At 36.6% G+C, this 135417-nt stretch overlaps 12 protein-coding genes across 13 annotated transcripts; 6 read left to right on the forward strand and 6 right to left on the reverse strand.

Annotated features, from left to right (window-relative positions):
• Nucleotides 1–9351: 9351 nt before the first annotated feature.
• On the forward strand, nucleotides 9352–10300 carry LOC143629700 (remorin 4.2-like). The gene is made up of 2 exons (XM_077098907.1): nucleotides 9352–9873; nucleotides 9957–10300. Exons 1-2 carry the CDS (start codon nucleotides 9409–9411, stop codon nucleotides 10143–10145), a joined length of 654 nt encoding a protein of 217 aa, XP_076955022.1. The 5' UTR covers nucleotides 9352–9408; the 3' UTR covers nucleotides 10146–10300.
• A 6797-nt stretch (nucleotides 10301–17097) lies between these two features.
• Nucleotides 17098–21754, reverse strand: LOC143629701 (uncharacterized). Of its 2 annotated transcripts, XM_077098909.1 has the most exons (11): nucleotides 21722–21754; nucleotides 19574–19726; nucleotides 19217–19484; nucleotides 19009–19108; nucleotides 18809–18936; nucleotides 18391–18701; nucleotides 18086–18303; nucleotides 17855–17978; nucleotides 17570–17755; nucleotides 17380–17451; nucleotides 17098–17295 (listed from the first exon to the last, which is right to left on the reverse strand). In XM_077098909.1, the coding sequence occupies exons 6-11, from the start codon at nucleotides 18514–18516 to the stop codon at nucleotides 17242–17244; spliced, it is 780 nt and encodes a 259-aa protein (XP_076955024.1). In that variant the 5' UTR covers nucleotides 18517–18701; nucleotides 18809–18936; nucleotides 19009–19108; nucleotides 19217–19484; nucleotides 19574–19726; nucleotides 21722–21754; the 3' UTR covers nucleotides 17098–17241. The 2 variants fall into 2 exon arrangements, with proteins under 2 accessions (XP_076955024.1, XP_076955023.1); XM_077098908.1 differs by having other exon boundaries at nucleotides 18391–18936.
• On the reverse strand, nucleotides 18598–19725 carry LOC143629744 (uncharacterized). Its single transcript, XM_077098934.1, has 5 exons — nucleotides 19660–19725; nucleotides 19217–19484; nucleotides 19009–19108; nucleotides 18809–18936; nucleotides 18598–18701 (listed from the first exon to the last, which is right to left on the reverse strand). The coding sequence occupies exons 1-5, from the start codon at nucleotides 19723–19725 to the stop codon at nucleotides 18598–18600; spliced, it is 666 nt and encodes a 221-aa protein (XP_076955049.1).
• A 17345-nt stretch (nucleotides 21755–39099) lies between the features above and the next one.
• On the forward strand, nucleotides 39100–39483 carry LOC143629745 (uncharacterized). The gene has a single exon (XM_077098935.1). The coding sequence runs from the start codon at nucleotides 39100–39102 to the stop codon at nucleotides 39481–39483; it is 384 nt and encodes a 127-aa protein (XP_076955050.1).
• Nucleotides 39484–41955: 2472 nt separating this feature from the next.
• Nucleotides 41956–45972, reverse strand: LOC143629702 (CDK5RAP3 protein homolog). The gene is made up of 10 exons (XM_077098910.1): nucleotides 45907–45972; nucleotides 45691–45825; nucleotides 44037–44131; nucleotides 43850–43944; nucleotides 43639–43774; nucleotides 43404–43556; nucleotides 42827–43327; nucleotides 42510–42718; nucleotides 42248–42380; nucleotides 41956–42160 (listed from the first exon to the last, which is right to left on the reverse strand). Exons 1-10 carry the CDS (start codon nucleotides 45968–45970, stop codon nucleotides 42032–42034), a joined length of 1650 nt encoding a protein of 549 aa, XP_076955025.1. The 5' UTR covers nucleotides 45971–45972; the 3' UTR covers nucleotides 41956–42031.
• Nucleotides 45973–47827: 1855 nt separating this feature from the next.
• LOC143629780 (uncharacterized) lies at nucleotides 47828–51859 on the reverse strand. The gene is made up of 9 exons (XM_077098960.1): nucleotides 51375–51859; nucleotides 50015–50155; nucleotides 49304–49681; nucleotides 49089–49193; nucleotides 48812–48952; nucleotides 48519–48722; nucleotides 48270–48362; nucleotides 48070–48181; nucleotides 47828–47975 (listed from the first exon to the last, which is right to left on the reverse strand). The coding sequence occupies exons 1-9, from the start codon at nucleotides 51852–51854 to the stop codon at nucleotides 47932–47934; spliced, it is 1698 nt and encodes a 565-aa protein (XP_076955075.1). The 5' UTR covers nucleotides 51855–51859; the 3' UTR covers nucleotides 47828–47931.
• Nucleotides 51860–59036: 7177 nt separating this feature from the next.
• LOC143629779 (FT-interacting protein 3-like) lies at nucleotides 59037–61389 on the forward strand. Its single transcript, XM_077098959.1, has one exon. It carries the CDS (start codon nucleotides 59037–59039, stop codon nucleotides 61359–61361), a length of 2325 nt encoding a protein of 774 aa, XP_076955074.1. The 3' UTR covers nucleotides 61362–61389.
• A 1270-nt stretch (nucleotides 61390–62659) lies between these two features.
• Nucleotides 62660–66283, reverse strand: LOC143629704 (receptor protein kinase-like protein ZAR1). The gene is made up of 2 exons (XM_077098911.1): nucleotides 64978–66283; nucleotides 62660–63415 (listed from the first exon to the last, which is right to left on the reverse strand). The coding sequence occupies exons 1-2, from the start codon at nucleotides 66281–66283 to the stop codon at nucleotides 62742–62744; spliced, it is 1980 nt and encodes a 659-aa protein (XP_076955026.1). The 3' UTR covers nucleotides 62660–62741.
• Nucleotides 66284–75015: 8732 nt separating this feature from the next.
• Nucleotides 75016–77862, reverse strand: LOC143629705 (OVARIAN TUMOR DOMAIN-containing deubiquitinating enzyme 4-like). The gene is made up of 5 exons (XM_077098912.1): nucleotides 77320–77862; nucleotides 76739–76860; nucleotides 76575–76615; nucleotides 76316–76414; nucleotides 75016–75259 (listed from the first exon to the last, which is right to left on the reverse strand). Exons 1-5 carry the CDS (start codon nucleotides 77816–77818, stop codon nucleotides 75097–75099), a joined length of 924 nt encoding a protein of 307 aa, XP_076955027.1. The 5' UTR covers nucleotides 77819–77862; the 3' UTR covers nucleotides 75016–75096.
• Nucleotides 77863–101819: 23957 nt separating this feature from the next.
• On the forward strand, nucleotides 101820–103659 carry LOC143629706 (transcription factor bHLH48-like). The gene is made up of 3 exons (XM_077098913.1): nucleotides 101820–101890; nucleotides 102312–102489; nucleotides 103371–103659. Exons 1-3 carry the CDS (start codon nucleotides 101828–101830, stop codon nucleotides 103406–103408), a joined length of 279 nt encoding a protein of 92 aa, XP_076955028.1. The 5' UTR covers nucleotides 101820–101827; the 3' UTR covers nucleotides 103409–103659.
• A 667-nt stretch (nucleotides 103660–104326) lies between these two features.
• Nucleotides 104327–108323, forward strand: LOC143629746 (PKS-NRPS hybrid synthetase cheA-like). Its single transcript, XM_077098936.1, has 7 exons — nucleotides 104327–104332; nucleotides 104678–104755; nucleotides 105513–105590; nucleotides 105765–106818; nucleotides 106922–107353; nucleotides 107433–107539; nucleotides 107598–108323. The coding sequence occupies exons 1-7, from the start codon at nucleotides 104327–104329 to the stop codon at nucleotides 108321–108323; spliced, it is 2481 nt and encodes an 826-aa protein (XP_076955051.1).
• A 5048-nt stretch (nucleotides 108324–113371) lies between these two features.
• On the forward strand, nucleotides 113372–116415 carry LOC143629747 (putative polygalacturonase At1g80170). Its single transcript, XM_077098937.1, has 3 exons — nucleotides 113372–113979; nucleotides 114968–115299; nucleotides 115919–116415. The coding sequence occupies exons 1-3, from the start codon at nucleotides 113372–113374 to the stop codon at nucleotides 116413–116415; spliced, it is 1437 nt and encodes a 478-aa protein (XP_076955052.1).
• Nucleotides 116416–135417: the final 19002 nt, after the last annotated feature.

Here is a 135417-nt window from a genome sequence, read left to right on the forward strand (position 1 = left end):
TACAATTCAAGCACTTAAGTTGAACTTTAAGGCTTGATTTTAGATTGAATACATGAAATTGAATAGTAAGACTTAGAGCACGATCAACTCACATCTTGAAGCTATAAAGTTTCCCATAACGCTAAAAGGGCTTGTTGATTCTTGATTGCACTACTTCAACATGATCCCCTATTCTTTGTCTAGTTTGCATAATGCAATAAAGTTGGAATCTGAAATAAAAATTTTAGAGTATTTGGTTCGCAGAAGTTGTTTAAATTGAAATCTCACTTTCATTCATAATGCGTTGATTGTAAATGAAATTTTTTTACCACTCATTGTTGTCGCATATCCATCACCCATGTCGCCACCCTACCACCTCGTTGGTGCCCCCACCACATTGTATCACCGCCAACACGTACACCACCGCCGACCTGGAAACAGCCATTGTCCCGCCCTCAACCTAGCCACCCAGCCACAGTCAATGGTGGTGGTGCAACTGGTTGTCGCTGGACCTCTTATTCGTTTTGTTTACTACATCTAGATATCAAATGCTATATTCCAACTATGAGAACCAACACATCAACAAAATTACCAACTCTTGTGAATTATATCGTGTACAATGAACCTATAAGATTATGACAGACCGAATTACATTCCATGCAATAGGGATTACAATATTTAGAGATGCCAACTGGGCTCTTGGGATCAATACTAATAAATTCTAATGTTAATATGTGTTCCAATACTCCTTTAGTCAGAGCGGTAGAATCTCGGGTGCCCAGACAAGACAAGACAAGACAAGACAACAACCACAGCAACAACAATCACAACGATCACCACAATGACAATGGCAACCACAACGACAAAGAAAACCACGACGACGACTACAACAAAGACAATGACGACAACACTAGTTTCGATCCCGGTTCTTAACTTGTAGGTCCAAAACTCTGCCACAAATCCACAATCTTCTATTTTGCCAATAAATAACTATCCATATTTTTCATCGTCATTGATTATGTAGTTCTGAAAGCGGCTTGATGGAAGGCCGTAGTACTACAAAAGAGTGGTGGCTTGACCGTGATTAGGCGGCAGCTAAGCACGAGTGCACGACGACAGAGCTTATTGGATCCTTGAAATTGTTCTGAAGATTCTTGACTTTTTTCCCGCCTCCGGCTTACCTCATTTTAATAGATACTCAAAATAAACACATACAGGCCTTTTGCTACCGATGAAAGTGAGGTTGTCAGAATCAAGATAGTCTTCAAATACAAACAATTAAACTATTCTAACAAGATTTGATTGTAGAATCTTGTAAACTTACAGAGTATCAAACTATCAATTCACAGTTCACTTGATCAATCACATGAACACCAAAATGTTAATACTAATCTTGTTGTATTGAGTCAACACATGTCTGTTACAATGATATCAAACAACAATAGAGGTACTAACAGTTACTAGTTGTCAATCATCTATTTATAAACCACGATATGTATCTTCAACTCATGCGTATCGTCTTAGACTTGGATCCTCCAAATTATTTATACTTATCCGAATCAACACACATGCATACACATTGTGAAATCTAATCTGCTTATCTTCATTGTTAGCTTTTGCCTTGGTCCTTTATGATTTCATTTCAGAAGCCTCAATCACCACAAACTTCCTTTCTGGTGCTTTCAAAAGGTTCTCCCGTTTTTCTTCAGCTAATTTACCATCCAAGAGGAAGTGCAAGCATTAATTCGTGTTCGAAGATATTTATGTTATGCAGTTAAAGTTTTCACCATCCAAGACATGTTCTGCTCCCCATCCTGTTTAGTTATATGTAATATAATTTTATTTTATTTATTTATTTATGGGGATATGAGGTTTAATATGTACAGAAACTAATCACTTGCCATATACAGTAATGCGAACATCGAACATGCATATGTTGTATTCATATTTTAGCACCGTGAACAATTAGTCGGTTATTAACTTCCAACTTGTCCATGTTGTTCCTATAAGATACGCCTAAGAAATACATTACATAACCATTTGCATTAATGTTGGATCTGAATAATTACTTCTAAAACTCAATCGCAAAATCCCAAAATTAGCATGGGAGATCATAATACTAAATGCTCTGAATCCGTGCCTTGTGACGAGCTTAGTGGGTTGTGATGGTGACGGGAGCATCGTCTGGGATTGGCCGAGAATGTTGTTTAGGTCTAGCAAAAGCTGGGTGCAGAATTGTGGCAGCCGCTCGACGGATGGATCGTCTGATGTCTCTATGTGATGAGATCAACAGACTCTAACAAATGAGCGAACTCACCCATGGTGTTCAAGCAGTGGCTGTGGAGCTTGATGTTGGTGCTGAGGGTTTGGCCATTGAGGCCTAGGTCAAAAGGGCTTGGTACGCGTTCGGGCGTACTGATGTGCTGATTACTAATGCAGGTGTGAGAGGTAATAATTTCAGATACCATATCTTATGCTTTTGTGTGGCACAGTGAGACTTCATAGTGATAGTGAGATTTCGATAGGATTGGATCATTAGATGTAGTTGACAATAAATAGTTAAGTTATAAAAGAACAAAAGGTTTATAATCATGTCAAATGCATACCAATGTCAAAGTTTATTTAAGTTTGCTCTCACCTTATGATGTGGGGAGATCAAAAGTTTACCGACTAATGACGACATGAGTTATGGAATTAGAAGAGTTTATAATTAATATTTTATGTCTTTTGGTTTAATCATTAGAAGCCTAATGGTTTTCTATTTCTTTTAAATAATTGAGATTTTGTTATGTAAGAAAATAAGGTTTGGAATATATAAAAAAAAATCATTTCCTCTCTATCACAGTGTGTGTTAGTATTTGAATGACCTAATTATCGGTATTCTTCGTGAATCAACGATAGTTGGAAGAATTGATCCTGGTATTCGTGTGAATCAACATGTTCAATTATTTATCTTATTTACGATCTACGTCTTTTTTGAGAGTTTTGGGAAGTTCTTCACGGGTGTTCTTAGAATCAACGTGTTTGACTTCCAATTTTATCATCACGCTACGTCAGTTGTTATCAGAGCCGAATTCCTGGCTCAGTAAGGCTTGTGAGGGGGACAATATCTATGATTCACGCTACGTCAGTTGATATTGTCCCCCTCACAAGCCATACTGAGCCAGGAATTCGGCTCTGATACCAACTGACGTAGCGGGATGATAAAATTGGAAGTCAAACACGTTGATTCTAAGAATACCCGTGAAGAACATCCCAAAACTCTCAAAAAAGACGTAGATCGAAAATGGCTCCAAGGAGACAACAGATACCGCTCGATGAGGTTTACGAACGAGAGTTGGAACAACGGTTTATGGTGCGGGTGGAGCAACGATTGGATCAAGTGGTCTATCAACTCATTGATCGAATGGCTGACTTGATGAATCGTAGAAGATAGGTCCCTGAAAACAGGGAGGGGTGTGACTTCGATAATCCATTTTTTGGTCATGATGGTTCGTCTTCCGAAGAGGGGTACGTGAGGGGACCAAGGCAAGAACCTGGTGATGGCAACCGGCGTTGGGATGCTGGGATCCGAACTGATATCCCAGAATTTGGTGAGACTAGTTTGGATCCGGAAGGGTTCATTGATTGGTTGGTTATTGTAGAAGAGGTGTTTGAGTTCCGAGAGGTCCCTGAAAATAAGCGGGTCTCTTTGATCGCTACCAGGCTACGTGGGAGGGCATCAGCATGGTGGAAACAGTTGAAGATGACACGAAATAGACTCGAGAAGTCGCGGATCGTGACATGGGCCAAGATGAGAAGTGTTTGCGGGACACTTTTTTACCTCACAACTTTCAACGGTTGATGTATCAGCGTTTGCAGAATCTAAAACAGAGATCCAGGTCGGTTGATGAATATACGACCGAGTTTTATCATTTGATTTCTCGTAATGATATTCATGAAACCGATGAACAACTCGTTGCTCGGTATATTGGAGGTTTAAGGGTTCAGATCATGGACTCTGTAAATCTTTTTGATCCGTTAACGGTCGCCGAGGCATACCAAAGGGCCTTGGCTTTTGAAAAACAAAACCGTCGGGTAGGCGGTTCGTATTCACCAGCCCCTGCTGGAAGAAATTCGGGGTCGGGTAGTGGAGGACATCGTGTCGTGCCTAGTCAACAGAGGTCGGGGGCCAACAACACTGGGTCAACTTCTAAGGGGGCTAGTAGTTTCAAATGTGGTGAGACGGGTCAACGGCAAGTTGACTGTAAACAGGCGGGTAAGAGGCATTTGCTTGTTGAATCAGAAGATGAACAGTATGAAGAATATGAAAGGGCCCCAGAGTATGATGAAGAGCCCGAGTACGAGGAGGAGTTTGTGACCGGTGATGTGGGGGTGAATTTGGTGGTTAGGCGTTCTTGTTATACCCAAAGGCTGATGGAGACGGATGGCTTAAACATAATATCTTCCACTTCACATGTACCATTTGGGGAAGGTTTGCACGTTTGTTATCGATTCTGGAAGTTGTGACAATCTGATTTCTGAAGAGGCAGTCCAAAAGTTGGCCTTGAAGACGGAGAGTCACCATAAGCCTTACAAGCTTCAGTGGCTTAAAAAGGGGGGGAGAGGTAACGGTCTCTAAAAAGGCCCTTGTTTCTTTTTCTGTTGGGACCACATACAAAGATGATGTTGTGTGTGATGTGGTTCCTATGGATGCGTGTCACTTGTTGTTGGGCAGACCTTGGGAGTATGATCGAAGTATAGAACATAACGGACGGTCAAATTCTTATAGCTTCATGTTTAGTGGAGTAAGGATAACGCTTGTTCCAAGCAAGCCCAAGCAGCTAGCCACAAAGCAGTCGGGTAACCTGTTGACCATTAGTCAGTTTGAAGATGAGTTGGTGGAGGCAGACAATGTGTTCGTTTTGATAGGGAAACCAGTGGCCGAGGAAGTTGAGATTCCTGAAGCTACGATTCCTTTACTTGAGGAATTTTCTGATGTTTTCCCTGATGACTTGCCGGATGGCCTGCCACCTTTGCGTGACATCCAACATCATATTGATTTGGAGCCTGGTTCAAAATTGCCCAATAGGCCACATTACAGGATGAGCCCGAGAGAGCATGAAGAGTTGCGTAGACAGGTTGAGGAGTTGATTTCTAAGGGTCATGTTCGTGAAAGTATGAGCCCTTGTGCTGTTCCTGCTTTGTTAACTCCGAAGAAGGATGGTACCTGGAGGATGTGTGTCGAAAGTCGATCCATCAACAAGATTACTGTGAGGTACATGTTTCCTATTCCTCGACTTGATAATTTGCTTGACCAGATTAGTGGTGCCACTGTTTTCACAAAGTTGGATTTGAAGAGTGGTTATTATCAGATTCGCCTTAGACCTGGGGATGAGTGGAAAACAGCCTTCAAGACTCGTGAAGGGTTGTATAAGTGGTTGGTGATGCCTTTTGGTTTATCAAACGCGCCTAGTACTTTTATGCGTGTGATGAATCAGTTGCTCAGGCCTTTTATTGGGAAGTTTGTGGTGGTATATTTTGATGATATTCTTATTTATAGTGCTTCTTTCAGTGAGCATGTCGTGCATGTCAAGAAGGTTTTGGCCTTGCTTCGCAGAGACAGTTTTTATGCAGCAACTAAGAAATGTGTGTTCATGACCCCTAAAGTTTTGTTCTTAGGGTATGTTATTTCAGGTGATGGGATACAGGTGGATGAATCTAAAGTTGAAGCTGTTCAAAACTGGCCAAATCCTATCACCATTACTGAAGCCCGCAGTTTTCATGGGCTTGCTCCTTTTTATAGGCGATTCATTCCACACTTCAGTTCCATTATGGCCCCTATGACAGATTGCATGAAGGGAAAGACGTTTGTATGGACAGAGGGAACAGAGTTAGCTTTTCTGGTTATCAAGGAAAAACTCACTACCGCACCAATTCTGGTATTGCCTAACTTTTCACAAGTTTTTGAACTTCATACTGATGCCTCGAAGGTTGGGATTGGCGGGGTCCTCAGTCAAGGGGGTCGACCAATTGCTTATTTTAGTGAGAAGTTAACAGGGGCAACATTGAGATATAGTACTTATGACCTGGAGTTTTATGCAGTGGTCCAAGCTGTAAAGCATTGGCGTCACTATTTGTTTCATAAAGAGTTTGTTTTATTCATTGATCATGATTCTCTAAGGCATATTCGCACGCAAGACAAGATATCTCATAAGCACGGGCGTTGGTTAGCTTTTCTTGAAAAGTTTACTTTTGTGGTCAAACACAAAACTGGTGTTTCAAACCGTGTTGCTGATGCCTTGAGCAGGAGGGGGAATCTGCTTGTTGCTGTGAGAATCAATGTGTTGGGGTTGGATGTTATTCGTGAACAGTTAACCACTGACCCGTATTTTTCAGTTGTGTTGCAGGATGTGCAAGCGGGTCAGAAGTCAGACTTTCTTTTGCATGATGGGTTTTTGTTCAAAGGGAATCAGCTATGTATTCCTGACTCCAGTCTTCGGTTGAAAATTATTCAGGAGTTACATGGGGAGGGTCATATTGGTCGTGACCGTACTTTACATTTGGTGCAGTCTTCCTACTTTTGGCCTACTATGAGGAAAGAGGTAGATCGTTATGTCAAAAGGTGTCGAATTTGCCAAGTCTCAAAGGGCACTACTACTAATGCGGGTCTTTATATGCCTTTACCAGTCCCTTCAAAGCCTTGGACTGACATTAGTATGGATTTTGTGTTGGGGTTACCTCGGACTCAGAGGGGTAACGATTCGATCTTTGTTGTTGTTGATCGGTTCTCCAAGATGGTGCACTTTATTCCTTGCAAGAAGACGACAGATACAGTTAATGTGGCTCAATTATTCTTTCGGGATGTTTATCGTTTGCATGGTTTGCCATCTTCTATTGTTTCTGACCGGGACACTCGTTTCTTGAGTCATTTTTGGCGCAGCCTATGGAAAATGGTGAACACTCAGCTTAACTTCAGTAGTGCCTATCACTCTCAAACGGATGGGCAAACGGAGGTTGTTAATCGGTCACTTGGTAATCTTTTACGATGTCTAGTGGGTGATCATGTGAAGTCTTCGGATCAAAAGCTATGTCAAGTTGAGTTTGCTCATAATCATGCTGTCAATAGAAGTATCGGGTTTAGTCCTTTTCAGGTGGTTTATTCTGCTCAGCCACGGGGTCCCCTTGACCTGATGTCACTTCCTGTTCCTGGTTCTGCACCTAAGAAAGTGAAAGATTTTGTTGAGGGGCTACATGAGATTCATAAAGATGTGCATGACAACCTGGTTCGAGCCAATTCAAAGTACAAGCAGGTTGCTGATAAAAAACGAAGACAAGTTGATTTTGAAGTATGAGACTTTGTGTGGGTTGTTTTAACTAAAGATCGTTTTTCAGTTGGGGAGTATAACAAATTGTCAGCCAAGAAAATCGGACCAGTGGAGATTGTCCAGAAAATAAATCTGAATGCTTACCGTCTGAAGTTGCCAAGTCATATTCACTGTTCAAATGTCTTTAATGTCAAACACTTGCTGCCATTTTATGGGGATTCGTCTGATGATGAGGTCACTGCAGATTCGAGGTCGAATTTTGTCTATCCAGGAGGGAATGATGAAGGCCCAAGTATTGACGAACAGGCTATGTTATATTTGGAGGCCCATGATCGTGTCTCCAAAGGTGGCCCACGAAAACGGGCATAACTTGGCCAACGAAGCTCCGTTTCAGGCCTATTACCAGTCAAATCGAAGCTTGAGACGAGGAGCCCATTGTGTCAAACCGCCTACGCCCTGTCCGAAGCCCAAAAACGCCTCCTAAATGAAGTTTTGGGCCTTTTATCTTTTTTCAGTACTTTTTGTCTTTTTGTTTTTGGGTTTGTGTTTGGCCCATGGCCCATTTTAGGCCCATTTCGTATTTGGAAGTCTTTTATATGCTTGTGATGTAATTCCAAAAGTTAGACTTGAATATTAATAAATTTTGTTTTTCTCTTCATTTTCCCTAGACCTTTGGGTGGGATTTGGGAGTTCTGAAGTTCATCACGGGTATTCACTGAATCAACGTGATTCGATCTTCGTTTTGTTTATATCGCTGCATCATCTTATAAGTGGACATGGAGTAAAGGCATTAAAGCGCAGTGCATTTTCACATATTTTTGCTCTCTCAACTCTCTATTCTTCAAATACTTCACATTAAAATATAGGGAAAATTACCCAAATGGACAAGTTTGACTAAAAAATTACCAAAATAGACATGTCTATTTAGCCTACATCTCTCCAATCATTGGTTTTTTAACCAATAAACAACTGTCACGTCACCGAAGCCGGCTAAGGCGGCTAAGCTTTAGCCTCCACTTTATGGGCACGGAATTTTATAAAAAGTAAACGGGCCCCACCTTTAACCAATAAAAATTCGACACGTGTCAAAGGCGGCTAAACTTAGCCTACATCTATGGTTATTTAGCCGGCATTTTTGACTCTTAGCCGGCTTCGGAAAACGTGTCTATTTAGTTAGCCGGCTCCAAAGATTCCGGCTCCAAAGATTGGAATCTTTAGAGCCGGCTAACTAAATAGACACGTTTTCCGAAGCCGGCTAAGAGTCAAAGATGTCGGCTAAATAACCATAGATGTAGGCTAAGTTTAGCCGCCTTTGACACGTGTCGAATTTTATGGATTTTATATATTGAAGACTTCAAATATGTTATGTATTAACGAAGACTTTTATGGATTTTATATATTGAAGACTTCAAATATGTTAACGATTATTATGTTGAGAATTATGTATCTATGTATAGAGTATTAATTATTTGTCGTTTCCTTAAACAAGTCGTGTCATATTAACCTGTGTCTAAACAAGTTTGTGTCTAGCATCACATGTAAATCGTGAAGCGGTTGTAATTACAAATTACGTTCGGGTCGGGGAACAAATTTATTGGTAGGATTAAAAAACAAAAAATACTAGGAATATTCACTACTCGTTGAATCTTTTGTTAAAAGTGATTTGTTTTTAGTCTTTAGTACTTTTTGTAGAAAATCAATAGCACAATTAACAAAATGAAGTTGATGTGGACAGTGGACACCTTTTTCTAAATAACAATCTCTTCTTCTAGATAATGAAATTATCAACCCATATTGTCCAACTTTCGAAACAAGTAAAGTAATATTTAATTAACAAACAAACAAACAAATAAATAAATAAAATCAATGTGGGTACGTATAATATGTGCTTTTCGAATAAAGTTAAAACAAGTCCAAAAACGCGTTTTCATAATCTACACCAATCACTTTAATCACAGGCTATATACATATAATCAAATTTCAAAACTTTTTAATGGACAGTGACATTCATGTTTAGATATTCAGAAAGGAAGCATCCTCTTAAGGATTTTATATATGTCACAATGCATATACACATCTATTTATGTGTTACCTCAAAATAACTTTCTTCAACCACAATTAAATGTCTAACTATCAAGTAGTTGCTAGGCAAGATTCAAACCATAGTGACAATGAAACCTTTATGAGGGACATACATGCCTTAAGCCCACCATCCATCCGTCCTCCACCGGTTCACCATCCACTTCAATCATACTTATCCATGGCTACAAGTGATCAAATGTCTCGTGACGATTTTTCAGTTACCAGTGTCGATAATAGTACATTGGTGGTGGCAGGGTCAGTGGCAGAGAGTATTGTAGTTGAAAATGATCGAGTTGATGGTATGTTGCAAGCTAGTAGCAATATGAGGGAGGTTGTGGTGCCGGTGACAAGTGTGAAGAAAGAGGAGGTTGAATCGAAGATAAGCGCATGGAAGAATGCTAAGATTGCGGAGATTACAAATAGGTTCGAGTGTGAAGACGCGATTATTAAAGGGTGGGAGAGTGAGCAAGTTCAGAAGGCGACTTTAAAGATGAAGCAAGTCGAAGTAACAAAATATTCATATAATAATTTATAAATAACTTTTTGTAACTAAATTTGTCACTAACTTTTCTATTAATGTTTGTGTAGAGGAAACTAGAGGAGAAGAAAGCAAGAGCGATGGAAAGGATGGAAAACAAGATAGCAAAAGCGCACCGGAAGGCAGAGGAAAGGCGAGCATCGGCTGAGTCTGTTAGGGGAACCAAGACAGGTAGGGTTATTGAAGTGGCTAACTTGATGAAAGCTGTAGGAAGAGCTCCTGCTAAGAGCTTCTTTTAGGACCAAATTTAAAAATTAAAATGATTTTCAAAAGTGTTTGTTTGGAAATGTGTTATAAAAATTGTAAGCTTCTTCACCTTTTTTGAGTTGAAGGGTATCATGTATGAATTGTGCTATTTGTAATTCATCTTGTAAACTAACTTTTGATTTATAAAGTGTTTATGTAATTCTGTTAATGTTTTATATAAAATATTAAGAACACATTTGAGAAAAAATCAAGGGGATTATTTTCTATGAGAAAAAAATAGGTCAGTTCGGACTAGGAGTGAGCAACAGGTCAGAACAAGCTATCCCGGCCCGAGACTATATCAAAAAATTCAGAACAATGAGGATTGAGGACTGATCCGTGAACTGCTGGGTAGGTAATACATGCAAGACCCTTGGTCATCCCATGTTCACCATGCAACTTAATATTTTATTAGTTTTCTATCAGTTATTTACATTCTAATGTAAGCCTATATAAGGCAAATCAAGTTTAGGAATTAATTAAGTAGAAATCTGAAGTAAAAAATTTTCATTCTCTCTATTGTTTCTTTTAAGTCTAACCTGCTCAAGGGATCCTCCTATCTTGGGAGACCACTGATCTCGAATCCGGCTACTATATGTCGCTAACGGGTTGGACCCGATATGGAAATTTACATGTATCAGGAGTGAGCAAACCTATATAAATCTATGCTTGTTTGGGCTTTGAGTGAGGAAAGGTCCAGCAACTAAAAAGTTGTGGTATTCAAGCCCAAACCACCTTGTAATTATTTTATATTTTTGCAGTTTTGCATATATAAAATTCACCGTTTTCATAGTATCATTATATTAGATTATTAGGTGACAGTTGATATAAAAACCAGTAATATCTTGAAAGATTTTTTTGAAAATCACTTTTAAACATTTACTTTTTAATTTTTATTTCTTACTTTTTATATATTATTAATATTTACCAAAATCATAAAAAAATATATATGTAGATCGTTAGTTATGTATATGTAACTCATAATTTACATATATTTATCTAGTATAAAATTAAGATACATATATGTAACCTCACAATATACAAATATGTACTTTCGTAGTACACGTTTTTTTTTGGCAGTATTAGTAACATATAAAAGAATGATAAAATAAAAATTGAAAAATTGGTGTTTAAAAGTGGTTTTCACGAAAAGTTGGTTTAGGATCGAATTCACCCCATATTAGACCACGTACCATGTACGTGCATATGCATGTTCATCTTTTGAGTAAAATAGGATTGTTTGAGATGGACGTAAAGATACAAATGGAAATAACGTTAAAAGGTTGCAACTACCTTTTGAGTTATGTTGGCATAATCTCACCCTAAACTGAAATCAAGAAAACGCATGGTGTTTACACATGCTATGGGGAAATTTTGTTCAATCTACATCACTACATGCATGGGCTGTTGCAAGTGCAACAACAAACAAAATCTTCATACTTAAAAATCACTGAAATTAAAATAAATTAGGCTTAATTTCACTAACATGATATACAAGTTTGATGAAAATCTTGAAAATTTGAGGAGTTACCTTAGGTTCTCCTAAAAGTTTCTTATGTTGGACATCGTGGGTTCGAATCTCACTCATGTACCATATTCATTGGATTTAAGTTTGGGTGAAGCACCACTAGGTGAATTAGGCCTCACGACATCGAACCATTATGAGAGTATTCCAAGAATTTGTATGTGTTCGACGTTTAGAAAAAAAACAGTTTTAAAATTAATGATTGTGAAATGTATCGGATAGGTATTGGTGATGGAATCGAGTTAGGTTTTCATTTTTAATTTTGAATCACAATAAACGCACACCCACAAAGATTTTTCATTTATCTTTTCCTTATTATCGTGAACAAAGTATACTTCATTTTTTTATATATGAAAAAGTTATACTTTTATTATTAATTTTAACGATAATGATGTTATTAGATTACATTTGTTTACATGATGACCATGAGAAGGTGAGGGTGTTCACTGAAACAACATCAAGAAAAGTTGACGTTAATTGTGCATACCTTAAAGTCTTAAACCTAACGTGTACACACCTCAAAAACTTAAGTTGATGTTAAGGAGAATGATAATTGATATGTTCACACGTGCACCGGTGAACGTCTCGATAACAATAGACCAAAGTTGTTTACGTCTTCAAACCTAAAAGCCGAGATTATTGTTAAAGAGCATGCATGATATACACATGTGTACACCTCAAAACGGAAGTTAATGTGAAGAAACGTCTTTTTTCATTTTGATAGTTTGTGTTTTCTGAACCTCGAGCTCAAAGCAATGGTTGTTGATAGTTTGTTCTCTAATAGGTGGTTAATTATTAAACCATTATTTTCGTAGGTTGGTATTTTTATTGGCTCGTAATCTTTTGTTGAACAACAAGAATGGTGTTTTTATTGGTTCGCAATATTTAGTTGAACAATACAAATGGTCTTTTATTTTTGTTTATTTTAGACGACTTAATTCCTTGCTTCTTCTATGTATGATGATTAATTGATTTTCATTTATGAAGAAATTGGTTTCATTCTAAATACCCGTGTTGAGGAAATTGCATCCTATATTTAATTTCTGATCCTTTTTTTTTTATTGAATTAGGTGGAGGCAATGATATCCTCGTTCGTGACATGACATATATGTTTTGTGATTTAGAGCCTTTATGCAGTCTATATATGTAGTCTTTGTCATATTAACCAAATTAGTATACTATTTTCGAATACACGTAGTTAAAGACATAAGGATCTAAAGAGTGTTTGAAGATCCGATAGCTTTGATGGTCACATAAAGCAATAAAGAGTGAAAACGACGTTTATAAGTTTATTTGAAAAACTTGTGCATGCAATTTTGCTAAGTCTCATTGTTTACACTCTAAAGCCACAATAAATCTATAATGCTTCAAGTGTGTTTAACTTTGGGAGGTAACTAGGTCGTTAAAATAAATCCCAACATAATATCTTTCGTTTTCTTTTCTTTTTTTAATGGGCAAAAGCAATTTTAATATCTCATAGGGGCCCTTTAAAGATTATGTCAAGATTAGTTACAGTATCATTAGTACTACAACATTATTGGTAATGCTGTCCTTTAGAAAACATTATAAACCTATAAATATCATACTTATCTCACTCTATCTACATACAACATTCTCTTTGTACAAACACACTACCATATCTAACTTTTACACAATGTTATGTGTCGTAGAATAACTAGCAATAGCCAGTTATTAGGTCATGTCATCTCGTTAATTTAAGCGTTGTGGATTAACTAGCCACTACCCCCATTAAAATAATAATTAAACTATTTTAATTTTTTTTTAAAAAAAAGTGGTAAAGTGGAGTGAGATTAGAGGTGATTTTATTTATTTTTTTACAAGATTAATTCATTAGTTGTTAGTCGTGTAGACCCGCCATTGGGTTTGTATCACGCCGTTATTAGGGTGGCGCTCCCCACATATGGCGCTCATCAATCATCATACTTTACCTGGCATGGTGTGGTAGGCCTCATCATGTCCACATGGTATGAAAGATGTCTTCACAACACATAGCCTAGCAGTTGTGTCATGAATACGAGACAAAGGTTTCTGGATTCATGTCCTTTAATTGTTAAAAAGCTCCTTTTGAGATTTCGTACCAATTGCTACTTTTGTTACATCTCTATCATATAATATATTCATATAGCCTATATAACACTATGTTCTAACTTGTAAAACATGAAATCTGATGTTTGTATTCAATTTATATATCTTACGATGAACCAGATGTATACGGTTCATTAGTTGACAAACCCGAGAACTTGTTGATCTGAACCACTATGCACGTACCCATATACATATATATACATACTAGCTTTTAGCCCGCGTGTTACGCGGGTTACTTATAAGTGTTTTTAATTTATTAATTTAGGTCCGTTTGACTGGTTACCTTATACTATGTTTGTTAGTATACATCATGATTTAATTTAATTATAGTTATAAGTGTTTTTAATTTATTGATTTAGGTCTGTTTGACTGGTTACCTTATACTATTTTTGTTAGTATTTAATTATAGTTATTCCATAATCATTGTTGTACATCATGAATTTATAAAACTTTACTAAATTCAGAAATTATAATAGTGTAAGTGATACCCACAAATTTTATTTAAATAAGAGAAAATTTCCTTGAAAACGACATTTGTCGTTTTGTTAGCATGTTTGCCATTTTTTTCTAGAATCAGTATCTTCAGACCCTTTTTGCTCGTAACTCTTGATAGTGCGACATACAACTGTCTGTGTGAGAAGACATCATTCTTTAAGTACAATCCCACCCTAGTTAATGACTGTCCTTGACTTTTGTTTATTGTCATAGCGAAGCAAACTGATAAGGGATATTGTCGTCTTGTAAACGTGAATGCGATGCTCTTATCAGAAGGTGTCAGGGCGACTCTTGGAATAGAGATCCTCTCACCAGTATTAGTCCCTGAAAGAACTTTCACCTCAATTACATGCGTACCCAAAGATACTACCTGAAGCCTTGTGCCGTTGCATAAGCCCTTTTTTTTATCGATATTTCTCAAAAGCATAACGGGTACGCCGACTTTTAGTATAAGCTTGTGGTTTGGCAGCCCGGATATTTTAAGACCGTTAAGTATCTCAGTGGAGTATAAAGTTGGATCGACATTTCCATCTATGTAGTCGGACTTGGATACAGAATCTGAGCTTAAGTACTCGACCGGGTCACCATGAAATAATTCGAGCAGACGATCATTAATCTCATGAACAACCTCATTTGTTGGTGCAAGCAACCCCCTCTGTTGAAAGTATGTAGGGTCTTGGCTGTTGTTTAGAATGTTGGGATATACAAACTATATTAGCTTTAGGATAGGGTCGTCACATTGCTCAATAAGTAAATCATCCGGTATATCTATTTTTGCCGTACCGTCATTAGTTCCTCCGACTTTACCTTCACCTATGTCTAGTAGCCATTTTGAGAAATTTTTGGTGTCTTCTATGTCAGCCGATTGTTGACCAACCGTTAACCTTAGGTTTTTTGTTAATCTAAGTACCCGACAATGATGCCAAATATAGGACGAACACAGAGTTGCGTTTACTATTTGCTGCCTGCTTCCTTTCTGTATTACCGGCAGAATCTGTCTGAAATCGCCTCCAAAGACAACACCCTTTCCTCCAAATAGCGATTTTGACTTTAAGACGTCTTTGCATGACTTGTCAAGAGCCTGAAATGCATGTTTGTGGGTCATTGGGGCTTCATCCCAAATTATTAGCTTTGTCTTTTCTAGCAATTCGGCCTCATCTGAGCCTCGTTCCATTACGCAAGATGAGTCCTCGTTTAGGTTAATCGGAATATGAAATCTTGAATGCGCTGTCCTACCTCCGGATAACAATAATGATGCGATTCCGCTTGATGCAACGTTTAAAACAATATTACCTTGGGATCGTATGGCTGAAGACAATGTCTTCCACAAATATGTTTTCCCTGTCACGCCGTGACCGTAAATAAAAAAGACACCACCTTTATTCTGCTGTACGACTTTCGTTATTATGTCAAAAATAGTTTTCTGCTCTGAGGTTATTGATCTAAACAACTTTTCAAATTCTGTTCTCTCAGTTTGTTGATCGTATGATTACTCGTCTAGAATAAGGCAGTTATTGACAACAGATAAGGACTCTTCATTAGGGAAAGGCATTGTCTCATACCTTGTTAAACTCGAGTTGTTTTGTTGTAGGATTTTCTGGATTTCGAGTAATGTAAGGTTCTTGATTTGGTCTTCTGTCAGCTGTAAATCTGTAAAAGGTTGTTTGTTGTTTTAGAGTCAACGGTTAAAAATATTTAAAACCTAACATATATTGATCGAAGTATAGTGATATCGAGTTTTTTTTGTACAATGTCATATATATTTTAATAATGCCATATTACTTGCACAATACATATTATGTATCACTAATGATAAGTAAATGAATAAATTTGGAAGGAGAAGGTGAAGGACAGTGTGTACGGTAGTGTTGATATTATTATTTTTATTATTATTATTATTATTATTATTATTATTATTATTATTATTATACAAGTGGTAACATGTACATGTTAATATTAGTCAAACACTCAGATTGTATCATAGATTCCTAACCATACGTTTTATTAGATGTTTGTTTTCAAAAGAGATAATTGACTTTAAAACTCAAATTTACTATCGTTCGTGATAACATTGAATTATTTTCCATTGAATAATAATATTTGTATTGTTCATATGTATAATTGTTTCTGATCAGATTATACTTATTAAAAATAATGTGTTATTTAGTTGTTTATTATTTACATGTGACAGGGTCTTAATATTTTGGATAGCCTAATTAAACATCATCTGGTAAAAAGTAACATATACCTGGTGATTTTAATAGCTTTCTTTGCCTGTGGAGGATGTCGTCTGACAGGAGTTTCCAGGTACTGTTCCATACGTGTTCGGGCCAAGAGAGGCTGTTGGTAGACAACATTGTAGCAAAAAATGAACGTAGGTGAGCCCCTGTTCCGGCAACGCTTGCCTCTTCAATTCCCTCGATGTATTCAGTGTCATCGTCTAATAATCCAAGGGAACGATTCTGTTTTGAGATCATCTTCTTTATTTGAGTTCCTAAGATAATATTAAAATGTATGTTCATATAAAGAGGAAAATATAACATTGTTAATATTCTTATTTTTTATGTTGAAATGCATTACCATTAGTAGAATTACAAGTCTGAGTGTTGAATATTCTTCGGGTACTAATTTCTACAAGACATATAGCAAATAATTTAAAGTCAATTGCAATTCATAATTGTTCATCAACGAAAAATAAAAAGTGTTTTTAAGAAGCTCCAAATAAGCAAATAAAAACCAATCCAAAAGTTTGCATTGTTATTAAAAAAAGTAAGACAGATTATTTATTTCTCCTTTTTAAGTGTTAAGAGATTGTTCTTGCCAGCATCTTGAACTTTTGACGATCTTTTTGGTTTTGAAGTTGACTGTTGCGGTGCGCTGTCGACATCATACACATCTTGGAGCTTCCTCTTTACGGTTTCAGCATTCTTGTTCTTGCTTTGTTTGTTGACAGCCGATGCCTTTCATGTGTTTGTTTCCAAAGTCGTGACATCATCATCTTCAATATTAACAGAATCCTAATAACGAAATTTAAAGTTTCATAAAGAAGTTCATAAATTATGGGTATACTTGTTGTAGCGAAATTAATCTATACTTCATACCTTATCAGACATGTTTATATCAGGATGTGTAACGAAATCTTCATTACTTGAATCGGAGGTTGGTTCCTGAGGCTTTTAAACAAAAAAACAATCAAATTCTTAATGTTATCAAATACGGTATGCAGTAAATATAAGAAAAATTAAACATGTATAAACCCAAAAACAATAACTTAACTATAAAATATCTTACCAGATTCAATTCATGCTTTTTTTGCAGCTCGTCTATTATGTTTTTATCTTTGGTAAGTCTATAAATATTGTAGGAAGACCCTTCTTTATTTATATTGTATTGTTGAATGTTGATCTTAAAAGCAAAAATTTGACCCTCAATATCGTGGATCTCTTTAGGAAGAATTTCATCAGGATTAGCACCACTCTGCAGAAATAAAAAATATTTATTAACCATGAATGTGTGATAATCATTTAATTGTAAAGTTAAACATAAAATGCATTTTTGTAGTATAACCAAACTTACCTCCACCAATCTCTTAAACAGATCCATAGCAGTAATCTTGAAAATGGGTAGTGCTTGTCCTTCCCATAAAGTTAACGCCAGGATCGATCCAGTTGAGTCTTGAACATCAAAAGGAACCCGGTACCTGCACATTAATGGTGATTAACATTGTTATAGACAATAATTATATGTTATCTTATTTTAAGCACAAACAGTAATTATGTCTATTATCAAATGTTATTTTTCACAAACCTAGCAACTGCATTGACAATAGCACCGTTGCATTTCATGCTTCTGCATTTATACTTTCCTTTGAATTGATTCAAAGATGTCTCCCCGTCGATCTCCCCTTCATGGCTTTCCTTGTTTTCCATTGTAAGTGTTGTAGCACACACTTTACAGGCAATGTAGTACCAACGGCTGTAGTTAGATGCTGGGATTATGCTTCCACAGACGACAACCTTTTTTGCCTTAAACAAATAAACGGAATTTATAATTTAATTAAGTTATAACAAAATGACATTAATATATATATAAAGATAATAGTTAAACAATACTGTTGTTATAGCTTCAACTTCTCCGATATGACTGAACTCCGTGTCATTAACAAATTCATCAAGAAACCGATTCCGTATAGTTGGCGGGCTTAGCAAAGCGCTTGAAGACGTTTGAGAGGCAATCATTTGAACCAAGCTAACAATAACATTAAACTGTTAGCTAAATAGCATATGCATGCAATAAAAATATGGATGTTATTTTAAGAGTTATTTAAAACTGTTTAACCTGTTCTTAAAATCTACAATCTCTGGGATTTCTTGATTAATGATTAACTTCGTAACTCCGTTTGCGTTAGAGATACAAGATATTCCTGAAAAACGATTACAACATTGAGATGAATAGGTAATCAAAACTGTTAAAAATGTTTTTAATATAAATTAACATGTTAATAATAAAATATAATTCTTATTAACTAACCATTAAAAGGTTTGTATACAGCAAAGTGTAAAATAACAACCACCGGAGCCTCTTGTGGATTCTGCTCAATGTAAGATAAAATCTGTGTTGCATACGAATTCCATAAACTGACACCGATTTTATTGCCACTGAAATAAAATATATAAAATTGTTAGTAACAAATGTTCAATGTATAACTCTTTTATTATTAAAATACTTACTTGCTTCCATATAAGTCGATTCCTAACAATTTGGCAGTGGTACCATTTTTCTTTGTGATATATTTAGCATATCCATTATCTTTAATAATTCCAATAACATCTGTTGACAATATAAAGAAAACCATGGTTATTAAATGTGTTAAGTGATAAGACAAAAGATATCAAACAAAATCAAAAGCTATAAAACTTAGTAGTTAAATGTACTAACCAGTGCATGTATCGGCAGCAATTGCTCCAGCAAGCAACGTGTCAATGTCTGTAAATTTGAATGTGTGAATGTCGGCAACAAAATCATCACATAGTCTTACATCAGTCGTCTTGGACAGATTTACTCTATGCGAGTTTTCCACATACTTGAACCTATCAGCATAAGCTCCAAAACTTGCTTTTGAAATTTTATACCAGCAAGTTTCTTTTATCTTATTATCAAAGTAGCTTATAAACTTCTTTGGAATAGAAGCATGTACTTTATTTCCCTTAAGGAACAAAAATAAGATAAAACACATATTATCATTTTTTTGATACGAAACGTAAAGTAACTATTATAATTATAATTAAGTCGTACCTCTTCGTCTTGTAATATTAAATCCAAAGAAATAATGAAAAGGGGTTGTCAAGTACATGGTTTATCCACTTCCTTAAGACCCTTACCAGCAGAACTGATTTCTCATTAGCATCTCCAAGATCATTCAACATCGTAAACTTTTTGGTATCCATTCTGCAAATAATCATGTATTAGAAATCGTTCAAACATAAATATTTTGGAACTTAGGAATGTGAGTTTCTAAAGATTGAAAACCAATTATCAACCTTGAGGTATAAAAGTTAAGGTTAATTTTGGAGTTTGTACGCATTTGATTGCTTCTGTGTGTATTATGTTAAGCTGTGGATATGTTTATGATGAATTAATTAATTTTAGGTTATTGATTGTGAATTGGTGATTCGAGTCAGTGAAATTATTGAAATCAGTCTCGGTCCTGTTTTTGTACTAATTAGAAAGTTATTATGTTGATTTTCGGATTCGTTTATGTGTTTTTATGTAGTTTACATTTCTTGGTTTTCGGTTAGTTTTATTGGGATTTATGATTAGATTCAATGAAATAATTGAAATCAGTCTCAGTTTTGTTTTTGTTGTGATTAGACTATTAGTTTGAGAGCATGTTCATGTGTTTTTATGCGTTTTAATTGAATATAGGTTAATAAAATTGTTGATTGATGTTTAGATTTAACAGAAATCATTCTCAGTTCTGTTTATGTTGTAGTTAGATGGTTAATGTTGGCATAGTTTGCATTAAAAGGGGTGAGGTGCACAAAAAGAAAAAAGGTGGGAATGCTACTGTCTTTATGCAAATTCCATTGTTGCAGTGGATAAGGCACTAAAATGCAAAAAAATAGGTTCCTCAAAAAGGAGTAAACAATTAAAGTGGAAGGATACGGGTGGGGTTTTTCACACGGAATGTAAAGGTGGTGAGATTATGGAATTCGAATTTGTTATAGAACTCGTAGACGAAAACAGGGTCTGGGACGTTGGATTACTTTTTAAAGTTAAGCTTCTTGTTGTCATCTGGAATTGGGAAATATCCCAAGTGATTGCTCCTAAAGCTGCATCCGAGGTGTTAGATAAAATCTAAAAAAGGCTTAGAACTAAAATGAGTAAATTTGAGTTAGTAAGGGTAGAAACTTTTGAATTGAAACCGGGATGGCAATGTGTGTTAAAGATGGGCTTTATGATCAAAGTAACCATCATTCCCTTGTGGCCTCGTTGGTTCTAATATTCACTTGTGGCTTTTGTGTGTACTTTCATTTATTGGATTGGTTCAAAAGAGTTTCGGTTGGACATTTTATTATTTTAAATTATATATATTTGCATTTAAAGTTTTAACTTGATTAAGATGGTTGTTTTTCATGTTTTCAGTATTAATACTATTTGGTTTTGGTAATTTTAATACTGGGACTGAACCAACAGATTAAATCAAACATAAGTGTTTTCTAGAAGGGTGATTCATCAATCATACTATCTTTAAAAAAAATAAGAAATAAATAAATAGAAAACATACTTTTCATTATTTGTACATGTTGTAATTGTCATATTTTGTGACGAATATTGCTTTCTATTTAACTAAGATTATATACACTTTTTTAATGTTTTTTTTTCTGTTTAATAAATTACAACAATTTGAATAACTAAACAACTATCTACCTATGATTTCTAACTTCACGATTGGATGTAACATGATTAATTAGAATTAGGTCAACTTAACAGAATATAACCTCCAATTATGTACACCTAATACATTAAAACAGTTCGAATAAGTAAATAACTACTTACCTAACTACTAACTCACACGATTGACATCAACATAATTAAGCACAAATATGTCAAAATTCGCCAAGCTCATGTACAGTCAAATTAAACATTATAAACATAATTCAATTCCAATAACAATAATAATAACAAAATAACCTAATTACGTCTATCATGTCAACTCTTGCGTTAACAATTTAGATGAAATCCTCACACATATGACTTGATTTTTAGTTTATCAATAAAACTTGAAAATTTATTTGGCAGTATATATCAAAATAACTATCTACCTACAATTTTTAACTTCACCATTGGAATCAACAAATTAAGCACAATTAGGTCAAAATCAACAGCAATAGAACCTCAATTATGTGCAGTACAATTTAATAGGATGTTATATCTTCATACCGTATGTATCTGTAGCTTTCAACTTGTACGTATGTTGGACCTGGATGTTGAAGAAGACAACTTAAATAAATAATAAATGTTGATGTATTTATAATGATTATTTTATGAGTTGTATTATATTTATAATAGGTAAAGATATAACCTAGATTAAATAGGGATTTGAATTAACTAATTTAAGTTATTATTATTATTTTGCTGAGATAATTTTATTTTTTTAAATTTCCTTCAGTAAAAGAGATACAACCTAGATCAAATATAGATTTGAATTAACTAATTTAAGATCAAATAACCCATTAAATAATAAACAAAAAACTGTCAAAACCGAACATGATATTTTTTTTTAAATTTCCTTTAGCAAAACACTATTACTTAAAAAATTTAATTACTAAATAACAAATAAAAGTGTGTTATTTAATTAAGTATGTTTCATATATTTCGAGTTTGAGAAACAAAACCAACCATAAGAAAGAATATAGCAGCACATTGCATACACGGGCAGAAAGTCTGAGCAGCCGACAACTTGTGCTGATCATCTCGTCTCTTAATTTGACCACATCTACAAGAATCGATAACGTAAAAAAATCGTTAGTAACATTAAAAACAATTGACAATAATAATGGATGTATTCGACTTTTGTAACTACCTTATAACTCTAGTAAGAACAAAGGAATCGGGAGACGGAGGCAAAACGTTTTGTTTATGCACCGGAATCGTATTAATCGCAGGAGGCAAAAAGCTGGTGCCGATGGTAATCCCACCTTTTCCGCTGTCAAATACGAATTAAACAAAAATTGAAACTCAAATACTCAACCTATATTAATTAACCTCAATTCCTAAATAATTAACTGCATCAGAAAAACGAAAGCTACCTAGAAAATCCACTGCATTTTTTCCGTTACTGAACCGTCCAGTGGCTTCTCCAGTAGGAAAATCTACGGCGTTGTGAGGAAAGTCAGCTCTGGCAGCAGGCAGAGGCAAGTAATTATTGTTTCCAATGTCGACTAATGAGTCGCTGAATACGTACATTCCTGGAACCGATTCACACAAACAACGAACACCGAACAGTAAAACGCAGAGAAACGACGACGTAATGAAGCCATTTTCCATGGAGACACTCTATCTGGACAAGGAATGGAAGACGTTTAACAACCCCTGACCCGAAACTGTGCACTCTGGACAACAGCACACTTATATTAAATTAATCTCATAATTTATTCTTTGTGGCATTTTAACAAACACCTTGCATGCTTAAAACAGTGTGTTCTTTAATTAAGTATGTTTCATATATTTCGAGTTTAATTATGGACGAGATAAGCACAGTAACAAACAAACACTTACCTCCATGATTCCAGAGTTTTGGCCGGAATTGGATGTAGGGAAATTCCGATAGCCACCGTCAAACGATTACCTCCATTTATGGTGGCTCCAAAAAAGGTGGGAGCGACGACATCGCGACACCTAGGATTTTTGAATCTTCGTTTATATATATTATAGATAGATAGATAGATACATAATGACATGGTGGATCGTAACATGATGATCATAACATTCCAAAACAAGAATCAAATTAGGATGCGTGATGATCGAGAACGTAGTCAACAAACTGTACATATATAATTCAAACAAAAGTTAGGAAAATTACGTAGTCATAGATTGTCCTAGTTTACGAGAAATCACAAATTAACAATTTAAAAGAAAAGCATGTGTCCCTACCATGTTACTTTCGTATCATTTGTCTCTAGATGGTTATTTATTTAATGATGTAAAACAAAAACCACTATATTTTTAAGGATTAAAATGATATATAGGGTGTAGGCAGTTTTTACACTTATAGAAATTTTGACATTGAACTTGTAGAAACCTTTATATTAAATTTTTAAAATATGAATAACAAACTTTAACCCACATTTCAAATAAAAATAATAATTTATTAAGTCTATAACAATTATTCTATAAACATCGATTGACTTATATTTGTTAACTTCTTGCATGTGAATTTAGTTTTTGTTATTTTTATTATGTTACTTGATCTGAACCGTTTAACCAGACTGGATAGAAAAAACCTTGTCACACTAGTGATCAGTGTTGCAAAAATCCAAATTATGTACCGATTAATCCCTGATTAATCGATAGGTCCTCACTTCACTTATTAAATTTGGGCTAGTCGGCTAATTAATCGGTCAACGGTCAAATATGGTTAAAACCGGCGGTTTCCGACGACATTCTGACCAAAATCAGTGGTCTCCGTCGAGATTCTGTCTATAATCAGTGGTTTCTGGCGATATTTCAGCAATAACTAGCGGTTTCCAGCGAGATCATAATCAATTTCCGATCAAAATATGTTTATGTGTATAAAACTGAAAATTACATATAAAAATGTGCACGTGTATATAAAACTGAAAAGTCCAATTCAATTAATCTCGATTAATCGCTAGTCGTCATCCCATCACCCAACTACCGATTAACGATTTTTATGACACCGTAAGTGATGATACATGTTGTGAGGTAATCGTAAAAATTCAAAAGTGAGACGCAATATTTAACAAATTAAGTATCATCTAATCATAACCGCACACGTGTTGGTATGATCGTATGAACTTCTTACAGCTAACGTGAGACCCAGCCACCGGCGTCATTGAAAAATGGGGGAATTTGAATCAGAATTGGTCTTGCTCGTGGGCCCATTTCTTGGACCAGTTGACTCAACCACACTATGTATGGACTATGGAATGGCGGTGTGAGTTTTTTTGGTCATTATTATTATTATAATATTATTTTTATTACTATATTATTAATCATTATTATAAATTGGATGTGACTCAATGGTAAAGCAATCACTTTACTACTTACTAGTAAGAGGTAAGGAGTTCAAACCTGACTATCATCGATTTATATGAGAGATATGATGGATGACCATGTCTTGTCAGGGTTCGAGTCCTGATCTCACCCGGTTTTACCGACCCTCGTTGTCGTGCCGTTTGACGGGCGTGGTGGCCGAGTTCTATCCGGGGAATCCCTCAGTAGGTGGACTGTTAGGGGCTCCGTCCGTCCGGACTCGTGGCCAGCTCGGGCCAGCTTTAACCATGGAGTGCCCGGCGTTACTTAGTTGGTCGTTCCAAAAAATTATAATCATTATTATTTTTGTTTTTTCATCATTACTCATGGTCGAATCTTCGTTTCACCTTTTCGTTTGCGCAGCGTCACCACCATTACCGTTATTGTTGCTATTATTATTATCATTATCATTATTATTATTGTCTTTTCATTAATTATATCCTCCGCAAGGAACGTGATGCTTGACAGAGGGTTGGAGCGTGGGAGGGGTGCTCCACTACCCTAAGTTCCACAATCTTATTCTGTTATATTATATCAACTAATTTAAAACATTTTGATCATCGCTTCTCTTAAATACTCTAAAACCATTTGTTTATATAACTATTGAAGAAACACTAAGTGACCCCGGGCAGATTATAGGTAATCTGGGGGCTAAGTAATGTTTCCCACGAAGGTTAGGCCCAGCAGAGTAAGTTGTACTTCAGGGAACCTGCAAAATAGACACCGTAAGCTCGTCACTGAGAAGGGGGGGGTTCCTCCTTGTGACCACCCTCCGGCGTGAGAATCAGTCTATATTGCTCTTTGAATATAAAAGTATATGAATACTATTAGAGCAGTTATCAAGTAAGTTATACGAGATAGTAGATGATGAAATGATAATACCATTTGCTGTCTTTTATAGCCGAAGGTAGGTTTCCCAGGGGTTTAGCCGGCCCAACACGCTACCAACTGTAACCTATGCACGTGCCCTACCTGTGAGTGGTGGATAGGTAGCGGCTGACACAGAGCAGGCGTGCCGTGCACTCTTCGTCTTCTACCAACTGCAGGCTAGGCACGTGGTCTGGCAGGAGTTGGTGGGCAGGCGGCGGCTATTGGTCACAGTGCTGTGGCATGCTGTCTGCCACGCTGCTGTCAGTGAGCTGTCGCATTCCTGGTCAGATCTTTTGTCTTTACCTCGTCAGGTATCACGCAAAAGATCCTCCATCATACGGACTGGCCCATTTTGGCGGGAGTTTTCCCCCTCCCGCCTTTGCTCATTCTTTCAGGTGACACTGAATATTTGTAAGTGTTAAGCCTTATGCGTGTAGCTATGCTGTGCGGGTAGCCTTCCCTGATGGCTTGTATCCGCAACTGCGGGAACAGGCGGGTTACTTTACCATTGGGAGGCTTTTCCCTGCGTATGCAGCTTGCATACTGCGCGTAGGCTTCTCTGAGCATGGTGGGTCCTGCGGGAGTAGATGGTCTTTGCGCAGACATCCCTGTTCAAGGTGAGTCATGCGGGACCAACTGAGCCCTGCTGGGACCTACCTCTTCAAGTCCCCCCAGTCCAATGTTCTTCTCACGAATGTCTAATAAAGTGAGGTGAATTTTTGGACTTAAGCAAAGGGTTTTGAAAAGGGGTTTTTGTAAGGTTTTCCATGGGGGTTCTTCCCGCGGAAGTCCTTGTCACTTGCAGAAATTCCCGAGTTTCCTGCTTGGTCTTTGGGTATGATGCGGGTAGGTCTGTAACCTCCTCGCAAGTCAGGAGTATTGAGTCTTAGTTGTGCGGATTCTCCCTGTGGTTCTGGTAGTTTTTGAACATAGTGATCAATTATGTTTAAACCACCAATTCCATCTTGGAGCCTCAAACAACGTAGTACTCGATGTTCCCGCAATGCGGGGATATTACTTCCGTTTTCACAAGCATTGCCCAGAAGATCCTTCCTGGTTTCAATTCTCAGCGGGTGCTAGGTATGTGAAGGGTTTTGCCTTTACACTGTACCTGCGTCCGTCTTACGGTTACTTTACTTCCAAGGTATTCCTGGCGTCCATTCCCTGCGGGTGCTAGGTATGTGAAGGGTTTTGCCTTTACACTGTACCCGCACCCGTCTTATGGTTACTTGGTTGCCAAATATTTTGGCTTCAATTCCCTGCGGGTGTTAGGTATGTGAAGGGTTTTACCTTTACACTGTACCCACACCCGGCTTATGGTTACTTGTTTGCCAAGGTAAGGGATATTTTCCCGCTTACTTTTTTGAACCTTAGTCTTCAAATTTTTAAATTTTGAAATTTGAAGAGTTGGATGGATAACAACCCAATACCTCAAACGTCGTGCGACGGTTTCTTCTGACTGTGTCAGGACGTGCCAGAAGTTATGGCGACATGACATTATGTGGTCATTCCAGTTGCTTTTTCAGGCGCGTGGGCACGGGATTTCGGGCGCGTAGCCGCGAAATCTCTGGCACACGTCCTTTTTGACAGCTGTTGCCAGTTTGCTTTTGCCACGCGTCATAGTTTCATTGCACCTTTGATTTCTCTCTCTTCCGTATTAAATTCATCGCATTAATTGCGATTGCTATATAAAGGGGGAGAAGGTTATTTGCAATTCACACTTTCCACTTTCATCTCTTCTTCTCCAGTAATTTCCGGCGAATTTCTCTTTTTCAGTAAAGCATTGATCTGAAATCTCTTCTTTCTTCCACCATGTCTTCTCACGATGCTGATGATCAGAAGACTGCTGGCGAATGCCAGTGTTATCTTCCTGTCGAGCTGTACCAGTATATCGTCAGGAAGTTCATGCTCGAGTCTCTCGAGCCTGAGTTTCCTGAGCCCCACCATACTGTGTACGATGCCCCTAGTGGCAAGATCGGGGTTTATGCTGCATTCTTTGTCTATGGGAACCTTAGGTTTCCGTTGACAAAGTTTGTGTACCGTGTCCTAGAGAGGCACGGTGTGCACCTGACAGAGGTGCACCCCATGGCCATTGCCAAGGTCCGGCACTTTGAGTGGGTGTGCCGGATACTGGGCCTTGAGCCCCTTGTTGACCGCCTGATGACCTTCTATACTTGGAGGTGCATCCAAGGGTGGTACACTCTTACAACCCGTATCAAGGGTTTAAAGATTTGTACCACCGAGCGGAGTCTTCGCTCATGGAGAAGAGAGTTCTTCTTTATATCCGCTCGAGCCATCCCCATTGCCATGAAGTTCAAGAATGGCCAGCCACTTCCGAACCTTCCCGCCATCAACTACGAGGAGGCGGAATGGTTCGCGAAGATATCCCGGGTCCAGTCCCCGGTTTTCCGTTTTCCGGAGTCGGCGATGGTGATGCTGGGGATGAGCCGGGTGTGGAAGGCGGCGAATGCGGATAAGGTTCCGATCGTCCTTGAATATGGTTCGAACTCTACCCCTTATGGTATGTCTTGTTTCTTTTTTGCTGACTACGATTTTTTCTAACTCTTGTTGATTTCAGAGGGTAACGATCTTCAGTCGCTCCTGAATCCGCGGGAGGAAGATGGTCCTGCGCGGATGGGTACTCGTGCTCTGGACGAGAACGAGTTGCCCATCTTAGAGCAGACTGCGGGTCGGTTCGTGGAGGTTTACCCGCCAGGCCAAGAGATCCTGAGCCACCGACGGCCAGGTAAGCCTATCTTCTACCCTGAACCTCTCAATGCTGTGCCTGCTGCTGGAGTTCATGACATTTCTTCTTCTGAGGAATCCGCAGAAGGTCCTCCACTGGTGCGGAAGAAAAAGGCTGCCGTCGGGAAAGGCAAGGAGAAGGTGGCCTCTACGGCCGACCCGGTAGTCCTATCTGACTCGGAGTCAGATAATGCAGAGGTGGCGGGGAAGCCCGGTGGTGAGGAGACCACCGCTCCGGAGGCTGCAGGTGTTACCTCCGGGGAGGCAGCGACGACGACGGTTACCGGTGTCAAGAGGCCGGCTCCATCGGGTTCGCCCCCGCTCGTCCGTGCGTTCAAGCTCAAGAAACCCCGTAAGTACCCCCATAATTCTTGTCTAGATTTGTTGTTTCAAATAAATTTTTCTAACACTTTTGCTTGTGCAGGTGTGGATGTTGACGCATTCCAGGGTGGAGTTGGAGTAAGTATTCCCCCGCCAATGACGGTAGGCTTGGTCAGCCTTCCCGAGGCGTCGACCCAGGCGTCTACGCTTGCTTCCGCTGGTTCCAGCCTTCCTGAGGCTGTTCCAGCTGAGAAGGTGTCTCCGCCGGCCGTGAGTGCAATTTTTACAGCATCTTTCACGGAGCCGGCGGTTACTGTTGCTGAGGAGACGGCGCCAACAATGGCTACCACGGCGGCTGCCACTATACCTGCGCCACCGGCACCGACGGCCGGACCATCAGGTACGCGCCGGGCTTCCCGCCGATCTACGCCACCTTCCCGTCTGCCTGACCTGTTGGATGGATTTCCTTTAGGTTCAGGTGATGGGTTTGGCGGCTATCGGCCTGTTATTGACCCTACAGGTACGTAGGGTTCTTTTTTCTTTGTATATTTTTGTCATCTTTTCCTAACTGCCTTTGTTTCTTTTGCAGTGTCGGATTCCAATGAAGTGTATGTTCCAAGATGGAACATACGCCGAGGAACAACCCTTCGCACCCCTGTGGAGTGCGTGGACTGGGCTCGCCACGCTGCTCCTCATGGTGCGTTGGGGGAAGCCATGGCTAGCTACCAAGAGGGTAGGCTAACCAATGAGCTTCGGGTTCTCCAGGCCCGAACGCAGCCCCGCGTCGAGCTGCTTTGTCGTGAAAACGACAAGTTAAAAGCGGCTCGCGCCAAAGATGTATCTGAAGCGCGGGCTCTTCGGGAGGAGAACCGGCAGTTGGCCGCTGCCGCAGCCGAGAAGGAGAAGGCATTCAAGGCCCTCGAGGTTGAAGTCCAGGCGCGACTCGAGGCCCGCTCCAAGGCTGCCCAAGCTGTGAATGAACAGCTTCGGCTGGCCAAGGAGACTGCGCGAAACTCAACTGAGAGGGCTGCCAAGGCTGAAGCTGTTGCTGAGCCACTTCGCGAAGAGAATGAGCAGCTTAAATGCAAATTAAAGGCTCTTCAGCATGCTCATGACGCCTTGGCAATGGAAGATGCCAAGAAGCTGCAGGAGATCCTTGACCAGAGGGGGATGCTTGACCGTACTGAGAGGAAACTCAAAAGCGTCGAAGAAGCTGCCGCCAAGGAAGTTCAACTTGCCAACCTTGATAAAAGCGGAGCTGAACATGCTTACAAAGAAAGTCAAGCTACCCTCCAATGGCTGCTTCGAGAAGCGTTGCCTGAGGTATCTTTATCTTTTTCTTTACGCTTTCCGCTCGTAATTAGAAAATGTTAACTTGTAATTTTCTTTTGTAGGTTGTGCGTCGGGTCCTTTCAGAGACCTCTTACGACGATGCAATGAGCGCAGCCCTCAACGCTTCTCATGAGGATGGGCAGAAGACTGGCTTCCTGCTTGGTCTAGGGTTTGCTGAGAGAGGCTTTCCGCCCTCCAACTTCCCTTTATTCAATGTTAATACTGAAGCTGCTTATGACCAAGCTGTGAATCAGTACGCTGCCTTCCCGCATCCAGTGGTGGAGAAGGTGAATGAAGCTGCTGCTGCTGATGATGGGCTAAGCATCCTTAAGGCATTCCTTGGGCAGCCGCGCTCTGACGGTGCTGGTCCAAGCGGAGGTGGCCCTGAAGCCTGATCCTGAAGATCCCTTCACACTGCTAGGATAGACAGCCTTGTATAGATTTCTTTTAGGCGGGTAGTTACCCAGCCATTCTTGTAATTGATTGTGAAATATTAATCTCTTTGCGTATAAGATTGTTATTTCCTTCCTTGGGTTCTTTGCTTTATAAACTTATGACTTGCATACTTAGTTTAAATTAGCAATTTCCCAAGTGTTTAGAATAAGAACCTTTGAACGTGGTTGATGATGGGTTAAAGTTTCGCCTCCTCCTTCGTGATTGTGCGGGTAAAACCGTCACTTGCACTTGGTAGGATGGCTAATCTTTACCCTCTATCTGACCTGCGTGTAGGTTTTCCTTTTCGAAATTTCTACGGCATTAAGTTAAACCTTTGAACGTGGTTGATAATGGACTAAAGTTTTCGCTCCCTCTTTCGTGATTGTGCGGGTGTAACCGTCACTTGCACTTAGTAGGATGGCTTTAACTTTAGACCTATATCTGACCTGCGTGTAGGTTTTTCTTATCCTTTTTTAAGTGTTCATAAGTTAACCTTTTAACGTGGTAGACGGTAAGTTAAGTTTGGCTTCCTTGTTCGTGATTGTGCGGGTAAGACCGTCACTTGCACTTACAAGGATGGCTAAACTTTACCTACATCTGACCTGCGTGTAGGTTTTCCTTAGAACTTTTTAACATTTTGGCGTTGTGTTTATGCGGGTATTGCCGCCTTCCACACGCAACTACTTCTTCCCGTAAGGGGAGTTCATAGGTTACAAGCTATTAATACATCATGAAAGGAGAATCATTTCCATTAGAAGTGGCTCTAGGCCTTTTCTTTACAAGTTGGAATTGATCTACATATAACATTTGCGTAATTGAGCTCCATTCCATGTTCTAGGGATGGGAGTGCCATCGAGCCTTTCGAGCCGGTATGCGCCCTTTCCCAGAACTTCTTTGATAATGTATGGCCCTTCCCAAATCGGGGCCAACTTTCCTGGGCGTTGTTGGTTCGAAGCCTCGTTGTTACGCAGTATGTAGTCTCCTTCCTTGAAGTTGCAGAGTTTTACCCGCGTGTTGTAGTATTTTTGCATTTGTCGTTTGTAGTTTTCGTCACGCACGGCGGCTAAGTCTCTGCGCTCTTCGGTTAGCATAAGGTCTAACCGTCTTTCCGCATCATTGTCTTCTGGTTGGATTAAGACCCTTGGTGAGGGTAAACCGATTTCGACTGGGATCATGGCTTCAGTGCCATAAGTGAGACTGAACGGGGTTTCTCCCGTACTGGTCTTCTTCAGCGTTCTGTTTGCCCAAAGGACGTGCGGAAGCTCGTCTACCCAACCGGATCTATGTTCCAAGAGTCTTCTCTTTATGCCTTCGACGATGCTCTTATTTGCTCTTTCCACCTCACCGTTACCTTGCGGGTGTGCCACTGAGGTAAAGGTGTGGGTGATTTGAAGTTCTTTCAGCCACTGCTGTAGCTTCTTGTCAGCAAAGTTGGTGCCATTGTCGCTTACCAAATTCTGTGGAAGTCCAAAACGACAAATAATAAATTCCCAAATAAATTTTTTGATATGCTTTGCGGTTGTTTGGGCTAAAGGTTTCGCTTCTATCCATTTGGTGAAGTAGTCAATGGCTACCACTAGGAACTGAACATTCCCAGCTGCTGTTGGAAATGGGCCTGTCACGTCAATGGCCCACTTCTGAAATGGCCACGAGGAAGTGACAGGAACAAGTTCATTTTTCGGGCGATGCGTGTTGGGTGCGTAAAGCTGGCAAGATCTGCATTTTCTGATGTATGCCAACGCGTCCATATGCATCCCCGGCCAGAAGTATCCCGCGTTGTTTAGCTTGGCTACCACAGCGCGGGGGCCTGCGTGTACTCCACAGATGCCTTCGTGAACCTCCCTTAGGAGGTAGTCAGCATCTTGGTTGTCCACGCATCTTAACAATGGGCCAAGAAAGTTACGTCTGTAAAGGGTGTCATTGACCAGCTGATAATTCAGTGCTTTACAGCGTAGTTTTCTTGCCTGTGACTTCGACTCTGGTAACGTTCCTGCTTCAAGGTATTTTATTATTGGGGTCATCCATGTTTCTGTACCGGTTTGGATGACACAAATTTCCTTGTGCGGGACTGATGGTGTTTCGAGGAGTTCCACGCGGATGTCCTTTCCCAAGTGGGTGAAGGCCAGTGATGCAAGCTTGCTTAACGCATCCGCAGATTTGTTTTCGCTGCGCTTGACGTGTATCACTTTACAATCATTAAAATCGCGCATGATGGCTTTGGCTTGGGCAAGGTACAGGGCCATTGTGTCGTTCACAGCCGTGTACGTCCCGTTTATTTGGTTTGCCACTAGCATGGAATCTACGTGGGCTTCCAAATTTTTTACACCCATCTTTCGCGCAATCCTCAATCCGGCCAGGAATGCTTCATATTCAGCTTCGTTATTCGTACTTGGAAAATCCAGCCGAATAGCATAAGTATATTCCTGGCCTGCTGGATTTGTTAATTTTAACCCTGCGCCTGAACCCTCGTTACTAGCTGCTCCATCAGTGTAGAGTCGCCAGACTTCATCGATTTCGTGTGCTGGGGAGGGTTGAACCTCCTCCTGGCACTCTTTCTCCCGTGAAGCGGGGACTTCTGCAATAAAATCAGCCAGGACCTGACCTTTAATGGCTGGTCTCGGCTTGTATTGAATCGCATATTCTCCCAATTCAATTGCCCATTTGGCTAGACGTCCCGATAACTCGGGTTTGCCTAGAACATTTGAGAGTTTGAAGTTGGTGAGAATAGTGATTGGGTGACCCTGGAAATATCGTCTCAACCTGCGTGAAGCGTGTATAAGTGCCAAGACCAGTTTTTCCAGGGTAGAGTACCGGGTTTCCGCGTCTGCCAGCACGCGGCTAACATAATAGATTGGCATCTGGATGCCTTTTCGTTCTACAAGCAGGACTGCCCCGGTTGCTCTATCTGTTGCGGAGAGGTATAGGATTAACTCCTCCCCCGCTTGTGGTGCTGTGAGTGTTGGGAGTTCGATCAGGCGTGATCGAATCTCCTGAAAAGCTGCTTCCGCTTCTGGTGTCCAGCGGAAGTGCGTTTTCTTTAAACAATTTCTTAGCGTTGACACAAAAGGGAACGACCTATCCGCATGGTTTGCCAAAAAGCGGTTAAGCGCGACTAGTCGTCCATTAAGTGTTTGAGCCTGTTTTATGGTGGTAGGTGATTCCATTTTGACAATGGCTTCGACCTTTTCAGGGTTCGCTCTGAAGCCATCTTTAGTAATAATGACTCCTAAGAACTTCCCTTCTTCCACCCCAAATGAACACTTGCTCGGGTTGAGCTTCATGTTTATCTTTCTGAGCGTGTTGAAAGTTTCCTCAATGTCTTTCAACATCGCCTCTGGCTCGGGGCTTTTGATGACCAAATCATCCATATAGACTTCCAAGTTTCTCCCAATTTGGGCGTGAAACTCTTTGTCCATTAGTCGTTGGTACGTGGACCCCGCGTTCTTAAGTCCGAACGGCATCATTTTATAACAAAATGTGCCATCGGGCGTCCGAAAGGCGGTTTTGTCCTGGTCATCTACAGCCATGTGGATTTGATGGTACCCCTTATACGCATCCAAGAAGCATTTAAGGCGAAATGGTGCCACCGAATCCACCTTGAGATCAATTTCTGGCAACGGATAACAATCTTTGGGGCATGCTTTATTCAAATCTTTGAAATCTATGCACATGCGCCATTGTTTGTTATTCTTCGGTACCATTACGGGATTTGCAACCCATGTTTGATATTTGCTGACGCGCACGATGCCCGCATCAAGGAGTTCCTTGACTTGGGTTCTGCACGCGTTGGTTTGCTCGGGCCCCATTACTCTGCGCTTTTGTACGATCGGCGTAACGGCCGGATCGCATTTGAGCTTATGCTCTGCCTTTCCCCGGGGTACACCAGTCATGTCGGCTGGTGTCCACGCGAAGATGTCTGCGTTTCGCTGCAGTAAGCGCTTGAGTAAGGTGCGTGTTGGATCAACAATTGTCGGGCCAATGGTAACGGCCTGATCGGGATATTTCCCATTGAATGCCCACTGTTCAGGTTCAGTGATGGTTTGTTTGGCCATCTTCGGGGCGATTGCTTCTGCAATGTCCCTTGCAAATTTTGACCTTCCTGCGTTTGTGGCAGTAGGTCTAAAGGCCTTGGAGAAGTCACGCGAGCTTTTTTCCGTGACTGGTTGGAATGCTTCCCCAAAATTCCTTTTTGGCTGGGGATCCGTTTCCTTACGCTTCCCTTTCGCCTTATGGCGAGGGTTCGCGTCGGTGTCGGAGTCTTCCCTCTCGTCGTCCGAGTGCTCGTACTCACTACTCATGTTGAGGTGCTGGCGAGTACTACCGAATTCCTCAGCTTGTTGGACTGAACGCAAGCGTTCGTCCAACTCAGCCTGAAATTCTCGTTGGCGTGCCTCGGCCCATGCCTTCACTTGATCAAGTGTTTGGCGAGGGGCTCGAGTTCGTTTTTCCAGCTGGGTATCAGTAAATCCCAGTGGAATATTTACTCCACTTGCCCCTACATGAGTGACTGGGGTAGTGTTCGTAAAATGTACTTCACTTGCCCCAGCTTGGGTGGCTGGGGTAGTGTTTGTAAACATTGTGTTGCCGGTGTTTACCCCAGTGGCTGGGGTTGTGGTTACCGGAATTTCTCTAGTCATCTTGGAAGTTTTGAAAAACTGGAGAAAGATGTAGTTCTAGCTTTATGCACGGATGGCGCCAATGAAGAAACACTAAGTGACCCCGGGCAGATTATAGGTAATCTGGGGGCTAAGTAATGTTTCCCACGAAGGTTAGGCCCAGCAGAGTAAGTTGTACTTCAGGGAACCTGCAAAACAGACACCGTAAGCTCGTCACTGAGAAGGGGGGGGGTTCCTCCTTGTGACCACCCTCCGGCGTGAGAATCAGTCTATATTGCTCTTTGAATATAAAAGTATATGAATACTATTAGAGCAGTTATCAAGTAAGTTATACGAGATAGTAGATGATGAAATGATAATACCATTTGCTGTCTTTTATAGCCGAAGGTAGGTTTCCCAGGGGTTTAGCCGGCCCAACACGCTACCAACTGTAACCTATGCACGTGCCCTACCTGTGAGTGGTGGATAGGTAGCGGCTGACACAGAGCAGGCGTGCCGTGCACTCTTCGTCTTCTACCAACTGCAGGCTAGGCACGTGGTCTGGCAGGAGTTGGTGGGCAGGCGGCGGCTATTGGTCACAGTGCTGTGGCATGCTGTCTGCCACGCTGCTGTCAGTGAGCTGTCGCATTCCTGGTCAGATCTTTTGTCTTTACCTCGTCAGGTATCACGCAAAAGATCCTCCATCATACGGACTGGCCCATTTTGGCGGGAGTTTTCCCCCTCCCGCCTTTGCTCATTCTTTCAGGTGACACTGAATATTTGTAAGTGTTAAGCCTTATGCGTGTAGCTATGCTGTGCGGGTAGCCTTCCCTGATGGCTTGTATCCGCAACTGCGGGAACAGGCGGGTTACTTTACCATTGGGAGGCTTTTCCCTGCGTATGCAGCTTGCATACTGCGCGTAGGCTTCTCTGAGCATGGTGGGTCCTGCGGGAGTAGATGGTCTTTGCGCAGACATCCCTGTTCAAGGTGAGTCATGCGGGACCAACTGAGCCCTGCTGGGACCTACCTCTTCACGGTCGGCAAAGATAGTAGCCAAGATCATCGATTTTGTCTAGGTCACTAAAAAACGCTCAGATTATTTATCTACAATCCATGAACCAGCAACTAATCACTAAAATGGCAATCTTTAATTTAACTTATCATGTATCCTGTCTATGTTATTAAAACACCAGAAATAGGTTGGCATGTGCATAAAAACCGATATACCCAAAAGGAGTTCAGATTAGAACGTCGATTTTACTTGGATCACTTAAAAGCGACCAGATCACCTGTGTATATTGCGCCCACTAACTAGTAATTGAATCAATGAGACGTTTTAACTAATATGCTTCTCATCTTGCTTTTAAGACACAATATCATCGATTTTCGATTAACATCGTCTTGTTAAAACATCTAATATGTATATAAAACGTATAGACATGCCCAAATATTTTTTAATCTTATTATTACATTATTACACATACATATATATATATATAAAGATTGACAAGGTCAACAAACATTCCCAAATACTGTTATTAGCTTTTAAGTTACACGAAATTGTATGTAAGAAAAACATGTAATGGGTCTGCATCGCAAGACCTTTATTAGTCCATGCGAAGGTACTAGCTCGTCCCACATCATCCATTTTTTATTTCATTTTTGCTTTTAAATTGTAGGAGTAAGTTTTTTCCCTATTTAGTTCCGAAACCAGCCAATTCGCAGACTCGTCGTCACAACGCTTTACATACCAAACAAACATCACTTTAAATATGTTAATTTTTGTATCATAAGCTATACGAGTCTTCTATGCGTTTATTAATTTAACTTTTGAGTTTAATTTCAGCATCGCAACAAAGCTAACTGATAACAATTGAATTCGTGTCGCTTTGATCATAAGTTGTATATATTTTTAAGATATATTTTTTTTTTTATTATAAGTTATACGAATGTTACTACTATGTTCTTCACAAACTAATACATTTTTCAATTTAATGTTAACTAAAAAAAAGTTAGAAAAGGACACACATTTACAATTATTAATATTATTTATTTAATAAATTATTTCAATGAATACATACTTTTCTTCTATATTTCCACGATAAACGCCCACAATTCTTTCCCTTCTTCACTCGTTCTCTTCTCTTAACTCCCCCACATCTTCTCTTCTTCTCTTTTTGCTTCAAATCCATTAAACCCTCAATTCGTTATTAATCTTTTTCTCAAATCTTCAATCTTTTTTCACTTTTTTTCTGATCTGATTCACAACTTATCTATAACAGATCAAATCCATCAATCTTTTTGCCTCTTTTATCATAAAAATATAATCTTTTTCATTTTCTTCATCAGTTTTATTGATTTTTTTAATAACCCATTAAATCAAATATTGTTTCTGAAATGGGTTTCTGTTAAAAGATTCAAATGGTGGTTTTTTGTTGATGCTCATCAGCTCATCTTTAACTGGTATGTGTTCTTTTTTTCAGTCTCATATTATGCTGTTTTGTTAGATTGATTGCTGATTTGATTATTTATTTGTTTTATTTGTTTATTTATTTATTTATTTTTAATTGATTGAAAATTTAATTGCTTTAGGTTAAATCCAGTTCTTGTTTTGGGATTTCAGCTGTTACAGTTTTTGGTATTGAATATTGATTGTTAAGTATGAAATTCAAAGTTTGACTAGAAAAGATTCAAACTTGATACTTCTAATGCTAAGATTTAAGATATAGATTTATAAATATAGCAGGTTCTTGTAACAATAGATACAGTGTAAATCAATTTCAAAGTTAAAAATCTCATTTTTGCATTTGAAAAATCAAAAGTTTGACTTTTTATGCAAGAGGTAGCATATACTTATATGTTCTTGTTGATTTCAAATTTATGAATCTCGGGTCACTTTTAGTTTCTTGTAGTTGTGACTTTAAAGGACCTGCATGTTAGTTAGCTGCGCGGTTTGTGTGCGTTTGACTGCATAGGTTTTTGCATTGACTAAGGTTGAGAATGAAGAACCTCAAAATATGTACTTTTATGCTTCTTAAGACTTGTCTTGATTCTTTATTCTTGTTGGTACAATTATATTTTTCTTTTTTGTTACTATTTCTTGATTCAAAGAAGTAAATATTGTGTTCATGTTAATTATTCCTTATTCTATATAAAAAAAAGGTGCAATTTTGGATTTTCTAATTGATGCGAGTTTATCATAATGTTGTGATTTCGTGTTAAACATCACATAGTTTCATTTTGAACCGATTGGAAACAAGTAAGCAAAGATTGTATAGTTTATCATAAAAGTTTTTTTTTTGCATAAAAATAACTAAAAGGGATTTGCAAACCTGATTATTGTGATTTGAAGCTGTAATAATCAGTTTTAACCGTGTTTGGCAAATTCTATTGATTTTGATTTTTTCTATCTTCATGATGCCAAAAAATTAAAAATAGTGGAAATAAATTAGGAGTTGTTGCAACAAAATGGTATTTTGAATATAAATTTGAAAATTTATCAGAATATTCTTTACTTTAATCCCATTGTTGCAAGTGACAATCTGTGTTTGGGATTGCTTATTTAAAACTGCTTGTCATCAGTTTAAATAAGCAGTCCCAAAGACCCCAACACTATGAAAACAATGTATTATTATGTCGAAATACAATAATCATATAATCGGAGTTTTAATAAGCAAATGTCAAACACCTGGTTTTCTAGTAGCACTTGGAACCAGTATACACTAGTTGGTTTAAACGAACCAAGCCCGAGCTTGTCTAGTCTCAGCTCGTTTAACTTGCGAGAGCTCGAGCTTGGCTCGTTTTTTATATATGAATTAATTTATATACATTTATAATTATTTTTTATGTATATTTTTAATAATTTTTTAAACATAGCATAATATATATTATTTAGTTATTTTTATCACAATCTTATGTATAATAATTACTATAAAAATATATATTTAATATAATGAATAAACAAAAGTAATTTAACTAATAAATTTGTTTAAGCTCGTGAGCAGCTCGAGCTTGATAATGAAGCTCAGGCCCGGGCTCGTTTATCAAGCATGCTTATTTTTAGGCTTGAGTTCGTTTAAGCTCAGCTCGATTCAAGCTTTTAATGAGCCAGTCTTGAGTAGCTCACGAGCGGTTTGGCTCGTTTTATACGCTTCGTTATTGATTACAAACATGACCGACTCTATGTTTCTTGCAGATATCACACCTTATTATTAAAAAAAGTTATCTTTAATATTATATTTACAATGGGTAGAGGCAAGGGAAAAGCTAAAAAAAGTTCAGTCATTGCTCACCGTGAGGACCGAAGTGGGGAAGAAGAAAACAAGCCCGTCAAACGAAGAGGAAGGCCCACAAAAGCCCAAAAAGAAGAAGAAGAAATCGAAAGGATTAATGAGAAAACCGACGCTAAGCTTGAAAACAAGAGAAAGAACCCGTCTTCAGAGACCGAAGAAAGCTTGGATATGCTGAAAGATGAAAACAGTGTCGGGACCGAAACAAACGAGCCTGAGTTAACAAAACCTGCAGGGTTTAGGCATAACGGAAGCAGGAGGAAAAACAAGCCACGAAGGGCGGCTGAAGTTGGCGTTAGTGCATGTGAAGTTTGCAGTTGGGTGGTGCTGAAAAGCTGAGGGAATTTCGGGTCGGGTCATTTCATAAACGGGTTCTTTTTGTTTCGTATTTTATGAACTTTTGTAATGCTTTAGATACATTGACAATTTTTGCAGGTTTATAATATCAACCAAGTTTTGGTAAAATCTTGTTCCTTAATTAAGTGTGTTAAGGTGTTGGGTTGAATTGCAAACCTGTACATTACCCGTATATTTATTTATGTCAAAGAATTAAACTATAATCAAAACCAACTTAAAAACGTACTATTTGATCTAAACGAGTCAAACTGGTAATCAAGTTTCAAATGAACTTAATGCGTAATAAATGGAACCATTTATCTAAAAAGAGTAAAACTAGTTGACAGGTTTTAAATGAATTGTAATCAAGTTTTACATGAGTTGGAAAGGTAATAAAATTAATAAATGAGTTGACTTAAAACTTAAAAGGATTGGCCAGCTTACCTTATAAAAAAACAATATTTTTTATTTTATTTATTATAATTTCGATTCTGTCAAGAAGTTTAATTAAATATGTCAATCAAAACATGACATATTTATTAAAAATGTTTGGAAATGACAGTTCAGAAGTTGACTATGTTTTCATACAGGGATCATTGCTCCTATGAGAGAATATGATAATGATAATCAGCCAACTCGATATGATAGATACGAGTATAATGTAAAAAGAGAACATATTGATCTATTATATTGCTCGTAGTCAATCCTATAATTCACCGGGATTGGATAGAAGATTAATATATTTGCCTTTCATCATTAACGGGGTTATTGAACCTGTTGATTTGGCGGTTATTGGCTTGATTTTGATGTTTGGCCAATTGGCCATTTGAAACCATTTAATGATTCATAATTATAACACATGCATACATATTTCAAAAATAAAATAATATGTTTAAACATTATAACACACGCATACATATTTCAAAAATAAAATAATATGTTTAAACGAATAGTTCGATTTACAAGGTTGGTAACAAGTTTAAAACCAAACAGAAACTGTCAAAATGTAAAGACCCAAACCATGAACCAACCGTAAGAATATCAAACCGGCCGACTTGCTTCGGTATGAATGGTTCAATTAGTAGTGATGGGTTTCCAATATCTCCACTATTTTGTTTAGCTCATTCAAATGTCTACTCGATCAAGTTTGTGTTATTGCTGACATTAAAGTAAGTTGAAGGACTCTATATGACAACTAATAAAGAACTTTATGTAATGGCTAATAACTCCAATTAACAACCAAGTTTCTTGTTTTTACCGATCATGATAACGTACTTACGAAATTTTATAATAGAACAACTAACCTTTTTTAGTTCCTACATTTCTTCAAAATTTTAAATTAAATATTTTTACCTAACTGAAACAAGCTTAGCCAACTTAAAGAAAGCTTCAACAAACTTATTAGACCACCCGTAGTGAGGCGTTTCCCACCCTCAGGACGCTTTAACGTTTTGTACACGACGTTGGATGAAGAAAATGGTAGGGCCAAGGAGAGAAACCAGCCAATGGAGATGGGAAGATGGGAGGTGTTTTGGGGGGGGGGGGGGTCCACTACGGGTGGTCTTACACTTTCTTGTTTCGACTGGAACTCCCTTTAATTTTGTTTTGACTCAACTGGTGGCACGTGACTCGTTTTATCTACTCTGATCAAAACAGATCAATTTTTTATTTTGTTTGTAGTTTGCACATGTGTTCGTTTGAGAGTTAAAAACACATTTTTTTTTAAATTGGTTACACAAGATTGTTGATGAATGAACTCTTGCAATGATATTTATACCCAAAAAAAAATAATTTTTGTTATTTGTCAACAATATTAGCAAGTGATGTCATCTTTTTGAGTATGCTGATATAGTTTGTGAACAAAAGAAACTTGGCTCCCTACCTTGAGTTGCATTCATTTGATTTATCTTCATGGTATTAGGTACCTTTATCTCATGTACCATGCATATCTCATAGAATCCGGAAAGAAACTGCTACTCAAAAGTCAAAAGTGACAGCATGCAAGTTGTAGAGAGTTCTTTGCATGCAAACTTATGTGATAGCTTTTAGACTCTCTTTTGGGAGTTCAGCAATGTTTATCCTATTCCTAACCATAACCAAATTAACCATTTTAAAAATCAGTTCGTTCTGACCAAACCCGCGATGCCCCAAACCTATCCGTAACTTTTAGCCCTTAGGAACGAAATCCATAATTGAAGATTTGAAGGGACCTTCCATTTAATTTTCTCTTCTTTTTTTTTATTATTACTCTCTTCTTTTCTAGCAGGCCTTTATCCGCGCCTTGCACTTAGGTGGCACGTGAGTCGTTTGCACCTCATGTGTTTAACTCCTAAGTTTTATAACACCCAAATGCATTTTTAGCCATTTACTTATGAAATTACTGATTTGGTCGTGCCTCGCCTCACGCAGGTCAGTAAAGAAATTAAAAAAGAAAAAGAAAAGAACATGTTAAAAGTTTAAAAGCTAGCAGGTCATAAATAACATCTATAGAAATTAGAAGACAAAATGCTTGATGGTAACTGCTTATAAGTATACAAAAAAGCTTGTAACTTTAGGCACCTGCATTACTTAACATGCTGTTAATCTCTCCGATAATCTTTACGGGCCTTCCGTCGAACATAGATGAAAGCGTATTCTCGCAAACCTTCTTCAACTCCCTTGTTTTTGCAATTGCCACTTCCTGCATTTAACAATAAAATAACACATTTAAAATAGCATTTATCTTTTATATTCTTTTACCTATATTAATAAAAAGTAACACATTTACTTGTTTAGGCCACACAGAGGATAGTGAATTTTGGAGCTCCATGCGTTTAACTGCCAAATCTTTTAACCCGTCTTTCAACTTTGCTTCATGATGTTTCTTTTCTTCCAAACTACTCACTAATCTTTCTAAAAACCTAAAAAATCAAAATGACACATATTAAGTACTTCAAAAGCTACAATGTCCTACATCATTTACGATATTAATTTAATAATATAATTTTTTTAATTGTAATTAATACACCAATTATATGAATGCAACATACCTTTTAGAGTTGAGAATCATAATAAGATCTCTTGTTTTTCTATTTGTTAGCAAAGAAATAACTGAAGTTATATCAGATAGCATTGACTGAATGGCATCAGAAGTGTACTGCTGCAATACAAATGGAGCCACCGCTTGAACTTGATTTTGTAAAGTCAATGTCTCTGTGTTGGTCAACTCCATAATTCTTTGATTCAAAAACACTTTAATCTGACACCAAAAGGTTTTTATTTTATTTTTTTAAAAAAAGAAATTTAGCTAAATCATTAAATGCCAACTCAGTACTAACAAAAAATAAATCAAGCTTATAATTTATACCTCATACAGATCATCAAGAATCCTACTCCTGTATTCCGTCTCCAAAAGCCGGCTCCTGACACGATCAACTAGTTGACTTTCATTTAACACATTTATCCCCGAAACATGGTCACTTGGAAAAGCATCTGCTTGAGTCGACTCAACTTCAGGATGGTCAACAGATATATCCCAAGAGATTTCCGAGACCATATGTTCCCTATTAATCTCATCAGACGCCACGTCATCAGGTTGTGGAATCTCACTAGCATCAACAATTTCATACGGACCCAACCCATTGCCATTATCTTCTTCCACGGTGCCAATATCCCAATCTATCTGTGAGCTATCTACAATAATATCCCAGTCAATGCTGTCACTTGCAGGGTTAACTTCAAAAGCCAACTCATTCGGTTCGTTAGGGTTTGTTAGAGAATCAACCACTTCAGATGCTGCAAAAACATCAAGATTTGGAGGGTTTTCAATTATGTCCTTCAAGTTCGGTAATACCATCTCTGCAATTTTCTGTCAATTAAATAATTAAATCAATTAGATCAATACAAGTATAAATCATAACATGAAATGACAGATATGAGCCTACATCTTTCTCTGTGTGAGCATCTCTAACAAAATTGGAATAATATTCAATTGCTCGTGAAACCGAATCACAATTCAAAACTTCAAGCAGTTTAGTAAATGTGTCAGGCAATGAACTTGTTGCAGTTTCTATTAGTTCCAACTTCACATTGATTCCCTGCAACACAAAAACATATAATTTTAGTAAAAAAAATGTATAAAATAAATCAAATGTTTTAATTTGACCCAAAATTTCTAACCTGCAATCCTAACTCCTGACATGCCTCTGCATATTTAGCAGCTGAAAGAGCTGCATTTCTTTTGATTTCAGCTTCCTTCCTATCCAGCTCGGCAAGCTGTTGTTGAGTCTTTTGAATAAGCTTTTTTTGATATGGGCTTTAAACAAAATTAAAAAAAAAATCAGTGTTAATACAGTAATAGTAAGCATGTAACCATTCAGATGATATATACATTTCATAATTGACATTTTGGACCATAATTTGAGCAGCTTCCCCAAGGTAGATATGATCCTTTTCATAAGCATGCACAATTGCTTCCCAAACACCCTGCCAAAAGTTGAAAAGTACATAACGTAAAATAATGAAAAATAAATATTGTCACCAATATAAAGAATATGTTATTTGAAATTGGGACTTACAGCAGCACCAGAAAGTCGGCCGAATATATTGCGGGTTTCTGGAGTTGATTTCAGAAGAATGTCATATATTTTCTTAGCTTCCAAGTATCCAATCCCTATTTAACACAACATAATATTCTTTTGAATGAGAAAGCATTAGAGTTGAGGCCGTGAATTCATGAAAGATGGAATGAAACCAGTAGAATCTAAGATGAATTGCATCAATCTGTATATATACATCGTTACATCTCAAAACTAAACCATATGCATAATTTTGTATATATGCATCTACGGCTGTAAACAACCGAACATTCAGCAAACTGTTTGGCGGGAATGAAACCAGTAGGATCTAAGATGAATTGCATCAATCTGTATATATACATCATTACATCTCAAAACTAAACCATATGCATAATTTTGTATATATGCATCTACGGCTGTAAACAACCGAACATTCAGCAAACTGTTAGGCGGGAAGTACGTTTATGTTTGTTCGTTGAACTAATGAATGAACATGAACAAGAAAATTCGTTCAATTAACTAAATGAACGAACACAAACCATGTTCGTACAGTCGTGTTTGTGAGCATTCGATAATGTGTTCATTTACGTTTGTTAACATTTGTTTGTTTATGTTTGTTCACTAAAGGATTTTAATATTTTTAAAGACTTTTATAATCTTATCATATAGATTTAAGGAAAATTATTAACTATAAAACAAAAATATATATGAGTATTATGTGATTAACTTATATGCAAAATCAACATATGAATATGCATGTTAAAAAAAACACAAACAAAAACTTCGTAGCCAAACCAAACCGTTGACACTGACCGTTCTTGGTTACCCAAAATAAAAAATAAAAAAAAACATTGTTTGTGTTTGTGACAGTGTTGGGAAATCAGATTTTAATCGCCCACTAGTAGGCAGTAGGAGGTTAACTGACTAATTTTTAGCTAATCAGCCAAATTGCCCCTAGTCGGACCAAATCACCAGCCAAACTCTGTTAATCACATAAAAATGTGTGTGTGTGTATAAAACTGAAAATTACACATAAACATGTGTGTGTGTATAACTGAAAACTACATAAAAAAATTCCAATTCGATTAATCGCTAGTCAGTACCCCACTGGCCAACTAGCGTCTAGCAAGTTCTACAACACCGCGAACCGTTCTTTCCTAAATGAGCAAACACTAACAACAAATTACGTTCAGTTGATGTACGTGAACTATTCGCTTGTCCAATAAAAGCTTGACGAACAAACCTAAACAAGGCCTTGTTCGGTTCAGTTCAGTTTGTTTGTATCAATCTACGCATCAATTTGTTCTAGTAATCAGCATGTGTGTGGAAATTAGTAATGCATTTAGGACCTACAGATTAAGCAATTTGTATAATTTGATAACCAAACTGAAATTAACTAAAAACCTATTAATCGAAAATCGGTTATTGGTTTTTTTTTTTTTGCACCTTCGGTTAACCGAAATTAACCAAACCAAGCCACATTTACATATATTTCTTCTAGCTTTTATGCATGAATTAGAACCTACTGAAGTTAACCAAACCATTATAGCAATCAACATGTGTAGGGAAGTTAATAACACATTTAGAATTAGAACCTACTGATTAACCGTTAATCAAAATCCATAGCGTAATCAATAATAATAAGTAAGCTAACCGTCAAGGTCTAGGGTTTGGAAATAGGGATCAGCGTCCTTGGGAAGAAACTGAAACGCGGCTGAGATCTTAGCCTTCACAGCGGCCACACGTTTCCTCCAATCCGACGGTATTCGTTTCCGATCAACCAGCCATTCTTCAATTAATAAATTTGGGGGAAATGAGAATAATAATAATAACAATAAAGTGTGTAATTGAAGAGGTTATAGATGTATACCGTTGAGACGAGCGAAAGCGATGTCGATAGGAAGGTTGCGAACGTCGTCGGAGGAGTTGTGCATAGTTCCGATCGCCGACGATGAAGATGAAGATGTTTGTTGCAGTGACTTGTATTGACTGGTAACTGGTTATATATCGCCTTTGTAACGCCTTCTTCTCTTACTTTTTATTATTTTCTAGATTGGTCGGTCTATAAACGAGCGGAACCTTCATTGAAATGTTCTTGAAATGTTAGACGGAAAGTTCGTTTATTTAATAGAGGAACGAACACGAACAATTATATTCATGAACGTGTTTATGCTCATTTATGTCCGTTTATTTATGTCCGTTTACATATTAATAGAAAACAATTAAATATATAATCGTTTTATATATATATATATATATATATATATATTTTTTGTTTGTTTATGTTTGTTCGTATATGTATGTTTCAATGTATGTTTAGATTTTAAATAAACGAATACGAGCATGTTCATTTTTTAAACGAACAAATATGAACACAGATATTTGTCTAAGTGTTTGTGTTCGTTCAAAGTCAAATGAACGAACACAAACATGCTCTTATTCGTGTTCGTTTGGTTCATTTACAGGCCCAATTTGAGGCAATGGGATGTCCCAAGGTTCAAACCACGCATGTGGCAAGAGTTTTATGGGAACTTCCTGTAGGTATCGGTCTAATTTCAACAAGAGTATGTCACTAATTGGTGAGAACACCTTGTTTTAGGATTCGAACTCAGGTTAGATGATTTGTATGCAAGTGGTACGCTTTTTGACGTTATTCGGCAACCAATTGCACTAAAGCCGTTCAAAAAAAATATTTTTTCATTAATAAATACAATTACAAATATTTTACCATCCTTGAGCATGTTATTTTAATAGTGTTGCTACAAGAGTCCAGTAGTAGTAGTAGTGGGAGAATGAGGTGCACACCTCCGCTTGGGTTTGAAGAGAGATCTATAAAACAAGTAACACCTTGAGTCTCATCATGGGTGAAATGGATTTCTCTCCATGATTACCTTCTAGGTGAGATTAAGTATGTGATGCGACAGGAGAAGGTGAAGGAACTAATGGGAGAGAGTAAAGTTTATGCTCGTTATTCACCTTGAGTGGAGGGAGTTATTTCTAGTGTTGATGATTTAAGCGCTTAAATTAAAATTCCGGAAATTTGTGGTCACGCCTCGAAACCTTGAACATGCTTACGCGAGAAGGGTGTCACATCCTTTTTGGTTCAAAGGGGGCTCAGCGTGCCCACGTTTTCTTTCATTTGCGTCCTGTGTCTCAGCTTCCCTCTCACGTTCTTCAAGTCGCGGCTTCCACCACTCCTAGTCTCCCAGCTTCTTCGTTTGTTTCCTGTGCCGCAGATTCCCTCTCATGTTCTTTTTAAGTCTCGGCTTCCACTTCTCCTAGATCACAGTTTGGTTTATTGTTGTGGTTTGTGCATATGTTGCGCTACCAAAGTACAAGGGATGTCACCCTCACAAAAGAATACTAGTATGGTTACAGAACAGCAAGAAAAAAAATGTTGATCATATACATACAATAAGACAGCAAGATAGTGGAATAAGTTGTTACATATAACCATCATTTATTCATATGCATCACATATTAAAGATCGACAAAAAATATCAGTTCACCGGTGCACCCTAAATCAAGGTTTATTCGTTAGATTCATTTGTAATTGTTTTCACACATTAGCAAACAAACATAAACGAGCACAAACGACTTCATTTCATTACCTAACAAACAAAACACGAACAAAGCCCCATTTGTTGCCCTTATTCTAAATCAAAACACACCACCACCAAAATAAATCATAATTAATGTAAAAGAAGATTTGGACAACAAAGACGCATGTTTCAAACAAAACGATGCTGAAGAACCCTAAACCAAAAAAAAACAAAATATTTTATTCTATTCATCTAGAGGGACATATAACAACACCAACATTAATGGCAAAATGTAAATTGCCCCACTTTGAGTTTTATATCTTTTGCTTAATTGCAACTAACAATTAACATCTCTACTCCCCTTGCAGGCAATATAACTGTCTAATGTTTCCAGAAGCTGCAAAAAAAAAATCAATAAAATTTAGCCAATTATAACCTATAAGTCATCTTTTTATAAAAATTGCACATATAAAAAGAGCCATAAATATTACCATATAACCAGTCTTTAAAGTACACATGAAGTGCAGTTGATAATTCTTTTTTCCTGCTATCTTCAAGTGGTGCTTCTTTCAGTATCTGCTTAACTTCCACCAAATTATTGTCCTGTAAAAAGAATGACAAATAATAAAATATTAATAATAACAATAATACAAATTATAAAAATCATGAAATAATGTAATAAAAAACGTACATTTCTTCGCTGAGATGACAAATAGGCATCAGGCAGTGGAAATGGATTATCTTTAGTGGATCCAGATGCTTGACCTTCTAACCAATTGGGAATCTGTAAAACACACAAAACAAGCAGGTCCAGTAAAGGATACCATTTTGGCCCATTTCATATAAAGTGGTTTTGAACTATTAGATGCGACTATGTTAGGTCAAAACTCAGAAGATAAGAAACAACACTCAGAAGATAAGAAACAACAAAGATGCATACCAAGAAGTTTGTGAATTGATCAGGATCCACACGGGTTGCTGACTCAGTTTGACAGTCGGATATGCCAGCTGGATGAGAGAGAGAATCATGTGGATCAACCAGGCCCAATGCAACGGGCTCGTCCCATCTGTTTGGGCTAGCCTCGATTCCTACTTGTTTCATGTGTTCTTCTAATTGCGGGTAAAATGTATTATATGGAGCCACCTACAGATTAAAAACCATATATTATCAGAAAAGGTTAAAAATGTTTAATTTTAGATATAAAAAAATGATGATTATTTGATTAAATAAACCTGCAACTTATGGTTGTCACCGACGATAAGGGGTTGTTGGTTTACGCCCAAAAAGAAAACGCATTCACGACAATTAGCAATGCAGATTCGCTTTGCTGCTGCAATCACATGAACCCTTTCACAGTGTTCAATTCTTACAGCCTGAAAGAAAACCAAACGCAACATATAATCAACTTACAACAGAATGGCATATACTATTTATGCTAATTGTGGGATTTAAGCACATTAACAAAAATTTGACAAAAATAGATCAGATGTCCTCTGATTCTAAACATACCTTTCCAACAGCACCAAGCACTACAGTGGCATCCGAGCACCCATATATGGTGGCATACTTCAATGGAGCTAACACATAAATCACAGATTCGTGACAATTTACAACCTGCAAAGAATCAAAATAATAATTGAAGTCATAAAACTAGTAACCCTAACACGTATCTAAGTTCTACAAATATAAGACATAAGAATAACTACTAAGGCAGAAAAACTAACCTTCACAAAAGATCCCTTGAGTTCAGATGCTTGTTTTACATATGATTGTTTAGAAACACCTTCTATAAAACTGGGACCTTTACCACTTGTGGGTGCTTTAAAACTAGGAGAGACATCAGTCATTAAAACATCTTGGTCAGAAGGACTGGTTTGACCGTTTTCTTTTGCAGCAGCTCTTTCTGAGATGCGATCCAATGCATCAGAAATATTTTGTAAAATCCAATCATGAACCTGAGATGCGGGAACAGGGACAGCTGGCATATCGGGGTCTGAATTTGCAAAAAACGGAGCATTTTGGCTCAAAGGGACTTTTTCCAATCGTTTTTCACCGAAGTAGATTAAAAACCCGAGATGCTCAAATTTCTCCATCGTTAAAACCTGCAAACTTTGAAGCAAACATCAAAAGGATGCAAGCTTTTAAGTATCCAAATAACTACTACAAAGAGGTTTTTGATTAAAGGAACTTTATTTGATCTGGACGCGTGCCACTCAATTAGGCGCTAACTAGCTTTCAATTTCCATCGATTGGATGATGATGCAATTGTTGACATAATATATAGCTTATAGCTAGATTTAGAAATGATTCAAGTTTTAATTCATAAAGCTTGTACAGCTCTCAGGTAAATAAACTAGTATAAAGCGGTTACTAATTAAAAGATATCAGTAGATACTATAATAATATGGTAACATTGGTAGAGTAAGAAGACAAACCAGTGAATCTTCGCCTTCACCTTCCACAGAGTCAGCCAAAAGAGAGATTATATTGCCTATATGCTTTTGTAAATAAGACAACTGGTGAGATTCTTCATCAGCTTGTGATGGCATGGACCTCCTGCTGTTGCTTCGCACAAGCTACACACAAAATATCATGACCGTATGAGTTTTAAGTGAAAGAATTAATACGTTTATTTATCGTGCATAAAAACAGCATCTTATTTATCAGTACTGTTCAAATGCTAGACCCTTCATACATAGTAAATAAGCCGATGATATCAGAAATGCATACACATATACATACTACATAAAGACATGCATTCATGTGTGTGTCACGGATTAGAGCTTTATATGTATCAATATAGTGCGTACACCTAACTCCTAAGCATGTTAACAGGAATACACGACGTAAGAATCAATGGAAATAATAGTGTGGCTTGTTCATTTTGGGCTAATCATCAATAACCAGATCCTAATGTTTGAAGAACCGACTACGGTTTTGATGTGACTACCTAGGAGTCAAATTTTAAGTTTTTGATAATTTCATACCACCTAAAAAACTCATTTATCATTTATCAAAGGGCAAAACAAAATCCTACTATGGATCTATCCATTATTTTAACCTGACTTAAGAAAATTTCCTTTCATTTCGCATGAATGATGAATCACATTACAAGAATGTACTTTCTTTCATTTTATCTAAAATTCCTTAGCTAAACAGTATTTGCCGAAAATAGATATCAAAAATGCAAAACCAAACTACCTATTTATCCATTCTTTTAACCTAACTTGAGAAAAATTTCCTTCCATTTCATATTACAAGAAGCCAAGAATGTATTCATCTATTAAATTCCTTAACTAAACAGTATATATGCCATAAATGATTATCAAAATGTAAAACCAAACTACCAATAACCTATTCATCCATTCCTTTAACCCAATTTAAGAGACCTTTCCTTCCACGCCACCTCACAATAATCTAATAGTTCCTTAAATAATCATAATTCCCCAGTCACAAATCATAAATTGAAAAGCACATCCAAATAAGAATGATCATTTTTTACTGAATACCAATACCAACCAAACACAATCCACACCAGTACTCAATTTTCACGTTTTCGATATCAGTACCACTCATTTCATTAACTTTACCAATACCAATCCGTGCTAAACCGAAAAACTCAATAGAGCATTCGATATTTCAGCATATGGTTTCATTCATTTCAGTATTTTTCACTACACGTACCACTACGCACTACGATACCGATCTAATTATGGAAAATTACCTAATTTTAACAATTCAACCACATAATTAATAAAACACAAGCCATAACAAACAATCAAAATCACAAATCACCTGTAACGGCGTAAGCGCGGACAAGAACCCATCGAACGCGGACGTGGACGGCCACACATCTGCCACCGCAGCAGAATCCTTATGTCCTTTCGGCAGCAACCTCTTATACGACTGTATATACAAAAACATCATAACATCATACACATTAACCCCAACCGAATCCACCTCATCCGGTTTAGCAGTCACAACCGGATCCGACTCCAAATGCAACACCGACGCAATTGCATCCACTACCAGCCGCGCGTGTTCCAGCGAGATCTGTAACGTTTCGGAAACGGATACTGAGTTGACTCGGTTGTTGGTGTTGGAAGAGGATTGGAGTAATTTGTCTCGGATGGAAGTTAGGGTTTGTACGCCATCGGTGAAGATGAGTTTTTGTAAGGGGATGAGGCCGTGCTCGAATGGTTCGCGGCGGGGGTGGAGGTGAGTTGGTGGTGGTGGTGACGGTGTTGCCGGTGGTGGGTCCGGTGAGTCGGTCATGGTGGTGGAATTGGAATTGGAATTGGATCTGTGTGTTAGGGTTAGTGGAATTTGGGGAAATTGGATTTGAAAGAGTTTTGAGTGTGTGAGAGATGTGGCAGGATGGAGGTCAAAATGGAGACGACTTTTTTTTTATGGTTAGTGTCATTTGGACGGTGTACGTGGAATGGTTTGGTTTGGTTTGGTTTGGTTCGGTTTGGTTCGCTTCGGTTCGGTTCGGTTCGGTTCGGTTTGTCAGGATGGATGTAGACGAGTCAAGTCCGAGCTTTATTTCGATCTCTATTTCAAAAACTTGAGCTTGTAATTAGTTTTTCAAACTCAAGCACGACTTATTTTTCTTTTCTTTGTTTTTAGAACAACGACTTTCTTTTTTTGTGTTTAGGCCACCGCACTCTTCAATTTGAAAAGTAACGTTGCCCCACACAAACCGTACTATGTTATTTTAGCTGGCCTCACGTTGACTTCAAATTTTGGCTTGGGCATTCACTTGAGAAAGGATATCGTCGGCTGTCACTTGACAGTCATTGTGCCACCACAATAACAGAAATTTCTGACGTAACACACAATGGGACGAAACCACTTGTTAATTAAATTTTATATATTTATAATTATATTTAGGTATTTTTTTCAATTGTTAATTTTATATAACATAATATATTGATTTAGTTCTTTTTCATTACATTATATTTATTGGTTAATAATTATTTTTTATGTGTACTATAAAAATTTATATAAGTTGCAGTCTCATGTAGACTCGTGAATCAGTTCGAGCTTGATAAGTGTGTTGGGTTATGGAGGCTCGATTGGTATTGGGCCGGTTCATTTTAGAAGACTAAATCGGTGGCAGTTAATTAAAGAGGCGGATGGCCCGGGTTAATTTTTAGGCTCGTTATTGTTTTCTTGGGGAACAAGTTGTTAACCCTAATCTTGTTATGATAAATAGTATCTTGTTCTTGTAATTTCTCATCACGAGCGAGGCAGAGAGCAATAATAAAGTATCCTGGTTGCAGCCTGTGGACGTAGGTCAGCCGACCGAACCACGTAAATCTCGCGTGTTCGTCTTCGTTTATATTTTCTCTTGCAGTATTATTTGTGTTTGTGTGTGTTTTGCAATACCCGAATCCCTAACAAGTGGTATCAAGAGCCAAGGTTACGGTTACACACCGGAGAACACAATTGCGAGAGAAGAGTTGGTCGATTAAGGTTAGTCATCGGCAGCTGTAGCCATCAAACCAACCATCGATCGAGGTTTATACTTTTCCGATTTATGTTTGATCAAGTAGAAGTAAAAAGTTATTTTGCATCTTATGTGAATCATAACAGCCGCCACCATCATATATTGTTCACACGTATTTAGAGCATGTTATGGATTGAGTTTGAAAATTGCTTATTGGCTTACTGGTGTTTTCAAAAAGTCAATATATTAAAATGTGTTTGGCAATCACAAAAATATTTTTTAATTTAGATTTTTGAAAGGGTTAAAAAGTAGTTTTCTAAAAGCTACAAATCCTGAAAACCAATAAGCCAATAAACACTTTTCAAACTCAATCCCAAACATGCTCTTACTAATAATTAATAATTTCATTGCTGTGTGAATTAATAACACAATTGTTTGTGTTGAGAATAACCACTATTCCATCCTGGGTTACAACCTACAATTGAAAGCCACTACCCATTTTTTAATTTGAGCATCGATCATCAACAGGAACGAAGTAATTATATTGCTTTGTTTTTTTAGCCATTTAAGATCAGAAAGAAACCGAAGAAAACAGTTTCGGGTTTCTAGTTTGTTTCAGTTTCTGATTATTGATTAAGTTTGGGGTTGGCTCGTGAGTTTGCATCGGGTTTTGATTATCGGGATTTGGCGTTTATCGGGCAGTGTAGCCGGATGTTTTTGTGGTGATTGTTGGGGGTTATTTTGTTTGTCCAAGATTATTTTTCTGATTGTGTTACCTAGATCCAAAGTTAGGAATTCTTAGTTTGAGATAATGACTGAGAATGGGAAACTTCAGATTGAGAAGTTTGATGGTAAAGACTTTGGTTGTGGAAAATGCAAATGGAGGATTTGCTGGTTCAGAAAGATTTGGACATGGTATTGGGTGAAAGACCGGAGAAGATACAACCAGATGAGTGGGAAACTTTGGATAAGAAATCCAAGGCAGTTATTAGATTGTCGTTATCGAAGGATGTTGCGTTCAACATCTTGAAGGAAACCACGGCATGTGGGATAGTGAATGCTTTGTCTAATATGTACGAGAAGCCTTCGCAGCTAATAAGGTTTTCCTGATTCGTGAACTGGTAAACACAAAGATGAAAGAAGGAAGTTCAGTTGCAGTGCACATCAACAACTTTAACTCGATTTTGTCAAGACTTGGGTCAGTTAGTATAAAATTCGAGGATGAGGTTCAAGCTCTACTACTGCTATTATCATTGCCAGATAGATGGTCAGGTACTGTTACAACGATTACTAGTGCTACCAGCGAGTTCACTTTTGATGGGATTCGGGATCTTATTCTAGGCGAAGACGTCAAACGAAGAAATTCAGGTGAATCTTCAGGTGATTTAATACATGTTGGCAGAGGAAGAAAAAATAACAGAGGTAGTGGGAGCGGGAACAGGAAAAGGAGTCAGTATAGGACTCAGAAGAATGTGCTATGTTGGAACTACAACGAGGCGGGACACTTTAGGAATCAGTGTTCGAATGATAAGAATGAAAAGAAAGAAGTCAACACAACAAAAGAATACTCAGAGGATGAGGCTTTTGTTCTTAGTGCTGAGGGTAATGTTGATTCCTGGGTCATGGATTCTGGTGCTTCATTTCATGCTACCCACAGCAGTGAAGCATTGCAGAATTTGAAAGAAGGAGATTTTGGTAAGGTTAGACTGGCGAACAATGATGTTCTTGATGTTACGGGCATGGGTGACATGAATTTAGTTACTTCAGTCGGTTCATGGACCTTGAAGGATGTCAGAGTGATTCCAAGCTTAAAGAAAAAGTTGATTTCTGTTGGGTTGTTGGATGAACAGGGACATGAGGTTAAACTTGGGAACGGGCAGTGGAAAGTTGTTAAGGGAAATCTTGTCATAGTTCAAGGAAGAAAGAGGGGTTCGTTGTATATGGTCAGTTTATCGTTTGAGGGAGTGACCGACCCAGTTCAGAAGAAGACCAAAGTCCGGCTCACAGAGTCTAGTGGGCAGAAGAAGGTTTGTTTTGCAGGAGATAAACCCAGAGCCACAGGTCATATTCAGGTTGAACGTGCTAGAAAAGGTTCAGAGAAACCAGTCAGGGGTTTTCGTGGTAGTGGGAGCACTGGCAGTCGACTAGTCAAAGCTTTAGCCAGAGTTACTAGACAGTGGGTTAAGAGAACCGGTGTTTCAGCGGTTAAATTCTCTCCAAAAGATTACCTGCTTAATATGGAGAGTGTTGTTTGTTCTCAGGGTATTCCAGGATTCGGCAGTTCGTGTAAGTGGGAGCCGGTAGGGATAGAGAACGAGTCAGTGGCAGTTGTAGCTATGACTGATGTGTTGGAGCTCGAGGGAGCTTCAACAGAACCTTCAGGTTAACTGATGAGAAGGCAGATGCAACCAGGAAGACGAGGAAGATCACAAGAGGTACAAGTGATCATAATGGAAGGCAATTTGAAGATTATCAAGCCTCCAAGTGGGAGATTGTTGGGTTATGGAGGCTCGATTTGGGCCGGTTCATTTTAGAAGACTAAATCGGTGGCAGTTAATTAAAGAGGCGGATGGCCCGGTTTAATTTTTAGGCCCGTTATTGTTTTCTTGGGGAACAAGTTGTTAACCCTAATCTTGTTATTATAAATAGTATCTTGTACTTGTAATTTCTCATCACGAGCGAGGCAGAGAGCAATAATAAAGTATCATGGTTGCAGCCCGTGGACGTAGGTCAGCCGACCGAACCACGTAAATCTCGTGTGTTCATCTTCGTTTATATTTTCTCTTGCAGTATTATTTGTGTTTTTGTGTGTTTTGCAATACCCGAATCCCTAACAAAGTGAAGCTCAGGCCCGTTTATTAAACGAGCTTACTTTTAGGCTCGAGCTCAGGCTCAGGTTTGTTTAAGCTCGACTTGATCGAGATTTTTCATGAGCTGATATTGAGTATCTTGTCAACAGCTCGGCTTGTTTGCACCCCTGCAGTTTCCTTTAGAGTATTTACATACCGTTCCTTATATTTTGTGAGAGGTTTTGCAAATTATACGATCTGATTGCGAGTAGTTATGAGTGGAAGATAACTAAAATGTTAGTGTTCACCGGTAAATTTAGGAATACACTATTCACACCACATATTTTTTTATAATATTATGGAAGTTGTTGTGAGTGGAGGAGAGAAAAAAGATGAAGGTAAATGTAAAAAATATTGTTTGATCGAAAATAATAGAGAAAATGTAGTAACTGTTAGTGTAATTATATGAATGCGAATAGGGAATTGATTACTAGTTTAGATCAAAAAGCAAAATCAAAACCGAATTATCAATTAATCTATTATATTAACCAACCAGCACAAACACACGAGTTTAGTCGTTACCGGTTGAGCTCGTTGCGGCATCAACACTAAATAAAAAAATAGATTAGTAAATGCCTAAATGGCCATAATAGTGTTGCCACTCATTTAGCTTATGACGTATAAAAAATAATAAATGTAAAATGACGTTTATTTGATGGGTAAAACATGCGCGCTGCAACGCCGAGTTCATGTAAATTCAATGATATCAGCTAGTTTCGTTGCGTAAACATTAACATAAAAAGTTTGGGTAGGTTTTTTTTTTCGCACAGCAAGAACATAAAATAAATAAGAACCAGCGGGAAGCTGGGAAAGATACAAAAACTGAAAAGAAAACCTACATGAGAAAAACAAAGAAAAGCAACAAGTGCCAACCGAAAGATCTATCAATTCTTAGTACAAAGCAACAGAGAGTTAGCCCAAACAGACCAAACAACTTCATTGTGCTTTGACCTAAGTTTAAACCACCCAAACAAACTCCTTTTAATTTATTCAACCGTGGAGTCAATGGACACTATCCGAGCGTTAAACACCCTCTCGTTCCTTTGCTTCCAAATGAACCAAAAAGTGGAGTATGCAATCGCGATCAATAAGCGCCGATCACATTTACTTTGAGGTTCCTCCGTGATGTCCAAAAGATGTTTGAAGGAGTCTAGACCAGTGAAGTCCCACCCGCATCAAATTAAGACTAATCTCCAGATCACTTTGGCAAAAATAAGAAAAAATGAAGTTTTAAAATTTAAATTGGCCAACTTTAAGGTCACATGCAATAAAGAGAGAAACACAGACTGGGACAAAAACACACAGATTTACAGACGTCCTCATTTACATCTCCTTGTTTCTCTCTCTAAAACCCTCTGTTCTCACACACAAAAACCCCTTCCATCAACATTTCTGCAAATCTTCCCAAGAATCTTTACACAAAGTTCTCTTTCTACAAGGTATATTTATACACAATATACACATATGCATATATAACTATAAAAAATCTTGAATTTATTGTTTTCACATAAAGTTTCAATTTTTAGCTGAAAATGTCATTACCCTGTTACGGTTTTGATTTTTTGCAAATCTTTTCAAGAATATTTACAGAAAATTTTCTTTTACTATACATGTATTCCTATGTGTATGCATATCATATGATTTATGAGTCCATTCATACATATTTTTCTAAAAGATTATTGTTTTTAGTGGGGTTTGGATATTTTTATATGCCTGAAGTTTAAAATCTTGAATTTGGTTACCTCTGCCATAAAGTTTCAATTTTTAGCTGAAAATGTCTTTACTCTGTTAGGGTTTTAATTTCTGCAAATCTTTATGTACGTATTTATATGTGTATTATTTTGCTCAAATATTCTTGCCTTTTTGTGGGTTTTTGATATTTTTGTATTTATGAAGTTTATAATCTTGAATTTGATTGTTTCTCCCATAAAGTTTCAATTTTTTTTGGCTGAAAATATCATTACCCTGTTAGGGTTTTAATTTCTGCAAATCTTTACAGAAATCTCTCTTTTTAACTATAAATGTGTGTATCTATATGTGTATGCACATGATTTATGACTGACATACATTCAGACATATATTACTCTAATATTCTTGTTTTTTTGTGGGTTTTTGATATTTTTGTATTTTGAAGTTGAAAATATTGAATTTGAATGTTTCCCACATAAAGTTGAATTTTTTTTAGCTGAAAATGTGATTACTATGTTGGGGTTTTGATGTCAGTAAACCTTCCCAAGAATCTTTACAGAAATCACTCTTGCATATGTATATGTATATGTATATGTATATGTATATACACATCATGATGATTTATGGCTGACATATATTGCTCTACTGTTCTTAAATTTGACTGTTTCCCTCATAAAGTTTGAATATTTGTAGCTGAAAATGACATTACTATGTTAGGGTTTTGATTTGTGCAACCTTCCCAAGAATCTTTATAGGAATCTGTTTTTATAAGGAATAGCCATAGTCATAGATTACTATTTATGACTGACACACATTCATACATATCTTTGTAGGTTTTTGATATTTTTGTTTGCCTTTAGTCTTTATTGTTCTTGATTTTGATTGTTTCCCTAAAAAAAGTTTTATTTTTTTAGCTGAAAATGTGATTTCTATAATAATTTTTTAGTTCGAGCTAGTCAAGTTTTGTATATGAAACTCGGGTTTGAGCTAGCTTAATTCATGAGCTCCTATTTAGGCTAGTTTGAGCTTTTAACGAACCAATCTCGGTTAGCTCGTAAGCGGCTCGGTTCATTTACACCCGTAAGGAATAACTAGCTCCAATCACTGATTGTTAACCAAGTTTACCCATTAACTGATGAATGAGATTATTTGGTTTAAGTTTAAACTATTGCGGGTCAAACAAATTATGTTTATATCTAACGGGTCAAACAGGTCGATCAGGTCAAACAGGGCTGAATAGGCTGATAATTGCTCAGATGTCAAATCTTGTTTCAACGGGTCAAATGGGTAAAATAGGATAGGTCGAACAGGGCCGAATAGGCTGACAATTACTCGAAAGTCAAACATTGTTTTCCTAACGGGTCAATGGGTTAAAACAGCATAAGTTGCTTTCAGTACGCATATCCAAACCTTTTGTTTCAATTATTAATCATTAACCAGTTTGTATTCATTTTTATTGACCCGCAGATGATGAGCCAACCACCACCCGAAGACTTCTCACTAAAAGAAACCAAACCCCACCTCGGTGGCGGTAAATCGACAGGCGACAAGCTCACAAGCACTTACGACCTCGTGGAACAAATGCAATATTTATACGTCCGTGTGGTAAAAGCAAAAGACCTGCCTGCAAAAGACCTAACTGGTAGCTGTGACCCGTATGTCGAGGTCCGAATGGGTAACTACAAGGGCACAACCCGTCATTTTGAAAAAAACACTAAACCCGAATGGAATCAAGTGTTTGCATTCTCAAAAGACAGAATTCAATCAACCATGCTCGAGGTAATAATAAAAGACAAAGACGTGTTAAAAGACGATTTCATAGGCGGGGTTTTGTTTGATCTTAACGAGGTCCCAAAACGGGTCCCACCCGATAGCCCGTTAGCTCCACAATGGTACAAGTTAGCCAACCAAAAAGGCGATAAGCTTAAAGGCGAGCTTATGTTAGCGGTTTGGTGGGGTACGCAAGCGGACGAAGCGTTTCCGGAAGCATGGCATTCGGATGCTGCAGCAGTAACTGCTGACGGGCTCGCTAATATCAAGTCAAAAGTGTATTTATCACCTAAACTTTGGTACCTTAGAGTTAATGTAATCGAAGCCCAAGATTTAATCCCGAACGATAAAACCCGGTTTCCCGAGGTTTATGTGAAAGCGACACTTGGGAATCAGGTTTTACGGACCCGGGTTTCGGCTAGCAAGACAATAAACCCGTTATGGAACGAGGATTTGATGTTTGTAGCAGCGGAACCTTTTGAAGAACCATTGATTTTGAGTGTCGAGGATCGGGTCGGGCCGAATAAAGAGGAGTGTCTCGGGAAGTGCGGGATCCCGTTACAGTATGTTGACCGGAGGTTAGACCATAGAATGATCAACTCGCGATGGTTTAATCTTGAAAAACACGCGATGGTTGAAGGCGAAAAGAAGAAAGAAGTTAAGTTCGCGAGTCGGGTCCACATGCGGGTTTGTTTAGATGGCGGGTATCATGTTCTTGACGAGTCGACTCATTATAGTAGCGATCTCCGACCCACCGCGAAACAGTTATGGAAAAGTAGTATCGGGGTTCTCGAGGTCGGGATCTTGAGTGCTAAAGGGCTTTCCCCGATGAAAACAAAGGACGGTCGGGCCACAACCGACGCTTATTGTGTCGCGAAATACGGTACGAAATGGGTCCGAACCCGAACCATAGTTGATAGTTTCACTCCTAAATGGAACGAGCAATACACGTGGGAAGTTTTCGATCCATGTACGGTTATAACGATTGGGGTTTTCGACAACTGTCATTTACACGGCGGAGATAACCCCGGTGGGCCCCGCGATTCTAGAATCGGGAAGGTTCGGATCCGGTTATCGACCCTTGAAACGGACCGGGTTTACACGCATTCATACCCGCTTCTCGTTTTGCACCCGTCGGGTGTTAAGAAAATGGGTGAAATTCATTTAGCGGTTCGGTTTACTTGCTCGTCTTTGATAAACATGATGCATATGTACTCGCAGCCGTTGTTACCCAAAATGCATTACGTGCACCCGTTAACGGTTAGCCAGCTTGATAGTTTGAGGCACCAAGCAACCCATATCGTGTCAACCCGGCTGGGTCGAGCTGAGCCACCGTTAAGAAAAGAAATAGTCGAGTATATGCTCGATGTCGGGTCACATATGTGGAGTATGAGAAGAAGTAAAGCTAACTTTTTGAGAATTATGTCGGTTTTGAGCGGGTTAATCGCTGTCGGGAAATGGTTTGATCAAATTTGCAGCTGGAAAAACCCGATCACGACCGTTTTAATCCACATTCTGTTTCTAATACTCGTTTTATACCCCGAACTGATTCTCCCGACGATTTTTTTGTATCTGTTTCTAATCGGGATATGGTATTACCGATGGAAACCAAGAAACCTGCCACATATGGATACCCGGTTATCGTGTGCGGATACCGCGCACCCAGATGAGCTAGACGAAGAATTCGACACGTTCCCAACAAGCCGGGCCCCGGACGTGATTCGTATGCGGTATGATCGAATCAGAAGTATTGCGGGTCGGATGCAAACGGTGATTGGTGATTTAGCAACACAAGGTGAACGGTTTCAGTCGCTAATAAGCTGGAGAGACCCGCGAGCGACGTCGCTTTTTGTGATATTTTGTTTACTTGCTGCGGTTGTACTTTACGTGACGCCTTTCCAAGTCGTTGCTATTCTCACCAGGTTTTATGTTTTACGACACCCAAGGTTTCGTCGCAAACTACCGTCTGTGCCACTGAACTTCTTTAGAAGATTGCCTGCAAGAACTGACTGCATGCTATGAGGAGAAAGATGTTGACTTTGACCCTGGTCAACGTAGGTGTAAAAGACCAACTTTTGTTTTGTAGTAGGATGATTTTGATGTCATGTTTTTTGGTTGTATTTTGTGTTGGTTTACTTTGTAATTTTGTAGGTTTGAGTTTTATTTCGGATCCATCTATGGTTAAATATAATGTTTTCATAAACAGAGCGGTAACTAAACTAGAGTAACTTTTATCCATTGAGCGGCGGAATGGACCGCCTTCCATTCGGCACCGTCGGATCACTAAGGCCGACTTTCGTCCCTGCTCGACGGGTATGTTTTACTGGTCGGATCAGTTGAACTTGATAGCAGCATATTAATTAAAAGTTAAAACAAATACAAACTTTATCCTAAACATGTTATTACCATCACTTAAAACTAGATAAAATATTGAGGCTAAATAAAAATCTTGATAGATTAATTTTATTTATGTTTTCTTGATAAAAAAAATGTGAATTAATTTAGAAATTTGGTACTAAGTTTTGATGACATTTGAATGTTTATGTGACACAAGCACACAACATAGATTTGAACGAATGATCAGAACAAAACAAATTAGAAAAAAAGTTATAAATTTGTATAAATATAAGTATGATTTATTTTGAATATTTGATAGTTTCAAGATTTTATGTCCCTTGTCACTCGGTTAATACTTAATACTTAATACTTAATAGGGAAGCACGCTTGGTACGTGTGACTATAGACACTCCCTTGTGGTATAGTGATTGTAACTTTACAGGTGTAAACAATTACACTTTTTTAAAGCTATATAGATTGGGTTGTAATACTATTTTTTTTTTATCATTTTTAAAGTGTTTGATTTTAATGTTTTAACATTGACTTCACTTTCTTATCTATTTTTAGCGATGTATAGCTAGAAGCTTTTGACTTTAGAGTAAGTTATGAATGATTTTATTGTTATCAAAACATTTTAGACAATTTTGAAATTATAATATGTATCGATGCAAGTTGGGACATATAGATTACAGGCTTTTGTTTGTGACTATTGTAACCTAGAGTAAGTGACAGATGATTTTATAATGTAATCAAATACTTTAGGATAATTAGAGTTACTAAGACTAGACTATGACTAAACTGACATTATAATATGTTGAAGAAATGATAACCAAAAATGTGAAAACTAACCCTCAAGTTCAGCATAAATTCACTTATCACCCTCAAGTTAACTCCAGTTCAAATTACCTCCCTCAAATTAACCCTAATTACAAAGCATAAAACATACACAAATTTTCAATTTCTAACATCTAAACCATCCAAAAGGAACAATGCACCTTTTGTTATAAGCTTTCATCTCTGTTCCTACTCTTGAGTCAATTACATGCCAAAACACTTAAATCAATTTCACTGCAATTTTATGCGGTCAAGGCTATCCGAGACCAACCTCATCTTCGGTCGAACCTCCGGGTCAATCTCAGTGCAATTTAACGCGATATGAAATGCACCCACAACTTGTTTTTTAGCATGAACTTCTTGTAACAAAACCGGGTCAATGATCTCGGTCAACGGTGTTTCTTCCCGAAACGCCTTCCTCACAAAGCCCTCTAACCCTTTCCCATCATTATCGGGCCCACCATCATCGGGAGCCCTGCCCGTTAACATTTCATCGGGAGCCCTGCCCGTTAACATTTCCAAAAGCACAATTCCAAAAGAGTAGACATCACACTTTGGGCTAAGTTTGTGGGCCGACATACGGGCTTCTGGAGCCACATAATACATGCTTGATGATGAAGACAAGGTTTTCGGGCCCGTTAGTGTGTTTTGGCTCGAGCTAGAACTTAGCTTCCGGGAAGTGGATTTTGGGCCAGTTACTGACATTAAACGGTTGAGCCCGAACCCGGATACGAAGGGCTGCAAGTCGTCGTCCAAAAGAATTTTAGATGATTTTATGTTCCCATGTACTTGTTTTCGCGGGCTGCATTCGTGGATATGGGCTAAACCCCTTGCAGTGCCTTGTGCAATCTTTAACCTTGAGGCCCAAGATAGTGGCGGTAGCGGGTTTGCGGGCCCACCAACATCTTACAATACAAACAGTAAACAAAAATTAGTAAAAAAGTAGAGAATTTTAATCAATATTTTTCATAACTGGATGACATAAAAAATAATTTAAAGTTTAAAATTATACATTTATAGCTAATTTAAATCAAAGCATGAAACTAGTTTAACTTTGAGTTAAATACATGAACGGTCCCTGTGGTATACCCATATTGCAAGTATGGACCTTAACTTTGAGAAATTACATCTATGGTCCTAAATAGTTTGTAAGTGTAACACGGATAGTTGAAATGAACGTGTGTTAGGTTTTCAAGTTAAGTTCATGTCAAAATGACTAAAATACCCTTACTGTTGGGAAAAAAAATTGCATTGAACCAGAACAGTGATATTTCAATGCAGTATGAATTTACTTGTACAAGTTTGTTCTTAAAAAAAAATCATATAATTGGGAATAAAATGGTAATGAAGGCAATGAGCATGTGCCATTTCTTTACTAGGAAAATACAGAACAGAATGTATACATGAATAAGAGGACACTAGAATCTGAAACACAAATATAAGACAGTGCACAAGCTGCACAACATGAGGTACAACTCATTATATAGCTGCATTTCAAAACAATTGTGCACAAGTGGTCCCTCATAACCTTTTACCTGTTAGGTCTTTGTCAAACTGATCATATGGTTCCCTAGAGCAATAATTACTGAATTACATAGGGTACAAGTTGCACAACATGAGGTACAACTACATTGCCATTCCAATTATATCTCTTCGTTAATAAGTAGTGAAGTCACAAGGGTAAAATGGTCAATTCCAGTTATCTCAGGTTTTTGCTAGTAAAAGTGATCAAGCATATTACAATGTGACAAACCGCATTGCAATTCCAATTATATCATGTGTTCAATAAGTAATAAAATTACATGTTACAATTTACTCCTATTTTTTAAAATCTATTAGTAAAAAAAATCATTTAACAAACATGTAGAGTAGTCACATCCGTCCTCGAAAATCCCTGGGAATCCAAGGACTCGGAGCGAGTAGAAAAAATGGCCCTTGAAATTTAAATTCCTTTTTAGAAAATATATTTAAAAAAAAATTTAAGATAAAAAGGTTTATTAAAAAGCATTCGGGCCCGCGGAGAGAGTGGACCCAAGGAGGTCACCCACCTTGCCCTTCCTCCGGGCTGGCCTTAAAGATTAGTCTTAGGTAGTGCATGCTATTAAAAAGTCTCTTTTACCCTTCTGTATTCTAGTTAACAAAGGCTTGTTGTGATGACAAATTTATGAAAATTAAAAACCCTTGTTTTTGTTTTCATAAGGGTAGTATAGTAAAGTAAATCATTGTTTAATGTAGCTCTAAGCTCCGATCATGTTTACAAATTTAAACATGATCGGAAAAAGATATACTCCACCATAAACATGATATTTAATTATTTATAGTACATACCATAAGAGACTGCAGCAAGCTCAAACAAAACAACATCATTATACTACTTTACCAAAACAAGCAACACCAAATCTTTTCTTATCTATGTCTAAATATGGCTGAATAATGTATGCAAAAACAGTAATACCAATGTACTAACCATGAAGCGCAGAGTACAAGCTCCCATTGCCAATAAAATCCGAAACCAACAACTTCTCATCATTAGCATAATAATAAGCCCTTAACCTCACAACATTAGGATGTTGAACCCTCCCAATAGTCTCCACCTCCGCCTCAAACTCCTTCAACCGCCACGCCCCGTCACCCTCGCTCAACCTTCTAACCGCCACAACCGCCCCCACCGCAGGCCCGGACCCACGCCCCGCAACCACCTTATACACTATCCCACTTTTACTCTTCCCCACCACATAAGCTGATGCCCTTAACAAATCCTCTAACTCTAACCCAAACCCTTCATCCATAACCACAAATTTACCATCTTGCCCCTCCTCATCCTTCATAATTACCGGAATACCCTCCTTTTCAATTTCATTTTTCCTTAACTTGTTTTCCACATGCCTCCATTTTTTCATGTAAACCCACATGGAAAAAACCACGATTCCGATAATAACTGATACTGAAGTTATTATCGGAACTGCAACCGAACCGGAACTCGCTTTTCCGGATACTCCGGGCAAAGACCCACTATCCCTATCTCTCGGGGTATCCGGATTAGCCAAAACCCTCGGGTTCCGAGCTTCCGGATCGGAACACTGCGTTTGCAGGGGAAACCCGCATAAAAACGGGTTTCCGGTAAACGCAGTGGGACCCTGGTTCAATAAAGAACCGACCAACGGTATTTTCCCAGTTAAATTATTATACCGGAGATCCAAACTAACCGGTACCGGAAACAACCCGTACGACGCCGGAATCTCGCCGGAGAATTCATTATACGACAGATTAACCGTTCCGGCGAGACGGGTGAGGTTACTTAGACTCTCCGGTAAAAACCCAGATAACAAATTCGAAGAAAGATCCAAAAATGTTAACAAATTCAGATTTGAGATTTTTTCCGGCAGAGCTCCGGCGAGTGAGTTATGAGAAAGATCTAGTGATATCAAATTAGTGGCATTGAATAAATGCTCAGGAATGGGTTTTGAGAAGTTATTATTATTAAGAGAGAAATGTTGTAGAGAGAGAAGTGCGCCTAGCTCCGACGGGAGGTAGCCGGAGAGATTCCGGCGAGGGAGGATAATGCCGGTGACGCGGTGGTCGGAGTTGCAGGTGATTCCGGGCCAGTGGCATGGAGTCGGGTCGGAGTCTTTCCAGGTGGACATTGAGTTTGATGGGTCGGAGTTAACGGCGGCTTTGAGCGCGAGTAACGAAAGACCGTCGGAGTTTAACGGCGTGGTGACGGAAATGGAGAGTGTGATAACGGAGATGAAGAGTATGGTGTTGGTGTTCATTATTATTATTATTATGAAGTCGTGTTGGTAATGGGTTGGATTGGATGATGATGTTATGGATTCATGATGTAACGAGCGGAGGAGTGTGTGTGAAATTTGAATTTATGGGTGGATTAATCGATGAGATTATTTAACAAGTATTGTTTGAATTGGTGTTTTATAAAACAACATTGGGATGTGTTATGTATGTATCAAATAGGCCCTTTAGTTTTTTCATATATTTATACCAACACCCATTTTTTATGAAAAAGTGTATAAATGGATCCCTTAAGTTTTAGGGTCTTTATGTGTGTAAACATTACTACATTAGAGCACCTAGGGATTGCAATAAAACCTAATCCCGATGAAAAAACCCGATACCTGACATAAATGGGACGGGTAATGCCCGATCTATTAGGGTTTGGGACGGGTTTAGGATTAGTTTCAAAATTTTCACGGGTTTGGGATTTCTAATATACCCGATTACCCAACATAGACCCATTTACCGATTATATACCCGATATAGCTTATTATTTTTTATATATATACTATATTCCAAATATATTATTTGTCGAAACTTGTTTATGTTAATTATTTGAGATGTTTTACCTTTATGGTAACCATCCTTGTAATCGATTAGTTATAGTTTGTCAAAATCCGATAGAAACCCAACATGTTTTGAGCCGGGTATACTCGAAAGATATTTTATCAAAACCCGATAGGAAACCCCAAACCCGATTGAAAAACCCAAAACCCGACGGGTAATTACCCGATTAAAACCCGACGGGTTTGGGACGAACTTTTATAACTGGGTATGGGTTTAGGAATACCTAAACCCGACCCAAACCGGCCCATTGTCATCCCTAAGCACCTCCAATAAATATACTAAAGGAATTTTGAAAATATAATTAATAGGTAAATAATTGTGTTATAATGATCTCTATGTGTAAACGAGCCGGGTCGAGCTTAAGCACGGCTTGTTTTGACTTATGAGATATCGAATTTGGCTCATTTCAAGCTCTTTTTCTTAAGGTTGAGATCAGCTCGTGAGTTGATTTTTCAAGCTTGAGCGCAACTCGTTTATTTATTTATTTGTTATATATTTTTTATTGTTTTATATATTTTGACAAAAAAACTCATTGAGCCTAAACTCGACTCAATTTGTGGTAAAGTATCTCAAACGAGCCAAGCTCGGGTGTGTTGTAACACCCCGGCTTAAGCGGAAACGCCCGAGTGTGACGTACAGATTTCTCAAACACACGTGGCACTATTAAGTGACCATAATAACATTGATTCATTTAATAAGCCAAGTAACACAAGTTCGAAAGTAACAATACAAGTTCAAACCAAAACATAATCATAACAATAGTTGTTTTATTGAAATACCCTAAGTAATCTAAATGTCTTCAATACTTCAACATCTAATCACGGTACCTGTAACATATGTATAAAATATGGTCAGCTATAAATATAGCTGGTGAGTTTCCACAGTTTAAATACGTACATAAAAACCATACAATTTATAGACATGTGATAAACGAGCAAGTAAGTCCTGTCCAGTTGGTACAACCAACGTACTTGGATAATCGGGCAAGTAAGGTCCTTTCCAATTGGTAACAACCAACGTACTTGGATAATGAGGCATTTTTCCACTCGATACAAACGGACCAGAGTGCAAAGGGGGGCGTATGATCATACTTAATGAGGCTTCCCAATCGTGCAAGTAATATTCGTGCAAGTAATATAAGTAACACACAAGTCCATATACGAATTGTAGTTTTGTAATAGAAGAAACAATGCTTGAATTTTTATAAGGATACATATGCTACCCCAAAACATTAAAAAAATAAAAAGGGGTGGTGAAAAACTCACCTTAGTAGTTGTGGTGAAAAAGGAATAAGAATAACTTGAAGGCGTCAAAGGAAACTGAAGCGGTCAATCTGTACGAACTATAAATAAGAATAAACACGACTTTTAACGGCTATTCTAACGGGATTCTAAAGTTGATTAATTGCACGAGTAATTTTTAGAATTTAGTTATTATTTTATAATTTTATTACGAATCTTATGGCTCTTACATTATTATATTATTATTTATGTTTTAACGACGACTTGGTTATTAGTACAATTTAAGCACTTTAATGGCGAGAAAACAAAGTTTATATGTTCGAAAAGCTTGAACTATTGTTTACAAATCGAAAATATAATTGTTGCTTTAACAAAACGATTTTTAGAGAATTAAAGTTTACTTTGCGATTATTACACGATTTTTAATAATGACTTATGAAAACAAGAAACTTGATTTTTATATGTAAAATGGTGAGATATATTTTATAGTTAATTTACATAATTTTTATTTAATTTAAAAAAGTTTTTATAAATTTATTATGATTTTTAAATGATTAAAATCGTTAATTGATTAAACTGAATTAATTAATAATGATAAAAAGAAAAATGTTTAATAAAAAAAAATATGCGATTGACCCGGGTTTCGAACCCGAGTCTTGGTGGTATAAGTTCTGGGTATTATCTAACTGCTCTGATGACAATATTCATTTATAGTATGGTTTTTAATACTTAAATATACCATTAGCTTTTAAATGGATTTTAATAATAATAATAATAACAATATAGGGCCCAACACAAAAAGAAAAAAAAAAACGCTTGACTCGGGTCTCATGTTTACAATGTTAACGATTTAACCAGTTGGACTAGGAAGCAATTCAATGAAGTTATGGAAACAGTTTACTTTAAACAGATGTTCAACTTCATCTTCTTCATCTTCAAGAACATAAACCCTAACTTATCAATTGGGTTTCTGTTCCATGTTCGTTATAATTAGACTAGGGGTTCTGTTTATTGGTGTAACGACATTAACAAGCATATATTAATTACCTTATAAGGTTTTGTTTTGACCGAAAGCCAGTTGCCGGAAAAGTAACAAGAAAGCTCCCAATTACAGACAAACCGGTGTATTAGAGGGGGATTAAGAGGAATGAGCGAGTTGTTTATGAGTTTAGGCGTCTATTTATACTAGGTGGAGGAGCGTCTTCACATTAATTCGTTGATTTGATTTTCCGGATTTTCCGGCGACCATTACGGGTCTATTTACGGCGAATAAACGCAATTAACTTGTTGGTTAATGTTTTATATTGACGGAGAAACGCGTTTACATATTTATTTGGTTAAAACGACGAAGTTTGGTGGTGTTTGGGTTACCTCCGGCGTCGATTCCGGCGGCCGGAAAAACGTGAGGTGGGGGGGGGGGACGGGATAGGGTTGGGTTTATTTAATAATATAATTTAAATATTATTTACACTCTGGACCCTGCAGTTTCATAAACATTTTAAATGATGTTTAATATCTTTTAAGCTATAATAAGTTTTTAGAGTTTACACTTTTTGCCCAAACTTTATATTATAAGGTCTTCGGTTTTGGATTATTTACGCGTTTTACTCACGTGGCTCGATTAACGTTAAGGTTCGGGAATTTATAAACATAACAACGAATAAAGAACATTAAATGTCGGGAATCACTTTATTAAAATATATTTAATACATCGAAACAACCCAACGGGTCGAGTTTACAATACGAACACGAATCGAAAATTGACGAATGTCACATGTGTAGTGTGAAATTAATGTATAGAAGTATGAAATAAATGAAATTTGAAATACCCAAGGCTAGATGAGCCTAAACAATTTTCCTATACAAGGATTGAGGTTGGGCTAGATAACTAAGCAAACTTTATTTGAGGCTCGGGCTTGACAAGGCTATACTCATTTCGTTTTAAGATTTTTATTAATTCAAGCTCAAGTAGGTCACATGTTCGGCTCGTTTGCACCTCTACTGATCACAAACTTGACATTCTAATGGTTATACTAAAAAACACTATAACGTATTAAAGAATATAAGAACAAACGATAACTTACCCGTGAAATATTTTTCTAAAATAATATATTACCTGTCTACTTGAGAAAGTGGAGTAACACGGGCAAATAACGATTAGGTCAACAATGTTGCAATAACAACAATCGATGACAAGTATTGAACATTTGAAATAGGATTGATTATTGATAGAGACATGGAACTAGATAAAGCCATTCGTTAATTTGTATCATATGCGGTCTGTTATATGATGCAAACGTTATTAATGACGGGTTACTCCTCGTTCGAGAGACGGGGCAAACAATCATAACTATCAAAGTGGCTTCACGTGTGTGCTACAAGATAGTTTTAATATAACATATGATTATTATTTATTTCATAAATATAAAAAGAACCATAAATAAAAACTTAAATTTTTTGTCAACCTCTTTATCGTCTTCATAGGTCAGGTAAATTACTTGAGTACTTGGTCCTTTTTGCTAGAATCATGTTACCAATACCTCAAAGTACACAGCAAATATGGAAAAAAGAATATTATTCAAAAACTATTCTTAGTAGCAAGTAATATTTACAATAACCAGAAGTCAAGGGGGTCTAAATGGAAATAACAACACATGTCTTGTTATGTAGGTGTTGACTGTTTTAAGTGATCATGTCGTTAACGTTAAGATTAAAACGAAGGCATAAAAAAACACGGGTCTGGTTTCTCCATTTTGTCTACACCTAACGCCGTTTAATATTTATTCAATTTAATCTTGTCATATATTTATTATTTTAATAATTTAATTACTGTTATTATTATCATAATAACATTACTATTGTAAGTAGGTGATGCTAGAAACAAAGCCAGATAGTAGTTTATACGTGTAGTATTCTTTCTTAGACTTTTATTTTTAATAAAATGGTTCAGAAAGTATTGTATTGAATTATTAGGTATATGAAAACTCACAATGAGAAAGATGACATAGTTTCAAGTTAGCACAAGGGGGTAAAAGACTCGCTCGTCTTAAAAAATATGTCACTCTTAGTTATATTTTGTTCATTTGCGATAACTCATGATAACTATATGCGTTTACGAGGTGCCAACAATTGATTTTTTTTACATTTTAAAACGTTGAGAACGTTTCATAATGTCATTTGCATGATTGATTTTACGAACCAAACATATGTATGTTTGTATCGTTGTCATCGTTAGAATTTGACTACACTTGATGATTTCTTTGTGTTCAAATGAGTTGTTAATTAGTGACGCACGTTTTTAAACTTGCTGTCTTAAATAACAAAATCAACATAAGAAATAAAAATGATAATACCTTGTATTATATGACTCCTGAAAGATTAATTTGTTTGTTGGAAACAAGCCATGGAAAAGGACAAGAAAGAGTGCTTTTCAGTTTGGAGGTACGATCACCAAAAAGCATGCCATTACTGCTTCACCATACCTTTCTACCTTTATGCATTGCATAACAAAACAAACTAGAATTTGAATTTTTCTTTGATTAAGGGTGCCTGCCTGCATTATGATTTATGAAAAATGCATACCATAAGTTAGGTATATAAAACACAAATCAAATTAATTTATTTATATATACGTTCTTTTCCTTTTTTATTTTGTACCGTATATGTAGGCTATAATCCCATAAACCAATACGCAAACTAACTTCTTCATGTGCGTTTTCTAAACGTTTATCGATGCATGCAGTGGCGGATCTAGGCATAAATTTCAGGGGTAACGTTCAAAATTTTTTTTTACCGTATTTCATACAATGTAAACAAAACAAAAGTAGAAACGTGAAAGTAAATAAAATAAACACATAGGTGCAAATTTCCCCTCTTAGGTTTTTAAAAACTTGAAATCGATTCATTACACGTTTTTCTTTTACTTTATCAAATATTTCTCTTTCGACCGCACAAATTAAAGTATTGTTTAAATACTCCTCACGCATTCGCTTGCGCAAACCCGTATTGATAAGTTTCAATTTAGAAAAATATATTTCAACTGTTGTGGTTGCAATTGGTAAAACCAATGTTAGCTTCAATATTCAATAAACCAAAGGAAAAGTGGTGTCCGGTTTCCGCCATTACATAAGCAAGGTCACACATTCCACCCAATTTTGTAATTTAATATCTTCATTTAAAGTGTGATAAAGATTGATACGGGCATCTGAAATACACCTTCTTTTTTCATTACTAAATTCATTCGAATACATCTCCAAAAATGTCGCTATCTTAGATATGCCAAACTTGGAAAACGAATCTCGTAAATTTAAACCAGACATATTTTCTAACAAACTAGTTGAGACCTCACTGAATTTATTTCCAAGTTCTTGAATTCGCATATCCAAAACCGTGTTAGAAACTTCAACCTCAAAATGATGATTCTGTTGAACATGTCTCTTTTTGATGTTTCTTGTTCAACACAAAAGAACAAAAAAAGGTTAATGGTTTTAATTTGTTTTGGGCTATAAACTTTGTTTGGGCTTTATTTGATTTGAACTTTTAAAAAATGATGACTCTATTAAGCCTATTTATGTTTGAGCCTATTTAGTTTGATGTTTCTCGTTCAAACAAAAGAAAGAAAAGGTTAATGATTCTTATCTGCTTTGGGCTATAAACTTAGTTTGGGCTTTATTTGATTTGAACTTTTAAATTGGTTGTGCTTTAAAGAAATAGGGGTAACGTAATATTTTTTCAGGGGTAACGAAATACACAAACCGACCCAAAAGATAAAAATTTATACTACCGATGAAAAGTTGAGGGGTAGCAGATGCTACCCCTAGTTGCAAGCTGCATCCGCCACTAGATGCATGTGTAGAAATAATAACATACACGACGTGTATATTCTATAAATAAACGTTTTTTTTTTGTATTTGTTAGAATATTAAAAAGAAGTGAATAAACATTGTGTTCCAATGTTTTCTATATTTTTAAACTTTTTAAATTTTGTTAACATTAAAAGATAAATGCTTTTTTTTTGTTAATTTCTCAAAAAATAAAATAAAATAAGCATGAGCCTCCATACTTTTTTACAAGTCGATCAACTGTTTTGGTGTTTGATAAATACACATTCAAATTTGGTTTATAATAAAGTTTAGGGGGAATCATAACTTCATAAGGAGTTAAATGTATTTGTAAAATGAAGAATTGTTATCATTTCATATATAATATTGAGTATTGAGTTGACCAAACCTTGATATAAATCCGGCAACATATATAATCATGTGAATACAAAATTACACATTGAACTATTGAAGGATCAAATTGTCATTATTCACAAGATTTTCCCTTGGATTCGATATAAAGTAAGAATCATGTAATCGACATGCACACACACACAAACAACAATGATTTTTTTTTCTCTTTAGCTACCTTTTGCATTGAACATCACATTTTATGACCTTTATAAAGTACGGTAATTTGTTATTATTTTTATTTTTAATTTAAACAAAGGCTTTACTAATATACCTGAAAGACTTGATAATTCGGGCAATAATTAGAGATGGCAATTTCCGATACAACCCTAACCGCAACACCACAATCATCAGATTTTGGGTTGTCATGTTAAATGATTTGTGTTCAAATTGATCATTTTGAGTCATTTTGTTAAACAGACTCACTAACCCGTGTTTGAACACACCAATTCAATTAGCATGTTTACAACTTGATTAATGCTCGTCAATCCATCAACCAGTCAGACACTTAGTTGAACGAGTTAAATAAGTCGTGTTCATGTTATCTGATTTTATGTATGTGCGAATTGGGATAAATGTTTTGACATGAATAAAAATATCGGTCATATTCGGGTTTAAATAATTCAACTGGCCGGATCATTCTTTCTCGTTCATGGTTAGTTTGTGTGTTTGCAACATGTGAAATCACAAAGAAGGATTGAACTTTCAAAAAATGAACTCAAGCTAACGAAAATTAAGTTGGGAATAATGCCCGCCACAACGCCACAAATGATAGTCCCCAGTTTGACGTTTATAAACGTGCCACATCAGTTATCACACCATATTTTCACTCATGTTTTAAAACTATCAATTTTCTTTCCAGCTCTACATATGTTTTTTTCAATCTCCCTTCTATTTCCACATTATCACCTCTCATGAGATCAGAATTAGATTCTTAAACAATAAGGTTAAAAATTTTAGCATTGACCAAGAGTCTTGACCCGCACCCGGTCTGATTTTGACCCATGAAAAGCTCTAATGGTTTGCCATTTAGGACTAAACAACATGTAGCAAGCCAAGTGACCACAATGAGTTAGTGGAGATAACAAATTAACAATGATAAGAGTTATTGCAAGTCACACATTGCTTTTTGCGATGATGTGGGTAAAGGCTGCCATATTAATGATGTATGTGTGGTTCATAATGTTAAAGATTTAAAGTTACTTAATACTCAACCCCACAAACACATAAAAAGATCTAAACAACATGTTTTCCAATAAAAACAAATATAAAGTTACAACCTTTTCAAGATTCATGCAGAGATGTGTAGATTTTTGTTTCAAAATCATTGTTTAATACTAATATTGAAACCAAACTGTAGGATTGAGGAATTGCTGTGATTCTTCCTGAATAGCCTGGATTCTCCCGTCGAGAGTAACTTTGAAAGTCTTACCTAAACTCTTCCGACTGAATATGATAAAGCCTATAAAACAACGAGCTACTATCATTTCTTCATTATAGATTGAGATCTTCTTCGAACTTGATGCACAAATAGATAGAATAGCAGCAAATAGCATCTTTCTAGCCTGCATATTTGTGGAACTCAATCTCATTTAGAAAGCCTTCTCTATCTTTCAGCAACTGAACGGGAAGTGGTTTAGGATGACCGGTTTAATACTGAACCTATTGTTTTATTTTTCATTAATGGTCGGTCTTATTATTTTTCTGTATCTAAAATACATCATATTTGTAACGAATTAACTAACAGTTAATTTTCTAAAGTCTAGACCGAGAATCGTTAATATGTAAAGCATCGTAATGACCAAACCCGTGATACAAGACTTTAATAGGGTTTTCTTTCCCGTACTCTTGACCATATTCAGCAATAGATATGAGACCACCCGAATCTTTATCGTTCATGTACACCGTTATTGGCATCCTGCACGATAATAGGCATATTAACTTAAGCAGAACTGCCCGGGGCCCTATATATGTGTCACGTTTAGGTAATTTTCAATTTCTCGTGTAGCTTGCGTATACATTATGCCGGGGGCCACATACGAGGCAAGGGGAATATACCTAAATCCACTGATGCACAAGAACATGTGCAACAGTTGAAATGTCTCTAACCAGTGTATTCCTACCTAAAACATGTGACTATTTAGGATGTACTTGTAAGAATGGTTGACTTTGACTTTATGAGCATCCAAAAGAATAATTTGTAAATCAATTATGGTTAAGCTAATTGTTACTATTATTAGTATTATAATAATATAGACTAGAATTATGTAACTGTGTGTTTATGGTTTTCAGTGTGTTTGCATGATTATATCATTTAACATGAAAATTGGCTAATTCAAATGTGACCTTTTGAAGACAAGTATTTATTGGGAGTCAGGTCAGAAACTAATATAAAGTGTCTATCCCTAAATTACAGGTGTGAATTCATAATGCAACACGAACACAACACGAAATTCATGGGTTTAGGTTTAGTCTAATCCGGGTCAAATCCTGCAAACATGTTTAGTTAACGGGTAGAGTTCGGATTGGCTTGCCTTATTTTATTAACCTTTTCTAAACCTGTGTTTTTATGTCAAATCTTAAAAGAGGTTTTGAGTATTTCATGCCAAATTAGAAACTTAAGGAGAAATTGACATCCACTTTTATAATTTAAACATAATTGTATTTATATAAATTTGTGTTTTTTGCTGTAAATTTGTAATTTTAAAGTATCAATATGCAGAAAAAGTAAATATATCAAGTTAAACTGATCGTGTTGGTGTCAACCCGTGAATACTCGTGTCGTGTTCGGATTCACATGTCTGACATGAATTCCGGGTTCGTATTCATGTTCAACCGGCCAACTGAAGAACACAGCCCGCTAGGCGCTAGGCGCTAGCACCCCTTCCCTAAACATATGGTGCGTTGAACCCAAAACACATCATGGAGTTAGTGTGACTGTTCGTGTGTGTGTGAGAGAGTGAAAGATTCTTACTTGAGAACATGAGAAGCCATTAGCAATTCGGGTTCACCTCCCCATACATGTGTCTTCCTAATTTGTGACACGTATGAATCAAAGTCACCCTCAATGAACCTGCATTATGTGTAAATGCAATTCATATGTTAACTTCAATAAATAATTTCTTAAAAAAATTCATCTAACTTCTGAAACCTATACAATGCATATACGTATTTAAGAAAAATAGCCTAAACATACAAGAATTAGTTCATGTTTGCAGGTAATTAGAACTCACCATTCTGTCTCTTCCCGTCTTTTAACAAACTCATCAGCCACCTGCAAAAGTACCAGATTCAAAACATATTAACATGAAGCAAAGAAAATAAAATTTATAAAAAAATTATGCATATAAAATAAATCTTGTTAAAAATAAAATTAAAAATAAATAAATAAACATACTCTAGCGCGTAAGTCATCAGCTAACTCTCTTTGCAACCTCTCATTAGGAGCACGCTCTCCTGATCTTATACAAGCTCCATGAGCAACAGCCTGAAACAAACATCTCCCATCACCTGGTATCCCTGCACAAAAAAACACCAAATTTTCATCATATTTGACCACACAAACGTGTTCGAAGAATGGGTTGATTTAGACAAAAAATAACTGTATATGGGTTCATTTGGGTCATCTCTAATCAGTCAACGGGTCAATTTGGGTCTACTTAAATTGGTTAACGGATCAATTGGCTAATACTTAACACCACCCATGATCATTTTTTGTCTCCACCACCTACTCGTTGTCACCGACGCCACCACTACTGCCGTCTCCACCACCGTAAGAAAATATAGCAGGTGAACCTATTTTGGTACATTTTTTATAAACGAGTCATTTCAATATTTTGGCCAGAACCTGTTTTGACCCAAACCAAATTAATGCTTTTTTGAAATGACCTGTTATGACATGAATCGAATTGCTCAGAACCCATATTGACCTGTGACCCTAACCCGCCCGACCCGTGGGTTTTCCAGGCCTAATCTCACCTATTACTGAATAGTCGGTGTAAACTTGCTTTCCATGTGAAAAACTGGTAGTAGAAGTCCCACAATCATCTTTACTGTTCTCTTTAGCTTCTGCATGTACGGGTTCAGAACTCGAATTACAAACGGATAATCCAATTACAAGACCCGCCGAACTACATCCTTGCATCCAAGATCCGGGAACCAAACTCCATTTCATTCTTGATATAAACCCTTGTTTTGGGAACAAGAATCGTAACTTCATATTGCTGGACCCGAAAGAAAGATTGCTAACAGGTTTCTTTTGTAACCGTATAGCACTTTTAACGGTCAGTAACCGCCAGTTGCTGCTTTGAGTTTGAGTTGTGATGTTTGTTTTTGCAGCATAATTTGGTTTGGAAAAACCAAGAGGGAGATGAAAACAACATGCGTTTGATGCAGACTGAGGCATCAGCTTGTGGCGGGCCCCGTATGGACCGAGGACTTGTTTTATGCTGGTTTTGATTGGAGAGCAGGCAATCATGCTGTCATGACTCGTGGTTTGATTGAAGCTGATGTTGTTTGATCACTGTGCAGATAATAATAATATTATATGGTTTAGATGAGCGGCAATTGAAGCAAAAACCAGGCTAAAGTGATGGCATTCATTCACATTCTTTGTAAATTAATCCACATGTAAACGAGCAGAAGCGAGCTGAGACAGGTTGGACTCAGGCTCGAAAACAATCGTTTATCTTAACAAGCTGAACTGTTGAGCTCGAGATTGAGATGTAAAAAGCTCGAGGCAAGTCGTTTATTTAAAAAATGTATTTTTTTTCACATGTATTAATGTATATAAAAACAAAAGCTAATATATTTAGCATGCACATCAAAATTTATAATTATATATATTAAAATTTGTGATTTAATTTAAACAAGCCTAACAAGGGAGCCAATGAGTGAACTTACACTCAGGCTCAGCTCGTTTACAACCAGAGCTGTTTTCGAGCGCGCCGTGAGCTTTTTGAACAGCCCTATACTTGTTAGCTGGTTTTATATGTGTTATATACATGACAGACACTCGAGTGACACCGATTCACCAAACATTTTCAGAGAGTGACCGGTAAGTAAATAAATCTTGGATCCACAACTAAATGCAGGTACTTATTTTACAAAAAAATCACATCACTATAACAAAATTAGCAGGTCATATATAAAGTTTTGATTCATCGTTTTTCTAATTTTGCTTCAGCAATTTAAACAGTAAATCTATCAAAACAGATTTAAATGCAATTCAGATTGAAGTCATGAAACTAACAACCATAATCGGAATAAACAGCATAAACGATGTGTTTATTCTAACTCACAGCATACATAAAATTTATAAAAAAAACACACACTCACACAAATCAGTGGTGCAGCTCAGACTGAGCGTGCAGCATTGGCACCAGAATGCGTACAACTGGCATTAAAGACACGCAACCAGCACGGTTACTCGTGCGATGCGTTGGGTTAAGCGCGTACCAAATCCGGGCTACACGCGTTACGTGGCGCTGGGCACGCGTTTCCAGACCCCGATACGCATAAGTTGTAACAGGTATTAAACACACGTAAGCAACGCCTGAACGCATGTAACTGGTGCCGAAAACCAGAAGCAATGCTGAAATGTACAGTAGTTTGGGGAAAAAAAACAAAAAAAAACTTTTAAACCAACCCATTCTGGCCCGACCCCTTTTGACCCAAACCCATCCAGACCCGAACCAAAATAACCATTTTCTAAATCGACCCATTCCGACCCTAACCCGTTATGACCCGAACCCACCCAACCATTTGCCAGTCCCAGTATAATCTAATTCATAGCATACATAAAAAAATACACAAATCAGTGGTGCAGATTCAACAAACGATCATAACTTTAATCTGTATAATCACATAACTCATAGCCTAACTATCAAATTCATGAGTTACGTGGCACCGACGCGCGCGTCCTGGCCTCGGTATGCTTAACCGGCATTTAAACACGCGTAACTGATGCCAGAATGCGCGCAACCGGTGCCGGAAACCAGAAGCAGCGCCGAAATGTACAGTAATTTCACAAAAAATAAAATAAAATAAACCAACCCGTTTTGACTTGAACTAAAATAACCCTTTTTTCAATCGATCCGTTCCTGTTGTGACCCATGACCCCAGCCCGACCCGTTTGCTAGTCCTAGACTCCTATTATATGCTCATTCTTAAAAAAAAATACACACAAATCAGTGGCTGAGATTTAAGAAACAATCACAAGTTCAATAATAATAATAATAATAATAATAATCAGATAACTCATAAATCATAACCTAGTCGTGGAATTCACCTAAATCTGAACTAGTCTAGACAAATTGAAACTACTGATTCAAAGATTCATCAACAGCAGAAATCAAGAATTACAGCATCCTTTTGCTTTGATGAATAATAATAATAATAAATAATATCCGGAATAGAATGCAAATGTAAAGGTGTAGATAGTTGAAAAGGAACATACATACCTACCTGTACCTGTTGTTGTTGAAGATGAATTAAAAAGTTAGAGAAGAATTAAATAAAGAACTGGATTGGAAGGAACTCAAGGAAGGAATGGAATCAAAACATAACCTGATAAACCAACATCCACAACTTTCTTCTACCTTCTTCTGTAGGAACTCATGAATAATGAACTTCTTTTTTCATTTTTTCAAATGGTGAATATCTTTTATTTTGAGTCTGTACGCTACGCTGGCTTTTGGCATTTCTCCGGTAAACCATTCACTTGGCAGTCGTTGTACCAATACAAGAGCAAAGCTCTTCGGCGACACGGTCGGACGAAAACCCGGATAAACTCTGGGTTCAAACTGACAACCTTTGCATCGGATAACTCAAGCGTCCTGTCGCTAGGCCACGGATAAGAGATTGAAAAATGTATTTGTCATTTTATTTTATATTATTAAAATAATAATAATAATAATAAAGTAATTTTTCGGGTGTAAACGAGCCGATGCGAGCTCAGGCAGACTTGTAAGTTGTTTTTCAAGCTTGGTTCGTCTATTAAATTTTTTTTATATGAAATGGTTTCCTCGAGAGACACGATTGGACTGCCTTCCTCTCTTTCTCAATCAACAACAATAGGCGTCACTGTTGCGCGCACCTCATTGCTCGTTAAGACAGCATAAACCACCACTACCCGTGTGCTCCTTAAGGGAGCATTGTTATTTCCTTCTCTCGTCTCGGTCATGATCACTTATTATCTCCCTCATGCAACCAGGAGGTGGAGAATTTAGGGTTGGCACACATATAATGATAGACAACACTAGTGTTTTGACATTTTGGCGTTGGTGAGAAAGATGGCATACTTGGAATACAACCCAAGCCAAGAAAGAGAGAATAATGTTTAATGATCAGTTCATGTTGCTTAATACTTTATACGATGTTATGTTGTTTACATTTTCCGCACTTGTTGTTCATCTACTCTTATTGTTTCCCGATGAACTAGTGAATCGATGTTCACCTTTTCAAGTGTTTGAAGCTAGATTTTAGTTCACACCATTTATATACTGAAATCATTTTGTTGCTGAGGAAAACGTTAAAACTTGTTCCAAAGGTATCATAATTAATCATGCAAATAAAGCCCAAGAAATGACCCAACAACCAAGCCCGATAGCTCAGACCCGACTCAAATTCATGGTTAAGAAGCCCGCTCAGTATCTAGATTGATCTACAAGCAGCTAGCTACCAAATCACTCCCTTTCAATTTTACATGCATATTTCTCTTTTGTTAGTGTAGTAGTAACCCATGATCACATGCCCCTTGTATATGTTAGCAACTTTTTTATTATCATTGTTGTTTTAAGGAATGCTTTACACTCATATAAAGATAAATATCATTAATTAATGATATGGGCTGCAAAATAAGAGTTTTATGCTTATAAGAAATTGTAACATACAGCTCCTTGCACAACTAATATTGTCCGTTTTGTCCACGAAAATCTCAAGGATTTGTTTACGGTTGCCTTTGTAGAGGCTTTCCATGAGGTCACCGATCCTGATACTACTCCCACATGAGCACGCTTAACCATGGAGCTCTCCACTCGTCCACTAGCATTAAGCGCAAAACGGAGCATTTTCTTATAAACCAAAGATCACTCTTGTCCACGACTGATATGGGATTTGCCTAGTTAGTTACAGAAATGATAAAGAGGTCTAGGTGTTGAAGTGTTTATTTTACTAAGTTTACTCTAATTTATTTCGTTAAGTTAAATCAGCACGCTTGGAATGGAAGTGATGCTCTATCAAATGAAAGGTACTCATGAAGCATGGTTGAAGGTAGGGTTGTTCACGAGTTGAGTCAGGGTGGTTTCGAGTTCAGGCTTGAAATTAAACGAGGCAACTTAGCTAGGCTCTAGCCGAACCTGGGTCGATTTTGGATCGGCTACAAAAATGATCCAAATCAGCTCAGGATGTTTCAAATCAACTTTTTATAGCTAGTTCTATTCAAACTTTTATCGAGCGAGCCACGAGCCCGAACTTCGAGCCTCGAACTTTTTGAGCAGCCCTAATTGAAGAGATATAATACCAAACTCACGGGTTGACCCGTTTAACCTATTTGTTTGAAAATTATGTTTTCTCTTTAATTTTTTTAATGCTGAAGATATAAAAGCTAAAAACTAAATTGGCAAAGTTAAACATAATTACTTTAAAAAATATATAAAAATAATTTATAAATTTAAAATTTTAAAGTATTAGTAATAACTTTTTTTGGTTTAATCACGTTGTGTTCATACCAACCGGCGAAAACATATATCTTATGCTGGTTCATGTGGGTGTGATTTCAGGTTTGTATCAAGTTTAATCTGTCAACCAACAGCGAACACAACCGTTTAGCGGCCCTATAATATGAATATATATATATATATATACACATATGATTTGGTTCATTTCAGAAGTGCTTCTTGGTGCGATAAATGAATTTGACCAATCACAAATTATCTTTTATTTTATTATTTATTTAATGGCATGGGTATAATAGTAAAAAGATATTTTCGTTATATATGGGTAAGCCATTTTTCATGGGAAAATTACAAATATTTATTTAAATTGCTATATTTCATATAAATTGTATAGACTTTCTTTCTTTTTTATTATTTAAATCACTTATCATTATTTAGTAGATAGTTCGATCTCAAATTTGAATATCACATTTTCAAGGAAATTAAAAATATATTAATAAAACATATTTCACTGTACAACCAACATATACCTATATAATTTTTAAACTGCCTAGACAATTTTTTTTTCCTTTAATCAACTATGTAGTATAGGACTGTCTTAGTAGCGTAGCTACGTAATGTTGTGTATGAATACTTTCAAATGTTGTGTAGTCGTAGCTAATGTAGGGCATACATATCTAATTCAGTGTATGAACATTTTTAAATGTTGTGTAGTCATAACTAATGTAGTGTAGACATATCTAATATAGTGTATGCAAAGGTCATGTAGTGTAGACACTTTCAAATATTGTATAGCCATAACTAATGTAGTCTAGACATATCTAATGTGCTGCAAACAAAACTAATGTAGTGTAGGCACACGTAAAATATTGTGTAATCATAACTAAAACTATTGTTGTGTAGGAATCAGTTTGCTTATACAATATAGTGCAGGCAAAACAAATGAAATGTAAACTTAACTAAATATATTTTATATAACTATATTTGAAAAATGATCAAATCCATAATATACATAATTTTAATGAAAAAAAATCACATTAACCATCTAATGAGCATTGATTAGTCATTAAAAATAACCATTGAACACATTAAAGTCGGGTTTAATGAGGCATACACCATAATAAACATATATACTCTTTTTAATTAAATATATGTCATAAATATATGTTTTTAATTACGAATTTGCTATTTTCATTGTAGACCATTGATTAAAAACAATCAATGGTTCAGATTTATTTACCGTACTTCTCGCATGATCCTTCCCCTATATATATAGGGTCAGGTTAAAATAAAAACCAATTTGAGTTGTGAAAATTCTAGAAACATATTCCCAACCACATGTTTTTAATTAAAGATTAAATCTTGTGATCCACAATTAAAGTTAATAAAAAATGTAAAAGTTTATTTACATTTTTTTCTCTCCTGAAACATATAAAAAAATAGCAAAACATTTTTTTTTATGTTTTCGATGTTTTGTATTAAATGTAACAACATATATTACATGTAACAAAAAAAAAACGATGTTACATAGGGTTTTCACGGGTTTTCTCAACTCAAGAGGGTTTTCAAACTATACTTCTCCTATATATATATATATATATATGGGAAGTATAGAATGAAAACACATTTGAATTGTGAAAACCCGTGAAAACCCTATGTAACATCATTTTGTTTTGTTTTTTTTTTGCACACGTAATATATGCTGTAATATTTAATACAAAACATCGAAACATAAAAAAAATTTGTTTTGCTATTTTTTAACATTTTTTACTAATTTTTTTATATGTTTTCAGGAGAGAGAAAAAGTTATATTTATGTTTACATCTTTTATTAACTTTAATTGTGGATCACATGATTCAAACTTTAATTAAAAGCATGTGGTTGATAATGAGTTTCTAAAGTTTTCATAATTGAATTGGGTTTTTATTTTAACCTAACTATATATATATATTATAAAAGTGTGTTGATCATTTGTAATGCATCACTTCTCTCTTAACACTTTACCAACAGCACCGTCTTCATCCATTATTCATTTATTTTAATTTTTTCACATCATCATCAACAACTTATTTATGTTTCACAACTATTTATAATTGTTACATTTTTTATATAAGTTTTTAACTATTTAAGCTTATAACATTTTAAAGAAAATTACAGAAGTGAATAAAATTTCAAAGTTTTAAATTTATAAGAATATAACGCGACCGGTTCGCCCCACAAACATCCTAACCAAAAACGCCATCTATGGCTCGTCATCCGTCCCACAAAGCATCAACATAACCGATAACCAATGATGCAATCTCCTAAATATTATTTTTTGAATAATTTTTGATGATTTGTTGATGTTGCTTAATACTTTATCCCATTTTTCACACATGTTGTTCATCTACTCTTATTGTTTCCCGATGAACTAGTGAATCGATGTTCACTTTTTCAGGGCTTGAAGTGTTTGAAGCTAGATTTTAGTTCACTATCATTTATATACTGAAAACGTTTTGTTGCTGAGGAAAACGTTAAAACTTGTTCCAAGGGAATCATAATTAATCATCCATATAAAGCCCAGTAAGCGACCCAACAACCAAGCCCGATAGCTCAGACCCGACTCAACCTAATGGTTAAGAAGCCCGCTCGGTATCTAGATTGATCTACAAGCAGCTAGCAGATCACTCCCTTTTAATTTTACATGCATATTATATTTCTCTTTTGTTATAACCCATGATCACATGTTTTTTATTATCATTGTTGTTTAAGGAATGCTTGACACTCATATAAAGATAAATAACCGATCGGTTTGTGTATTTGAAAAATCGACTTTTTGGTTTCGGTTTCATTTAAAAACCAAAACGAACCGAACCATGCTCAGCCCTACCAATGATAACTCTTATCCACGGCTGATGTGAGTTTGCTTAGGATGTTACAGAAATGATAAAGAGGTCTAGGTGTTGAAGTGTTTATTTTACTAAGTTTTTTCTAATTTATTTCGTTAAGTTAAATCAGCACACTTGGAATGGAAGTGATGCTCTATCAGATGAAAGGTACTCATGAAGCATAGTTGAAGAGATATAATCCCAAACTCACGGGTCACTCGTTTAATCTATTTGTTTAAAAATTGTGTTTTATCTTTAATTTGTTAATGCTAAAGATATAAAAGCTAAAAGCTAATTTGGCAAAGTTAAGCATAATTACTTTAAAAAATATATAAAAGTAATATGTAAACTTAAAATTTTAAAGTATTAATAATAACTTTTTTTGGGTTAAACAGACTGTGTTCATACCAACCGACGAATACATATATCCGATACTAATTTATGTGGGTGTGATTTCAGGTTGTATCAAGTTAAAACTGTCAACCAACAGTGAATACAACCGTTTAGCATCCTACAATATGTAAAAAAAGAAAAATATTATATAAAAGTGTTTTGATCATTTGTAATGCATCACTTGTATCCAACACTTAGCACCATCTTCATGCATTATTCATTTATTTTAGTTTTTTCACATCATCATCAACTCCTTATTTATGTTTCACAACTAAACTATTTATATAATTGTTATATTTTTTATAAAAGTATTTAACTTTCTTTATTAAGCATATAACATTTTAAAGAAAATTACAAAAGTGCATAAAATTTCAAATTTTAAATTTATAAAAGAAAAAATAGAGCGCAATCGGTTCGCCCCACAAACATCCGAACCAAAAACGCCATCTATGGCTCGTCATCCGTCGTACGCCATGTCACTGCCCATGTGGCTGGTACCTTAATAAAAAAAACATCAACATAACCGATAGCCAATGATGCAATCTCCTAAATATTATTTTTTGTGTTTCATAAATAAATATATGGGGTCGATAATTATTATCAAATGGGTTCACGAGAGACATATATCTTTCAACGTACGGTATTATTGGGCCCCACTTATACTTAACAGCTCGATGATGAAGACAGCCCGTCACTCATCGATAATGGGCCAAATGTCACCACTGGCCCACTATCATCTCAATGGGCCTTTCTTGTCTATCTTTCCAAAGTGGATCAATAATTTCTATCATTTCAATTTGCATACCATTTGTTTTTAGAATTTAATATTTTGTATGTTTATTGTAGTTTTTATTTCTTGAAATTAATTTTGAAGAGATATTTATGAATATGTGAATGTCTTAATATACTATATTAATATAGATTAAACATTAAATATTAACAATTTTGATACGTTATATAGATTGATATAGTTTGTACTAGGGCACGGTTGGTTAAAAAAATACAAAAAAAAGTTAAATTTATTAATATACGTAATAGCATACCTTGCCGTCTCAAAAGTACATTAAAATATATTTATATGTCTAAAAATATGTTTAATATAACATATTTTTATCTTATTGATTCATAATAACATACCTTATGAAAGAATGATTTTGTTTTATTAATATAAATAAGTAGATTAAAATTAAAAAGCTTATTAGGTGTAAATTATAATTTTAGAAATTGTTGAGGTGGAATCTTATGTGGATAGCTTAATTAAAGGCCATGTGAAAACCATGTTGCTTTAATATAATAGTTAGATTAGATTATTATTATTATTATTACACTTTTTTAAGGCTTCTGTCTCATAATAATTGTTCTCAATGGTTTATTATACAGATGTAAGCAAATCTCATGTTTGGCCCGTTAACTTAATAGAGCTTAGTTTGACACATTTCAAGCTCTATATTTAATGGACAAGCTAGGCTCATGAGAGACACAAATCACAATGCACAAAGTGGAACCTGATAAGCCCAAGTGTGGTGAGACGACAAACGCTATGGATTTGGACGACAAGAGGGCTATAACACCGCCCCCAGGCTACAAAAGAGCGATAAGTGGTGTGTTTTGGGTTTAATATATTTGTCGCCTTGGTGTGTTTTGGGTTTAATATTATTATATTGTGTGTGTGTGTGTGACGGGACTACAAAATCATTACATCTTTAAAATAAAAATTACTCATTCGCTGACGTGACGCCACGTGTCAAAAATTGCCTCAATTTATAGCCCCGCACTACACATAGCCTATTATGCATACGAAATTCATAATTGTGTGTATATTAATATTTGATTAAATCTTATTTTAACTTACTCCTTTAATCGAGTAAAATAATAAAGCTTAGGTGTCAATCCCACATTAAGTTCATGGGTCATGGAGTAAAACTATTTTGACAATTGTTTTATACAATAGTCAATTTTTCATCATAATCTTATAATATCTCATCTCATTCGTACTAGTTATTCATGGATAATTGGTAGGGTCTAGAGCATGGTTTGGTTCGGTTTGGTTTTTAGGTGAAACTGAAAAGTTGGTTTTCGAATACACAAACCGATCGGTTTTCGGTTTTGCGGTTCCGGTTCGGTTATAGGCGGTTTTTTGTGTGTGTGTGTGTGTGTGGGTGTGTAGACATTGCAAAAAAATTCCAGAATAACGAAAATGCATATTAGATTCAAAAAACAAAAATAGGCATTTGTTACGTGGAACCAAACGAATACAAACTTGCAAGAGTACTAGAGTTTAAAATTCAACAAAGTTTTTAATCAAAAATCACGAAAAGTTTAGTTTCAATCTTCATTCTTCATCTTAGTCATTTTCAAAGTTTACTCCCAATCTTCATCATCTTCATAATATTCATCACCATCAACGATAGATCCTTTTGGTGTTTTGTTTCCGGTCATAACATCTAAAAAAACACATATAGTTGTATTAATATTTAAGTAAAAACACATATCGGTTCGGTTTTTTTCGGTTTTTTAAAAATGGAAAACCGAACCGAAACCAAAAATTTGGTTTTTCAAAAAACAAAAAATTAACCGTCGGTTAATGCTTCGGTTCGGTTTTTTCAATTAATTCGGTTTCAGTCGGTTAATTCGGTTTCCTGCTCACCCCTATTAATTGGTCAAACCTATTTTGGCAATTGGGTTGTAAAATAGTTAATTTCCATCTTAATCTTCTAATATCTCGTCTCATTCATTATAGTTATTCATGGGTAATAGGTCAAAACCATTTTGGCAATTGGGTTATAAAATAGTCCGTAAATAAAAGGTCAAATATTGATTGAAGAATCAAACAAGTAGAAATATAAAAGTTAAATACGTAGAAAGTAGCCAAGAACAATCTTTTCTAGGGTTGGTTTGTTTCTTTGATGTCCAGCTTTTTCCATGGACACTATATGTTGTATCATCTAAGGTAATTAGCAGACATGGTATAAGATTGTTAATATAGGATGGCGAAGGGAATATTTGTGATAAAAACAAATGCTACATATAAAGAGATTTTCTCAAATTTATAAAATTGAGAAATCTAAACTTCTTATTGTTTATACTATGTATTTCTTTTCTTTTTTAACTTTAATTTTGTTCATTTATTTTAAATAAAAAACTTCATTTTTTTTTATAATTTGACAAATCTCGTATAATATACGGGTTCAAAACCTAGTACTAATATATACCAATATATGTAATAATAAATTATTATATTTATGTAATTACTAGGCTCGTTTACTCTTCTAAGCTTGATATATAACCTAGACATGGTTTCATTTATTAAATGAGCTTCAATGTACGCTCGAATTCATTTAGACTCGCATGCTTTTGAAATCGATTCTGAGTATCTCAGGATGGCATGCATCATGCACCAAACTTCATTTAAGCCTTTTCCTTGATTTCATCACAAAACAGATGGTTTTCCTTTTTTTTTTTTCCGGTTTTCTATTCAACCTTTTCAATATTGTAAAGCCGTCATAAAGTATTCTCTCAACCCAGGAAGTTAAATTTGTCTAGAAAAATGTGTGTTCAATTACAAAAAATTATAAAATGCTATTATACTTTTTTTAAGGAATATTGGCCTCATATAATCCCAACTATTGTCCATTGGCAAATATAAGGACCAACTATCGAAATGGCAAAATATAATCCCAACTACGCATGTGGGTGGAAAATTAACGGGAAGTTAACCTTCCGTTAGTTTTTGTGACGTGGCTGCTGAGTTGTCACCTAATTGATTGACGGGGATGCTGACTGGTATATTAATTAAAAAAACATACATATAAAATCAAAACCACCTGGGATCGTTATCCTCATTGGATATCCTTATCGGAAACCCTGCAACACCTCCGACCACCGTCGGCCGGCCGTCTGCACCAACATCGGCCGCTCACCTGCAACAAGACAACGACTACTAGACGTCGGGAGGAAAGAACGGTGACATCATAGATGCATTCGTCGGGAGAAGATTATAGACGACGACGGGAATCGCTGAGAGATATAAGAAAATACGTTTTCAACTTCAATTCCAGTTTTCATTTCAGATTCATACATTTTTAATCAAAATCAGCAAAAAAACTACTAAATTTATTTCCGATTTGTTAATTTAATAAACGAATCAAGAGAACGGATTATGTTGAAATTCTTTCATGGTGTGGTGGTATTGTTGATGAATAAGCAATACACTAGGGGTGTACAGTGGTGTTATTGCAGGTTTCAGGTGGCGGTGGCCGGTTTTGGTATAGATGAACGGCCGACGGTTTAGTCCAGTCATCCTCGTTAAATTTATCTATATGTTTTTTTAATTAATATATCAGTCAGCATCCCTGTCAGCAGCCCAGTCAGCCAATTACGTGACAACTCAGCAGCTACGTCACAAAAACTAACGGAAGGTTAACTTTCCGTTAATTTTCCACCCACATGCGTAGTTGGAATTATATTTTGCCATTTCGATAGTTGGTCTTTATATTTGCCAATGGGCCATAGTTGGGATTATATGAGGCCAATATTCGTTTTTTTAATTTTAATTTTCTTTGAAGACAAATTGAAAATAAATAACCTCACATTTTGTGTATTGGTTGATAATAACTATACCTTTAAAAGTCTCTGTTAACAGTCTAACCTTTTAACTAATTTACTCTCAATGGACCTCCGGTAGAAAAACTTAACATCTTTATGTTTTTTTGAGAATTTCAAACCGCTGTTTAGGGTTTTTGATCGGAAGAAAATACGAGTCGACTGATGTAATACGTATCTTGAAACGGTGATCCAAACGACGAAACAGTGTTTCAATTCGGGTGTTTGAATTTCCAATTAATAAAAATCAAGTCATTTGAATCACTGTTTTGAGATAACTTGTACATCAGTCGGCTTGTATCCTTTCTCCGATCAAAAGCCCTAAAACATCGGTTTGAAACTCGGAAAAAAACTTAACGGTGTTAAATGTTTTTTAACGGAGGGCAATTGAGACAGAAATAATTGAAAAGTTTGACCATTGATAGTGATTTTTAAAGATGAGAATATTATTGCCCAATACACAAAAAATGAGATTATTTATTTCCAATTTACGAAAAAATAAGAATAAAAAATCCATCCTAAGATTATCATAATGTTTACTCAAACTATTCGATACATAAGACAAAAAAGAAAGAAAGCTGTACTACTTTTACACATCATATACACCTTGGCTTGGGCTTAGATTCATCCCCCCGATCAGTCGATTATATGACAAAATGGTGTAAGATGCTTTAGACAGAATTAGAAACTAAATTTAAAAAACATGTGTTTTTTATGAAATGAAAAACTCATATTGTTTAATGTTGAAAGAGAAAGTGAAAGAAATAAATGATGAAAAGATAATATGTATACAAGAAATGATTAATATGTATATGTATGAAATACATGTTCTATTTAGGTTTAGTGGTCGGGGGATGAAGTTATTCAGTATAGCAAAAAATGGACCATCATCTATCACGTGCTTAGCACGCGGGGGTTAGGCCCGGTAGGGTGACCCTAAATAATCACCACAATTTTGTGGTCATTTTATTATATTCTTTCTAATTTTTATTATTTTTATTATATATATATACATATATACATATATAATGTGTGTGCGTACATGATGTTTTTATGCCAGTCGACTTTTTGTTATTGGAGGATCTTTTAAGGGGCGGGAAGAGGCTCTGGCCTCTCTGCTTGTTTTGATTATAAGTATAAATATAGCCCATTTACTTAAATAAATTTATGTTTAAGAACATTTATATGATACTTTAAATGTTAAAGTTTCGACTTCCTAATTTAAATGTTCAACTTCAAGTTTCAATCCCCCTCCCCCACCTCCCTTGCTCCCCCAGGCAGTGTTTTAAAAACCGGTTCAAACCGGTCGGTTGAACCGGTTAAACCGGATTTCGCACAGCAGGTCGGTATTTTGAGTCCGGTATTTTTGACCGGTTTGCTAGAACATCGTACCGGCGGTTTTTTCTAAAATACGTGTTTTTACCGGCAAACCGGTTTTATGTCCAAGAAATTTTTGACATTTGCGGCACATATTTTATCAAAATTACTTTTAACCCAATAATTAATATTCAAAGGTGTAAACTTTAGGATTGTTTTAATAAAAAGTGCTTTTGTATTAATTTTTTAATATGGATTAACTTTTGGATTATTTTTTATTATGAAATCATTTACTTTTGGGTTATTTTTAGAGTTAAGGTTGTATTTATAAGAATTATAAGGTAAACTATTCAACCGGTTGAACCTCCTGGTATAACCCGGTTCAACCGGTTGTACCATTTTTTAACTCAATCCGATACGAGTAAAAAACCGGTTTTTAAAACATTGCCCCCAGGTGTCCGGTTTGTGCATTCAAGTTCCGCTATTGCTTTCCATGCAAAACATACCAAGTCACTCGGGATGGGTCACGTGTACTTTAGTAGAGGGTGTAGACTTTGTATGGCTACGTAATATGTGCGTATAATTATGCAACGTTATAAATAACATACGAATAATCAGGGAATATATCAACAATTATTAGTGTTTTTAAAAGAAAAATAAATAAAAATAATAGTGAAGTATCTAAAAATTTGAGTGTTTTGAAAATAGGGTAACTAAGTTCTTTTTTTAAAAAAATCACCATATGCTTTTTTTTTTTTTTTTTATCTTTACACTTTCATCTACTTTTAATCTTTTATTATTATTTATGATATGGTCACTAACTTTCTTTTTCTCTATAAAATCACTAGATTCTTATTTGTTATTTCAATCTTCATAATTCGTTAACAAGTTAACGCATATGACGTGTCAGGTATTTTTTCCCTTTAAATTCTTAATGCTCACGTGGATTATAAAAATACTGATGTGACTTTTTAATCAAAATACTAATTTAAAAAAATGATGTTTTTTTTATTATAGAAGTTAAGGAAATGGTGAACATATTATTATAGAAATTAAGAAAATTGTGAGCATATTTGAAGGGAAATGAAGTCGCAATCGTCTGTCTGCTGACCACTTTTATGAATTCTTTTCCACAAAAATAATAAAATCTTCCAATGATCAATGGAAGCTTCACATGGCACTATCAAGTATTCAAGTATCAATACAAATATGAAATGCAGAAATTCGATGAAGAAAACTTTTGATTAAAAAAAAGAGTAATTTCATATATATACTCCTGCAATATATCTATGTAAATTTTAAAATATCATATATGTTTCTCTCTAAAATTATAAATATTAAATTTGCATAGATATACAGAAATTATTCCTTAAGTGTGTATGGATTAGTTGTTTTTTTTTTAATTTTTAGAACGACGACTTTCTTGTATTTAGGCTACCATACTCTTTAAATTTGGAGAGCCTCGATACCCACTCGGGCCAAACTATGTTGTCTTAACCGGGTCCACGCTGGCTTCAGAGTTTAGCTTGTGCGTTCCCTCGGAAACCATATCGCCGACTGTCACTTGACAATCGTTGTGTTACCACAAGAGCAGAACTCTCTAGCGTACACAAGGTGGGACGAAAACCCAGGTGGATTAAGAGTTCGAACTAACAACCTTTGCACAAGGCAAAGCTCAAATCCTTCATTGACAACATCTACCCAAAAGTGACACATGTGTGATTCAAACTTGAGTCTTCACGGAAAAACTTAGGCCTTTTGCCACTACACCACAAGTGGGGGGTGAATCAGTTGTTTTTTAGTCTTAGAATACCATAATTCATATTATTTTATTAACCTTTTTAATTAAAAAAGCTATGTTATAATCCATATAATTATTAATAACTTAATAAGAAAATGGTAACATGTTAACATGCTAAATACGTAAGATTAAAACAACAAATTAAAGTTGAGTGACCGTAAAGAGAAAAAATAATAATAAATAAAAGTATGAGTAATTTTAGCGAGCTAGACGAGAAGTTTGATTATTTTATTTTTGCTACGCGAAGTTTTTCCTTTAAAAGCATATAAATTTGATTTGGGTATAGTTTTGATTTATAAAACTAAAAAGATAATTATTTGAAATGCTGATTTACTATGGATAGCGTACACAATTTATATGCATAACTACTGCATGTGATTATATAAACATTGGTTAATTATATAGATACATTATTTGACTTTTATTCATATCCATATATGATGCATAATTATACATATACATAACGAAATTGTGCGTATCTATTTGTACACGCCGTATAGTGTTTAACTAGTTATATATGATTACTAGATTTTATTTCCCGTATTACGGGGGTTGTTTTACGTTATTCGTTTTTAATATTTATATATGTATATTTGGATTTTAATTTTATTTATTGTAAGAAAGTTAACAATTAATATATTTGAGGTTTGAAGATAAAATGGTTTCACAAATAAATTATATGTTATAATCCGATGTAAAAGCTATCTGGGTTTGGTGATACCAATTACCCGTTTATTTTATTTATTATAAAATTGTTTCTTAATTATAAATAATATTTTTTTAATAAAATAAGATATTAACTTTTAGTATATTCCTATTTTATAGGATTTTCATATCAAATACTTGATTAGATTATTTTTTAATATAATGAGATGTTATAACCCGTTTAAGAGCTATCTGGTTTGGTGAGACGTTTACCTGTGAATTCGGGTCAAATGCGTGAGAAGCCTTCATTTACAAATAAAGCAATCTGATGGCTTGAGAGAATTGTTGTTTTATATTTTTCGTTTTTTAATATTTATTTTGTGGAGTTTAATTTTCTTTATTGTAAGAAAGTTAATAATATACTTAGGGTTTGATGATGAAAGGGTTTCATAAATAAATGATATGTTATAACCCGTTTAAAAGTTATTTGGATTTGATGACCCATGACCCGCTTATGTTTATTTACTATAAAATTGTTTATTAATTACAAATAATATCTTTTTTTTTAAATTGAATATTAAATTTTAGTATATCCCTATTTTATAGAATTTTCATATTAAATAATTGGTTAGATTAATTTGTAATTTAATGAAATGTTATAACCCGTTTAAGAGCTATCTGGTTTTGGTAAGACCCATACCCATGAATTTGGGTAAATCAATGAGAGACCTCCATTTAAAAATCAAGAAATCTGGTGACTTTCATAAAAAGGGGAAGCGACCACATCGCGACACATAGGATTTTAAGGTTTTCGTTTATATATATTATAGATATGTTGTGTTATTTGTGTGTATACATCATCTAATATTGTGAGCATTTATTGTGTGTGTAACGATTTCCTTCTATATACATAAACAAAATCAATATTTTACAGTATGTCAATAATCATTTACAAGTGTGGTCCTTAACTTCTTTTACGTATTCTACTCTACAACGACTCTTCTGTACATAATCATTTCCCATTTATATATCTAATATCATCCGTTGAAAAGGAAAAATATTTAATTACATGGGATTTGGTCCAATTGTCAAAGGAATTTGAGTTCGGTGTTATGTTGTTTTATTCCCGTTGAGGTTAAGGGTTCAAGCTAGGGGTGTGTTTTTTAACCGTATCCGAATAACAAACCCGAACCGAAGCGACCCGACACTCAAATACCCTAACCCGAATTCACCCGAACCGATTAAACTCCTAACCCGAACCCGAGATAAAATATTTGGGTTGAAATACCCATATTCGGGTTGACCCGAATAACCCGAAGTATAATACATCGATGCATGTATCCCTAATTTTATAGGGTAGTTTAGCGGTGAAGTAGCACATTGCCTTATGTATTCTTGTTCGTTTGTTCTCAAAACTCCACTTAATATTGGATTATCACATCCTAATGTATTAATGACCATAAAGCATGCGGAGAATGTATCTTCAATTCAAAATTTTAAATAGTATAGTATTTAAACTAATATATATTGAGCTCTATTTAAACTAATATTTATTGAGCATGTTTCTTCAATCTATACAAGTATTAATCCACAGGCTACAACACTCATTCATATCGTCTAATGCATTCTTGTATGATAAATTTCATGTTTTGCTAAATAATATATGCTATTGTTGAATATGGCTTTATATTATGGTTTTATAATGATTTGGAATATGGATTTTTAATTTATGATATTGTTAAAGGTGGAATTTTTTTTTAATTTGTTAAACCCAAAACCCAACCCGAATTTACCCGAACCGTATAACCCAAAACCCGAACAAACCGAACTTATTTGGGTCGATTCTTGGATCAATTTGTTTTGAGCTCAAACCCGAACAACCCGACCCAAACAACTCGAAACCCGAATAAATAACCCGAAGAACACCCATAGTTCAAGCCTCGTAAAAAACAATTAAAAAAATAACATTTAATAATATCATTGTTACACTCTACTCCCTCCATCTTATTAAAATTTGCAATTTGATGTTGATTTCTTTTCGTATATTCCAGAGCAAATATTAAGATATCCTTAAGTAAAAATATTATTTTTTTGGGGATACTACTGAACTTTTTTTCTAGTTTCGTCACTATTTGTTGCGTTTGATATATATTGATTATATTAGTGTTAACAATTAAATTGTCTAAAGTAGGATTTGTCGAAACTTATAAAATAAATTACACCATTTGATGTTATTGGTTAAAAAGAAAAAAGAAAAAAGAAAAAAAAAAGAAAACTTGTCTGTGACCGATGAATTTTCATAAAAAAATTCACTCTACGATTATATTTGTTCTCATAAGCCACTCATATTTATTATCAATCATAGACGTGACAAAAATCTTGATGTGATTTATAGACAATTATGAGAACGTCTTAAAAATTAAAATAAAAATATAAACCATGATGCGAAAAGTGGATCCCACAAACAACGGTTGATCGATCGTGTACTTCGATCAAGGACATTCGAAAAATGTTAAGTCACCATCACTTTGAAAGACTTAAGTTGATTGTAAGGTTGTTTCAATAGGTAATCATGTGATAACTTCGTTATATTGTAACAAAATACGTTATAAAGACATTTGTACCGTTGATCATCATACAGCCATAGATGGTAACCAGGAACACAAGACAATCAATGTTGCATACGATTTAAAGCTTTTTTGACTAGAAATATCCAAACCGGCTACCATCGTAAGGGACAATTGGACGAAATTGCAAACCACACACATTGGAGTGTTGGACCAACCAAAGGCTAGTCTAGCCAACGTTCTATGTGCGCTTATGACTTATCTTTACTTTTAGAGCAATATATGTAAGCCTAGATGAACCTAGATAAAGTACCTAAAAGATAATGATATCAACACTTCGAGTATGCCTATCCTACGATCTTTGATAAGCAATAAACTTTTCACGACGAAGATAAAACACTATTATGTTCATTGTACTTTTGTCTAATGATAATTTTAAGTTAACTTCAATGAGGTATAACTCACTTTTACTTTATAGTACCGATTAGCTCCTTAAGTTGTAATCCGCTACTTCAACTAGTTGAGTGTTACATAAAAGAGCCACGCTGTTTTGACTGATTCAAGTATTTTTTATTATCAAATAGTACGTAAGAATGATCATATCGGTATCTAAAAAGCATAACTACATCTACGGTTTAAGATAAACCTAAGCTTAATCTTATTACAATTAACGACACATGCAATTAGTCCTTGATTTGGTTGAAGATTAACGCCTATATGCATTATAAATGTTGTATACTCGCTAATCAACTCAATGGTGGAAAAAAGTTATAAAAAGACAAGTCTAAACTCAGAATTATAAACTTTATATATTATAATTGTAATTTTTAATTCTCATATTATAATTTAATAACCTATCCAAGTTCACCTCTTCATCATAATTCACAACAAGAATCCTTCAATAAACACTCCACAACTCATTTTGCTCAAATCTCAACAATGCCTAACACTGGATCTCAGTATCAGTATCAATATTTTCCCATGACTTAACCGATGTAGTAGATGCAGCTTGTTCAACGTCCATTCATGCAACCCATTAACACATATGTCTAGCCAGCTCTAGTTACCTCACCTGGATCATCTTCATCTAGTCATGATATTTTAGTGCATACGTTTATCGCTTTCGTCTTTGTCAAATGAAGGTGAACGGAGCTTAAAGAAGCTAAACTGGAGTGTATGTTAGATGGAGTAGAAACGAAGATATTATTATATGGAGTGATAGAGAATTTGAATACGAAAACTTGGGCGAAAACGACACGTAAAACGGAGCTATAACGCAAAAGTTATACGCAAAACAGATTTCTATTTTTATGGAGCATAACTTATGCGCCCGGAAACATATGCGCTCCAACTTATGCACCTGGATACGTACTTATGACATTTGGACATCTAAGGGAGTATAAGTCGGATTTCATTGGTTAAAGATTAACGCCTATATGCATTATAAATGTTATATACTCGCTAATCAACTCAATGGTGGAAAAAAGTTATAAAAAGACAAGTCTAAACTCAGAATTATAAACTTTATATATTATAATTGTAATTTTTAATTCTCATATTATAAGTATAATTAGTTCCTGATTATTCAAAATTTATATATGTATTTAAAAATATATATATACTTTATGTCAATATTTTAGCTAATTAATTCGATATATGTTTTTTTTTCTATACAAACGGCTACATTGAAACCCAAGAGCATAAACACATGAATTAGACCTCAAATTGAGATGGATGAACTAGGTCAACAAACACATACGTAAACAGGAGAAACACCGATTTAAAACGGGTTTGGACAGGTTTCAACGATTGAGCGTACTAAGACGATCAACAGTTTTCTTTGAAAGGATAAGTTGTCTTATAATACGGAAACATCGTTAGCTTCGTTACATGAACAAGGTCCATATCTCTTCATAAACATTAAACACACACACCCACTCGAACCATATAAACACCAAACAGAGCTATAAAACTAGATACATTCTGTAAAATATTCACATAAAATTTAACTAGAAAAAAACTTATTGCAATGTCATAAGTTGTTTTTTTGAAACATTATATGAAAATATATATTTATAGGCTACACTCGTAACTAAAACACTAATTTTGATCAATATAACCAAGAATTTTGAAAAAAATAGCATTAAATAAAATAAAGGAAAATTGAATTTAAATAATTTCAATTATGGACTATTGACAAATAATAGTTCCAACTAATGGCCTGGCTGCTAATAGTCTCGTCTTTTAACATATTAGTTCTCAACTAGTTGTGACTAACAGAAGCTTAACTCTATCTTAGGTCGCAACGTTTTTGGCCGAAAACTCTTTTTTTGTCAGAAAGCTTAACATTTTTGTCCTAAACCTCTTTGTAACCTTAGATCGGATCTTTAAGAGCCTTTTTCTAGTAAAAGTCTCAATTATTGAGGTTGTCGGAACCCCAGAACCATCATCGGAGTCAGCAACGGTAAGAAGAGAGTTGCACCAGCTCTGTGATGGTGACAGGTGGCGGTTTGAGGCAAACCTGGCGAGCACCCAACCACTTAGACGGCGAATTATGACTCCAACAACGGGGACGAACAACTGTTCGTCGGTTTGATTGGTGAGAATTGGGCAAATCCCTAACACGCGGAAGGTTTTCGGCGGTGATGGTGTTTAGGTGGTGGTGGTGGTGGTGATTATGGTGATGGTGGTCAGTTGTGCTGTTCAAATAGTCGCGATAGTCTTCAAGTTTAGTTTTCCGACGAAAAAGATTGAGTTTTTTTTTGGCAAAAACGTTTTTCCGGTGACTGGAGGCTAACAGAGTTAAGCTTTCGTTAGTCGCGGCTCGTTGGAAACAAATATGTTAAATAATAGGACCGTTAGCAGCCAGCCCGTTAGTTAAGACTGTTATATGTCAATTGTTCGTAGTCGAGATTATTTAAATCTAATTATTTTAATGATTTTATTATTTTAACCATTTTTTTTCTCTTTTTCTACATTTGATCGATCCATAAACCAATTGACCGTTTAGGTACTCGGTTCCTTGTCACATTTCAACATCATTTTATAAATAAATAAATATCGCCTCATAATTTAACACGTTTAAATATTTATATATCCTAAGTAGACCACAAAAGCAATTCGTTAATTCGAATATAACTAACATGACTAAAAATCTATGATGTTGTTGTTGATGGAAACAAAGAAACATGAAAATACATATTTGATAGGAAATTGCAATGCAAAGAGGATCGACAATGACATAAGAGGTGATCAACAACAACGAGTGGGCATGCAAAGCAACAGTTAGGCGTGAGCCGATGTCGACAAATGAGAAGAGTGATGGGCCATCGGCTTAAGGCATGAGTAAAAAAAATCCCAACTTCAAATGTTCATACATAAAAATAAAATATACAATACAGCTTTTTATTCTATTTTCTTACAACAACCTCACAAGAATTATTTTCTTCGTCTAAGGATTCACATCCTAATAACATGTTTATAACTTTTATTATTTATACAACGTAAGGCTGCTCACGAGCCAACCTAAGCAAAGGCAAACTCGGGCTTGCTCGACTTGAAATGAAACTTAATAAACACTTTTAAACATAACGAAACGAAAATAAAGTATTTAGACACTTGATTTGTAACTTAAATTGCAATATGTTAACTAAGATAAAGGTCTTTAAACAAATTTTAATCAACAAAGTAACATAAACTCATTTTGAATCAACAAAACTATTTGAATCCATTGAACAAAATATCATAAACTACTTGTTTAACATTCATACTTGGCCACATACATGCATACATACATATATAGAACATAAAATGAAGGTAATATAATTTGAACCAAACTGAGTCGAGTGAGCTACCCTTGGCTTGGGCTCGACTCATTTACAAACAAAGCAAGCTTGGCTCGACTTGGTTTCAAACCAAATCGAGCAAGCTTTTTCCGAATGAGTATCAAGCCATGAGTTTTTTAGACCATCCTGTTACAACCGGGGGTGTAAATGAGTCGAGCCTAAAATGCAAATGACACTCTTTTAGTTATTGAGGTTGAGCTCGAGTCTTGCATGAGACACTCATTTAGGCTCCTGAGCCTTGTTTATAGTTAAGTTTTACCTCTTTTAGACATCTATGTTATAAATTCACACTACATAGCGGAGCTCGAATTGAGCTTTGACTTGTTTATGGTATTACACAAACTCGAGCCAAACTTAGCCTCGTTTAAGGTTTTGTTTATTCAAAACATATAAAAATAATTAAAAACATATATAAATAAATAAATAAATCATAATTGAGCCTGACCTAAGCTTGTATAAACAACTCACGAATCAAGATCGAGCTTAGAAAAATAACTCAAAACTAGCCGAGCTTGAGCTCTAGCTGTCATAAGTTAAGCTCCGCTCGTGTTGGGCTGACGGGTTCACGGGTTAATGGGTTTCGGGTTGGCGTGTTGAGATCTTCAACCCTAACCCAACCCATATATCTATTCGTGTCATGTCTTGTCGACCCATTTAGATTCGTGTCGTGTTTCGAGTAAACCCATTTTGTGTTCATTTGCGAATATAAGTAAATACCAGGTGACTTAGAAGTTAGTAACAACTTAAACAATTAATTACTTTTATCAATATAATACAATTCTAGTACTTTGTGATAGATCTAATTATTTTTATGTATTTATCTCTCATTCCCAATTAACAAACTTCATATAAAATATTTAACTCAAGATAAGAACATACAAATGAAAATGATATAAGAACACATAGTTTAAATAAAAAATAGCTTTACTTTTAAAAGCTATAGATATATGAAAAATTAAAATCTAAGTAACATTTTTTATCTTTAAAATCAAAATACTAACTCCTCTAAAATTTTTAAACTGGTCAACAAGTCAGCCCATTTTTTAGCGAAACTTATTTGGGTTAACTTGTTTTATCAAACAGGTGAAGTCAACCAACCCAAAATCTATATTTTTCTATGTTGGATTTGAGTCGTGTCCGGAGTTACCGCCCCTAAATAAAAAGTGAGGCAATGAATGAAGGTATATAAATATAAATGGTGTATTTTGGTGGGCGTAAATAATAATAGAGGGAAGGACAAGGACGGATCACCCTTAATAGTTAAGGCACCAGTGTCGGATTCGCCCTACCATCATCTATCATTCCTCTCTTCTCTTCTCTTCTCTTCTCTTCAATACCATCTTCTTATCTAAATCATGCACTCACCGTAATTCCATTCCATCCCATTTTCTAACTAGTTGCCTTCCATTCCACTCCATTTCCCATTACTATAATCCCATCCCCTAAAGCTGAACTATTTCTCTCTGTTTTCTTTTTCTTCCAGCGGAAAGTTTAAAGTACCGTTTCGCAATTATCTTCTTATTTCCACCACCGCTGCTCCTTTTATTATTTTCATTACTATTATTATTTATTATCACCAAGCGGAAGGACCGAGACAAAATTAATTAAACTTCAAGTTGGTTCAGTTCAATTAGAGGCCTGGTTTAACCTTATATTAGTTTTGCATGATTATCAAACTTCTAGAAGACCACAAACTACTTATTAACAGGGTATTGGTGGGTCCCGAGTACTCAACAAACTTTGACCGACCGTGCATCATTTGCAGTTTTTATCAATGAGACTAGCTGCAGTGCACCCTAACATTGATATCAACCTAGACAACATATTTGCTGCTGAGGTAACAATTAATTAAATTTACAGTCCTTTTTATCTACTTTTATGTAATTTCACATGCTATGCTATAAGTCATTAATTCCTTTCGGTTTGGTATACTTTTACCGGTACACAATATAAGCAAATGCATACAACATGAAATCAATGAACATCTGCCTTCATTTTGGAAATTGGACCACAAAAGTCAATTATTTTCACTTTGATTGGAGAAATTGTATTTACTCTTGTGGGACTGCACATTCAACCCACTGTGTAAAGAATTAATGGTACTTGCATTAGTTGCATACATTAGTCATATAAAGAAGCAATTAATGTGGCGAGTTAGGGTCGTTGGGCCCGGTTGTTGTATGTGATAAGGGTGACACACTGAAGGGTCTACTTCTCTTTTGGTCAGCTTGTCTGACCCGTTTACTGGAATGATGCAGAGTGGGCCACTAATGGACTGTAGTTTTGCGGGTATGGTTTCACCCCAACCGTTGAGCCACCCGTTATGGCAACCTGATGGGTTAGCCCAACAGCCACTGTGGGGAGTTGAAGAGATGAACCCAAATTTTATCACACCCGAAAACTCGCTTCTGAGTTATGATTCTTCTGGCAATTCAGGTAAATCTTCATTATTAAAATTATTTGTTTTGAGGGAGGGGGAATGGGTGGCATGGTCGGGTCAACCTATAAACATGTAGGCTTGTAATGAACCGAGCGAACACGAACGGAGCATATCCGTGTTGGTTCGTTTAACTTCAACCAAACAAAGATTGAACACGTACCTTAAACGACCTTAATTTTCTTAAGAAAATGAACCTGTTCGTTTTCGTTAAGGAACTTGCTCGTGTTCATTCGTTTAACTTTGATCGATCAAACGATCAAATACGAAGTTACGAACATTAAAGAATGGAGTTTTCTTGTTCGTGTTCGTTTATTAAAGAGTGAACTTGTTCATGCTGGTTTATGTTTGTTCATTAACAATATAAATGAACGGCTCACGAGTGAACGTTACTGAACATAGATGAACGAACGTAACTGAGCGAAAACCACTAAGTAATTGTGAACAACAATGTGTTGGGTCTAAAAAGTTATTAACACTATACTAAATTGTTATGAGCCTAAACCTTTTTAATGGATATATTAACGAACAGACATAGAACATTTTAATGAACGAATATAAGCGAACTTTCACAAACATAAATTAACAAACGAGACATGTGCTCATATTCATTAGGTTATCAAATTAACGAATGTGACACGAACTTTCCGCCAAATGGTTCACCAAACATTCGGTTCGTTTATAGGACTATAAACACGCAATTGGATCTTTGGATTGTATGGTTTGGAAGTTGGGACTGGCCAAATTTGATTTAGAGTTGGCAAAATAAACGTGTCGGGTCGACCCAAAACCATTTTCTTTTAAAGAATAAATAGATCCCAAAGTTACCTTTTTACCCTTGTTTTAACAACTATGAAATTGTGTTTTATTTAACTTGCAGTTTCATTGTATACAAACCAGCTGAAAATGGAATTATGAAGAACTGGAGTTTAGGTAGTCAGCATTTTGTATATATATTGGAAGATAGTACTTGATAGAAAATAGTAGTTTATGCTATTAGAATCAAATCATTGATATTAGGTTTTTAGAAATCAAGTTTGAGTGGTCAAAATTAGTAATTTAGTATCAGTTATTTTATATATATATATTTATTATATATATATAGTTGGACTCTAGCAATCATTTCTGAGAAGCAGCCAGTATTGTTCCCTACATGATAGTATTATTAATTTCTGGTATCTTCTGTACAAGTTAATTTATGAACCTATACACCTTTTTGAGTAGAAATTATTGGTCACAATCACATCATTCAAGAGTAAACCAGTGGGACACGTTCACTCTGGTGCAAACGAGTTGAGTCGCTTGCGAGCTATTTGAGATCCGACTGTTAAAAAGCTCGAGCCCGGGCCGGGTCTAAGCCTCAAATAAAGCTTGTTTTGTTACCAAGCCCGAGAATTGAATGGGAAGATCATTTCAAGACCTTAAGCTTGTTGAGCCGTAACAAGCGTAGTGTATTTTTGAATTTGAACTATTTTGGAATTCTATATATTAATTTCACATTGTTGAGCCAAGCCCTGGCTCGTTTAAGGTACGACACACGAGCTAGAGCCTAGAATAGGTTCGTTTAAGGTTTTTGTCAAATTATAAAAATATATATATATAGAAATGCATATTATTTAATTAATAAATAATAAACGAGTTGAGTCTGATTTGAGCTCGAGCTTGAAAAAACCACTCAAGAGACGAACTTGAGATGTAGAAAAATTGCTAGAAAGCAAGCTGAGCTCGAGGCTAGTCAAAGTCAGGATCGGCTCGACTTGTTACACCCTTAGTTGGATCGCTTTCAACTCATCGCTAAAAAGAATTCGAGTTTAACGTGTTTCGAGCCTAGTGTAAATGCAGGTTTTACAAGCTCGAGACTTGGGCCGCTTCATTTACTATCTAATTAGTTTATATTTTAATTATATTTTTGTGATTATAGCTGAATATATAAGCATATTTGATGTTTCATTTTATATGATTGTACATAAGAATATATAGGACTTAATTACACGTATACGATATAACATTGTAGAACTAGGATGCTTGTTTAGGCTGGTATATCTACTAGTTAAATCATAACTAAGGTTACGTTTATTGTATAAGCTTCGAGTTAAGACTGACCTTGTTAGAGTCGGCTCATATCGCGAATAGTTTACGAATAACCTGGTTTATTGTTTATATTACGATACTTCACTGTTAACTAAGATTGAATATAATAATAATAATAATAATAATAATAATAATAACGACGACTCATCTTTCTTCTCTTTTCAACTTCTGCATGTAACATAATATTAAACTAAGTACCATCTATAACAACAGATAAAGTAACTTCAAAAAAAAGTTGTTAAAAGTGTACTATTTAGGCTTTTAGGTATTGTGGACCTTGTGATTGTGAATTATTTATGGGTCCTGCTATATGCACCATAATTGGTCAATTTTGAAAAGTTTAATGGGGAGAGAAAGAGAAATAAGATTGTCAGCTTTCCTCTTTTTCATAATTTTATGTCAGTCTTAACTTTTATTTTATTTTTTTGGTCAAACAAGATATGATCAGCTTTTTTATCTTTGAAAACTTCAATTTAACTTTCCAAATCACTTTCTCTCTTGATCAGATACAAACCTTAGAAAACACCATTTGTATTGAAAAGAAAAATACAGTTAGAAAGTTAACATTAATTCTATATCACTAAAACTTGATCATCTACGTATTATAAATAAGAATACTTCAATCAAAAACTTAATCAAAACTTGATATTCCAAATCAGTAAACAAATACAAGTTAATAAGTTAATAAGGTAATAATATTTAATTCAAAGCCACCATCCACCACCACACACCACCATCCCCTGCCAGTGCCATCCACCACCATCCCCTACCGTCCGTCGCCATCCACCACCATCCACCACCGCCATCCACCACCATCCACCACAGATCTAAAAATACAAGTAAAAAAAGTTATTCATTTCTTTTATAAACATCACACATTTATTTCTTTTATATTTGAGTTTCTAATAATTATGTTTTTTTATTTGAATAGATGTCGACTTTTTATGAAAATGATTCAATGGGATATGATGAAATTATTATGACTACACCACAATTTGCTACTAATCAGGTACAATATCCATTAAAAAACATAGTTTATGACACCATCTATTGTTGTTATATTATTAACTTTTATTTTTATTGTTGTTATATTATTAACTTTTATCTTTTATTACTAGTATTATTATTATTTTAATATTTTAATACTAGTATTATTATTATTATTATTATTATTAATTTGTAGGTGTTCCGGTCTCGTGAAGATTTGGTGGAATGGGTACAAAAGTTGGGATACTCACTTGGTGTTGTCGTCGTCACAAAAAGGTCGAATAAAAGACCTTGTGGTTTCGTCTTCAAGGTTGTACTCATATGTGATCGTGGCGGAAAATACAGAGTTCAGGAATCAAGCAAGGCGTCCGGCACAAAAAAGATTAATTGCCCATTCGAATTAGAAGGAAGATATTCGGATGAGTATGATGCGTGGACCTTAACGGTGATTTGCGATGGACATAACCATCAACGTTCACAGTATATGGAGGGTCATGCATATGCAAGGAGACTTACCGATGATGAACGTAGTTGGGTTGCATATTTGACAAAGATGAATGTTGCGCCACATGACATTTTATCATTACTTAAGGAGCGGAATTTAAGTAATGTATCCACAATCAAGACTATTTACAACGAAAGAAATAAGATTCGCTTGATCGAGCAAGAAGGCAAATCTCCAATGCAGGTTCTCCTATCCTTTTTGCATGATAATAATTACGTCTATGAATTTACTACAACCGGTTTGAATGAGTTGGAAAATATATTCTTCGTTCAACCAACATCATTCAACATTTGGCGTGCATTTCCACATATATTGATTATCGATGCAACTTACAAAACGAACAAGTATAACATGCCTTTTGTTCAGATTGTTGGTGTAACTTCAACCAACAACACGTTTTCCATAGCTTTTGCCTTCATGCATAATGAAAAGACAGTTAACTATACATGGGTCTTAAATTGTCTAAAGTTGACTCTAGACAAGTGTATGCTCCCACGTGTTATAGTTACAGATAGGGAATTGGCTCTGGTAAATGCATGCAAAGAAGTTTTTCCAGATGCTGCTCAATTGCTTTGTAGATGGCACATTGAGCAGAATATATTCAGAAGATGTAGGAACTTTGTTAGGTCAAGAGGTGATTGGGATAAATTTAGTTCGTTGTGGAAGTCACTGGTAGATTCTGCAACATTGGAATCTTACACGGAAAATTACCAGATACTTGAGTCATTTCTGATAAAATTTCCACGTATGTTTTCTATATTTCCACATTTAATATATATATATATATATATGTATATGTATGTTGCGATGTTATTTTATATTTCTCATACAAGTTTATTTCATTTCAGGTGTTTCAGATTATGTAAATAAAAATTGGTTGAAGGAATACAAGAAAATGTTTGTGTCTCTCTGGATTGATCAACATCTAAACTTTGGAGAAAACACAACCAATCGAGTCGAAAGTGCGCATGCGAAGCTAAAGAAATTCTTGGAAACTTCAAATTCTGGCTTCGATAAATTTGTAACTTGTGTTGACCAAATTGTGAAGTCACAACATACAATAATCAAAGCAAGCTTAGGAACTAGCAGAATTCAGAAGATTCACCAGCATGACCTACAATGTTTCAAGCTATTGCATGGCTTTGTTTCAATTGAAGCTCTCGAATTACTTAAAAAAGAGTGTAAACGGTTGAACGAGGATCGGGTAGATTGTGATTGTCGACTTCGCACCTGTAAAGGGTTGCCATGTGCTTGTGAACTTTCAATGTTTATAAGTTCAGGTAAGTATCTTCATCTACATCGGATTGATTTTTTAAAGTTGTTCATTTTAAAATTAATACTTATTTACTTTAAATGCAGGTCAATATATTCCTTTATATAGGATTGATGTTTTTTGGAGGAAGCTAGATGTTTCACCTTTAACTTCTATGCAAGATGATGATGTTGATTGTGATAATGAACTACAAGTGTAATAGATTTGGAAGCACTTCAAGTGTAATAGATGATTTATTCGGGTTTAACCAGAATACTGCTGAACAGACGTATTTCACCAACACTGCAAGGGTAACAGAATATGATTTCATGGGGTTGAGCCAGCATAGTGTTACATGTCAAAAATCAATAGACTATCGCACTTATATTGGTGAAATTCCAGAAATATTTCAACCGTATGTGGAGGATATAGAAAACGTCGACGGTGATGGAAATTGTGGGTTTCGGGCTACAGCTGTTGCTCTCGGGTACCACCAAAATGATTGGGCATCAATCCGAAGGTCCCTAATTGAGGAGATGGTGCAGTATGAACAACTTTACAGACTCGCTTTCAACGACAAAAACAATACGGTGGACGAATACAATGCTGTGTTCTCATCCTTGAACTGGTTTGGTAAAGGTTTTGCACCAACACAATACTGGATGATTATGCCAGAGACGGGGTATTTGATTGCAAACAGGTTTAACGTCATTTTTCATTTCATTAGTAAAGATAATAATAGTAGCTCGACAATATTTCCGCTTTGGAGAGGACCTGACCAGTTCCCAGAAAAAAGAATCATTACAATGGCACTGGTGCATTCAAATCATTATGTAGCGGTGAAAATGCAAGGCGAGTTTCCAATGGGTGTCACACAAAAGTTATGGACACTAAACAGACAAACTGCCGCATCTGAGTGGGAACAAATATATCAATCACGTCAACAACTATATAAAGATTGGATATGGAAACCTCCTGTATATAAAGTTATAGATTAATTGTATATCTTATTTATTTGTCTTTTATTTATTTAATTATATATCTTGTTTATATATAAGTAATAATAGTATAATAAAATATAAAATAAAAATAAAATTTTAATTAGTTTAATAAAGAAATAGTAATTAGTAATTAGTAATAATATAAAGAAAAAAAAAGAAAAAGAAAAAATTAAACAAAGAAAAATAAAACGTAATCATTACAATGGGTGTCACACAAAATCATTACATAATCATTAAAAAAAAGAAAAAATTAAACACAATCATTATTTAATAATTAGCGGTGTAAAATGAAATTTAAATGGTATATTTAGCTCACCCCTTATTTATTGCGTTTAATGTGAGCGTATATTTTAAAATATATGTTGTTAGTTATCCCGGTGGTGACGAAATGGGCTATGTGAGATGCAATATTAAAATGTATATATTTACAAACCACGTAAGACAAGTACAAGAACGGATAGTGTAAAGAGAAATACAAGAATGGTCAGTGGATATACATCATGTTATGAAAGTAACGTATCAACTTATACCATCCCTTAGAACCCTCAGGTTCATTGGCTTTTGAAATTATAACAGTCTTGAACAATGTATACTTCTCACATCTACAATCTTGTATTACATAAACTTTGATTTGAAGAAAATCCTGATTAACAAAATGACTTGATATAATCAGCAACACTTGCCACCACAACCAAGCAAAGGTTAGGCAAGACTTGACTTGATACCTGTAGATTTCAAACAGCAACAGTGCGAATGCCACTACCAACGGTTAACGCCTTAGACCAATAGTGAGCCCGACAAAGCAACACCTAACATGAGGTAAAACTGGTAACCGTATGTCCTCCATACAAGTGACAGGGTTCTTGAGACAACGTGTCACACATTTAGAAATATTAAAAAATGTTGCTTTCTCTTATACTATCCTGATACTTTCATATTGGGTTTGGTCACACTGAGACTTCCTATCGATACTAAAATCTATGTAGCAACAAATTATCGTCTTGTTAGTTTTGTAGTCCTAGTAATTTGTACTTAAATAATCATTGTTGTAAAGATTGTATTGTTGGTTAAAAAACCAAAATGTAAAATTGTTGTTAAATAATAATAATAATAATATTGTTTATCTAAGAAAGTCTTGTATCTAATATAATTGTGAATTTTAAGATAGTCACGACAAATAAATACAAAGCTACTGGTCAGACAGTTAATAATTTGTTGGTAATTTTAGTGTTATGCAATTTAGTAAACTGGATTGACTTGTCGATCGAGATAATAGTGTCGGTGATTAATCGAGTTAGGTGATGCGGGAGTCCAGGCTTGTTCAACACTTATACTATTTGGGTTTAAGTTGTAAGGTTCTTGGGTTTAAAAAGTGAGCTTCTTATTATTGATTTGGGTTGGTTTTTTGTTATAATTAGAGGTGTTAAAAAAAATCGGTTTGGGACCGGTTTTAGGCAAACCGAACCGAACCGGTTTGGGTTTAAAGCCGGTTTCCCCCAAACCGGTTCCCAACCGCCAGTTTCAGGACCGGTTCCCCTTAAGATCTACCGAATCGGTTTGAGAAAAACCGGTTTAAAACCGGTTAAACCGGTTTATAAACCGAACCGAACCGACGTGACCAAGTCGGCCTATCTTGTGTCTAAACCGGTTTATAAACCGAACCGGTTTGAGTCAAACCGGTTTTGACCAGCTGTTGACCAAACCGGTTTGGTTTATAAACCGGTTCGGTTTGGGTTTAAAACCGGTTTTGTACACCTCTAGTTGTAATGATGCAGGATTATCTCCTTATTTGAATTAAGACTTATTATCTTTTATTATTTGTTTAAAATTCAAGTTTCCCAATTTCATCTTTCTTGTTTAGTAAGATACTTGTTTAGTATAAGTTAGGTTTAAAGATTTATTAGTTTTCGGTTTTTGATTGAATTTTAATTGAAGAGAACTTTGTTCTTAGAACCTTTGGTTCGGTTTTATCGTCTTTGATTATCATGAGTCTCTTGAGCCATTGATCGTTTCCAAAATTGCATCATATAATCTCTGAAAAATCACTCCATCGAATGTTTTGTTAATAAGGGATATACACACGCATACAAAAGAGACGGTTACAAGTCACAAGATCCATCGATTTTATATACTATCATAGATTCTTCAGATCCAAAAATTCTAATATAAATTCTCTGTTTAATCCGATAGATCATTGTATGTAACTTGTAAATATATTTATAATGATTACACGTCAGCTTTTAATTCTTCATCTATAGTTGCATAAAAGTTTCATATTTTTTTAATTATTTGATTTTGGGTCAAATACTAGAATATACACAACATAATTTATTTTTCACAACCTCACTGTATTACAAGAGCTTTAACTAATGTTTTCAAATACTTTCATTAATCCGATAGATCATTGTATGTAACTTGTAAATATATTTATAATGATTACACGTCAGCTTTTAATTCTTCATCTATAGTTGCATAAAAGTTTCATATTTTTTTAATTATTTTTGATTTTGGGTTAAATACTAGAATATACACAACATAATTTATTTTTCACAACCTCACTGGATTACAAGAGCTTTAACTAACGTTTTCAAATACTTTCACAATAATAAAATAATCAAATTTAATAAATAATTAAAAGTTAATAACGACATAAGATAAAGTCACTTTGAAAGTTCAGTAGCTTATAATTATTTCTCAAAACAAGATGTCACAATCTCATTGGATTATCAGAACATTAATTAATGTTTTCAAACACTTTCACAACAATAAAATAATCAGATTTTACGAAATAATTAAAAGGTTATAACGACATAAGATAAAGTTAGTTTAATTGAAAGTCCAAAGATAAAAGTTTAACTATTTAAAGCAACAAAATGGCAAACAAAGTTATGTGCAAAAACCAGACGTTCACTTATAATTTGAACACAAACCTCGTAACTTACTCTAACTGATCAAATTAAGAGGAAGTCTCAAATATGTTATTTTTTTTAGCGTATACATATTTTCGGCTATGTTTTTATTTGGCAAAAATCATCATGAAATACACAAACAAATTCCAGGTGTACACTTTATAGTTTATACCTATATTTAGAAAGGTTTTATAGCCTAGAAACTTCATCTATTTTGTAAGTTTAGGGGTGTTTGGGATTGCTAATTTTCACCGACTTATAATTTATAAACTTTTTAAAAAGTAATAAGGTGTTTGGGATTGCTTATTATGTGAGAGGAAAAGTTCCATAAGTTACCTTTTTGTAACTTATTAACTTAATGAAAAGTTATAAAGAGGTAAAATAAGGAATCCCAAACACCCCCTTAGTAAAGAATCAGATTCTTAAAAAGCGGATATATCTAATCTGGAAAACTAATAAAAAAGTAAATACATTAATTGATTGTTCTTTTTAAAAAGAAATTTATTTGAAACTTCAAAAAGTATTTATTTTGTTCAAACATTTTTAAATTTACACAATTTTGTTGTTGATTTATTTTTGTTAGGGTAGTTATATATGTTTGTATACTTGTTATGAACTCATGTGCATGAACTCGGCGTCATGATATCTCAATACTTTCATATGACGGGACGGGTACTTGATAGTGTATGATATTTTTTTTTTTGAATCAGGTTTGAAATGGGTATGATATTAGCAATGCAGTATCCAACCGACTTCTCAAACCTACTTACCACATTTTATCATTGGACTTCTTTGCTAGTGTAGACTTCTTTTGTTTGTTTTGATCAACTTCCCAAACATTTTCAAAGATAAACAAAAATCCACAAGTCTCAATCAATACGGAATACGAAACCAAATCCATAGCGATCGGGTGAGAAGACTAATACGCCCTTATCATATGAGTAGTTTTCAAAAGATGATGATAATACGCCTACAATAAAACATATGTCCAATTTTAAATAGGTAAAACAAAATATAATATTTTAGCTTACCATATCGTGACCATCAACTCATCTTTTTAAACAACAGTGTCGGACACTCTGGATCAAAACTGATTACCCTTATATTCAAAGAACAGAACATGGCGACCTAGCCACCCAAGAAGACCTTGGCAAAAAGAAAAACCCTCTGGTTCAATCCGAATCAAATTTTTACAGGTAAGACTCGAGCCGTGGATATCATATAAAAAGAAACCGTGGGATGACTTCTACACCACGTTACCATCAATATAACTTTGAGAATGAGATTGAAAATAACATGGATTACTTGCTTGAAATATACTCTTTTAACAAGAATATTGTTGTTGATTATAGTTTGTTTAGAGCAATTTTATATGTTTGCACTTTGCAAACTTGTTGCTAACAAATTATTATTATTATTATTATTATTATTAGGATAATGATCAGAATGATCATTTTTATCAATAGCATTCCTTGACTAACCCCTCTAAACCAAAAATACGCAAAATGGGCACTTTCTAAGCTGTCGGGTCCAATAAATTGGAATTGACATCCGACGGATCTATCTGACACCCTTTCGTTTTTAAACCAACCATATCTAGACACATATACACTTAATTAAAACGTTGGCCATAGATCTATTCCGTCGGGCTTCATATTTATTTTGTCAGTCCTCTATCTATTCCGTCGGGCTTCATATTTATTTTGTCAGTCCTCTATCTATTCCGTCACCATTTTCATATGTAACATTATTCCGTCAGAACCGACATAATAGATGTGAAGCCCGACAAAATATATTTGAGGCCCGATAGAATAGATCAATGGCCAATTGTTTATTATTGGTTCAAAAACATAAAGGCGTCGATTAGATTCATCGAATGTCATTCTAATTTGATGGATCCGACCGTGTAAAAAATGACCATTCTTAATATTTTTAGTTTGAGGAGTTAGTCAGCTAATGATGTTAGTAAAGAAAAGGTCATTTAGTCATTATCCGTTGTTATTATTATTATTATAACAACCAATGACTCATCACTTTTTATATAATTTAAAAAGATTCTGTTATCAGTTATCATCGTCAATCTCTTTCAAAATCCTCAACTCCGCCGGCAACCACCGTACACCGGCACCGGAAAAAATGCCGATAACTCTTAACCTCCATTCCTTGTTCATTTTATCATCCACTTTAATCCTCATCATCTCCACACAATCAACGTCATCATTTCTCCAGCTTCCTTCAGTCTCAAACCCTAACCCTAACAATAATAACATCACCATCTCCGTCACCGCCTTCGGCGCCATCGGCGACGGCATCCACTACGACACCGTACCAATCCAGTCCGCCATCGACGCGTGCTCATCCGCCGGCGGCGGGCGCGTGGTGTTCCCGCCGGGGAAGTACTTAACAGCAACAATATGGTTGAAGTCCGGCGTGGTGTTGGAGGTGCAGAAGGAGGCGACGGTTTACGGCGGGACGAGGCTGGAGGATTACCCGGCGGAGAGTGAGCGATGGTACGTGGTGGTGGCGGAGGATGCGGAGGATGTGGGGATAACTGGCGGTGGTGAGATTAATGGGCAAGGGTTGGAGTTTGTGGTGAGGTTTGATGAGAGGAAGAATGTGATGGTGAGTTGGAATCAGACGGGTGCGTGTGAGGGCGACGAGTGTCGGCCGAGATTGGTTGGGTTTGTGAGGTGTAGGAATGTTAGGGTTTGGGATATTCGTTTGATTGAGCCGGCTTATTGGTGGTTAGTCTTCTTTCTATATGTTTTAGATATTAAATAATGCTTAATTACTTGCTTTATATGCATACACATATTTGGATACTGAAATTTGATGGATGAGTTTAGAGTTTAGAAATATGCAAATTGACTCTGGCATTAATGCTGCTAAACAAGCACAAGTAACACACTATCTATCATTGAAGTGTTATACGGTCCATATGACGAGAAAATGGCCATACGGGTTGGAAGAAATGGTTATATGGGCCGTATGACAAAAATGGTCATACGGTTTCCTTGTAAGTTGTAAGTCAAAAATCTCATACTAGTTGTAAAATTTTCCCTTTATACGACCCGTATGACCACTTTCTACAAAGTCAAATCGCTCGCATTTCCATTTTTTTTCCATGTCATACAACCCATATGACTATTTTCGCTCTATCATACAGTTCATATGCCTATTTTCCGCCATATCTTACAAGCTCAGGTATGCATAGTCAATTTGAAATCTTACAGCTCGTATGACCATTTTTTGCTCTACTATACAGCTTGTGTGCCTATTTTTCTCCCTATCATATGGTTCTTATGATGTGGCAAGCTCTGTGTACAAAGTCAATTTGACATCATGCGGCCTGTATGACAATTTTTCCTTTTGTCATATAGTCCATGTGACTATTTTTTGCTCTATCATACGACCCCATATGATGTGGTTGACGTTGGTGTTCAAAGTCATTTTGACATTCTACAGGCCATATGACCGTTTTTCACCCTATCATACGGCACGTATGTGTGCATAGTTGATTTGACTTCATAGTACCCGTATGTGCGCAAAGTTGATGGGACATCATACTGCATGTATGTTATGATAGACGCATTGGTGTACACTATTCGGTTGGTGTTTCTATATGTTACCTTGTAGAATTGGAATTGGTACTGCTAATCTGCTATTGATTTCGAATCAAGCCTACAAATCTCAGAAGTTCTAATTCATGATATTATAATTGATTAATTGCAGCTTGCATTTGGTGCAATGTGATAACACCTACATTCATGATATGTCAATCTATGGAGATTTCAACACTCCAAACAACGATGGAATCGACATAGACGATTCAAACAATACTGTAATAACAAGATGCAACATCAACACCGGAGATGATGCAATCTGCCCCAAAACATACGATGGTCCTCTCTACAATCTCACTGCAACAGATTCTTGGATCAGAACTAAATCCTCTGCTATCAAATTCGGTAGTGCAAGTTGGTTCGATTTCAAAGGGCTTCGTTTTGATAACATCACAATTGTAGACTCTCATCGTGGACTTGGATTCCAAATACGTGATGGAGGTATGACTATTACCACTATGTTATCTGATTATTGTGTTTCGTACGACAATTATTAGTTTTTAGTTTTAGGTTTATTGGTTACCTAAATATGCTAGCTAATTATGAAAAAAAGAATATAAAAAGAAATTCAAAAAAGTAATAAAAAAATAAATATATCATAAACATAGCTTTTCAAGAGTATTGTAGATCCATCTTTGTTGTAAGAGTCAAAAAGTAATAAAAAAATAGCCTTTTAAGAGTTCTGTAGATCCATCTTTGTTTTAATATTCTATACTGTCGACATGAGTGATAATGAGATTTAAGTAGGTTTAGCGGTTCAGTTTTTTTGATGGTTTGAACCAATTTTTTTTTTTCCTTTTCAAAATCATTAATTTATGTAAACTTTTTAAAACGGTAAATGTGATTCATGATTATAATACATATGCATATCTACATATTCTAAATAAAAATATGTATAAATAGCAAAAGTTACCGTACGTCAAACCGTATACTTTGGACCTCAACCGGGGTTTGAACGGTTTGGTTAGTTTCAACTGTTTTTTATTATTTCTTGATGGTGTTGATCGCACACGCCCCGTTTAATTATTTTCTAAATTCGTTATATGTTCTTGTTTTTCAGGAAATGTGAGCGATATAACATTTTCGAACATAAACATAACTACCAGATACTATGATCCATCATGGTGGGGCCGGGCCGAGCCGATCTATGTGACAACATGCCCGCGAGACAACACTTCGAAAACGGGTTCCATCTCAAATCTACTTTTCGTTAACATCACTGCCACTTCAGAAAACGGGGTGTTTCTGTCCGGGTCAAAACATGGCAGACTTAGTAATCTGAAGTTCTTGAATGTGGACTTTAACTACAATCGATGGACCGGTTACGATGATGGGTTGGTTGATTACAGACCAGGGTGTCAAGGTTTGGTTAACCATAGCTTGGCCGGGTTCATGATGGAACACATTGACGGGTTAGAGGTTGAAAATGTAAATATGAGATGGTTCGGGGACCGCGTGAGAAAATGGAATAATCCTTTGGATTTTAGGCCCTCAACTGTTGATAATATTTCTTTGGCTAATTTCCACTCCAATTCATACGGACAACAAACATGGTAAAATAATGGTATTAATTTCATGAACATTTATATGCATTGTTTGTAAAGTTTCATACTTTCATGAATTAAGAGAAAGTTTGTTTGGATATTTTATAAACTAAATTATTTACAGACTTGATTATGTTTATTGTTTGCATTTTGTTCTAATTACTCTGTTACGAGTAAAATGAACAGGCGTTTCCGCTTAATCGGTGTATATGTTTACACGATTAACCATTTAATTCACTGTTTAGCAAATTTACGCATCATTTAAGCTAACAGCAATCGCAAATCAGCTGCTATACCACTTCTGTTAGCAAAGTTCAGCTCGGTTTCTTGATGTGAATTGGACCGAATAATGATGGTGAGTTGGGCTTAAAAGATTAAATGTCTATTACCTTGGTTATAGCATGTTAAAGATTAGCGTTTATTTAAACGAGCCAACAAGCAAGCCAACCTGGCTCGAGCTTGGCTCCCTTTTAAACTAGACCGATTTGAAGCGAGCTTTTATTGAGCAAGGTTCAAGCCACGAGACTTCATACTTCCAAGATGCTTCTCTTTTTCCTCACTCTTTGTCCTAGCCGATAATCTCTCTCTGTGTTTGTGTTATACCATCTATCTATTTCCTTTCCCACTCTCTTTGTCCTATCCGATTCTCTCTCTATGTGTGTTTGTTTGCATTCCGTCTCTACTTATATACACTTATACATAGATGAGAGGCGTATATAAGTCATGTATACCTAGCAGACATGATCATTAGAAGGTGATCTCGAGGCTACAACATATCGGGGTCCTTCAAACGGATTTGTTGCATGGTGCAACTCTACTTCATTTTCAAAATGTTAGATTTAGTCCACATCATTCTATAATCCGACCAGTATAATCGTCACTTTTAACTGTTACAAAATAAACTGTTGAATAATCTACCTATTCTAATAAAGTAAAATAAATGTAGACACTTGTCATTTTTTGGTTAATTCTTACAATTTTTCCCTCCAAAACTAATATATATGTAATAGATCAATTATTATTCACTTTTCTTTTACACTATATTTAAATAATATCTATATATATTTATAAATATAAATATTAAAATATTATTTTACTTTATATTTCAAAATACTTTGTGAATTCCAAAAATCAACAACAAATCATGTTTCTCGAATGAAAATTGTTTCGGGTTTGTTGTGAAACCTAAATTTGATTTTATAGGTCAAAAGTTGGTAAATAGATTGTTTGGTATAAGTATTTAGGCCAAAATTTGTTACGGGTCAAAAATGAAAATTTTGAGTATTTTTAAAAGTTTGAGAATGCAAACTAGATTTATTGTCAAATTTGTTATGGGTTCAAAATGTTGACTTGAAAATGTTAAAAGTATGAAAGTTATAATTTTATATATGATTCGGGTTTTAAAATTATTTTTAAGGCATTTTTGAAATAATCAAAAGGTTATGGATTTGACAAATTGACTATTTTTCCTTCAACTATTAAAATTTAAGAAAAGATTATCTATCAATGCTTTTTAACTTTTATCAAATTTGAAATATTTATGTCAACATTAATTTTTCCTTCAATGGTGATCAAAACGTTGTATGGGAAACATGTCATGCAAAACTATGCTCTAATAAAACAAAATATTCACAAAATTGAATGAGTTAGCATGTTATTTTTTATGTTGCCGTTATAACAAAGTCAAGAAGCTCTTTGAAACTTATCAAAATCTTTTTCATTGTGTAGCTCAAAAAAACATAGTTCTTGAAGAACATTTATCGTTACAATTTAATGTTCTACTTTCCTTTGATTGGTAGTAAATTGAGAAATATATCAATAAAGATAACGCTCCTTTTGTATTTAAACTGAGTGGTTAGAACTACTATCGTATGAGAGGTCTTATTTCCGAAATTGGTTCATAACCAAAATTCTTTCAATTATACACATATGACACCGATAATGAATTTTTCAATAGAAAGATGCATTCTCGGGTACATTTTTGTACGGACATTTTTTTTATTAAGTTCATTTAAAAAAATCCTTTTGTAATATAAATAAAATCAATTTATGTACACATAGTATAGATACAAGCATAGATGTAATGCATTTTTTTTCATATACGCTATGTAATTATTTGTTTTACTTGTTATTTTATGATTTGAATTATCACGTGTATAACACGGACTCTAAAACTAGTGTATCAAATATTTAAAAAACCAAATAGAAAGTTGAGCCGGACTAAGCCCATCATTATTAGCCCATGCACTTCGAATAGGCTGTGTAAGAAACAGCTGGACTGGGCTCTTGAAAGTTGAAGCATGAGAAAAGCCCACATGGTAGCGGCCCATTGGTCCAGAGTGAGCAAATGCCGATCAACTTGGTCCTACACAAACCACCTCTTTATATTGTAGGGCCGATTAAGTCGGTCGTGCTACTTCATATACATATATCTTGTGACATTATTTATTGGTATTCATAATTACTCGATTCAATTTAATTTTAGTTGCTTTATTTATATTTCTTTTATTTTCAAGGTTTAACATTTATTTACAATGTATATCTTTTTCACACACAAGTAGCAAAATCCCACTATATCAGTCACCTAATTTAGATAAGTATATGGACATTTTATATATGTTAATGCAAAAATCTGGCTGTGGTGAATGGTGATCATAAACATATGAAACCATGGAAACAATAACAAATCAATTTCTTTAACAGCATTTGGAACTGCCCCTGATATCCGTATGAGTCTTCACATGACAGGATGCCAACTAACTATACTAACTATGACGCTTCGGGTCTGACTTGCCCAAGAGCACCATCAAGGAAATCCATCGTTGTGGAAAAATTCCATTCAATCAGGTTTCAAACCTCATAACTCAACAATTCTAAGTCTTAACCATCATTTTTGTACCACTGAACCAGAAGGTCAATGGCATAAACAGTCATATTTTTATACTATTTTGTTTGTGTGAAATTATCTTCAAATCAATTATTTATTACTAGTATGATAAATAGTTGACCAAAGTCATATGAAATCAATCTTAACCATGTAACTTTTGGTTATAATTTTATTATTACTATTATTTAGAATTGGGAAAAAAACACATACTTTTTCTAGTATCAAATAAGATAGAATTCTCAAAATAACTATTTATGAAAACAAATTTTTAGCTTTAGGCACTATTTTTAAAAAAATTCTAGAAATAGGTGTTATAAACTAGTTGTGACGAGTAGTTTGTAGAACCAATTAAAACTTACCGTGTGTCCTTAAACTAACCGTAACGAGCGCGTTCATTAATCATTTAATCGTCACGACTAAATAAGTTTTATGCCTCGTAATCAACGCCCACAAGTAACTCATAAGTTCTTTAGTCGCGACGACTAGTTTGCCCGGTTTACATTCCTTACACGAGTAGTTTATTAGTAGTTAACTCGTCGCGACTAGTTTAACCTAATAATTTACTTGTCGCGACTAAAGGACTTATGAATTACTCATTGACGTTGATTACGAGACATGAAACTTATTTAGTCGTGATGAGTATATATTAGTGAACGTGCTCGTTACGGTTAGTTTAAGGACACGTGGCAAGTTCTAATTAGTTCTACAAACTACTTGTCACGGCTAGTTTATAATACCAATTTCTATAATTTTTTGCAAACAATACCTAAAATTAGACATTTATTTTCATAAATGCTTATTTTGAGAATTTTCCCATCAAATAAACACAAAACCTCTTTATTCTATAATGCAAGACAGCAAGAGCAGTTAGTTATTCGTATCTACCAAGAAAAAAGCTAAAAGAATCTCTCCAAACTACCATAATTGTTTACTTTCACCAATCCATATAATTAGACCCATAATCATGTTTGTCTTATGATTCTCAAACAACCCATCCCTACCCCACCCCACCTATACACACACCTTTCTTTCCCGTCAAGGGAAAACTTGGTTGTTCTTTTACCACTTTATCCATGTCACATTCCTTGTTCACCACTTCTTCAAACACTCCAATTTGGTGCAAAATTTGATGACATATTACATACTTTGTTGCAAGTTTTGTGACAAATTAGTGGTACTTGCTAGAGAATATGAGTACAATTATGGATTGGTTATTGGTATTATATTGCAAGACATTATTTTGTGTCCTTTTGGCATACTATACCAAACAAAGGAATAAGTTACGTATTTGAGGTGTAAGACAAATATATCATGCCTTTTATTATCCACACGAGGAAGGGAACAAACTACAAACCTTATCTTTACACCAATATATTTGCACATATTTTTGCATTTATATACCATTTTTTATTAATATTTTACTCAAAAGTTGGTGAATGGTGTGTAACATTCAATAACCCTATTAAAATTTGCCATTCTTGGTATATACATTAATTTAATTGATTGTTTTAGTTTGCTGTAGTTTCATTAAAATAAACATAAAACTGTTGATGATTGATAGTCTTAAATTATGTTGTCCGGTTTGAAGTATTTTCATTTGAGCATAACCACTTGCAAATGAAATTATTTTGATGAGATTTATTATTGACTTATTTCTTATTACTAAAGGCCTTCTAGCCTATTAGTTTCAACGTATATAGCGGTGTAGTTTTTTATTTGATTTAAGTTCAGGTTACATAATAGACAATAATATGGATCTAGGAATGGATTATTGTGTGTGACAGCTAGTCGTTTTAAATACCACCTTATTTCTTTCTTTCTTTCTTTGTGTGTTTTTTTTAAGAAATAAACATGTATTTTCACTTAATAAAGTTTTAAGAAAACTACATTGAATTCTATTTAATAACTTATAATTTCATGATTTGCCGTTAAATAATAATAATAATAACTTCATGATTTTTAAATTTTAGTTTTAATAATAATAATCTAATATATATATATATTTGGATAACGAAAATTTTTTATTGTTGACAATTATTGAATGAAATTTGTTCTTTTCTATTTATTTATGTTTCATACACTATTACATCGTCATATTATTGATCATCTCTTGTTTGACTTATTTTTCACAATAGTTATGGAATGGCCAAACATTTAAAAGTGACATACATGACCCTAAATAACTTATTAGTACAAAAAAAATATTCCTATAATAAGAATGACGATTAATCCTCATTAATTTTTCTATTAAACTATGCAACTAATTGGTTTAACATCGTTTTCCAGCTTTCAATGTGTAGATGTTAATTACGAATATGAGTGATTTGAGATATAGCACGGGTATAAGATTTGTCAAAGGAAACCTAACTCATTATAAAATGTGTTATGTATTGGACAATCATGAGGGGACTGATAGCTTAGCTTAATTTGCATCTCATATTATGAGCCTAAGGCATTTTGTCTTGAAGTAGCTGAGGATTTACAATCATCATCCCTCCTTTAGGTTTTAGATTATGAAGCTTAATTAGAGTTCGTCACGAAATCAAACATTAGGTCAAATAAATTATAAGATATGAAAACAAAATATTTTTATATGGCATGACCAGGGTCATTATGATATTTCGGGTGTCCCATACGAGTACTAAAAAAAGACTCTTATGTATGTATGTATGTATGTATGTATGTTGTATGTATGTATGGCTTTTTTTAGAACGGCGACTTTCTTATATTTAGGCTACCGCACTCTTCAAATTTGGAGAGCCCCGATGCCCCACTCTGGCCAGACTATTTTGTCTTAACCAGGCCCACGCTAGCTTCAGAGTTTGACTCGGGCATTCCCCCGGGAAACCATACCGCCGACTGCCACTTGACAGCCGTTGTCACTACAAGAGCAAGAGTAAAACTCTCTAGCGTAACACACGGTGGGATGAAAACCCGGGTGGGCTCAGAATTTGAACTGACATAATTTGCACAAGGCCTAACTCAAACCAGTCATTGCCAATATCCACCAAAATATGACACAAGTGGGATTCAAACTTGAGTCTCCACTGAAAAACCCAAGCCTCTTACCACTAAGCCATAAGTGGGGGATTATGTATGTATGTATGAGACAATAACTGTGATCTAATTTGTCTATCGTAGGTTATTAATTAACCAGACTTGAATTCTCAATTATGAGTTAATGTGTTACCCATTTGTTATTGGCTTGATTACTATTAGGGCGCGTTCGTTTCACAGAATTAAATGGAATGAAATTGGAATTGGAATTTGCATATAATTTGGAATTGGAAACAATTGGATTTCGAATCTGGGCATTCAAAATTTCCAATATAAATTGGAATTGGAATGAATTGAAATTCAATTCCATTCCATTCTAGATGCATTCGTTTGACAAAGGAATTGTAATATATCATCACAAATGAATTGGAATCACTTTTTTTTAACGAGGATAACGGATAAAACATTTTAGTTTTTTTTTGTTTTTTATTTATATTTTTTCGTTATGATTTATTTATTTATTTATTTTGAAAATTATTAGGGGTTTTCTATTAAGATAAAAAAAACCCTCAAAATCATATTCAAAAATAATAATAATAAATTAATAACTCAAAATATAAATAAAAAAAAGTAACAAAATTAAAATGCTTTATTCGTTGTACTCGTTAAAAAAAATCTAATGAATTTAATTGAAATCCTCCATATTTGGAAGAATTTTGAATCCATTTATGTAACATCCTAAAATTTATAATGTTGAATAAAGAAAGTTATGTTAGTGATTTCGCGTTTTTAATTATTAATATCGGGTAGGAGCGGATCAGGGACTTGGATTAATTGAGATGGGTTAAATGAGAATGGGATTTCAGGGATATAAATACCCCCAAAATCCCAAAATATCTTCATTTTCCCCCACTCTCCTAACACACACACACACACACACCAAGCACACCCAAAACCGCCGCCGGCCGGGCCGAGAAAGAAGGAAGGATCGAGCGAGGTCCGGGTAAGAGAGAAAGATTAGTGGTGATACCAAGATAAACGAGATCCAAACACGCTCAAAAGGTATGATTCTTGATCTTGGAAGTTTAAAGATCCGAGCTTTTAGTGTATAAACGACCGAAAATGGTCGGGAAGTGTAGTGGGTGGTATTGAACCTTAACAAGGGTGTTAAAATCGCCCGAAATGTTGATCAGAAACCGAAACAGCGGACATCTGGGCAACTTCGCCTTCATCTGGGCAACTTCGCCTTCAAGCGATGAACTTCGCCTGCAAGCTAAGTTCGCCTGATGAACTTCGCCTGCAAGCTAAGTTCGCCTGATGACAAGTTCGCCTGAGGTTTAAGTTCGCCTGATGATAAGTTCGCCTGAGGTTTAACTTCGCCTAAAGCTAAGTTCGCCTGAGGTTTAACTTCGCCTAAAGCTAAGTTCGCCTGAGGATTTAACTTCGCCTAAAGCTAAGTTCGCCTCAGGTCTAACTTCGCCTAAAGTTAAGTTCGCTTAGAAAATAAATTAAAAATCTAATGAAAAATGTGTTAAGACAGTTAATGGAAATAAAATTTTTCCAAGCTGACCTGGCAGCTCGACCCCAGCCAGGGGCTCTGCCCCTTGGACCCTGCTAGGGGCTGCCGCCCCTAGACCCCACTGCCAGGGGCGCTGCCCCCGGACCCCCGTTCGTTGTGGGTAGTAATTAAGACTATAAAGATGTTATAAGTAGTGATAGTTAAATTGATATGTATACTTGTTATACAGTCAGCCGTGCACAACTGAAGAAAGGGATTACGATCAACGGAGAACGTAACCGTGTTCAGGTGAGTTTCTAGCCCCATTTATGTGTTATGTTTTCGGGGCTGTGTGCATACTCAACATGTTTGTTAATACACTTATCCTAAGAGATAAGTGTATGCCTTATGTGGATAATGTGAAATGTATGAATGATTGCTTGATGGTACGTGAACGATCTTCGGATATTGCACGTACTGTCAGGTTGTAACGCTATGTATAAGGTAAGTATGTTATGTATGTTTATGTGTATGAACATGATAGAGATAATAGAAGAAAGAAATGATAATGTATGGTTGTATGGTTACGAAAAGGGTACCGAGCCCTAATAATACTCGAGGTATGATATATGGTTGTATGGTAACGAAGAGGGAATCGAACCCTACTAATATTCGAGAACTAGGGAACCGAACCCTACTAATATTCGAGGAAGAAGGGTACCGAGCCCTAATAATACTCGAGGAAAGAGGGTACCGAGCCCTAATAATACTCGAGGAAAGAGGGTACCGAGCCCTAATAATACTCGAGGAAAGAGGGTACCGAGCCCTAATAATACTCGAGGAATGTAGGGCGTAATGCTCTTTATAACATAAGATGTGAAAGTAAGTTAATACAAAAGAAAGTAAGAAAGTATGAAAGTAAGAAAGTATGAAAGTAAGTATGAATGTAAGAAGGTATGAAAGTATGAAAGTATAAAAGTATGAATGAAAGAATATAATGTTATGTGAATGGTATGATTATGTGATTATCTAGAACTCACTCAGCGTAGCTGACTTTTAGTATGCACGCAGGTGAGTAGGATGAGACAGCTCGCTTGAGGAGACACATGGCACTGAACAAGAATCTGGCATCTGAAGACTTATGATGTTTTAATTTTAATGTTTTAATGTGAAAGACAAAGGATGTTTTGAGACAAGTTATGAAATATTATAATGTTTTATGAAAGTTTTATATTCCGCGTAAATGTTTTAATTAACTCTGATATTTAGAACTGTGTTTATGAGTAAATCCAACACTAAAGTAGGGTTACCGGTAACGGGGCCTTACAATTTATGTAAAGGAATTTGAATTTCAATTCCAATTATTTGACAACCGAACACACAAAAATAGAATTAAGCCATGTCATAGAATTTTAATTTCACTTTCTTTAAATTCTCATAAATTCTGTGAAACAAACACGCCCTAGGGTCTAAAAATTATATATTGTGTAGAGTGGACTTTACATTTATGAAAAAAAAAAAAGGTTTGTATGGCTATATACATACAAAATGACTCATTAGTCATCTCTAAATGTAAATATATTTATATGCACACATACCTAAATGTAAATATATTTATATACACACATACAAGTAAAATAGAATCAAAGTTTCTAGCCCCTTTAGATTAGGGGCCTCAACTATGAGTCTATGATCTAGCCCAACCATTATTCGTGTTAGACCCGTGCATAACTCTCTATCATAATAAGTTAAGAATAATCAAATCAAGATTTATAGTTTGATAAGGTCGTTGGGAACCTAATGATTGATATTGTGTGGCTTTAAATTTAAATTGTCAAAATGGGTCATGAAAAGCGATATGTATTTATGAAAGACTGTAACTTAAATGACAATTAGACCCCTTAATAATATATGAAAACGAACTCACCTGGAGGCCTGGACCATATGATGGTTTTGGGGGTGGGGTCAAAACTCAAAAAGTTGATGTCAACAAAGTTGTAAAACATTCAAACTTCCAAAAGGCAAAAACGAATATCACTTGTACAAATCATGCCTCAATTAACGACTTTTTGCCAAGCATGGTCAAATTTGTTGTCACATTTTCAACTTCACTTCAATGTTTCTCTACCTACTCATTTTGGTGTCATTAAAATTTTTCTATATATGAAACTTTCAACCGTATTTTCAATGATATCAAATATTTTAGTGGACCATTGGACCATATATTAGTGCGAGGTTAGACTGGTAATAGTTTTGGGCTGTTTCCGAGAATCGTTCGAGGGTGAAAAAGAAGTGATCTTAAGTAAAATATATTTTTATCTATACAATTATGGTTTGGGTTGTGGAAAATACTTTTTTTTTAAATAAGCTTAAATGAACTAGGTAATAAGCTTAAACATTAATAATACATATTCTTTTTAATATGTACAGTTTTTAAAAAAAAAATGTTGTGCCTTCCTGGGTGATTGAGCCCATGACGGCCGCCCCTATATTAAAGCTATAAAATTATTGAGATGCCCACTTGAAGGTATCATGAGTTGGATGTTTAGGAGTCGAGCTAGGATAAGCTTGGCTCGATTACACTATATGAGTCGATTTGACTCGTCTAGCCTCTTTGGATCGTTTTCAATTATTGCTTGATTAACGTGATTTAAGTACTTTATTTGTCAAGAGGATAACTATTAGTTTTACAAGCTTTGAATACATGGACAAGAAATAACAGTAATTTTGTTGTTTAAACCCACAAGCCCACAACCTATCAACCACTAGACAAAGAGCTTTTGTGAACTCTTCAAAGAGGGGATTGGTATAAGAAAACAAACAAATAAAATTTACTACAATTCATACGAGCCAACAAATAAGGTACCACGCAAGTTGTCCTTACTCGGCTCGTTTACAAATCAAGTCTTCTAACAAGTTTTTTTAGAGCGAGTTTCGAGTCATGGATTATTTAAGCAACCATAGTTTCAAAAGTCAAAGTTTTGAGAAATACCCTTTAACAATCAAGCTAATATCATGTGTTTGTGTGTATGCATATAATGCATATGAGTAGTTGAAAAGAGAGATTGAGGTTGTATGGAAAGTGAGATAGGAGCATGAAGAGGTAGGTCCCAGCAGAGCCCAGTTGGACCCGCAAGACTCACCTTAAACAAGGGACGTCTGCGCAAAGACCAACTGGATCCGCAGGACCAACCATGCTCGGAGACATGACGTCCTTACGCGCAGTATGCAAGCTGGTCCCGCAGGAAATGCCTCCCAATGGTGAAGGACTCCGCCTGTCCCCGCAGCCTCGGATACAAGCCATTAGGGATTGGCCACCCGCGCAGCATGGCTACACGCACAAGGCACTTAACTCTCCCATCAGTGTCACCTGAAAGAATGAGCAAAGGCGGGAGGGGGAAAACTCCCGCCTAAATGAGCCAGTCCGTATGATGGAGGATCTTTTGTGTGATACCTGACGAGGTACAGACAAAAGATCTGACCAAGAATGCGACAGCTCACTGACAGCAGCATGGCAGACAGCACGCCACAGCACTGTGACCAATAGCCGCCGCCTACCCACCAACTCCTGCCATACCACGTGCCTAGCCTGTAGTTGGCAGAAGAGGAAGAGTGCACGACACGCCTGCTCTGTGTCAGCCGCTACCTATCCACCACTCACAGGCAGGGCACGTGCATAGGTTACAGGTGGTAGCGTGTTGGACCGGCTAAACCCCTTGGAAACCTACCTTCGGCTATAAATACCCCAATGGTATGATCATCTTACATCATCTCGTATTATCATAATATACCTGATATCTGCTCTAGCAATCTCTTAATATACTTTTATATTAAAAGAGCAATCTAGTCTGATTCTCACGCCGGAGGGTGGTCACAAGGAGGAACCCCCCCCCTTCTCAGTGACGAGCTCACGGTGTCTGTTTTGCAGGTTATCAGAAGAACCATCTTCTCAGGGTCTAACCTTCGTGGGAAACATTACTTAGCCCCCAGATTACCTATAATCTGCCCGGGGTCACTTAGTGTTTCTTCATTGGCGCCATCCGTGCATAAAGCTAGAACTTCATTTTTCTCCAGTTTTTTCAAACTTCTAGAAAGATGGTTAAAGAGACTCCGGTAACCACAACCCCAGCTACTGGAGGGAATACCGGCAACACAGTTTTTACAAACACTACCCCGGTTACCCAAGCCGGGGCAAGTGAAGTAAATTTTACGAACACTACCCCAGTTACCCAAGCTGGAGCAAGTGCAGTAAATAATCGCCCACTGGGATTCACCGATACCCAGTTTAAAAAACGAACAAGACTCCCCCGCCAAACTCTCGAGGAAGTTAAGGCATGGGCGGAGGCACGACAAAAGGAATTCCAAGCTGAGTTGGACGAACGCTTGCGTTCCGTCCAACAGGCCGACGAATTCGAAGAATACTTGGACAATGACTCGGAGGAATCCGACTCCGACGCGAACCCTCGCCATAGGGCAAAAGGGAAGCGTAAGGAAACGGATTCCCAACCGAGAAGGCATTTTGGACAAGCCTTCAAACCAAAAAGCACAGGTGGAAGTCCACGAGACTTCTCCAAAACGTACAGACCGAACGTTGCAAATGCGGGAACGTCCAAATTTGCAAGGGACATTGCGGAAGCAATTGCCCCAAAAAGTGCCAAACAAATGCCCAACATAGGCACTTATGATGGTATGTCCGACCCAGACGACCATTTGAACAGGTTCATAGCAGGGGCAACCGTCAGCAACTGGACGGAACCCACGTGGTGTTACATGTTTCAAATGACGCTGGTGGGGGCTGCTAGGGTTTGGTTTGATCGTTTACCGGTTAACCACATTTACGACTGGGCAGACTTCCAGCAGAAGTTTAGCCAACACTTCAGCCAGCAGCGAAAGTATACCGAGGAGCAATGGACAATCCTCAAATGCATACGGGAAGAAGATGAATCTCTACCAAACTTCATCACTCGCTTCAACTCAAAGAAGTTAAGTTTGGGCAATATCAGCGAGGATCTTGTTCGCGCAGCCTTCATCCAGGGCGCGCAGGACCCAGAGCTTATCCGCACCCTAACGGGTAAAGATGGAATGCCATCCACATGGGATGGCATCATGACAGCAGCTAAACGCTATGCGGAAACGGAGAAGCAACTGGGTAGAGACCTTCCGCAGAGCACAAACCTGTACACCCAGAGGACGAGAGAGGACAACATCCTCACCGCCCGATTGAACAAAAAACGGAAGCAAGGCATTTGGCAGTCAAGGGTAAACTTTGACACCTCATCCGGCTTACAGCATCGATTGGGTGAAAGGGATAATGTAAAGCTGCACCGGAACTCCAGATGGACGCCACTTACCAAAAGCGTCACTGACATATTTGCTACTGAAGAGCTCCCATGGCCAAAGCCTCCAGTAATCCGACATCGTCACGATGCTGATCGGAGCAAGTACTGTGACTATCACAGAACAAAAGGCCACAACACTGAAGAATGCATAGACGTAAAAGACATGGTCGAAACATTCGTCAGAGATGGGACGCTCGCACACCTCGTGGCGAAATAAAAGCTAAGCAGGCAGGTGCGTGTGGAACCATGGCTGGGGTAAACATGAATAAAAAATCAGCTTCAATATGGAGACTACATGCTGCATAAAGAACGAGATCCCGAAACAGGTGCGTGTCGGCTCGATGGCACTCCTGTCCCAACATGGAAGGGAGTTCAATTACACAGTTTGCATGTAATCAATTCCAATTTGTACAGAAAAGGCCAAGAGCCACTTCTAATGGAAATGATTCTCTTTCAAACGTCGAAGCTGATGATTTACATTTATACTTTTGTACACACTAATATGCCGGTTTTCACCGCATAATTACAAAAAACGTCATTGCATGGGAAGGCGGTCCTACCCGCACGAACCCAAAAAGCATGATAAACCTTCACGCAGGTCAGTTGAAGGAGAAAAAAAGTTACCATATGAAAGTGCTGGCCTATCCGCATGAATCATTCGAGGGAACTGCACCAACCTATCAACAACCGCGCGTGGGACAGTTCAAAGTTCTTTAGAGGAAAAGGTAAACCTATACGCAGGTCAGATATGGGTAAAGTTATGCCATCCTACTAAGTGCAAGTGACGGGTCTACCCGCACAATCACGAAAGAGGAAGCAAAACTTCACACCTATTATCAGCCACGTTCAAAGGTTAACTTGTCCTCAACAGGCAAACCTTCACGTAGGTCAGTTGAAGGAGTTCAATTATTCCATTAAATGAAAGTGCCGGTCTATCCGCACGAATCATGAAAGGAAGATGAACACTAACCTATCAACAACCGCGCGTCGAACGGTTAAAACTATCCAACACTGGTGACGGCATTCACATTATGTGAAGTCGTTGCATGGGAAGGCGGTCTTACCCGCACGAACCCAATAACGTGGCAAACCTTCACGCAGGTCAGTTGAAGGAGTTCAATTATTCCATTAAATGAAAGTGCCGGTCTATCCGCACGAATCATGAAAGGAAGATGAACACTAACCTATCGACAGCCGCGCGTCGAACGGTTCAAAACAAAATTCTTAAAAAGGTAAGAAAAACCTACACGCAGGTCAGGTATGGGTAAAAGTTTTGCCATCCTACCAAGTGCAAGTGACGGTTCTACCCGCGCTATCACGAAAGAGGAAGCAAAACTTCACACCTATTATCAACCACGTTCAAAGGTTAACTTATTTTCAAAAAGTAAGAAAAACCTACACGCAGGTTAGATAAAAGTTAAAGTTTAGCCATCCTACCAAGTGCAAGTGACGGTTCTACCCGCACAATCACGAAGGAGGAAGCGAAACTTTAACCCACTATCAACCACGTTCGAAGGTTCTTATTCTAAACACTTGGAAAATTGCTATTTTAAACTAAGTATGCAAGTCATAAGTTTATAAAGCAAAGAATCCAATGAAAGGAATAACAATCGTATATTTCAATGATATATTACAACAGTAGCCGGGTAACTACCCGCCTAAAAGAAATCTATACAAAGCTAAGTCTATCCTAGCAGTGGGAAGGGATCTTCAGGATCAGGCTTCAGGGCCACCTCCGCTTGGACCAGCACCGTCAGAGCGCGGCTGCCCAAGGAAAGCCTTAAGGATGTTTAGCCCATCATCAGCAGCAGCAGCTTCGTTCACCTTCTCCACCACTGGATGCGGGAAGGCAGCGTACTGGTTCACAGCTTGGTCATAAGCAGCTTCAGTATTAACATTGAATAAAGGGAAGTTGGAGGGCGGAAAGCCTCTCTCAGCAAACCCTAGACCAAGCAGGAAGCCAGTCTTCTCCCCATCCTCATGAGAAGCGTTGAGGGCTGTGCTCATCGCATCGTCATAAGAGGTCTCCGAAAGGACCCGACGCACAACCTACAAGAGAATACAAGTTAGAACATTTTCTAATTACGAGCAGAAAGCGTAAAGAAAAAGTTAAAGATACCTGAGGCAACGCTTCTCGAAACAGCCATTGGAGGGTAGCTTGACTTTCTTTGTAAGCACGTTCAGCTCCGCTCTTATCAAGGTTGGCAAGTTGAACTTCCTTGGCGGCAGCCTCTTCGACGCTTTTGAGTTTCCTTTCAGTGCGGTCAAGCACCCCCCTCTGGTCAAGGATCTCCTGCAGCTTCTTGGCATCTTCCATTGCCAAGGCGTCATGAGCATGCTGAAGAGCCTTTAATTTGCATTTAAGCTGCTCATTCTCTTCGCGAAGCGGCTCAGCAACAGCTTCAGCCTTGGCAGCCCTCTCAGTTGAGTTTCGCGCAGTCTCCTTAGCCAGCCGAAGCTGTTCATTCACAGCTTGGGCAGCCTTGGAGCGGGCCTCGAGTCGCGCCTGGACTTCAACCTCGAGGGCCTTGAATGCCTTCTCCTTCTCGGCTGCGGTAGCGGCCAACTGCCGGTTCTCCTCCCGAAGAGCCCGCGCTTCAGATACATCTTTGGCGCGAGCTGCTTTCAACTTGTCGTTCTCACGACAAAGCAGCTCGACGCGGGGCTGCGTCCGGGCCTGGAGAACCCGAAGCTCATTGGTTAGCCTACCCTCTTGGTAGCTAGCCATGGCTTCCCCCAACGCACCATGAGGAGCAGTGTGGCGAGCCCAGTCCACGCACTCCACAGGGGTGCGAAGGGTTGTTCCTCGGCGTATGTTCCATCTTGGAACATACACTTCATTGGAATCCGACACTGCAAAAGAAACAAAGGCAGTTAGGAAAAGATGATAAAAATATATAAGGGAAAAAGAACCCTACGTACCTGTAGGGTCAATAACAGGCCGATAGCCGCCAAACCCATCACCTGAACCTAAAGGAAATCCATCCAACAGGTCAGGCAGACGGGAAGGTGGCATAGATCGGCGGAAAGCCCGGCGCGTACCTGATGGTCCGGCCGTCGGTGCCGGTGGCGCAGGTATAGTGGCAGCCGCTGTGGAAGCCATTGTTGGCACCGCCTCCTCAGCAACGGTAACCGCCGGCTCCGTGAAAGATGCTGTAAAAATTGCACTCACGGCCGGCGGAGACACCTTCTCAGCTGGAACAGCCTCAGGAAGGCTGGAACCAGCGGAAGCAGGCGTAGACGCCTGGGTCGACGCCTCGGGAAGGCTGACCGAGCCTACCGTCATTGGCGGGGGAATACTTGCTCCAACTACACCCTGGAATGCGTCAACATCCACACCTGCACAAGCAAAAGTGTTAGAAAATTTATTTGAAACAACAAATCTAGACAAGAATTATGGGGGTACTTACGGGGTTTCTTGAGCTTGAACGCACGGACGAGCGGGGGCGAACCCGATGGAGCCATCCTCTTGACACCGGTAGCCGTCGTTGTCGCTGCCTCCCCGGAGGTAACAGCTACAGCCTCCGGAGCGGTGGTTTCCTCACCACCGGGCTTCCCCGCCACCTCTACACTATCTGACTCGGAGTCAGATAGGACTACCGGGCCGGCAGTGGACACCTTCTCCTTGCCCTTCCCGGCGGCAGCCTTTTTCTTCCGCACCAACGGAGGACCTTCTGCGGATTCCTCAGAAGAAGAAATGTCAACAACTCCAGCAGCAGGCACAGCATTGAGGGGTTCAGGGTAGAAGATAGGCTTACCTGGCCGTCGATGGCTCAGGATCTCTTGACCCGGCGGGTAAACCTCCACGAACCGACTCGCAGTTTGCTCTAGGATGGGCAACTCGTTCTCGTCCAGGGCACGAGTACCCATCCGTGCGGGACCATCTTCCTCCCGCGGATTCAGGAGCGATTGAAGATCGTTACCCTCTGAAATCAACAAGAAAGTTAGAAAAAATCGAAGTCAACAAAAAGAAACAAGACATACCATAAGGGACAGAGTTCGAACCATATTCGAGGACGATCGGAACCTTATCCGCATTCGCCGCCTTCCACACTCGGCTCATCCCCAGCATCACCATCGCCGACTCCGGAAAACGGAAAACCGGGGACTGGACCCGGGATATCTTCGCGAACCATTCCGCCTCCTCGTAGTTGATGGCGGGAAGGTTCGGAAGCGTCTGGCCATTCTTGAACTTCATGGCAATGGGGATGGCTCGAGCGGATATGAAGAAGAACTCTCTTCTCCACGAGCGAAGACTCCGCTCGGTGGTACAAATCTTTAAACCCTTAATCCGGGTTGTAAGACTGTACCACCCCTGGATGCACCTCCAAGTGTAGAAGGTCATCAGGCGGTCCACATGGGGCTCGATGCCCAGAATCCGGCACACCCACTCAAAGTGCCGGACCTTGGCAATGGCCATAGGATGCACCTCTGTCAGGTGCACACCGTGCCTCTCCAGGACACGGTACACAAACTTTGTCAACGGAAACCTAAGGTATCCGTAGACGAAGAATGCAGCATAAACCCCGATCTTGCCACTAGGGGCATCGTACACAGTATGGTGGGGTTCAGGAAACTCAGGCTCGAGAGACTCGAGCATGAACTTCCTGACGATATACTGGTACAGATCGACAGGAAGAGAGCACTGGCATTCGCCAGCAGTCTTCTGGTCATCAGCATCATGAGAAGACATGGTGGAAGAAAGATGAAAAGAGATTTCAGGGTAATGCTTTACTGAACAGAAAAATTCGCCGGAAATTACTTGAGAAGAGATGAAAGTGAAAAGTGTGAATTGCAAATAACCCTCTCCCCCTTTATATAGTAATCGTAATTAATGCGGTGAATTTAATGCGGAGGAGAGAGAAATCGAAGGTGCAATGAAACTATGACACGTGGCAAAAAGCAAGCTGGCAACAGCTGTTGAAAGGACGTGTGCCAGTAACTTCGCGGCCACGCGCCCGAAATCCCGTGCCCACGCGCCTGAAAAAACGACTGGAATGACCACATAGTCATGTCGCCATAACTTCTGGCACGTCCTGACAGTCAGAAGAAACCGTCGCACGACGTTTGAGGTATTGGATTGCTCTTATCCATTCACCAACTCTTCAAATTTCAAAATTCAAAATTTGAATAATCAAAAATTTAAAAAGTAGCGGGAAAATACCCCTTACCCCTTGGCAAACAAGTAACCATAAGCCGGGTGCGGGTACAGTGTAAGGACAAAACCCTTCACATACCTAACACCCGCAGGGAATTGAAGCCAAGTAACACCTTGGCGAACAAGTAACCGTAAGACGGATGCGGGTACAGTGTAAAGGCAAAACCCTTCACATACCTAGCACCCGCAGGGAATTGAAGCCAAGTATTCCTCGGCAACCAAGTAACTATAAGACGGGTGCGGGTACAGTGTAATGGCAAAACCCTTCACATACCTAGCACCCGCAGGGAATTGACGCCAGGAATACCTTGGAAGTAGAGTAACCGTAAGACGGATGCGGGTACAGTGTAAAGGCAAAACCCTTCACATACCTAGCACCCGCTGAGAATTGAAACCAAGAAGGATCTTCTGGGCAATGCTTGCGGAAGCGGAAATAACATCCCCGCATAGCGGGAACATCGAGAACTACGTTGTCTGAAGCTTCAGGATGGAATTAGTGGTTTTAACATAATTGATCACTATGTTCAAAACCACCAAAACCTCATGGAGAATCTAAACAAGTAGGACTCAACGCTCCCGACTTGCGAGGAGGTTATAGACCTACCCGCATCATACCCAAAGACCAAGCAGGAAACTCGGGCATTTCTGCAAGTGACAAGGACTTCCGCGGGAAGAATCCCCATGGAAAACCTTACAAAAACCCTTTTCAAAACCCTCTGCTTAAGTCCAAAAGTTCACCTCACTTTATTAAACATGCATGAGACGAACATTGGACTGGGGGGACTTGAAGAGGTAGGTCCCAGCAGAGCCCAGTTGGACCCGCAAGACTCACCTTAAACAAGGGACGTCTGCGCAAAGACCAACTGGATCCGCAGGACCAACCATGCTCGGAGACATGACGTCCTTACGCGCAGTATGCAAGCTGGTCCCGCAGGAAATGCCTCCCAATGGTGAAGGACTCCGCCTGTCCCCGCAGCCTCGGATACAAGCCATTAGGGACTGGCCACCCGCGCAGCATGGCTACACGCACAAGGCACTTAACTCTCCCATCAGTGTCACCTGAAAGAATGAGCAAAGGCGGGAGGGGGAAAACTCCCGCCTAAATGAGCCAGTCCGTATGATGGAGGATCTTTTGT

The sequence above is a fragment of the Bidens hawaiensis genome, unplaced genomic scaffold (assembly GCF_021521415.1).
Source record: "Bidens hawaiensis isolate Kalapana, Puna unplaced genomic scaffold, B.hawaiensis_p1.1 tig00005453_1, whole genome shotgun sequence".
NCBI classification, from domain to species: Eukaryota; Viridiplantae; Streptophyta; class Magnoliopsida; order Asterales; family Asteraceae; genus Bidens; species Bidens hawaiensis.

Coding starts and splice junctions, on each gene's coding strand:
- LOC143629744 (XM_077098934.1), bottom strand. CDS start 19,725: ATGGATACCAAAAAGTTTACGATGTTGAATGATCTTGGAGATGCTAAT. Junction 19,485..19,659: donor ATGAGAAATCAGTTCTGCTG/GTAAGGGTCTTA, acceptor TTGTTCCTTAAG/GGAAATAAAGTACATGCTTC. Junction 18,937..19,008: donor ATCGACTTATATGGAAGCAA/GTAAGTATTTTA, acceptor ATTTTATTTCAG/TGGCAATAAAATCGGTGTCA.
- LOC143629702 (XM_077098910.1), bottom strand. CDS start 45,970: ATGCACAACTCCTCCGACGACGTTCGCAACCTTCCTATCGACATCGCT. Junction 45,826..45,906: donor CGCTTTCGCTCGTCTCAACG/GTATACATCTAT, acceptor TATTAATTGAAG/AATGGCTGGTTGATCGGAAA. Junction 42,381..42,509: donor ATGATTCTCAACTCTAAAAG/GTATGTTGCATT, acceptor TTGATTTTTTAG/GTTTTTAGAAAGATTAGTGA.
- LOC143629745 (XM_077098935.1), top strand. CDS start 39,100: ATGGGTAGAGGCAAGGGAAAAGCTAAAAAAAGTTCAGTCATTGCTCAC.
- LOC143629780 (XM_077098960.1), bottom strand. CDS start 51,854: ATGACCGACTCACCGGACCCACCACCGGCAACACCGTCACCACCACCA. Junction 48,363..48,518: donor ATCAATTCACAAACTTCTTG/GTATGCATCTTT, acceptor TGTGTTTTACAG/ATTCCCAATTGGTTAGAAGG. Junction 47,976..48,069: donor CTTTAAAGACTGGTTATATG/GTAATATTTATG, acceptor TTTTTTTTGCAG/CTTCTGGAAACATTAGACAG.
- LOC143629701 (XM_077098909.1), bottom strand. CDS start 18,516: ATGATTGCCTCTCAAACGTCTTCAAGCGCTTTGCTAAGCCCGCCAACT. Junction 18,304..18,390: donor AAGTTGAAGCTATAACAACA/GTATTGTTTAAC, acceptor TATTTGTTTAAG/GCAAAAAAGGTTGTCGTCTG. Junction 17,452..17,569: donor AAAAGCATGAATTGAATCTG/GTAAGATATTTT, acceptor TTTGTTTAAAAG/CCTCAGGAACCAACCTCCGA.
- LOC143629705 (XM_077098912.1), bottom strand. CDS start 77,818: ATGATTGCCTGCTCTCCAATCAAAACCAGCATAAAACAAGTCCTCGGT. Junction 76,861..77,319: donor CACCGACTATTCAGTAATAG/GTGAGATTAGGC, acceptor TTTTTTGTGCAG/GGATACCAGGTGATGGGAGA. Junction 76,616..76,738: donor CTGATGACTTACGCGCTAGA/GTATGTTTATTT, acceptor GTACTTTTGCAG/GTGGCTGATGAGTTTGTTAA.
- LOC143629706 (XM_077098913.1), top strand. CDS start 101,828: ATGAGACTAGCTGCAGTGCACCCTAACATTGATATCAACCTAGACAAC. Junction 101,891..102,311: donor ACAACATATTTGCTGCTGAG/GTAACAATTAAT, acceptor GGAATGATGCAG/AGTGGGCCACTAATGGACTG. Junction 102,490..103,370: donor TGATTCTTCTGGCAATTCAG/GTAAATCTTCAT, acceptor TTTAACTTGCAG/TTTCATTGTATACAAACCAG.
- LOC143629704 (XM_077098911.1), bottom strand. CDS start 66,283: ATGAACACCAACACCATACTCTTCATCTCCGTTATCACACTCTCCATT. Junction 63,416..64,977: donor CTTGTACTCTGCGCTTCATG/GTTAGTACATTG, acceptor TTGTATTGTAAG/ATGTTGGTGGGCCCGCAAAC.
- LOC143629779 (XM_077098959.1), top strand. CDS start 59,037: ATGATGAGCCAACCACCACCCGAAGACTTCTCACTAAAAGAAACCAAA.
- LOC143629747 (XM_077098937.1), top strand. CDS start 113,372: ATGCCGATAACTCTTAACCTCCATTCCTTGTTCATTTTATCATCCACT. Junction 113,980..114,967: donor ATTGAGCCGGCTTATTGGTG/GTTAGTCTTCTT, acceptor GATTAATTGCAG/CTTGCATTTGGTGCAATGTG. Junction 115,300..115,918: donor ATTCCAAATACGTGATGGAG/GTATGACTATTA, acceptor CTTGTTTTTCAG/GAAATGTGAGCGATATAACA.
- LOC143629700 (XM_077098907.1), top strand. CDS start 9,409: ATGTCTAACTATCAAGTAGTTGCTAGGCAAGATTCAAACCATAGTGAC. Junction 9,874..9,956: donor TAAAGATGAAGCAAGTCGAA/GTAACAAAATAT, acceptor ATGTTTGTGTAG/AGGAAACTAGAGGAGAAGAA.
- LOC143629746 (XM_077098936.1), top strand. Junction 104,756..105,512: donor TCTCTTTTCAACTTCTGCAT/GTAACATAATAT, acceptor TTATTTGAATAG/ATGTCGACTTTTTATGAAAA. Junction 105,591..105,764: donor CACAATTTGCTACTAATCAG/GTACAATATCCA, acceptor ATTAATTTGTAG/GTGTTCCGGTCTCGTGAAGA.